The sequence below is a fragment of the Strongylocentrotus purpuratus genome, unplaced genomic scaffold (genome assembly GCF_000002235.5).
Source record: "Strongylocentrotus purpuratus isolate Spur 01 unplaced genomic scaffold, Spur_5.0 spur5_scaffold_6, whole genome shotgun sequence".
In the NCBI taxonomy this organism is placed as follows: domain Eukaryota; kingdom Metazoa; phylum Echinodermata; class Echinoidea; order Camarodonta; family Strongylocentrotidae; genus Strongylocentrotus; species Strongylocentrotus purpuratus.
The window spans coordinates 20,685,241-20,813,735 of record NW_022145612.1 but is presented as its reverse complement, the minus strand read 5'-3'; the positions used below and the strand labels follow the sequence as shown (position 1 = coordinate 20,813,735).

General features: G+C 36.9%; 1 protein-coding gene and 1 long non-coding RNA gene across 10 annotated transcripts; one reads left to right on the top strand and one right to left on the bottom strand.

Moving 5' to 3' along the window:
- The first annotated feature begins 13,155 nt into the window (after nucleotides 1-13,155).
- LOC105436405 (fibrillin-2) lies at nucleotides 13,156-118,127 on the top strand. 9 transcript variants are annotated; one of them, XM_031000202.1, is made up of 43 exons: nucleotides 13,161-13,941; nucleotides 38,768-38,964; nucleotides 53,691-53,783; nucleotides 56,730-56,852; nucleotides 61,183-61,299; nucleotides 64,094-64,228; nucleotides 65,613-65,744; nucleotides 70,948-71,109; nucleotides 72,157-72,285; nucleotides 77,596-77,778; nucleotides 81,086-81,214; nucleotides 81,892-82,071; nucleotides 82,602-82,733; nucleotides 83,396-83,569; nucleotides 84,091-84,219; nucleotides 84,823-84,993; nucleotides 85,118-85,246; nucleotides 85,593-85,763; nucleotides 86,618-86,746; nucleotides 87,356-87,526; nucleotides 87,651-87,779; nucleotides 88,127-88,297; nucleotides 88,741-88,869; nucleotides 89,378-89,557; nucleotides 90,183-90,311; nucleotides 90,652-90,804; nucleotides 91,261-91,530; nucleotides 92,371-92,502; nucleotides 93,164-93,277; nucleotides 93,705-93,752; nucleotides 94,292-94,477; nucleotides 104,432-104,590; nucleotides 105,098-105,226; nucleotides 105,883-106,053; nucleotides 106,211-106,339; nucleotides 106,646-106,816; nucleotides 108,229-108,498; nucleotides 109,390-109,524; nucleotides 110,091-110,204; nucleotides 115,475-115,660; nucleotides 116,023-116,212; nucleotides 116,524-116,777; nucleotides 117,346-118,127. In XM_031000202.1, exons 1-43 carry the CDS (start codon nucleotides 13,880-13,882, stop codon nucleotides 117,522-117,524), a joined length of 6,576 nt encoding a protein of 2,191 aa, XP_030856062.1. In that variant the 5' UTR covers nucleotides 13,161-13,879; the 3' UTR covers nucleotides 117,525-118,127. The 9 variants fall into 9 exon arrangements, with proteins under 9 accessions (XP_030856066.1, XP_030856065.1, XP_030856064.1 ...); XM_031000204.1 differs by lacking the exon at nucleotides 84,823-84,993 and having other exon boundaries at nucleotides 13,159-13,941; XM_031000203.1 differs by lacking the exon at nucleotides 87,356-87,526 and having other exon boundaries at nucleotides 13,159-13,941.
- On the bottom strand, nucleotides 114,284-114,963 carry LOC115929976. The gene is made up of 2 exons (XR_004066777.1): nucleotides 114,930-114,963; nucleotides 114,284-114,410 (listed from the first exon to the last, which is right to left on the bottom strand). It is a non-coding gene; the product is annotated as an uncharacterized LOC115929976 (long non-coding RNA).
- Nucleotides 118,128-128,495: the final 10,368 nt, after the last annotated feature.

Genomic DNA, 128,495 nt, shown 5'->3' with positions numbered 1-128,495 from the left:
ATAGTACATTGAATGCTTACAAAGAGCAAAATGAAACGAGAAGATACATTGACAGGATAACCCATGAAAGCCGGAAAAGGCTTATTTCCAACGGGGTCCTATAAAGTACGTGTACAGTACGGCATGAGAATAAAATATCACAACTAATAACTACTACGAATATTACGAATAAATAATATAACATAAACAACAACAAAAATTTCTAGAAATTATAGCAAACAATGATCTACGATATATTATGCAAGATTAAACTTAAAAACATGCGCTACACATAATGAACTGTGATTTAAGATAACTGATATTACTGTTCTTGAAGGGATTCATGCTTTAGGTATTGTTTTAATACACTTTTAAAGTGTGAAAAATTCTTAACTATTTTGACATGTTTTGGGAGAGAATTCCAAAATTGGATACCATTAAAATAAAAAGAGTTTCCAATTTGTCCTTTTCGCTTGGGTAAAACAAAATTAAAATGACTATTTCTTGTATCGTATCCATGGATATTTGAGACACGAGTAAAATTATTAGTAATATAATGATCTACATCTGAGTAGTATATTTTGTGGACATGGTGATACACGAGTTGTTTAGACCTTTGACCTACATAGACTATACCTGCTTCTTCAAGTTCATTTTTCCCGACGTGTGTTCTTGAGCCTAAGCAATTAATAAATCTTACCATCTTATTCTGAATTATTCTTTAACTTTTTCTTATCCATCTTGCCCAGACTATTGTACCAAGCAGCATTAGCATAATCAAATAAACATTGTATCAAAGCAAAACACAAAATACGTCTCGACTTCATGTTCATACAAGTTTGGTATCTATACAAAAAATTTAAGCGAGAATTAGCCTTTTTGGCAATTGAATCTACCAAACCTGTCCATGACAGATCACTAGTTAATAAGAGATAAAAGTTTGAAATTTATGAAAATATGAACAGAATGAGGATTGAACTTCTGATTTAGTTTGAACACCATATTATGTACGTACAAGACCAGGCGCGGATCCAGGATTTTCCAATAGGGGGGGGGGGGGGCCGGAAATTTGAAAAATGCGCAGACCGTTTTTTCAACTCAACATACCAATACTGACAAGGTCATATTAGAAGCACCGGTACAATTTGGAAAGGGGGTGGGGGCAGGCTCACGTCCCGTCTCTTGTTCGATATCAACATTCCCCGGTTTTAAGCTGTACAATCTTTTGACATTTTCATCAAGTGGGGGGGGGGGGGGGGGAGATTGAAGCCTCTTGTCCGAAAAAGTATTGTTTAGGGTTCACAATTCGGCTAGTGAGCGAAACGAGCGAGAAAAAAATTGAGCATATTATGTATTTTGTGAAAGTGTTATTTATCACCAAGATAAACGAGAAAAGATATCAAAAATTCATATTCGGGCAGCTCGCTGTCCCCCATTACGCGCGTAAGCTTGGAACTTTCATTAATTATTTAAGAAGAAAGACGATTTGTTTTACCCCGACTCTGAATCCTTGTCTGAATTCAGTTTTCCCCCTCTCGCGCGAAGCGCGGAAGCTTTGGCCTTTTTATTAAATTCTTAGAGAAAGAAGACGATTCGATGAACCATTCTCGCCTATTAATCCTTGTCTGAATTCAGTTTCCCCCCCGCCCGCGCAAAGCGCGGAAGCTTTGACCTTTCAATTATTATTAGAGAAAAAAAGACGATTTCAGTTTCCCCCCCCCACCCCCTCCTGCGCAAAGCGCGTAAGCTTTGACCTTTAATAGTTTAATGAAATCATTAGAGAAAGAAGACGATTCGTTGTACCATTCTCGACCCTTTTTCCTTGTCTGAATTTAGTTTTCCCGAAGCCCAATATGAACGTTCTTCTCGCTATATATCTTTCTAGCTATATTTTTAAATTTCTTGGGGACTTTTTTCTTCTCTCTCTCTCTGTTTATTTTCTCTTCTTTCTTTTCTCTTCTCTTTTCTTTTCTCTTCTCCTTTCTTTTCTCTTCTCCTTTCTTTTCTCTTCTCCTTTTTTCTCTCTTCTCCTTTCTTTTTTTCTCTTCTTCTCTTCCTCTTTTTTCCTTCCCCTTTTTTTTCGCCGCCAATAGGGGGGGGGGGGGCGGCGTTTCGGCCCCCTCCCCTGGATCCGCCACTGAAGACCGACCTCATCTCAAGATCCAGCCAGTTTATACCGTAATAGGCCTGTACTATATTACATTATGGGCATGCATTGAACATATTGCTCTATAAGAGTCTTTTTTCCCATTCGTTTATATCAATTTCATTCTTCTTTATCTTGCAACAAATCGGGGTGCCTCTCTCTCTCTCTCTCTCTCTCTCTCTCTCTCTCTCTCTCTCTCTCTCTCTCTCTCTCTCTCTCTCTCTCTCACACACACACACACACACAATCACACACCCACTATGTCTGAACTCTTGTTTCTCTTTCCATAATTCTATATCTTACTCTTTTCCAGGCCCTTCCCCTGTGTTCCCTCTCTTCCGGGCCTCTCCTCTGTCTGTCTGTCTGTATGTCGGTCTCTCTCTCTCTCTCTCTCTCTCTCTCTCTCTCTCTCTTCTCACTAATTTCAACGAGACTTTATCATCGATTTATTACCGAAATCTTTCTATAAGCGATAACATAGGCAGGCATCCTTGGTTGAGTTCAACACCGGATAGTCACGATCAACTCCGTCGATGTCGTCGTTCGCTTTCTCCTAATTAATGTTCACCCGACCCACTTAATGATCCCCCCCCCATCTTTTCGTTCGTTGATCATAGACGATTGTCTCTTTCTCGATTGCATTTCCTCGAAACGCATCCCTTCTAAATCACCATCTCGCCATCTCGTTTGCATTGATTGTTTCTATATACATACAGTGAGGAGGATAAATCATTGCAGACGGGTATTTACACATTCACAGAGCAGACGGGGGTATTTCCAGGATGTCGTTAAAAGGAAATTGTTGTGATTATGGTAAAAGCAATTGTTGATACCATGTCTAGATTTCACTATGGGAGTTACCATGAATCGTACATGACTGTATGCCTATATGAACTGTAATAATTACCGTAAAGTTGGAAACCCTAATTTAAATGCAATTTGTGATGAAAGAATGTCGTTGAAACTGAAATAGGAATAGAAATCAACAACAGTAAATGAGAAATAATAATAATCTTGATAATAATAACGATAATAATAAAACTCTAAGTATCTGTCAGGGATCTGTCATAACAATTGAATACAGTCAAGCAGTTAAAGTCGCCCTTGTATAATAGAACGGTAGTTGTTAACTTGCATTTTTCTATAATCTACTCGTTAACCGAATTTTCAATAAAAGCTCCAATAATAATTATAGTCACCAAACACGTGATAATTGACCATCTCAGACCTGGTAATTTCTGATTGAATACCATAATTATATCCCCTCTCAAGGTGAGCGGAAATATCGAATTAAAATCAGACGGTACTAAAAATCCATCTTTCTATCCATTGTGCAGCATTTCTTTTGTAGCTTCCCTTACTTCCTAACCAATTACGTCCCACTTAACCCTTTCCGTCCATTCCCCTTTTTCATGATCATTTTGTGGCTAATTATTCTATGTTTCATGCACTGACTGGAGGATTCGCCTTTTCGGCCATGACCCACTGCATGAATAGGAACAGCGTGATGCCAAGAGAGGCGTGCTGGTCAGAGAATCATCGTAATTAGGAGTCGTGACCATCCATACTGACTTGATACTGACTCGATACAAGTTCCCTTGGGTTAAGAAAAGGAGATAGAGAGAGAGAGAGAGAGAGAGAGAGAGAGAGAGAGAGAGAGAGAAAGAGAGACAGAGAGAGAGAGACAGAGAGACAGAGAGAGACAGAGACAGAGAGAGAGACAGAGAGAGACAGAGAGAGAGAGACAGAGAGAGAAAGAGAGAGAGAGAGAGGGGGAGGGGGAGGGGGAGGGGGAAAGGGGGGGGGTGTGAAACAAAAGGTTGCAAGGGATAAGGGAAATGTCGTCATAATAGATCTTATGATATTTAATTGCTATATACGGTGATATCGAATTATTGATTGACAAAACTAACAAAAGATATTTGTATTCATTTTTTTGCTACGGATATTTATTTTATATTTTAATTTGTCCCCAAATTTTCGAAGCAACATCTGCATTTCCTACACTTTCAAATAATACCTATGTTCGGGCTTGAATAAAATGAATGAGTAGTGTAAATCTTATTTTCGGAAATCAGAAAGCACAACAAGAAATAAAAAGAAAAGGCGCAAAATGGTAAAATTCTAGTAATTTCCCCATGGACTAATTTTGAGAATGAGAAGAGAAAAGCGTTTAATCATCCCGCATCTCCTTCATTTCGTAGTTGATGTCAAATTTCCAGTATAAAGTAAATTTCAGCTCGTTGTTGACACAGGGACCATTCCAATCAGGGCGTCTCTTGACAATTTTGAATATAGGAGAAGTGTCGGATCGTTTTTGCCGAAAAATTTTCGGAAAAAACCTCAGATTTTTGTAGAAACAAAATGTAATACTTCATGACGGGAACATTATTAAACGTGGCAAAAACGGCTTCGTATTTCTTAATTATCTGAACAGACAAAGCTTTTGTCATTTGCACATAATTTGCATGTCATTATTAACCAATCAGTCATTGACACTCATTTCCAAAGTTCCCCTCTCTCTTTCTCTGCGTCTCTATACAGGTATAGGGGTAAAGATTCTCAGCAATCGGCTTCAAAGAGCCTCCATTGCAAACAGTGAAAGTCAGATACATCAAAAGACTAACCAACTAAATCATGATTGAAAAATCATAGACAATAATAGACAATAATTTGTTATGAGAAAAGGGACATAAATCAAACTCGAAAATAATTATCCACCACTATTATTTGGATTTGGTTAATGTGTTGAACTTGACTGTTTGGTGTTACCCAATTAGGTTCATTCTGTTTGCGTTCTTCAGTAATGACTTCTTAGATAACACCTCTTCTAAAAACACACATGTTGCTATTCATTCCCTTTTTTGCATACAGGGATTAACGTAAGGTAAACATAATAAGGTATAATCTAATCTAATCTAAGACTAATTAATGGAGGTTCTTAGCGATTTATGGAGTAATCCTAAATTAAAATTTGGCCCATACAATTCGTTAGAACAAAATAATCATCGATTAAAGAGTAACGTGGTTCGAAATCACTATTTCAAACAGCGGGGTAAACATCATACAATCAACCAGACTTTATGGTTTTATTATAAGAATCCAATACTCTGGAGGATAAAATCAGACGGCATTAGAAGTAATGTGTCTGCAATCTATTCCATCTGGTAATTTATTACATTTCCATGTGTTTTATGGTTCATATCTAGCACATAACTTGGCCTTGATGTTTTAAAATCGACCATTGTTGTTAAACACCTTTGACCGCAGGTGTGAGGATCATAAAAATAGGTATACGGTTTGATTAGCAAGTGAAAACCTTGATATGATCCCTAAGCCGTTAGTGCAACAGGTGCGACAATGTTCATGTAAACCTCTGTAATTCTTACAAAAGTAAAAAAATTGCTCAAAAGTTTTTTTCCCCCACATAGCCATCGAAAGATCCCAAAGAAGCACCCGTTCTAGTTCTCACGCATGACATTCAAATGTTATGTCGACCTTCACTAATTTTGCGGGCTGAAACATACATTCATGCACAACATGTAAATACATTTCTTGTAGAATACTATCCCCTCAAAAGGTGATTCATTCTCTGAAACCATGTCGCTAAACGAGCATTCATATACCCCCTCTATTATAAACCACATGCTGTTGATTTTCATAACATTCTGCTCAACAGACTAGGAATTAAATAATTATTTTAGGAAAACATACGACCAATCCAGGTCGGACCTGGATTCTCCTTTTCCCGCTTTTGCAAGCTTTATAATTTGTTTTATACCATCAAACATTATCTCATTGTCCAAGAAATTACTTTAGTGTGGCGACAAAATCTCCTATGAACAACAGAACAGTAAGATAATCATTAATACGTCTAAAATTACCTTACATCATGAAGCGTTTTGTCGTTATTTCTTGTCAATGTGTAACTCCTGCATGCCGCTTATTTTGAGAAAAAAAAATCATGAATTTGAACACAAACGGTTAAACTGAAGCTTGTTAATCTTACTTATTATCAAAGAATTAGGAGAAATATTGTTAGAAAACGATCGAATTAAGCCTCTAATTGCTGAACAACAAAATGTCATGTTGGCCTATTCCACATGGCTTAAATTGACTAATTTACTCTCAGTTTTATATCGAGGATTAATGAAGTCTTCCGTTAACCAATGGAGTTCAGTGTCCATTTATTCAATAGAAGAAATAGACCAGCAAATTCAGGACCATACAATCATGAAAGGGGCTGTATAGAGGGGTAAAGCGATGCTGCTCCTAAAATAGATAGTGGTGTCCCTTGTAACCATTTCTTTATGAATAGTAGCAATGGGTAAGCAACCAGAAAAATTCCGTCACGGAAATTATATAACGATTGAGCAGCCCACTCAATGCAAAGACCCGATACACTTCAGTTTGGTGTAATCCACATGGTTTCACTTGACTACTTCTTCAAGTTTTATTTCGAGTATCCTTTTGACCGACATACCATTGTATTGTGCTCATTTACCCGATAACGTAACTGTAATGGATGAGAAGCAGTAAAAGTTGCCCATTTTAGGCCCAAACAATCCCGAAGGGGTAGAGAGGGGTAAAGCGATGGTGCTCAAAGCACTGGTGGTAGAGTCCCATCGAGCTCGGTCTGGATGAATATTACAATAATTTCTTCATGCAGAGAGCTATAAAGAAACAATCAGAAAAGAAAGCTGCCAGTGAAATCATGTAACGATCAAGCAGCCCACTCAAAGCAATAACGATACATTTCAGTTTGGTGCAATCCCTACATGGTTTTAATTGACTAATAATATTTATTTATTTACTGCATGTTTTATTTCGAGGTTAAATTAAGTTCCCTCTAATTCACCATGTTCATTAACCCCAATACCGTAACTGTAAAGGACCAGAAGTATGAAAGGTGCCAATATTTAGGGCCATGTAATCCTGAAGGGGGTAAAGCAATGGTACTCAAAGTACAGGTGGTGGTAACATATTACGTACAGCCTTAATGATGCAAACCCATTTTCAAGAATAAAACTGAAGTGAACTCTAGTTTTGTGAAGAAAGATCGATATAGGACCTATGTAATATAGTCAGTCTCTTTCAAAGTTTATACCTCATATCAAAAGATACTGGGGTTATGTGCCGTTTTTTTTTCTTTCTTGTTAATGACTTGGGGAATCGAATGTTTTGAGTTAGCAAAAGCCATTATTAACTGTAGGTCGCGGATGTATCCTTTCTATCAAAACTTATTCGAACTAAGCTCAAATGAACTTCCCAATTTCCACAAAGTATAAACAGAACAGCATGGCAGTAGTAATCGTTCGTAACACGGGAACAGATGAGAATAATCAAGTCTTTATAACAGTAACCACCTTAACTAGGCATGTCGCCTCCTAATGCGGATCAATACCAGAAACTTCACTTTTCATCAGCATCTTAGCCCCTCAAAGTACGGCCCAGATCTTTGTTTGGTTAGCTTCTTCCGAATTAGTTCTTTAATATCCTTAATCTTTAATCTCTATGGAATGAAATAACACACTATACCAAGTACCCTTTGTTTCGGCCATGCAGCTCAGAGGTATACGACTATGTAACAATGTATATACTGACGGAGCGGCGCCCCGGGCTTATTCATGGCGGGTCCGTCTCGGCGCCAAACTTTCGCAGCTATACAATATTAACTAATCCTTCCCTTTTTAACGTCCCTCTTTTCTGTTCGCGCATTCAATGTTTGGGTTAATCTTTCCCCGAATCATTTCACATCGCTTCCCCTTCTTAGCAGGATAATCCACTTTAATTCCTTTCTATGACTTCATTAAGATGGTCCGCCCCATTGGTTTAGGCTGAGGTAGGTTAGTGAGTCCCTGATGAAGTTGTCCTAAATTTGGTTTCACATCTAAATGACGGAAGTGAAGAGCCATGAAAAGTGAGGAAAATTTAGTTAAGTGCAGAAGTCAATTAGGTACTTCATTAATGAACAATGTTCGAGAAAGAAAAGACTGCACGTGTTTTATCTCACGTAGGTTTTTATAGGGATAACAGTATGAGTTTTAACTGTCATTCACAGTCAAGTTCACTGTCACGTCTTGTACTGGCGTATAATTATATTCTTCCCATGTACCAACTGGGAAAGCTTACATGCACAACTAATATACGTATATAACTTTTCTCCAACTATGGAATCCACTTTTCTCCATGCTGTGACTGTATTTTTTTGGGTCATATTCTTCGATGTCCATCCGTCTCTTTAGACTTAACTTATAGAATTTAGGAGATGTGACGTAACATCAACCTAAATGATTGTCCCAACAAGCAAACATATTATTTGGTACAATACCGAGGGACATAATATTCATCTAAATTATGAATTTAGGAAGCAACCTTGTCTTCCTCTCAATGTTCGTTTGCGGAATGTGCGTTAACGGAATGAAGAAGGGCTGTGACGTAACATCCACCTAGTAAATGTTTGACCCAACAAGAAAACATATAAGTAAAACAACGAGCGACATAATATTCATCTAAATTATGAAATTAGGATGCAACTTTTCCTCCCTCTTAATGTGCGTTTGCAAAGAGGGCCCGTATATCATTTTACGGAATGAAGAAGGGCACATTTTCATCATCGAATCCCAATTATCAATAAATTGTGATGAAGGAATGAAAAATTGAAGTGTCTCAAGTCTTCGATAAAAAAGAAAAAGACAAGAGGAAAAAAAAAAAGGAATTGCCATAAACTATTTATTATTAGTAGTAGTAGTATTATTATCAATGAATAATTATGAAGGCCCCGTCAACACCTTTTGCGCTATTTTCATTTCTTTATTTAAAAAAAAAATATCTTCCCTTTCGTTTGCTCTCTTTGTACTACCCCAAGTCATTATGTGATTGTTTTTATAAACATAATGAGTCATTGCTATTTGTATTTCTAGCCACTCATTCAAGACAGGTAGGAACAAACAAAAACGTTGCCCACTCTATACCGCAGAATTCTATATGGGTTCTATTATGACGTCATCTAAATAAACGAAATACCAGAATGGTGTAATGTAGTATCGTACCTCACAAAGGGAAATGTCCAATGTTTCCGTTCAAATTCAGATCTTATCTGATTTTTCTCTATTCTGTCACCGGGCAACTGGATTGTGTGTATAAGGTAATTCAATTCACCGGTCTGCAAGAATTAAAAAAGAAATGGTACTAAATAAATTCCTACGATTTTTAACAATTCAGTGCTGTAAAGAAAATTAAAACCGAAACCTGTCAGACGTTTGTCTATCCGTTCTTTGTACTATCCCGTCAAGTGCTATTTATAGCTTTTTTTCAGTAAAGGATAGAAGCATGTATACAAAAAAAAATAGGAGAAAGAGCAACTCTGTTTTTGTTACAGGTCTACATAGCTTTATTTGTGTGCACTATCACGACTTTGCATGATATGCCCAGTAGTATTTTAAAATAAATATACGAAATCATAAAACTTGCCAGCATGCTGACGATGGATCTGATAATTAAATATCATATTTTACAAAACCCTGTATACCAGAAATCAAATCTATTCCATTGTTTATAGAGAAAAACATTATAATTTGAAGAGGTTTGTTTCACGTGCACTGATTCTCTATTGAAAATCCCCTACATTATTTTCAACGACCGTGACCTTGGATACCACTCACTTCTTTGTCCCCACGATCTCCATTCGTCATAATTATGATTTTCTGACAAAATTGAAAGAATCTTTCCTAATCAATCATCTGTATAATAAACCACGCATCGTGGGATATCGTTTCATGTCGTCATCGAACTTTCGTTCTTTATCGTTTGTATCTTGCGCACATGCAATATTCATATTGTAAGAAAGATACACCGGTGTTTGGGCACATTTCAATAAAGTAAAATTGGCAATTGGTCATCTGATTTCTGGAATGACCGGCTATGCCTCTAAGCCATGGAACTGTATTGATATTTTTTTCAAATACACAAGACTTGTCGGTCTGTATGTACCTGAGAAACTAAGATAACGTAATTCAGTCTAATTACCAGGGACGCACTAATAAATATAGAGTTCCCTTTCAAAGTAGATTAATTCAATCATTAATCGAACGCTGCTCTGGTTTACATAGAGCTGAACTTTACGTCTCCATTCTGAGTTTCCTTAAGAATATTCTGCCAATAAGCAGAAGAGTGCTAAATCATTGTGTCACAGAGTTATTTTGCTGCAAAATAATGCATAAAGAAACGATGAATGATTACCATCTGTCCCACTTTACAATCGTCATGATTGCTGAACTAAAAACAAAATGCAAGCCCACTCATTTATCAAATTATATAAGCATGATTTTGTCACGTCCTGGTTATGATTATTAATCATAATTATGTGGCTATTATCATTAGCTTTGTCTGTTTTGGGACGTATTATAATGCAATTTGTTTTACTGAAAGAATAAGGAAGAGAGAAAGGGATATTTATAGATATGGGGTAGGGGGTATATTGGAGAGAATACGTGACGATAGAGAGGAATTGCATTAGAGAAACGGTTATTACAAGGGGGAAATAAAGAAAGAGAGGGAAAGGGAGACAAACAGAGGAGAGTAAGAAAGGGAATGAGAAAAAGAGACAGAAGAGATAATAAAGAGAGAAAGAGAGAAAGAAAAAGGAGACAGAGAGAGAGAGAGAGAGCGAAAGAAAGAGAGAGAGAGAAAGAAAGAGAAAGAAAGAGAAGAGAGAGAGAGAGAGAGAGAGAGAGAGAGAGAGAGAGAGAGAGAGAGAGAGAGAGAGAAAAGGGAGACACCGAGAGATAAGAGAGAATAGAAAGGGGGCAAAGATGACAGCTTTACAAAACCATCAAAATCCAGCCATTTTTGGAATAATTATTAACATGTTGGGGCAGACTGCCAGGAAATTGTCACATTAGTGGTGATCATTATTCTCACCGCAGGTATCCCGACATAGTATATTCTCTGTCAGACATAACCATTATTTATAGACAATCACGAGAGAGACGTTATACCACACACCGGGGTGCACGAGGAAGACAGACGGACGGAAGAGGGTATGGTACGGGGGAGAGGGCTGATGAATTAACGCCACTAATCAGTGAATAAATGTTTCAAGCACACAACACTGCTCGGAAAGCAATTAGTGGCATTCTATAATAGGAACAATGTCAGACATGTTGTTTTGTGTGGTTTTTTCCTTGAAAGGAAAACAATAGAAAGGTAATTCATTTACGTCTATGAAGGGGAATTTGGAGAAGCAGGAAAAAATGTCAATGCTAAATGAAAAAAATATGTATAAACACGTACTATGAAGATTGAATGATCAAATGAGAAGTATAATCTTGTTTGCCCGTCTTATTAAATTGTAGATTCTGTAATGACTAATACAAAGGTTGTCAATTTCAAAGGAAAGTTTAAATCAAGTTAAAGTCACAACGAATTCTATCTTTTCCATCCTTATTCAAACGAATGAGTTTGAGCTCCACTGCCCCCCCCCCCATGACAAAACAGCATAACAGACATTTTTAAGTTGATGAAAAATAAGGCACAACGTGTTCTTTTAAAAGCCTTTAGAGACTTTGTGACTGCATAAATTATGGTTCAAGTCGTCTGAACAGACATTTGGCATGTCTTACAAGATTCAATTATTTTTTTGAAAAATCTCGCATTTTTACGCTCATAATGTTTGTTATGCTGTTTAAAAAAAAAAAAAAAAAAAAAAAAATCAAAAAATGGTTTAACATGTATGATGTATTGAGTATACCAAAAGCCCCAAAAAATGCATTTTTAAAAAATTGTTATGTTATGCTGTTTTGTCAGGGGGGGGGGCAGTATACTAATTTCATCACGCACAAATACGAAATCAGTGATTTGTTTATTCCTTTAAAATTGTTTGTAGTGTTAGTTACTCAGCTCGCTATTTTTAATATAAAAATGTACATGTATCCGATATTTATGTGCCTTTTAATTATCCTTCATGTAGTATTTTGTTGTGATTATCAATTCCCCTTTCTTTATCAATTTAATACAACTTTTTTATTCTTATTATAGATAGCGCACTTCTTTTCTTGAAGCATGCATGTCCCTATATTTTCCTCCACCTCGATTCTCTTTCTTCTTTATCATCGCTTTCGAAATGTTATTCACGTATTTTTCTTCCCAGTCTCTGTTTCCGCTCGTTTACCTTTCATTGCTACATAATTTTGCCATTTTCCTGTCCTACTTAATTATGTAGTAATTAGAACATCGTATGAAAACGGTAATCTGCAGATCTTATCAAATTAGGTGATGAAATCTAGCTACATAATTCATTGACAATATTCACTGCAATATGTAAGTTAAATTCATTACAATCAAGGCTGCAATCAAGCCTCTACGTAATTACCATGAGGCAAGTATTTGCGTCAAACGAGTCCAAGGCAAACAGCACATTTCAAACAATTTAAAGTGGGCGGAATGGTTACTTCTATTTCTAAACAAATTACTCACACTTATTGCTTATACATTGTGTTTGAGACCATTCAGGATGATTTACACACATAGTACGTATTGAAATATTTCTTCCCCATGGACAAAAATGGCTCGAAAAGATAGTCAAAGGAGGAAAGGCGTGGGAAAGGGGTGGGGGGGGGGGGGAGGGTGGCTATACAAAACAAAAAGTTGCTCTTTTCTTGGCGACAATGTAAGCGTTTTATGGTTAATATAAGCCTGTTTTGTGCTGGGAGTGTGGTTTGCTCTGATCGGTGATTAAACAAAAGATACCTCACCGGTCAAAAAGTCATGTTTAATGAAGATGGGGATAAGTGGATAGCATTGTAATAAATGTTTAAGCAGGATCTTCCTGGTTTAAGGCAATCGATGTTCCCAATTGTTAGGGCACTACAGCCATGGAAAATGATGGGTCAACCAACGTATTTGTATGATGACGACTTATCGCCTTTGTTGTTTGCCGCTCGCCTTGTGAGGGAGGGCCGCAGGATCACGTGACTCCGTATATTTGGTCTACCGTGAGTAACGTGTGTTGAGAAGCAGACGACACTGTGCACCCGCGAAACGAACGCGTTTTATGAATGAAGCAGAAATCATCACCATTCGCTCACTATCAGTCGATGTGTCAACACGCAGGGATCTCCTGACGATCGCTTATGGGATCATAAAATTCCATACCGGCTTATCATCCACTTGATGTGAAGAACATTTTGCCTACTCATATGAAAGGATTTTCTCCTTTCTGTGGGATGAATTTTTATTCAACATTAAGAACTGTGGATTTTGATTTTTAAGCTTCCAGTGAAACAGACTCCTGTCAAGGTTAGACGGATAAACAGACAGCGAGCGGAATCTCGTAGAAATCATTCATCGCTACGTTAATTGTCATTTCATTGAAGATTTTGTACAATTCAAGAAGTAAAAGAAGATTTCTCTCATGGAGGACACGATGAACGTGTTTTAACGATTGTTCTCTCCAATGCTGCAGTCACTGGAAGTCACACGTTTAAGCGGAGGACTTTGTTCACTTCAGCTCAAGGAGACGCAATAGGGCTGCGTACAATCTCAAGTCAAGGATCATCTCCAATTTACGACTACGATCGATACAGCGAAACTTACCAACGGAGTATTAACGGCTCCCACCTGCCCAGAACCGTCGGGCTCATTTTCAACCAGAAATCTACTGATATAGGAGCAGAAGTTGGCCTCACCAACCTCATGTTTTGAGGTCTGTAAAGAACATTGTTCAATAAATCATACAGTGCCTTCCAAATCATCATGTTGCTCGGGACCATTCTAACCTTAGTCATCGCAGTGTGTGCAGATCTCTGCTATGCAAAGTAAGTCAAGCTTCACGCATTCTGTCATTCATTTCATTTCGTGTTATTTCATTACATAATATTTCATGTCATTCCATTTTATTTTTTCTCGACAGTTCAATCTAGTGACACACTTAGCCTTTTATTAGGGGGCGCTACCGTCCTGCGCCCCCACCTTTGGAACCCCAAATCTGCATACCTAAAAAAATGCCCCTTTAATTGTGAATTGTGTAAGTTAAGCCCTTTGTACACATCCTGTTCCCACCCCTGGTTTAATATTGATGGTATATTCAGTGGATTTTAGTACTGAGCTAAATAACATGAATAAAAAACAAAAAACAAAATGTACACAACAAAAATGATTTTAAAAATGCCTTGAAAGTACATAAAATACGATGTGACATTATACCACTTTACCAGTACTTTTCGATAGCTAGATAAAATACCGAGGCTAGAACAATTGGTATTTCAGGGAAATTGTCCGAAACAGAATTAGCTAATTGCATATTCATACTTTCTCGGTGTAACCAAAAATGGATCTTGACTCCTTGTTTTCTTTCGTTTATGCAGGGACCGGTTTATTGTTTGTTATCAGAAAATATAACTTTGCATTATGTTTAGTATCATTTACACACATTTTTAAGGCAATCTTTCACTCACCCGAGGCTATGTGATTTCATGGTTTTCAACTTGGACCACAAAACAAGTTAACATAAGTTTATGTCTGGGCACGTAAACGAAGTAATTTTATGACCCAATGTTTTCTTGTAGTTCATGCTGGTATTTCACGGTGGAAACAAGCCCAACACGTTGTAACCCCTTTGAAGGGGAGCAGTTGCTATAATGAATGTTTTGTGTTGTGTGGTATTGAGTTACGTTCACCTTCACTTGTCAGCATACCATTAGGGTAGGTAGCTATATCCTAAGCCGAACAGCAGTCAAACAAGTATACCGTGCTGTAAAAATTCTACGTACGTTCCACTGTCTGCCAGGTGCGAAAATGTAAATAACAGATACAAAATGCATTCCTACAGTCCTTAGTCTACATTGTCTGAGTAGGTTTCGTTTATAACTTAATTCGACATTATTTTCTGTATAAAAATAGGGACCTCGAAAAAAAAAGCGATGGAGAGAGGGTCGGATGAGCAAATGGTGTCATGATACACAATGTAACTTAGGTGCATCTTGATATTTTTTGTTAACCACTTTCCTTTATTATAGAAACATTAGTTTACAAGATTTATTTTGCGATGATAATTTGTAAACTTAATCTTGAAAATTTCTTTAAACTACTCTTCATTCAGATTGAAGAAAAAAATTACAAAACAAACCTTACTGTATAAGTGAATCGCATTTTAGAAGAAGAAGTAACAAGACAGGTGGTCAAATAGATATTAAAACAAAGGTATTACAAATTATGCAGTCGTAAAATAATTACGTAACCACTCTCAATCTTTGTTAATATACTAGATTAGTACTTTCAACCCAATAAGATATAATGCTATGTGTCCACCTGTCATAGAAACTAATCATACTAATTAGCAGTAATTAGTCAGATGCATTAGTAGTAATTATTCGGATGCATTAGTAGTAATTAGTCAGATGCATTGATACCTGCAATCATTTCCTGAACGTGACTCAGGACCTGTGGAGCGGTCAACTAGAATCGAAAACGGTGACATCTCGAAATGACGTAACATTGTAATTACATTCTCTGTTTATATTAATGACATTAACGCTGAGTAATTAATTCGTCATTAAGATAGGGATCATAATCATGAAGGAAGGATGGAGAGAGAAACAGAGAGATAGAGGATTGAGCCAGAGATGTGGAGGGTGTGAGGTGGGACGAAAAAAGCTGAGAGGAGTGAAGAGTAGTACACATCTCTCCAAATTCGAAGTAGTCCTATAACATTTTAGTTTGATTTAAAACAAATCATATTCCCTTATCTGAATATCTGTCATAGCAAAGATAACTTTAATTTGGTATCGCTCAAATGAACATGTAGGTCTGTATTTAGGACAGTGTTGATGGTTCGTCTTACCTGACTGCTAAGAAAGCACAATGATGCTTGTAAGACAGTAAGCAATCAGAGGACCGATGACTTTAAGTTCTCTCCGATGGACTTAATATTACGACTTCAGTTCGCGACTCGTCTTCTTAATCATCAGAAGTCATTTCTAGTACATCAACAATAGCACGATGGGTTTGTGTCAGAACCCATGTACTGTGTGTCCCGAAACGCATATAAATACTCATGGTCTAATTTACTACCAGATGCATCCATCAGTACGTTGAGCCCACTTTAATTGAGCTAATTTTACGAATTCACGCACCCTACTCCATCCCGAGTTTGCAACCAATTTCTATCAATTTCCGAAGCAAACGTCCCTACAATATAACCACTAATGTATGATGCATTATACACCTCATCGCAAAGTATATGGTGCAGTTGTCGAGAGAGGCTCTCGCATATTTGGATTTCCGTCTATCCTATAAAATCCCCGAAAATACATGGTATTACGGTTTTGCCAAGTTGAAGGGGATTATTGAGAAGTTCGAGCATCTCATATTCCACTTTGCTAAAGCAGATAACGTCTTTGTCTGTGTTTTACAAGGATACTGTTTGTTCCAATTTCTTTCGGGGTATTCATGAAACATGAAAGATGCAAGAAAGGGTGGTCTATTCTGCCATAATTACACATTGTCTGTTTTATCGAGCCATGTCTGCCACAACAAAAAGTTTAACGATTTAACTTCGAGTAAACTTCTCAGTAATTACTTAAATTTTACGACGAGTCGTGAACTGAAGTCGTAAAATTGTTTTTGTTTCAGTGGTGAGGAAATGAAAATGAAGATGAAACCACGACTGTTACGTAGGACACTGGGCAGAGATGTTCCACCTTCAAAGCAAAGACTGTACGGCCATATCAACGTCCAATGGGTCATTATACTCACAGGACAACTCGGCACCATTCAGTCTATCATATAACACTCTGTCAAAGCTTACAATCGTTAATGAATTAATGACCGAGAAGTCATCGAGAGTTGAGGCATTTAGCATCATGGTATCATCTGTTGTTTTCATTTCGGCGTTGAACTCTCGGTCATGGATTCACCTGCCGTCGTCTCAAGCTGCTGGCCTGTAACACGACAGTGAGATTCGAGCGGTCATTGAAAGACGTGAGGGGGGAAACAAGAATCTTTAAAGGGAAGGGAAGAGAGCAACAGGAGTGAAGTTCGAAAAAATGGTACAATGCGAAATGGCTTTGGTTTATAGGACATTGAAGTGATGATACTGGGTGTAAATTATTGTATTCTTATTTATCTGGTTTGCGCGTGAACGCAAGCCAAAATAATGATTATATACAATTCTAGAAATGAAAAATTAAATTTGCGACATCATCGGTTAACGCATTTAAATAATAAATTGTGTGTCGCATTGAAGATTTCACTGAACACATAAATATGTTTGTTGATTGAATCTTTCCATAGTGGTATTGGTATAAAGTCCTATACTAGGCTTATAATCGATTCACATTTCTTCTCCTTTTAATGTATTACTCAATCTGCCTGTTTCAATTTCTTTTTGTCGTATCCATGAAACAACGAACTATAAACCCATTCGCCTGATTGTTCTTGGTTTTATGAGCACCTCCATTAAACATATCCATCCCAAAATGAAGGCAATAAGCCAACGCAAACCAGAGCTGAGCCGATGCCCTATATTTCCCTAAGGGTTAATACGTCTCCGTCACAGTCCGCCCTCGCTTGCAATTAATCATGCTAATTACAGTTCAAATACATATACAATACTGTGTACTCCATAATCGTCATCATAATAATACAGAGCAACGGCTTCGTGGTCACAAGTCCTTCACTCAATCGGAACTACCTTTTCATAATAAATTCTCCTTCGTCACGTCTTCGTGACGTCTTCTTCCTTCCTCCTGCATGTTCCCTGAACATGAGCAATAAGGGGCCGGTGCTCGTTTGATCCTAATTCCCATCTCGCTATCAGAGACACGCCGAGCAGTAGAGGATGAGATGGAGGAGGACGCACGGCCACGGATTGCTAATGATCATGACCCTTACATCATTCCTCTTATTGACCCATGTAAATAAGAGGCACGTACCAGACGTCGCGGTTTTCACTAACAATGCAATATGTACTAACATCGCGATTTTCACAAATCTTACCATTTTTTATATCAATATCATGACGGTAAGGTTGAAGTTTGAAAGTTAAAGCGATGATTGTACTATCGTGTAAACGGGTCTACACATTATGAGGGTCGTAGCATCAGCATCAGATTGCAATTCACAATCTGCGTAGGTTTATGGTTGGTTTCTACTTCATTATTTTAGATATCATAACGATTGTCACTTTGTCAAGGTTTATATTAAAACTCTTTTTATGGAACGAGTGTAGCAAAAAAATAAAACAAAGATAGAAAGAAATATAAAGGGAGAAAGAAAGAGAAATATGAAACAGACACAAAAACAAAATATTTAGTTATGTTTCCCTTTCACAATACAACAAGTGTCTAATATCATCAACCAAAGAGATTTCACCTATGTCCTGAGGTACACTGTACTATCAAATTGATAATGCGTAAAACCACCGAAAATGTTGCTAACAGTTGAGAATTGCTGTTCAAACTTAGAGGCCTGATGTTGGTCCTTTTCTTTCAATATCGTGAATACTTATTACCCATGTTCCTCTGTTTGCGTGTATGGTTGAAGATGTTTGCTCATCGTGTAGAAGAGTCTTATTCTGGCATGGATTAAATGATGAGCTACTGTCTTCCTGATTAGGAGTCTCTTTGTCAACGTGTGTTTGAACTCTCAAAGTATCATGTCTACGCCATATTGATGGTGTTTGCTCATGGTTGTAGGGTTGGGTTGGCACGAGGTTTTGTGGGTGGGACACGGGCAACGACCCGAGCAACGACCCATTGTTTCATCGCTGCCAATATTGGCGGAAGAATGCAAGTAGGTGGATAGAAAATATGCTAGAGGATTGCGAGCGAGTGCATGTTTGCTGTTTGGTACAACATTGCACGCTTTTGTTTTGATGCACCCACTTAAAGTTCAAATCCGGGGTTCAAATACGTCTTCGCTAAGCTCTAGACTATGATAAACAATGTGCCCTAACTTGAATACATGTTTGTTGTATTGTGAGCCTGGAGCTTACATGCCGATTAATATGTCTTGCAAACTTTGAGACGCCCAGTGTTGGAATAAGAAGAGAGAGAAAAAAAAAACACACAAGACCATCGTGGACGGATTTGTTTGATTGGAACCAGTAAATTTACAGCGCAAATCTTTCATAATCTGATGAGTTACATTTCTATGATCACAAAGATTTTTACCAACCATCAGAAGCATCTATACGTCATAAATTATGCTACACGACTCCTTGATTAAAGATGAACGTTCATCACATGCATAATTAAACGTTACCATGGTGCCGTGCACACGAAGCATGTACATTGTGTAGACGCCTCATCTGCTGCTCTCTTTAAAAAAACGAGAGTGTGGATTTAGTGATGAATCTCTTGGTTTTGTTCGCCATGTTGTCTTTTAAAAGATATGCATACATTTTCGACTTATATGAAGTGTACTATTCTTAAAAGTAAAGTTGTCATTATATATCCTGTGTGGAATGGGGGTGATGTTGGTATGATTGAAAGATGAAGGGTATAATTAGCATTCCGGAAGCCCTTGTGGTATCGTTAACGTTCGCCATGACCAAGAGCTGAGAGGCTCTTTTATGTTGTGGTTTCTTTCAGTCATCTGTAGTATATACTCTTGCATCTCTTTTGTTCCTTCCTTAAACAATTTTTTGTTCGTTTTCTAGTGCATCATCGTGGATTTGCAGCTGTACATTAACAAAACACATTACTAAAGGCAAAGCTGAGAATAGTAGAGAGAGAGAGAGAGAGAGAGAGAGAGAGAGAGGATGGGGTAGAGAAAGGTATTGTCTGATGACGTATTTGACCTGTGGTGTGCCTATTGCTTAAAAGTCAAAAAGTGACCCAGACACACATACCACAATTATGATTGGTTCCTTGATTTATAGGCGCAAATGGCACCGAACGAAAACATCTCAACAACGAAAATACCGAGAAGAAATTATACGATGCATTCTACCTAGCTGTTAAATACCAAAATGAATACTTCTCTCGGAGTGACACCAGACTTTAATCCCCAGTGTAAAATCGTCAAATTTGAAAGGATTTCTTTTAATAGATACTAACGAGTGTCAGTGCTGTTGGTTTATAGGTATCAGAGTCATTCATGCTACCTATGCATGCGGTTCATTTGGCAACAAATGATGTGGAACGCGTTGGTTTTACTAAACACTTTTACCCTTTGTTGGATTCTGAATGAATCCGCCATCTAAAATGGCACCTGTTGTTCGTGGTTATCACTAAATCTTTTAGATAAAAATATCATATTCTATTATTGAGCATTTTGATGACACGCATGTACCATTTTGCTTACCCTCATCTATCTCCATAGCAATTCTAAATAGTCGTAAATATCATGTCCCTGGTAATGTGTAGTTGTAAAATTAGAATACGGACGTAGTCCCTCGTACTCAAGACAGTATCAGCATGATCAACGCTCTCCATGTCTCTATCATGTTGCTGAGATGGCGATGTCATGACGATGCATTAAATTTTGTCAACTTTGGACCAGATATGAGGCTGTCAGGGTATTTTCAGATTCTCTGGTTCTCCATTTCTTAATAGAGATATTGGGTGCACCAACCCGGGTATCATCAGGATGAACAAAATGAGATCGGATGAGTTGCTGGTCAAAGCTGATAGTTTGAATTATTGTTAAATCTTTTATTAATCGAGTGAAAAATAACGCTCACAGAAGACCGTAACAGTACTGTCCATGTAGTCAACAATTAATATTCGATTTAGATGTACATGCATAATCTCCAGTGAGAATATCGAAGATTATAAGAACACTATATATAGCAACAAAAAAAAAGATCTAAAAATAGGTTAAATAAAACCCAAATTGGGTAAAACTTACCGTATATTGGATAATATTTTACCCAACACACATGCATGTTACCTCTTTACCAATCATTCAGTAACATTTTAATCAACTTTTTACAGTACAGTTTCATTGATATATTATAACTAACCAGAGAATCGTTAGAGATAATCAAATCGGCAGTCCCATTAACCTATACGAGTCAGTTCGTTTGTCAAACATGTGTCTAATAATATTCACACAACATTCACGAAAAACCAATATACACGCCCTGCATGATTCTTTTGAAAATATTGCTATAGAATTTGTTAAACGTTTACGCCTGGAGAGCAATGCAGGCCACGGCTATTGAATTGATTCCAAGACTGAACCTGGAATGAGATACACTTGAAAGAAAACGTAGCATCATGGTTAGGAGTCAACTGAAGTTCAAAACACCTCGTCAGCGCCCATCTAACGCCCAGCAGGCTAAAGTGTATTTTCTTTCATCTTTTTTTTTATCAATAGGAATAAATGGCAAGTCAGCCAGAAATGGGTTGTTGGCAGTTGTTATACAATTCAATCGTGACACTATATGGTATGAAAAGGGAGGGGATGTTCTTTGTATGCGTTGCCCCATTTCCCCCTTTTTTATTTTCACTGAATCAAACAAAATTTATGGTTTATTATGCTTCATGCATACCTATACTATACGGTTGGTTAATTTGAGTTTAGGTTTTGAATATCAGAAAGCGCCTAATATTATTTCCATAAGTTATTGATAAACCTTTGACAAATAAATTATATAAACTTTTTTTAAAGTCAAGTAAAATTTTTTGAAAAAAGCTATTGATTGAGAACCATTATTTGGCAGCAAGAAAATATATTTACACTTTGTTTCATATTACATGTATTTGCTAATGTGTTTTTGTAGCAGATTACTAATAGAACAAGTTTATTCACAACTCTCGAACGTGTAAGTGGTATTAGGCCTAGTTAGTGTAATATATAAATATTTTCCCCCTGTAGGTTGGCAAACCTTTGTAATGCCCGAAATCCGGTATAAACATGCAGCCCGGGGTACACAGAATATATTAACATTCTTCTGAGAGGGGATTTAAGTATACAATAAACAATTTACGCGCTGGAAATAATTTTAAGAAAATGTTTCATTTTCAGCTTAGGCTTCTGCAGGCGATTCCTGTCACCTGTCTGGTTTATTCTATATCAAGCCAAAACAAATCTTAACGATCGAATGCAGTCCACAGAGCACCTTGCACCTCCCACTAGTAGTACTTTCATAAATAGCTGCGAGCATGTTTGTAGTTATTTCTAGTATAACCTTGTCTGAGTCAATACAGATATAGCTATTCCGACCTATACCCTAAATTATTTCTAAAATAGAAATCGCTGGGTAGTGCTGAGCTCTCCGAAATATTTAGGCTCTCGTAAAAGTATTCCTGTTCTGGTCATTAGCTGCTCTGTAGATCCCAGGACACACTAGATAAAACTATCTGATTTTAAATATTATGTAGGTGAATTAACAAAGTTGGAATTTCTATTCACTCAATTACTTTTTCGAATATTAGGTACCAGATCGAGTAATTTGTATTACTTGGACAACAACACAGCAATAACAATATTGATATGCTTTAAAAAGGAGTTGATGAACCCTCTACCAGATAAAATGTTGGCAAGGAGTAAATAACAAGAAACTGAGGCCTGTAACTTTTCCATTTTGTGTTTGGCTTGAGAGAGAAAAGTGGAATATTAGTATTTTTAATGTTATCTTAATAATTTGTTAGTAGTATTCTTCTGGCCCGGGAATCAGTCAATTTACCATGTTTATGGCACTACAACCTGCCAATCTGTCAATCAATTATCTCTTATAATTCTTTCCAACCGCTGTAATACGTTACTTAACCTTGGATTAGAGTAGCCCACGTCTCAATACACACCCACCTATTCAGATTTGATAATCCACAATGGAATGGAAACATGTCACAAATGAGGGGAAATCCTCTTATAGTAATTGGCAAATTTGTCTCAATTTTACCGAATAATCCTCTAAAGAAGGTCGTTTGATTGAGTCACCCCCTGTAGTTATGTAAAATCTTCAGATTATACATGTTAATGAGTAATGATCCGATTTAACCCTATATGACAATAGTTATTCTAAAGATTACATGAAAATGCTATTACAATAACACACTGGAGACTTTACTGTCATTTTTGAGCTTTGACGAAATATCCGTACAAACTGTTTGAGACATCAAAAATGATAAAGACAAATCTCTCAGAAAGCAAGAAAACATCAAAGAAGAAAATATTCCCCATTTTTGTGTAAAATCCGCCTGTTTTCTAATCAGTTTTGTTTTAAAACGCATAATCAATCATTTTTATATAAATTATATACAAATAATATTGAACTGTATTTTTATAACAAGCTATGTATAGCTCCACATTGTCATTTTATAACGGACAGGGCAATAACCTATAATCAGAACTAAACCATTTTGATAAAGATGCCCCTACATCAGAGATGGGCCTATATTATATATTCTGCAATTTATCACGTATAATAAACAAGGGAGACAAAAATTATACTCTAAGCTATACATTTTTTAAAATATGTCCTAGTTCTAAAGTCGTCTCATTAATGCATGTAGACTTCTTACTGACGACTAAATCCCTTTCGGGGCTTACATATTATCTACCTTTGCCTATAATTTCAATCACCATATTAATGATCTAGGTAATTTTGAACGAGCGGCAGGTATATTCTTAACCAATTTCAGCCAAAATATCGAGTAAAACCGACTGGGACTTATAAATGCCACTTTTCCAAATTTCAAAAGATTTTAGCAATGTCCAATTCAAATTCAAATCAATGTTCTTGCATGAAAATCGACTTATACAGTATGCATTATTTTTTTTTTTTTTTAATTCATGTACAAAGAGCAATATTTTCGTATAACGTCTGTATTTTGTCCAAATCTCATGTAATCTTGCAAATGTTTGGCCATTAATATTCAAATATAGCTGCACTAACGATGTAGATAAGAAGACTTGGTCCAATTTTTTTGAGTAAGGTGAAAGCTGAATAACAGGATACAATGCCAGCTCTTGAGAATAGAGGGGCGGAAACCTCTTCAGCACTTCGAGAGAAGTCCTTTTGTAGAAGTCATGTCGTCTATGTGAGTGACAAATCCGTCTCAAAAAGACACATCGGGTCTTGCATCATCCTCAAGAGCCTTTTCTTCGTTCACTTTGTGCTGGAGGCAAAAGAACCTCCTCCTGTCCGTCTGTTTTCGACACCGATAAACTCTTTGCATTGGATCGTAATATATACTTCTTAATCAATATTGCTCAATAGATAATAGATTTTCAAAAATCTTGGAATTGTTAAAAAGGGGGAGGGGTAAAGAAACATAGATAATGTGTGTTGAAGAAAAATAAGTGCTATACGGATGAGAGCTGAATAAATGCTTATACTTATCTGGAAAGCTTGTCAGATAAACGGTAACATTAGAGCTGTTCATTCGAGTATAATAGATTTAAATCCGAATAGAATCCGGACTAACGTGCCGAGGGCAAGTAGTTATACGGGATTCCCCAAGGAAAAGAGAACACTTGAAGATTCAAACCTTTCTTCTTGATAAGGATCCTTTCTGGCCTTTGTTCAAAGTGCCACTCTGTCTTACGATCACAAGCATGACGAGGTATGCATCTACATTATTGTCTTTGATTTGGGACACTCTACCTAATCCACAAACTGTCTCATCTCACTGTCTCTAAAATGATAATGGATATACACGTTCCTTTAAAAAAAAAAAATTGCTTTCAAAATGTGTTTATTGAAGATAAGTTCGTGTTACTTGCTGACATGACGAATTGAACGACGTTACTCTGAGGCACTTAATGCTACTCGCGTCTCAGGGCCCTGTTAAGAAAAAAAAAGGCGCCCTTTTTTTCTTGATAAGAATTCTTCCTGGACGTTAGTTCAAAATACCCTCTCTGTTATCACCACAACGTATAGATACATGACACACATTCCATTGGTATAGCTCACGTCAAGATGAAACTTTATTTTTTTACCCATCTCATCTATGGATATACCTGTTCCTTCCAAAAAAGATTGCTAAAATTCTTGTCTGATGTTTCTTCCAGACATGACGAGTATGAATGATGATAGTCTGAGGCACCCAATGGTACCCGAGCCTGAGGGCCATTGTTATCTATGTTAAGAAAAAAACTTTTAAAGAAGAGAGCCTTTGCAAGTTATTGTGTTCGGTGTAGCACTAATTTGTATTTTTGAAGTGAGAAAGAATAACGTGAGAACGACTCTGGATAAGTAAAATATTTAAAGCAATTCTTATCTAGTAGCTTCCTTCAACCTTTCCCGCGCATAACCATGGTAATTTATTAGCAGATAAATCGCCCTAACAACTCTCTAGTACTTTTTTTGTTGACAATGCCCCTGACTCGATGGTATACATATTTCCTCGTACGTAATGACACTGCTTATGAATTTAAGAAGAAAAATGCTAGATTTAATCAGGACTGAAGTATAAAGACGTCGAGTAGATTTATGATTATCCAAATCGCATTTTGTATCCTTCCCCCAGGTACCAGGATGACCTTATATTCCGAGTTTCGGTTCATGGTATTCGTGAAGAGTCGGATTGAATTAGTGAATTCTCAGGCAGAAAAATAAAGATTTACGTTTTGATGTAATTTATGATGTTTTTGAAAGAAAGCCAGTATACGCATCTCATATAGTGTGTTATTATAATTGTTAACCTTGCACGTGTTGCATATAAAACGACAACGCCCACTGTTGGTAGGTGGTATAGGTATGGACTTATAAGCATCTGTTTGAAACTTTGAATAGAATACGATTTTAATGTGCGTTTACATGAATATCAGAACGCAACATACAGGTATCTAAAACCAAGGCATACATTTTGCCCTGTTCCGCAAAAGAGTTAGTAGAAACTGTAAGATACTTTATGAGCAATGCACTTAGTTATAAACCTTTGTAAGGTTTTAAAAGGGGTCTTTATCTATAAACATGAGAAAGGGAATGTCCGAGGCTTGAATTGGCAAATTGATTTCTTTGTCATGATTTCAATGCATGTGATGAGATGGGATTAGTTTTAGTTCGATAAAGAAAAGATTCATGTTCTTTGAAGGGTTGAGTTGTTAACAAGAAAGGGCACCCACCCGTCCCGAGGTCGTGAAGGCGCTAGAGGAGGTCACAAAGTTTTGACTCACAACCACATAACAGACCTGGGGAGTGTGTCACAAAGACTAAGATCGACTGTAAGTTGGACTTAACTATGCCACGCCATTAATGCCACAATTTTCTCTCCCCGCTTACTAGCATTGGTCTTTCAAGGGACGTACAAACCATGGTCACAACTCTACAGAATTTACATTTTTTTTATAATTCATTATTGACGGAAAAATATTATCTAAAGATCACAATAGAGAGACCAATAGTGAGAGCAACCAGTGGCATGATTAGCCTGTCATAGTCAAGTCCAACTTAAAGTCGATCTTTGTTTTTGTGAAACACCCCCATGTTCTATATACCATTGGGGAGGGGGGGGGGCTACTTTCTCCTACATGCACCTGTAGGGCACACCCAACCCACATGTTTGCCAATCGTTTCGATTTCGATGTTCAAGCGGTTGAACAGAACATCATAAAATCGATTTTAAGGTTGTTGCTCAATATTTCATCTGAAGAAGTGGTAACACCTAACCACAATCGAGGGACCTGTTTTTTTTACCCGATACATAATTGGGGATAAACATTTCGATTTGAACTAAAGGGGTTCAGAATGTAGACCTATGTTGTAGCCTATGGTCGAAAGTATACTTTCAGAATGCGTGAAACATCAATGTTTATGCATCTTTTATGAGCATGCACGACCAGTATGAATTAAACAATTACATATCTGTTCCAAAATATTTGTTTGTGTTTCTCCAATGCAAAAACAAAAAACTACGCTTTACATGGACTAGTTGTTGCTGCATCCACAGGCAGGGCAGATATGATATCTAGTAGCTCGATTTAGTCGGGGATTATAAAGGGTGCATTTCGTCAGTAGAAATGCCTTAAATACCGTTTATTATTTAAAAAAATATCAAAGCCTTCGGTATACTAACAGCCTTCGGCCCCTTTACAGTCACTGTTACATTGATTGTTATTCAAACTATTCGCAAGGTTGGCATTAACGTGTAACCCAGGGGTAGTAATTGGAACAACGTTGAATTTATTCCTTTTGGCAAATAACATCCAATTATTTCTTTTGGCCTTAAGGCAAGACATCAAGGCACGAGGTGGTGTAGAATAAGACATACGAAGGACGGGCCACCATTAACCTAATTTATAGCAGATATCAGACATCATTAGTTCCATTATTCAAATGAATAAACTCGGTAAATCGAAATCATGTTTTCAATGGCCAACTCTACGTAAAAGAAGGTAGGGTCGTTCAGAAGAGATTATTGGGATAATTAGCGAACAACGGATTAAAGCATTACGCCATCCAAATATCTGTGTATTTCATTGAAATGAAAGCATCACAAAAAAGTATTCTCCTGAATCATAAAACGAGCCAGTATGGGACGTTAATGATAGGATGATCACATTTTAATCTTAGACGTGCTCTCCACAAACCAACCAAATTGATGTGATTCTTATCAAAAGTAATGCATATTGCCAGTACGTCACTTTGTAAAGAATATGCATCTTTTGTGCGGGTCAAATATTCTCCGATATGAAAACCACAAATGCCTACTCATCCTTTTGTGAAATGACAAAAGCAAGCATTTTGGAGGCCAAAAGACATCATCTGAACTCTTGAATTTCTGTTCGTCACTCCCCATTACTCTGATTGAACATGTCATTGCAATGCTATGCGTTTATCTCTCATGATTCCCATCAAGCATGGTGGTACAGATTGCTGTCGTTGACTCTTGTTCCCTGTTGGTTTGTTAGATTCAAGACTTGATTGAACATTATTGCGACTCAAATTATCGATATCGTTCGTCATTCAATGCAGACAACAGAAAAACATGATGATATACTCGAAATGAAAGAGGAGAAATAGGCAATAAACGAGACAAGATCATATAATTTCATGTTCTTCAACAAGATGTGTTCGAATCAAAATTTTGTTAAACAATTCGTATTTAATTTTTGTTTCTCCCGGTGTCCGATATTTGTACCTATTGGTGTTGTACTCTAGAATTAAACAAATTGACTGATGAAATCTTTGTCGAAATTCAGCGCTAGGTATTTCATTCGATGAGTAGAGTTTGACTTCAATTCGCAATTTCGTACTTCATTTTCAACTGAGTGTAAGATGCCGTCTTTAAGAAGAGGTAGACAACTGCAAGCAAAACATGAAATACTGACACCCATCCGCTTATGTGACTCATGTCAAATCCTTTGAATTCTTTTGTCTGGCAGTACTTAGTGAGCAAGAAAAGAAAATGATCCTGAATTAGTGTTCTTTTTGTAAAGCGATATAATAGGAATGACGAACCTTGAATTTTCAGATTACTTACTACTCGTCTTATTCAAATATATATGTATTGTATTTTATCTTTGTATGAACATTCTTTGGTCATCATCATTACAGAGATGCTATTAAATTCAATAATCTCCCCGCAAATCTAAAACTCCCATGTATTTTCAAACAGGCAATTTGCCTGATCTCATGTAAGCTGTTAATTGGATTTAGGACATATATGTAATTTTTTTAAAGATAACATTTTTTCTTCTTTTTTTGGAGTCATTTGTTCCTCACTACACAATATATATTTAATATTATAACAATCATCTTGGACCCCAATGAAAGAGCAGTCTTGTCTCTATGGCTTGACTGAACTGTGTGTCCTTCCGACTTTTAAATTGTCTTCTTTGTTTCTCGTTTACATTGTATATTATGTTTGTTTTGAATGTCTATTTATATCATGTTGTAAATGTCCTGTATTCTATATCATGTTTTTATTGTGAATTCGGGGAATAAATCAATCAAAAATCAAATTAACCATTACCAATCAAACTTTACGTATTATTAAGAATAAAAATCTTAAATGGTTCTACATCATAATACATGTAACTCGTCAATGTGAGTTTGTTTCATTGTGCATCCTCTCAGTCTCAGTCTCAGTGCCATGCCGACATTGTATACTGTTTAGACACTTGTGTTCTGTTGACGGTTTAAGGGTTCTTGATCAGCGAGACTGTCCATTTTCCAAATATCTGCTGCTGAATGACCTGACTTGACCGCTGTTAGCATAACAACCCTCGAGCTACCGATATTCCCCCATCGGATGTCTCTCATCATTCAGGAACTTGCTACAATCAGATCGAGTGTTTTCGGAAACCGAGTGTCTTTAATATTCACACGGTTGTTTCCGATTCGCGCGCGAAGCTAACCGATGATCATCACCTTGTCGGCTTGTGCTGTCGGACGTCTCTCTAGGAACTTTGCAACAATCGGAAATCCGAGTGCTTTAATTCACACGATTGTTTCCGATTCGCGCGCGAAGCTAACCGATGATCATCACCTTGTCGGCTTGTGCTGTCGGACGTCTCTCTAGGAACTTTGCAACAATCGGAAATCCGAGTGCTTTAATTCACCCGATTATTTCCGATTCGCTATCGAAGCAAACCAAGGAGTATCTCCTGGATGATTTTGACTGTAGGGCGACTCTCATTATCCAGGAACATCGCAAGTCAGATTGAGTGCTTTCGGAAATCCGTATGCCATCGCACGATTGTTTCCGATTCGCGCTCGGAGCTAACCGAGCATCATTCTCCTCGTTGATCTTGATTACAGCTGATCAGTCCCGTCCATGGGGACATAAGTCTGTATAAAATTAAACACACTCTCATCGATATGCTTCCATTTGGGAATGAGTGACCGTTACTTGGCATCATCGAAGTGGTCTCTAAGGACTGATGGCTACCTGATAGTAAGATCAGAATATGTGATAAGTAGAGAATAGTCAATGATCCGAATGCTGCAAAACCAATGGGATGGAACTTGTTGGAATCGAAGTTGATATGGCCTGGTTTAATTACAAGAAGAAAATGAGACAAAAGAGAGAAAATCGGAAGCGGTGAAATTAAAAAAAAAGACATAGGATGCCAAAAGAGGAGTAAAAAATCTAGTGAAATATAGTTGCATTACTTGCATTACAGCTGCATGTCTGTCCAATGGAGTTCTCAAGAAAGAACTAAAATAAGCCTACAAAGTATAATATTTAATGGTTAATTTGGGCCATATTTCTAACCTTAATTGTCCACGTTTCTGATGGTATTGGAACTGGGATTCTACTCCGATTGCTTTTGAATTTCAGGAACATTATTGTCAAAATATTTAGTTTTCCTTGGACACCATATAGTTCATTGTCTATGACGTTGGTCGGTCTAGCTGGATGATGTTTCGGGTAGATTTCTAGATCTGACCGCTAGTACTCCCGGGACCTATCCTGTTCGCCGCCTCGCCGCTCTTACCACGTCTCAAACAATCAGTGACGAGGTTTAAGCTATGAGTCAGGCAAAGATGTAGGTCTGCTTGCTTCTCAAAGCCATCATCTATTTTAAAGTCAAAGTTACACCTTGCAATCATGCAAACATGTATACTTCGTGATGAATACAATAATAACTACAAGCATGTCTTGGCGAGGAGCTCATATACAAATTTTGTATATTATTCAACACAGACTATCGTTGAAATTCCCCGACAAACAATTTTTTTTAAATGCATACATTTTGAGAGGTATGTGGTTTTTTCCCCCTCTGGCAACGCTTTTGTACATATGCCCTGTATGTCAAAAAGCATCCATCACCTGTTCACTCAGCTCTACATTCAAAGAGATGTATTTCTTTATACAACTGTCATGACAGTATTCCACTACGTGAGTAACATTTAATGATGCTAATTTTTCTGTCCCGTTTTTATGGCTCATGTTTCAAAAGGTTTAACGGTAGTGTGGGACATTTTCTGGGTTATTAGATTAGCTATGTAGGAGCACGCGAAGCTTTAAAGCGGGATTTAATACCAGAGGATCTGAGACGAATGAGGGAGTATTATGCTGATGCGTCAACTGGATTACTCCCTTTTGTACGATGATAAAGGTTCAGCAAGCCTGAAACACTCCCGTCTCCCAGACACGATATTTACCTTCTTATGTTCCCGACGAGAAGACATAACGAGCGCAAATAACCCGAGGGCAGAACCCCATGGATATTTTCATTTCAATATTTTGCCGTAAATATCCAAAGGTTGGGCAGGTCAAATCCCCGTATTTCGTACCCAATGCAGTCGCGAATGGATTTTCAAAGCTTAAATCTATCTTTGATCTTGGAGTTGTAGAAACAGAGGGACCTAATAGGTCACAGGTGTCATACATGCCCCCACAGGTAGACCAGGGGTTAGGATACTTTCATAGGACCAGGGTTGGGTAATAATTCGGTTGGAACTTAGCAAAGGATCATGGCCAATTTCACGAGGCTTTAATTTCATCCACCGATGACTGCAATTGATGCGGAAACTAATGATGATTTCCGGACGCGTAGAATTCTTTCATATTTCCTCGGGGGTAAAATGACATTTCTTAGATAGAAATTATATCAAACTTGACAGAGGCACAATTTGGCTATCAGTGAGCTTCTTAACATTTTCACTTAAGGTCAGGTATTCAGTCCGCGTTCTAGCAAGGCATATTTACAAAATACACGTACAGTAGAAACTCAGACCATCTATCGGTTAAAATTTTGAACAAACTCATAATTCAGACAAGAAAATTATTCAACAAAAAATGAAAAAAATCCCCAAATATCTATAAACCTTCAATCAACGAAATGATAGTAGCATTGTATTCAATTATAATTTGCTTTAATGTACTAGACTGAAATTTGAAAATAAACTTCTCAGGAAATATTGATCTTAATTTATGCATTTACCAGCCTGAAGTAGCGTCCCTGCATGAAGTGAAATCTAGCTACTATTGTATTGAGGTGGAATAGAGAGAGAGAGAGAGAGAGATAGAGAAAGAGAGAGAGAGAGAAAGAGGGTGGGGGCACACTCTAATCAGCAGATTCCCATTCGATCTCTTTTGTTTAAACAGACTACCTCTGCTCTGAAATGTCGTTCTTTGTCATGTTGACTGTCCGTCAAGGGTTAACTTCTTAGAAAGAAGAAGACAAGACAAGACAGAATGGATGGCTGACTTTGATGAATAGTTAGAAGTTTTTGTTCACAGTTGCTTGTTTTCTTACCTAAATACGTATCAAAATAAATAACTTTTGTCTTTTTCAGCAAAGAGGGATTATCTTCGACTCGTGTTGTACTTCATGCAATTCTCTTGACGTTCTGTCTTGTCTGTGGAGACAATAAATTGTTAGGATTCTGTCTACCTCTAGAACTGTGCCACCCACTTATCCTCTAGATGGCGACGTCAATACCAAACTAAAAAAAATCATAGGTGTTTGTGTGTATTCTGTGTTATTTTTCCTCTCTTAAGTATACAACAACTGCCTGCAAGGGAGACCTGTAAACAGTCTCAAGTATTTAAGATCGTGAATATTAATAGAAATAGGTGGGTGACGATTTAAGGAGGACGACAAATAAAACCTATTAACAATTCACATTTTTCATAACAACATATTTCAAAAAGTTTTAATATAGGCCTATATTTTCTGCACTGACTTAAATGTATCTTGGAGACATCGTAGATATTATAATTAAAATCGTCATTTCAAAGTTTTTGAGAGTGCATCCATTCAGGTTGGGGAGGGGGAGGGGGCGGTAGACACCCCTGAGACAACCAATCTATCATCCTATGAGTATCTCTTCTTCTTCTTGCCTATAGACTAGCTACCCGAGCAAGTTGCATAATTCATATGCCATTTTGTGTGTTTCAGTTGATGTTTGTCAGTCGGGTTGCTATTGAAAAAGAAGAAGGGGAACATATTCGATATTTTCATGAATAATTAGAATCTGTTACAATTGCTCGTTTTCTCACCCACGTGTTACGAGAATGTTTTTGTTTCTCTTGGCAAAGAGTAATAATCTTGGACCTGTGCTACTTCATGCAACCCTCTTGAAAATAATTGAAATAATGTTTGTCTCTGCCAGGCAAACTATTTATTCAGCAGATCGAACAAACCACTTGTTGTTATATATGGCAACGTCAATACCACAATAATTATTGTGAAACAGTCGGGAAAAAAATCATTATAATCAGGAACATTGATTGAAAAGAAGGGGGTGACGAGAACAAAGAAGAGGAAAAAACCTCTTACAATCCACATTTTAAGTAGCTACTACACATTTTGACAACAACACAGCATCACAACTTGCATTTACCTCACTATGCATCTGAATATGGATTCGCATAACTTGACATGCAGAAGTGCTTTTTTCAAGCCTATCATGATACATGTCTGCAGCTGAATCTTAAGGTTATTCACATGGTTACAAGACCTGGCTGATCTTTCATAATCATACCTAAGGGGCACGTTTGCTGCTAGAAAATTTGCGAAGTATTCGTCGGAAGTAAATGTTCAATCTTTACTCTGTGTTGTCTTTCAATTTCGACAGCGGAGCTCTGGAGGACATGCAGTATTACTTGAAAGAAAACACTCTGAGGATAAGAACAATGTTTTTGAAATACTTGGGAGAATGGGGTAAACCTATAAATGTGATCTATTCAAAGAGGGAGTGTAAGAAGGAAGGGGTAATGGGTGGGGGAGAATGAAATGGAATGAAAGAGGAAGATTTTGGTCATCAGATAGGGATGAGAATAAGAAGATTACCTACCATAGGCAGACCAATGGTGCTCATGATTAAGACAAGAAGTCACAAGAAGTTATTAGTCTTGTTCCGTGAGCTCGGACACATCTATCAATGTTACCCATCCTTATGTCAGAGGCTAATCCATAATTATGAAACATTTGCCTTTGGGACTTCTGTCTCGTTCACGGTGACGATTGATTAAGGCATGATATGACTGGTAAGCAGTACACTACTCCTGGTCGATTTCGTGATCGGACTGACTCGAAATACAGTCATGTTCAGAAGAGAACAGTAGTCGTGCTATGTTGACCGTGAGGGGGGGGGGGGGGGGGGGCGGGGGGGGGGATGAGTGACCTAAGGGGGAGGGTAATTGTCCTCGGGGTGGTTGTCCTTGGGGGAGGGAGAGGGGTTATTTTCTGGGGGGTAATTGTTCTAGAACTAGGCGTGGGCTATTCAAGATGTAATGGCATGTTATTCAACGCAGTGATTTGTATTTCTCTGGTCTATATTTCTATATGCATACTATTATATAGTTTTGGATGTATATTTTATATCACATCATGGCTGCATTGTGTTCGTAGTATTGAGGAGCGAGACCTTTAGCTGCTGTGATTAATTGCACACGGGGTGAAATGGACGTAATCAAAATGTTCCTATAATATGGTTCCTGTTTTCCCGATATGGCCTTGAATGAAATCGACGTTAATTGAACGATGATTATCAAATATCCAAATACCGAATGCCGATGAGTGCGAGGTAAAGAGAGAGAGAGAGAGAGATAGAGAGAGGGGGAGAGGAGATGTATTAATATACATTTATAAAGCGGGAAGGAGAGGGCTAGAGGTCCAGAGAAAGAGAGTGAGAGAGAGAGAGAGAGAGAGAGAGAGAGAGAGAGAGAGAGAGAGAGAGAAGAGATCAACAAGATTGGAATATCCTCTCATCTAAATATCCTGCGTCTCATCAAGATATAATATGATTATGATGTCGAAGCAGAAAGAGAGAGAAAGAGACACGGAGAACCTCAAAGAAAGGAAAGAGAGAGAGAGAGAGAGAGAGAGAGAGAGAGAGAGAGAGAGAGAGAGAGAGAGGGGGGGGGGGGAGAGGGGGGAGAGGGGGGGGGGGGTTAACATGTATTTTTGTGCAAGTGTTACATTTACAAAGATGAATGACAGGAAGGGAGATACGGTGCATGATGCCTGTGGCGACCATGCATTATTCAGGATCATGAGCTGAGATCTTATCAGTACTTGTCCATTTAGAAAATCACATGATTAAGGTGGCGCTAGACATGTTAAAGGGATCTGTTATCCCCATGATGTTTCCATCAACAAATACCTGATTTATAGGCATATTGGCAAATAATTTACTTTCCTTTCTATCATCTACACATTTTTGTTGAATATACAGGACTGAATTCTAACCCTTGAAGTTGCCTTCACACAAGTCATTAAATGACTATTATATATTGAGATGGAACGTGAATGCTATATGGTATTGAGTGTGAGAAAGCGTCCTGACAATGCACATCGTTCAAACCATAGCTTCCCTGCAATCCATCGCTTTATTGAGTACGATCAGCCCCGGATAAGCGCCACAAAGCAAATCCAATGATTTATCATCAATCCCAACCCCGTGCCCTTTTCAATAGATTATTGGGAATAATATTCTCCGTTTGTTTCCCACCCACAGGCCATAACATGCAGTGAATAGAAGACAGCAAGAAAGAAACAAAGAGTGCATGTATCCACATTTTTATTTACCGCTCCAATATTTTCTATTGTCCTGACTAAAAAATTAAGCCTGATGGATTACCTATAAAAACCGCTCTTAATGCAAAAGAATATTTTATTATCTAGCGGTTTCCATTCATACAAAGTGAGAACATTCTATATATTCTTTAGCCAAATCCCACATGGCTTGTTTTCTTAAATATCGAAATCTTGTAACAGACATTCTTTCTATTTTATATTTTCAGATATGTAAACCTTTTGTTTTCCTTGCAGACAATATTTAAAGATGTGATATAAAAGATTAGAGTTGAATATATGTCGCCAATGTTTGACCTGCAGAGGTTGGCAATAAAGAACGCACGGGTGAGGTTTATGTGACCTGATTTTCTCTCTGTGGTGTCTCCTTTGATACATTTTATCCAGCTTTGATACTGTCAAAAATCAGCTGGTTTAACCTCAATAAAAAAATACCACTGACCTTATCTCCGATCATTCACCTTTATGATTCACCCTTAGATTTATAGAATATACTTGGCATCTATCATACAGTTGACAAATGTATCATATATATTGTCAAATTGTGTACGACTACAAAATGTCGGTGAAAAGAAATACTTTGACTTTGTGATTTGTCATCATTATCTTTCGAAATATTTTGTTCTGTTCCTGATCGATAAACCTCGACCTTTCATCCTCTCATTTATTACACGTACAATACACACACGCGAGTGAGTCATTAATCATCTATTCATAAGATAGTGAGACTTTTCCTGTACAAAATAAATATCCTGTCGGTTCTTTACGGATTGATTCTAAATTCTTTACTCACGCGATAGATGATACAGATGATAAAGAGTATAAGTAGGTAAGATTGAAATGGTTACGTTATTAAAAGTGGTTTCTTCGTGATTTAGTATTGAGATCCAACATAACGAAGAATACTAATTTGATATTACCTTTTCCAAAATCCATAATTCCATTACACCCTTAACTTTCAGACATGTCACTTTTCTTTCAATTCGTCCTATTGATTTTTGTTTTGGTTGAGTTGAGTCGTCAGTTTGTGTCAACTAATGAGGCCATATAGGACATTTGACATTTAATTTATCTTTTTTTGCGCACTGTGATAATGAGGCAGAATGTTACGAAGGGCGGAGATATCCCATTTTAGCATTTCTCTTTGTACACGCAACATTCATAAACGGTTTTGTATATAGCTCTCAAGGATGAGTTATCATTAGAAGACGTGGTATGCTAATGATATAATTTCATTTGTTACTGCGATCATTAAAAGAACTATCTGTTCCAATCACATGCATATCGATGGGTAATGTTGCGAAATGATTCAATAAAAGAATCGAGTTTGAAATAGGGCGGGTTTTTCAAGAACCCCAAAGGCATGCTTCCGGGCAATGATCATTTATCACAATATAACATAAAACCATTCATGCTTCAAACATAGATGTCATGTTTAACGATTATAGACAAACACATGTAGACAGTGAATGTCAGGTATTCCGTCATACCAGCATGTTGTCTCTTGTTGTGTTCGTACTGGTGGCGAAGCCCGGTGGTGAGGTTGCTCTTTACCCGGTATGGGGGTGGTTAAATGACCCCATTTTAGCAAAAAATAACGCCCGATCCCGCAGCTTCGATCCCCAGCTAACATGCTGTGTGTTTATGGTAACAATTATTAGGTTGGGTTCAAGACCAGTTTGGTAGTTTGCTGAATCGTATAAAAACATATTTCTGTCACATCAATTGTTCTCATCTATCACTGAGTACCACAGCATGAGGTTTCCCCTCCTAGGAAAAAGAATAACGGGTTTTTATCTTTTAATATGCAACATTCGGTTTGTGCTGAATCGATTAGAAGAAAGTTAACAAGGAAAAGTTTGTAAAAGACAAGACATTTCAACGAATATGCCCATGAACAGTATTCTGTGGAAAATCAAAGGTCCTTTTATATTATTTGAATGGAAGCAGATCGTGTTTGCATTTTATGCATGCATTAAGACTACGCGTGGCGCCTAAGCTATCAGATGAAGATGTAGAAGTAGTGGATGTAAAAATACAATTTGTATGATTAACTTTGTGATGGCATTTAGCATTATAATTGTTTTTCTGATCATTTGAATGTACTCTCTTGTCAGGTGTATAGTACATGCACTAATAATTTATGCATTTTTTTAAAAAATGAAGTCGTATAATAGAATTTCATCACTTTGCATCATCTTTTCTCGAGCTTCACAAAATAAAAATTCTTTACCAAGAGCAATCCTATAATGAAAATGCATAACTCTGATAATCGGGTAAAAACCTATTTAAGACTTGAATATGTTTTACTTTCTTCCCCATACTGGAGAAGAAACAAACATACACGGTGGAAGCAATTGAACTTTCGTTGACCGTACTACTCTTCAATGAAGCTAATCATAGCTTAATACAATTCAATAATATACTAACGAGCTTGACTTGTGACCATGGACTTGATAAGTTAAGCATGGCTTGCAAGGTACTATTAATAACAAAAAAAGTTGGAATGGTTTCATAGCCGAGAGAAACTGAGAGTGACCGAGTAGCTAGCTAGGTCACGTCACACTGCAATAAGCATTATTATCCATTGTGGTGGGCATGGTTCAACTCCTTGCTATGCGTAAATAGATCTGACTCTTTGAGATAAGATTGTTATTTATAAATATTTGTTGAAATATGTTGACAACTTGGGCTATTAAATGCCTTTAAATGGATTGATACAAGTTATGAGAGGCCGGGAAAAACTTGGCATTTCATTTTATCTTGCCTTATTCATTCTAAATTTAGGGTAACTTATGAAAATGGTCTTTTTGTGAAGTTGATAAACTATAAACATTGCTCACTTTTTTGTATTTACTGTTTTGATTCCCTTCTCATATCTTGTTATTCGCTGGTTCTTTATCTGATTTTATAAAAAATAAAAAATGTAAAAAAAATGAAATCGCAATTGAATATAAATATACATATGCAGATAGATCCTATACCACAATCATGCATACATATTCTAGACAAATAATTTTGTTTGTCTTTCAGTGCCCATGATTTGTTATACCTTCATTTATTTTGCTTTAAAAGTTTAAGCTGAATGTTTTAATTTTTGTTGATTGTAGACAGACGTTGATTATATTAACACTTGAATAGTTGGTGGATTTATTGATTGATCAATTTATTGATTGATCAATTTATTGATTGATTTTACTTGATTGACTGATCGACTAATGAATTTATACATTCGTTTTTCTTTCTTTCTAGGGGCGTGTTCAGTGTTCATAACTACCGTCATGTCCCTGTACATCGCAATTCTGCCACTGTTCGAAAGGTCGGCAACGTCTACGTCTTTCCATACTACAGTGCCATGAGGAGAAAGATACACCGCTGCGGATACGGCTCCTACAGACTGGGCTGTTGCGCAGGATGGGTCAGGAACAGTATTGCAGGAACATGCACCCGTAAGTATATACCTTGGTCTTTTTGAGATAGACTATGTTAGTCACGGCGATGAGACCGTCATCAGACCGACAACAGACCGACAACGGACCGAGTAAAACGTTACAGTTCATACTATGGCTTAAACTTGGTCGGATTGGAGTCGGTCTGTATTCGGTTGGACGGTGTGACTGAGGCATTACTGAATATATAGGCTCAGGAATTGAAAGGATTCTTCACTCTCTGACTATGTCATCATGACATACGTTCAAGGTGAAAGTGATTTTATAGCGATATCAAAAGAGGGGCATGGACTTAATGTGTGATGTGATCTTTAGTTCACTAAAAGTGTTTATTCGCGATGCTATATTTATCTGAAAGTCCATTTTGCTATTTATCAGTAGTATACTTGTCAATTCACAATGACAGAGTCTTGGCTTCCTCCACATCCATTGTTTATAGCAAGCCTTTCCTTTTTGAGTTATTACAAAACGTCAAATACGGATATTAAGTACTTTTCAACACAACGGTGACATGTTCTTGGCTTCCTCTGCATCTCTTTTTTAAGATGAACCAGGAACTCCCTGGATAAACCATTTTCTATCGAGTCATTGAGAGTGGACAGAGGCTATTCGGGATAATAACTTTATTGTATACCTACTGTGTCAATAAATTTAGTACTTATCATCGCTGGTGTAATTCATTCCATTTATATATTTAGTCTTCGCGGTCTTTGAGAGTAAAAAAACGTTAAGGTAAATACATTAAACATGCATGCAAGAAAGTTAGGTGAGATTTTTTGTGGCAAGATCTTAGACAAGAAGTTTGCGGGCTGTTTGCAGATGTCGCAAGGATTGAGACAAAGCCATATAGATAGAACCAAGAACCTATGAAACCTCGGAAAATTTGAACAATTAAAGTGCGAATCCCAATTCAACTTTTTGAAAGGATTTTAGACTGCAATGATATTATAACATTTGCTTTTGTCCCGTATTGGATGCATCAGGACAAATTTGCTACTGGGTACAAAGAGACTCTTCATGAATTCTTTGATGCTATCTGCGGCAACAAGGTTCTGAAGAAGATATCATTAAACCGATTACATTTTACCCTTTACCGTGTCTTGAGATGATAATGTAAGGTTACAGAAGGTAAACAATTTGTATTCGAAGCTGCCTGAATCGGGTATACTCTTTATGCCAATCTTATTTAAGTGTAGTGTCATTTCAACGGACCTGATCATGGAGAAAGTGGCCAACCCATTAACCCATAATGAATCTCCGTACTTGCGTCGTGAACGTGTATCTGATATTCATATAGGGAATTACCTTGCAGGCATGAGCTTGATTCTGTACAAATCAAGTCTGACACATTTGTTGATGTACTGCTTACAAGCTTCTATAAACCCACAAACTCCTCCTCGTCGTCGTCTCTACAGCAAAAGGGTAAACTAATCACTGTATCCCTGATGAATTTTGAGTTTCCTCATGCCTTGGTTTATATTCGCGGGCTTCCCTCTCATCGGCAGGTGTATCAAGTAACCTTTGGATCGAATGTTTACGTAGAGTAAGGGATGCACCCATGGTGTATCTGCTATTCATCTACCCTTGCACTTCCGAATAACGGCTGTTTATGTAAGAAGAAGAGTGCAGAGGGGGAGGGGGGATCCGTGAGGATTTTTAGAGACGAGGGCCTCTTTGAACATGTCGAAAATGAAGAAAAAACTGTATTGTCTCATGTCCATTAAAATCAAGAGAGTGTGTTTGGGTTTTGTAGATTTATTTTGTTCGTAAATATGTGTTGGAGGTGGGAGGGGGTCTTCTCACTAAGATTTAGTTATACAATACCAAGCTAGGGATAGATTAATATATGATTATTGAATAAAAAGCGTATTTCGTCTTTAAACATATTCGAAGGATATCACGAATAATTGAGGGGAAGTCTCCTGCCTGAGAGAAATCAGGGTCCCACGGAGTCCGAGACAATTTCTTCTTAGCGGTTTTGCTCGTAATTATATTTTCTTTCTTAGTTCTGGTCTCTAGAGGTTAAGGCTATTATCGGAAATATCCACATACTTCAAACCTGACAGCGCTAAATGACATTTCTCAAGTCATGTCAGATCTTCTTATCTGTATGTACCTTCTCGTGGTGTTACTGAAACTCTGAGGGAATAAAACTTACAATAAATACATAAAGAGCCTCATACTTAAATATAGACTATGGATACGTCATCATGCATGGACTAAGGGGTAGGGGCACAAACAACGTATCCCCCTCTGTAGACCAAAAGGGCACAAATATTTATTTTTTATTTTGTTCCGTTCTTTTTTTTTTAGTTGATTGTCAGAGAAAAGCACCAACTCCCCCCCCTTTCGAATATCTACATACTAACCCCCAATCCTTTGTAGAGAATTCTGGATACCCCCTGAATATGATCACTGTATGAAGTACACAGCGTCTGCAATTACGGGCGGCTAGACACGCCCACCTATAACCCGATAATCTAATCTTCATTAATTAACTCGGTTGTCTTCTAAACACCCACCAACCCCTTCGATGTTATTGTACTTTCAATATGGGTTAACAATGCTAATAGAACGATATGGGTGTGTGTGTGTGTGTGTGTGTGTGGGGGGGGGGGGTCAGATGATTAGGACTGTGTGGTTTAAGAGCACTATACCATCTCTGAATAGTGATATGAAGTCATACCTCTTCATGCCAATCAACTAGGGGAAATACACGCTGAGAACATCCAAGGTGAATGCAATTATCTATCCTTCAATTTCATCAATGAAGACGAATCACCCAACTAAGAAGGAAATTAGTCAAATCCTAGAAAAATGTCAAAAATATACTCGAGACAACCCCTTTCAAATAGACGGAATTCTCCGCTATCATAATTCCTTATATTCCTTGTTTGAGAGTAAGTAGAAACGGAAGCGGATGGTATCGTTAAGAAATCACTGTTGCTATAAACAACCAACAATTTTCATCTTTTGTGATTTTTATTTATAGTCATAATTTACAACAAATCGTATCCAACTGTGACTAAATGGGGTGTCATTATGGAGTGCTCTTAGCTGAAACACAATTATGGGTAGCCTACGTGCTTTTTCCCCACTGGCAGCTCAATTACGTATTGATTTCTGGTCAAGGAAATTCTCCGTCCCTGTATTCGAGTTAGATATAATAGGGGTTGTCTTTAACACATTTTGTCTATACAGGAAGACACTTGTTATCTTTTGCATCTCCGTAATTAATTATAAGAAATAAAAATGAAGTTGTAGACAATTTGAAATTAGAAAATTTCCTACCTGTCCTGTACTTCCAATCCCACCCTAAGCTGTAGACACGCTACTTCCTTGGATGAAGTAAAGATTTTGATTCTGTCAGTTTGATTTTCGTAATGACCTAAATCCCTCTTCCTATCTTGCTCGTTGTCGATTGGGTTTAGTAATTAGGAACTCATCAATTAGATAGAATGTTTAGCAGCTCAGAAAAATATTTGTTAGTTCTTGAAATTATCAATTTAATGGAAAGTCAACATTAATATTGCCTTTATTTTGTGGGAAAACACATGTTATTAACCACGACCTTCAACGACCTAACGTTTTCGCTTCCTTGAAAATTATTTTATTATCTTGCTCGTATGAATATAGAATTGATATGAATTTAAAACCAATTGTAGTTCTCTAATGCCATTTCACTGAGATTATCGAAACGTTTTAATGTATGAATGGTCTCTAATAATAAGGGAGAAATGGTTTATGTGTCAAAACGGAACGAAGTTTTTTTTTAAGAAAATGACAAAGTGCTTAAAAAAAACCACCATATCATATTCTTTATTGAAAAGTTTAGGTTATTTGTCACATTAAAAATTATTGTCGTCATCTGGTCGTGTTCTAAACATTTAATTTCTTACTCCCATCCTATCTATCCCCACATGAACGTATTCGTGTTTGGCGTCATAATTATATTACATATTCAGTAGGTGTGACTTGTCGTGTATAGGTGATTATTACGAAATGAAATCTTCATCTTCTATCCCATCTCTCATCTACTCCTGATATTAACTCACCGCCCTTGGGGAGTGTTGTCCCATTAAATATGTGGTGCCGTCCCCATACGAATCTAAACCCACCGACTGGTTCGCAAGCCATTAGTATGATCACGCCTGTTACGCACGTACAATTTATGAGCTTGTAAATGATTGATGCGGAGGAGAGCCGACCGACCGACCGACCGACCGAGCGGCTAGCTACTCGCTCTGCTCGCTTCGCTAATTATTCACCCATCTCGTATCAAGAAAGGGGGAAATGCTAATGATAGGGGGTATTTAAGGTTTAAAGTGGGTTTTTGTTTAAGGCGGGCGTTGGCTTTTATGGAAGGAAAGCAGAGGCATGGGATTTTAGCGCATTCAAATTTGACGGTGAAATCATATAGGCATTTTATTGCCAATGGTAATGCATCGTATGGCGTTAATAACGTCATTTTATAGTATGACACAAAATCTGTTCATTCAATTCTACATCGATTTTGCATAAATGCCAGCTATGATGTAGTATGAAGATCGATGAACACATAATAATTTAACCAGTTCCATATTTGGGTTACTCTTAATAACATGTTTGCTTGCGAAGATGGAAATTAAAACCTGACCTGAATAGTTACTTCAATAATTTCAAGAGTCCAAATAATTGTTGTGCTATGAGTACCCCCGTCAACAAAAGGAATACTAGTTTCCAACCAACTGTTGTTTACCTACCACTGACTTCGCTCTCCCTTTAATATCCGATTTCGGATGAGGCAAGCCGGAGTGTAATCATAATCGAGTCCTTGCGTTTAGCGAGGGCTGCCTCTTCGCTAGAATCGTGTGGGTGATTTATCTAAATACACGTGAGGAAGTTAATATTGATCCTTTACATCTCTCAAACATGCCTAAATATCTGTCTTCAGTTCATTATCTTTTCCTGGACAAAGTTAAGAGTTAGGACTTTAAAATATATTTCGATATTATTCACTTGTATATACAGAATATACTTTTAATTACATTTTTCTGTCATTTTGTTTTGTATTATTTGTTAGGATTCTGCATCCTTATATTTCGAGTGCCCTTTTCATGATTAACATTTTACATTAGAAATTACTTCCGTCGCAATAAATGGAAAGTTAAAACTACTTCACTCAGTAATTACATTTCATGACAAGCTTCCTCGATGAGGTACTTCAATTACAGTTTGAAGAATTTTGTTATTTAAATCTTCTCCCTAGCAGACGATACCTGTCTCATACCAAGCTTTGTTGTCATGGAAACCGAGGGTCCTTAAAACCTGGCTTATCTTGCAACGAATACATGTTGATCACAAAGTAACCTTTAGTTGTGCAGAATAATTTGAACTGCTCTATATCAGAGGGTCTAATGTAAGGTTTGTTTTTCTCTAGGCAACTAGATGTAGCATCAATGCTTCAGATTTTTTCTTTTGAAAATAAACGTGAGTAGGTATATTGTCTTCAGCGAGATCATGTATAGACACAAGGTGTTATAATTTGTGTACCTTGAACCAATGGTTGGTCAACTTGGGTGTTGAGCATCCCATAACGTGGTTTCTAGACGTATCAATTAAGGAAGACCGTATGGTGAATATTATGAACAGATTGATAGAAAATATTGAACGCATCCCCTTAAAATGATTGGTGGCCTTTTACACCCCCTGTTACAACTTCTTTTACAGACCTCTACCCGTTTAGTTCAATTGAATATGATATAATTATGGACCCCATTGAAGACCAGCTTTTAGCTGAAAAGGGTGATCCTTCCCATATGTGGAAAATAAATAAATAAAAAATAAAATAAAATAGAATAATTGAGAAAAATGACAAATGTCGCCATCAAAAATTCTATACACCGGTTTCCTCATCTATCTGTGTATAAAGTCGAGCAAAGATTTTAGATTGGTTTACTAAAGCAAACTGTACGTGATGATTGAATCCTCGATTCCAGTATATCACCCAACATGCGATTCGATCCTACAATCAGAGGCTACATAATTATATGCCTTGTTTCGCTATTGTGTTCCGATGATGATACTAGGTTTTCCGATGGCTAGACAAGTTAACATAAGGCCACACAGCTAGAGTATGTACCAGAAATACCCTTAACATGAAATGACAGCCCAGAGAACCCACATACATTAGAATGGGAGCATAATGATATCCCTTCCACTCGGGAACACAACTGTTACACTGAATCTTGAAGGCAGTGCTTTGAAATATGGTTATCTTTTTCATTTCTTCATATTAGTGCTTTAGAATGATGTACATAAACTTTTTATTTAATGTGCGCTTGTCAATTTTCTTCATCCATGTTCCCGCGAGCTCTTTATGCCTCCTTTATGATGAGACCATAATGATTATCATCGACTGAGATGATACTTATCTGTTCAATGGTTTTTCGAATGTTTATACTCTTTATTCACACGTACATCTAGTGGTGGGTTTCCCAAAAGGTTCCCTATGATTTTGAAGTACTCTATCCCTCATCTTCTTTTCGGATTTTTTAGAATCGTTAGGTCCATTTTGATTCTTTCGTGATATTACATCACGCTATGTCACAAGCTCTGACGATCTTGTCTATCACCCACGCGATACGTGGGTTATCAAAGTCATGATAGTTATACATCTTGTGTTGTACTAAGTCTGGAGTGGGTTAAGTAATCTTAACAAAGACAGGAATTTACTATAAGGGGAGCAGGAGAGTACAGCTCGCCTAGTTTCTCCTTGGTATAAACACAACGAGAGTAGGACAAAAATCCACTTCGTCTGAGAGAAAGCTAGAGGTTTATAGCTCGCATTTTATCTTGATGAAATATTGCTAAAATGTGCCAGTATAGCAAGTTATAAACTTCACTCCTGTATTTCAAGTTCACTTTATGATACTTTCTCTATGGTTTCTGCAATGTTTTTCAACCCACCAATAACAAATTCAATTTTCAATCTACACTTGAATTCGTCACATAGACGAATTAGGTGATACCGTATCGCTAAATCGTCTAAGTGACGAATTCAAGTGTAGTTTGAAAATTGTAATATATCCTAATGTACATAATGAAGAAATGTATTTTCACGATTTCATCTTATTTTATGCAAGGCTCCTCCAGTCATGTGCAATCTAAACGTCAAGTTTTAGCTTCGGATCACAAATCATTATGGATAATATGGAATACAGATTATGCCAATATGACCTATTTCATCTTTCGGTGAGAAGATGTGGGGTATGTATTCAAGGGGTGCCAATTTGTAACATCTAGAGAGATCATGCCTTTCGCACCAAACCACATCCATGTGTTACAATTCATTCACCTATTGCATTCCTGTTTGCTTTCGACTATGAAGCATTGTTATTGAACATTAACATTTTACCAGTCAGGAAACACCGTGGGTTGAAATAGATAAAGACCACAAAGCCATGTTATGATTTTTCCTGCTGGATTTAACATTATCAAAACCCAATCTTGATACAGACTACCTCAAGATTTTCAGCAGAAGCAAATAATTTTGACACGTACAAACAGAAGCAAAGAATTTTGACACATACGAACAGAAGCAACACATATCTGGCAGATCACGCACACATCTTATCCACGTATACGATGGAGTGCCATTTGAATGTGGTTAATATTTCTGACATTGCCTGTGAAGTTGTGTGGATGGAGTCCAAATATAGCAGGTGCCTTGAATTGGTTAGCTAGAAATGTGGCCGTGATTTGAACGGAGTGGTGAAATATTTCACCGACCTTGAACTGCTCCATGTGTCCGCCTTGAACTTGGTGTGCAATCAGAGATATTCATCATTTCACTGCCATTCATCTAAACATAATTCCAGTGCCACATTTGTTTTTTCACTACTTGCCGTCGGTGCAAACTCAACGACTAGGTTGCGTAAGCTTCGTGTGGGAGTTTTGTGTAAACATGTGCATGTCTATTTACACTTAGGATATCTATAATTAATGGGAACATTTTTGGTTTTATTAAAAATATGATTGAACTATTGTCCCCCCCCCCCCCTTATAACCAATTTCTGTATAGACTAGAACTATATTCCCATATAAATCATACCTGTCTCCGCTTATCTGATCAAAAATGATATCTCCAAACATTCTTTTGATGATAAATGTGGACTCTCTTGTTATGTCAACATGAAGATGAGACTGCACTGTGTGACAGATGGGCAACGACCCAACCAACCATAAATTTGAACATTTGTTACAGTTGTCTTCCTATTGTTTTCAGTATGATTTATTATAGAAACATTGAAGATTAAAAGATGGAACCCGACAAAAGGAAATCACATCTATCATATTCTTTACTAAATTACTACCACAATAAGATTGATTTCAACCTCCATTTCATCCTCGTCTTTTCCACATCCGACTTTTGGCTTGTACTTTCTGTACCACAACAATAGGCAGTTGACAAATTGATAGCCTTGACGGATGATATGGTTGGTAGCTTTGTTATAATGAGTTCTCATTTTCACCATCAAGGTTGTTTAATCATCCTGTTTCCGAACGGACCAAGCCATGATTTGGCCACAGAGGTTAACAATTTTAGAAGTAAACATTCTTTAAATTATGTTTATGTTTTTATTATTAGATTTTGGTAGATTTTTATATTCACGTTGTGACGGCCATTCTACCCATTTATCTTCTGTAATTGAGGAATGTAAACAGATCCTCGTGTACAGTACACGGAGAGGAGTTAATTGCTAAACCTCTAAGACGAAACGTTGTTATCCTAATAAATCAATTATTAACGTGCATCAAATTATTCTCAGTATCTTAATAGCGATGTAAATCATGAAATTATAGCATTCGTTTGATCAGCTTCCGACTTCTTCAAGTCCAACTGGGAGAAAAACGAAGATCGGAAACTAAAATGAGGTCAGCACGACATGGTATTACCGCTTTAATTATGCTTTGCAAATCTTTAAAGTAAAATCAAACCCTTATTCAACCTCATGCAGATTAAATGCCTATATCAGTTCACGATTATACTTTCCACTTCTGGTTTATCAAAATATGGCCCATGATGAAAGACTTGTAAATGTATTGAAATCTTCAGGTGATTATATAATTTTGAAACTGTGTTTATGTGTATAAACGCCGGTCCGAAAAACTGACGCTTGAACATTAATTTTTCTTAATTTCAATTCCATTTTTGTATTTTTGTTGTTGGAGTTTCGCCAATTATATCTGGTATTCTATCTTAATGCATTATCTGTTTAAATTAGTTTATCTGTATAGTTAAGATTAGCTCGGATTGGTTGTTAATGGTTGAATTTAAATCGTATTTCTTTCGAACGATATGAATAAAATGGTATCAATGGGAGTGGAAGTTTCCTGTCCGAAAATAGACGTGTTTACAAACTAGCATGGGACGAAAGAACACATGCACTGTTCTCAAATCAATTTTTAATTCAGCACTGACGTACTGTGTAGACTGCTTCCGCCCACGTAACATACGGTTGGTATTGCACTAAATAAGACGAGAGATTAGACTCTTAATCTAGATTCTAAATTCGGAAACTTCTCTTGATATTTGTCAATAAATCTTCAGACAGCAGGTCTGTGTTGTTCTTGTATTTTTGGACACCAAAGTCCTGTTTTCGGCTTGTTTTGCAAATGACGAAATGCAGTGGCAATTAATAGCACGTTTATTATTAGATACAAAGTGACAATGAATAATAGATGCTGTGTAAGAATACCAATGTGATAATTGAAGTTTTCTTTAAGGGATCCAACATTGAAATTTAAACATTTACTTCAGACTTAACATTATGTCTGGCGTAAGGAGAGTTAGTTAAAAAATGTTTCTAACTATAGGATATCCATCTTCTTGATATATTATTGGTTTGATCACTGTTTTAGTGATTTATGTAATTAGTGATTTAGTGATTTACTTTACTCTTATTTATCAATATACTGTCAATCAGATAAACGTTATATCAGTGGCATACAAATCTTTACGTATACATTCATCAATGAAATCCTATTAACAGTGATATGGCATTACCGTGCAGTCGCTGTCGTATCACCGACGAAATGAACATTATTTGCTGTCAGTCGTCTCAGCTCCAGCGGAAATTTAAAATAGGGATGTTCCGAGAAATCAAGATAGCATTCGTGACGTTAAAGCGGTGATGGTTTCTTCCAATATTGACTCAGTCTGTGACGTCATAAGCTCATCCTCTCACTGTCCTGTCACACGTAAACCATACATGCGTACTGTCTTGGACTCGTGTAACAGTTTGGGTTTCTTTAAAGAAGATTACGATTTGTGTTTTAGAATGTAAAAACCCAATTTTCCTACACATGTATTTGTTTATGACCCTTAATGTGTCTTTCTATATTTCTTTCATCTGGTTTTCTGTGTCTTCATCTCTCTCTCTCTCTCTCTCTCTCTCTCTCTCTCTTTCTCTCTCTCTTTCTATATGAAATGAAATTATAATATAACGTCGCTTCCAGCTATGAAGCCGACATCTTTAAATATTTGAACAAATTTCATTTGACAATTTAATGGATTCATCTCATGTCATTTCGAAACGCAGAAAGAGGACGCATGTCGAACATCTCATTCTTATTTTTCTCAATAAAACAAATAAATCCATGTTTTATTGAATGGCTAAAGCCTATGAATGTTTCATTAAGGTTCGTAGTGCATGGATGTCCATGTACATGTTGTTTCGGTACCACTCTGTGCCGGGAAATATGTCATTTGAAGTAACAGGTGCTGTCTTGTCATCTTATCCCAACCAAATATTAATATCTATTTTTCAAAAGCCGAGACAGAATCTGAATGTAATTGAGTGCAGCCCACACGCATGCATTGTATGACGATTTAGGTTAGATTACAGGTTAAAGATGTGAAAATTATTAGGCTCGTGTGCCGTTCAGCATGTTGAATATTTGCTTCATTTTTTTTATAACTCCCATGGCTATAATATTTACTTTGAGAAAACGAAGTTTTGAGAAAGCAAACTTCTCCGATCATTGGTGGCAATGTTGAAATCCAACAACGACAAACGATATTTATTTTTTCATTCATCTTTGTACATGTACTTGGCAAAGTTTTTACTTATGTTGTGAATAAATCATGGACATTGGACAGTAATGAGTCTTTCTTAATCGGTCACGGATTCTGAAGATTTTAAAATCTCGAAAAAAATCGCCCCCTAATCACACTTCATGCTAATGGAAAGCGTACCGAAGAGGATGTTTGTGAAGCCGCTAAATGACATTACGTGTATAATCATTCCAGGCTGGTAACAAACACTCGAACCAGAGTTAGCTTTGGGTTTCCATCGAGAACCTGGAAATGACTATTTACTTGGTTAAAATGAATGTAAATCATCTTACTGTGTTGAAGTTCTAAACGTTTTATTTGATTATCGCCCATTACAGTCTTTATGTTTTCATTTAAGACGTGTTTACTTCCCTTTTCATATTTAATTATTCACTGTATTTACTCACTGCATATAAACCAAGGACTACACGAACCTCCCCACCCCCATTTGCTATATTAATTTTTGAAAATGTTTTACATGTCGACACGATTCCGAGATTGATGAGGAGGTCTTGTTACCATGGTGACGGGTAGTTTGCAGGCACAAACCTAGTCAGTCGCTGTGCGTAACAGTTTCTGTACTGGGAAACCATAGGCTGGCAGCTTACTACATAGGCTCTGTATTTTGCCTTGACACTGCCAGATAGTGACAGAGCTAGGCTCTGCTCAAGGTTTTAGGAGTTGTGGTAAAGTGTCAAATTAGAGCCTGCGCTTGCAGACTAGGTGGCGGATGGAAGGTAAAGATGATTTCTCCCTGCTTTCTTATGGGCCTTTTAGTCTTCACCCGCCTCCGCAGTTTCACTAAACTCGTCACACCTTCTGAATTCACCCACCTGTTGGTTGGTGTCATCTCTAGTAAGAAAGATACCGGGAGGATTCCCTTGTGAGGGCCTCGGACCCGCAGTGTGTGGAGACTATACTTGAAGATGTCAGCACTACGTGCTATCAATAACATACACAGGCAGTTTCATGAATCTTCATGTTTTTTTCTGCTCTCGATCCCTTGCCTCAAGGGCCCTATAAAGATGCTATCATAATTGTTTCTGACATGTCTGAAGTAATGCACTGCCTACGATTTCCATCACCCATTGTCTTTTCTCTTTCTGAGACATGAGTAGGGTTATAATATCTTTTATATCTATCGCCCAAGGAACTAAAAGAGAACGTCTTGTAACACATTATACTTATTTACACACGGCGATGGGAATGTGAACTGAATTTTCAATACAAATTGTAGAGTTCCAATCGCTAGTTGAGGTTATTAGATGTGAAAGTCGTTCGTGTGTGCTTTTGTTTCAGCGAAACAAGCGTTCCCGTCTCAAGATGCTCAAAGGCACTCCCTTGGCGGCTATACGTGCGCCAAGGTGACGGCTGTCTCTATTGGACTAGACAGCCGAACTCGATAAAAAGCATTTTGAGAGTCGAGAGACCTAAAATATTTCAGATATCGATGTGTGGGTGTGGATGTAAGAATGCGTGTGCTTGTGTGTGTATGTACTATCCAATTATCGCTGTATGATCTCTATACAAGAGAACACTGAATTATGATTTTCATAGACACTGGCTGCCTGTCAGGTTGATTCACGCAATATATACATTCCACTTTAAAAAGGCCCTACGATGATTATTTGCCATTCAGAAAAATAATGAGTTCGCAGAGTTTCAGCTGGGTTCTATCCAGTCCATTGATTCTGAACAGATCACTTCCAATCAGCAACATTTAGAAACGGTATAGATAAAGTAAACAAACAAACTCGTTAACTTATTGGGCTTTTCTGTTGGATTTCATGCACAATCAATGATTTCATTCGTTCATTCGTATAGGTCCGTCCTTGGTTGAAGTAACAGAGAAATCATACAACTTTAAAGACCATAAACGAACCGTAATTATCTTCTTGCAAAGTCGGAAGCCATTTCCCTTTTTTATCAAAAGGACTTATAAAGGCCACTAAATGGTCAACTTTTGGACAACATATCGGTCAGTGTTTAGGACCGAATGGACACAGACTGACCACACGTCGCCAGCCAGGCATCACTGGACAATGGATATTACAGTCCCGTATACTATCTTTTCTTGTCTGACCGTTGCTGCATGAACAGATATGATTGTGAAAGCTACAAAGGTGGCCAAACAATGTAAAGATCCGACTGATAGCAAGATGAATCAACTGTAACCCGCCACTTTGGTGTAAAGACCTGGTTTTCCAGTAAAGTTTACATGCATGGTTGATGGTGGTCTTGCATGACTTTTTGCCTTCTTTTTGTGCCCCTCAGTTTTCTACAATAGTCAGGTCTCAAATATTTCAAATTGTTCATTTTGACTTCTTCAAATGAAGTCGCGGAAAGATTGAATGGAAGAATACTCTTCTTCGTGCAAGATACATAGAGATTGAAGTAAATGGTGAAAAGAAATGAAAAAGCGTCAGTGTTTTTTTTTCTCTCCTTCATTTAGTAAAGCTACGGTCACAAAGGTTCGTACGAACGATTATTTCGTACGAATCTCCCTATTTTTCCATTGTCTTCCCGAATTTCCATTGTCTGAAAATCGTTCGTTACGGCGTTCGTAGCAGTTCGTAATGGCATTTGTGACCGAGGCTTTAACACAAACATAGGGTACATTGTTTGAATGAACTTGGAGTAAAACTGAATTGCTTTGAAAGAAATCTGAATCTAAAGGAACAACATTTCTCGGAATAGGAGAGTTATTGGCACAAAACCTTTAATACAATTTCATTATTCACAAGCCCACTTTTAGAAACTCATACCCAGGGGGAAAATATGAATAAAGTGGTATAAGTGATATAAGCTGGACCGGAAACACATCTCTCATACATCAAATATTAAGTTGTTATTGAGATAAGTGATGGAGTTGTTTGGTAAAATGGATTTATGTCGTGATTGATATTGACACAAAATGCCAATAGGTTTGACCTGAAATATGCATTTCAACTTCTCAACTGATTGGGAACATATGCAAGCGACTTGGGCTCTTAAGGAATCCAGGCGAGGGTGATAGGTGTACGGTAGAGGCGGGATTTTGTAACAATGGCAGAAAAGGGCAGGGAGGTGGTGAACGTGAGAGACAATATTTAGGTCTGTGTACTAATTTGGAGAGTTAAAAATAGTGAAAATACATAAAATATGCTCATAAGTTACCTAATAAGAAGCATATACATATCAAATGATATATTACTATAAAAAATAAACATGGTAATAAAGATATAAGTAAGTAAATGACATTATGTACCATGAATGTTGCCGAGATAAAATCTCGACAAACTAGGTCCCGCTATTTTTTTTTACTCTTTAAGGTAGTTACGAAAAAACTTAATCGGTCATGTCATTAATCAAATTTTTTGGTGGTTGGTATCGTGGAAAATGTTACATTTATTTTTATCTCATGAAACATTTCTAGTTCATGACATTAAAAAGCAACATTTTACCTGGGTGGTCTCATTATTCCTCAACTGTTTTTGCGTTGTCATCAAAACATGTTTTCATGTATTCCATAACGTTGTACTATAGAAGATAACGCATTCCACGTGATTATTGCATTACATTTGATCTATATTTGTTTTTATCTCTATCTCTAATTAGCCTATATCATTTTATTTTCTTCTTTTAACAGCAATCTGTGAATCTGGTTGTGTACATGGAACCTGCGTTGCACCAAACCAGTGCCGTTGCGAGCCGGGATATACAGGTGCAAATTGTAATGCAGGTAAGAAATCAACCAAGAACTATATCACCCATCTCTGGACAAATTGGCTTCCATTGCATTATTTTGTATACAGAATTCGAAACAGTAGCTCAGTTGCAGTTAATCGAAAGTTATATAAACTCCGCTCGTTTCGCTAATTGGAAGACGTCTATAAGATAAATTAGAAAATCGTTTTTGAGGTAGCCATAAATACAAAACGGGCCTCGGTTTTTTTTGGTGTTTTTTTTTGGTGGAAAATGTCAGGGTCTTGTTTTGGGGTCTTTTATACGATATAGCTGGTATCTTAAGCATATTTTGCTACTATAAATACGAAATTGTGGGGGACTTCACCATAATCTCATAACGTCATAACGTATGCATAACGTATACATTACACAACAATAATCATAGCTGTCTTCCATTATGGCTTTTTGCAAAGTAAACAATGAGTAATCCGTATGGCAGATCCAGGTATCATGACAGCGTGGGTAATTATCCTTTACCTAGACCAATTACACTCACACAACACATGATGGAACCGCCGAAGGTACATTGCATCACTGCATTTTAAGTGATGTGGCGCCACTGAATGTGCGCATATTGTGTATACTAGAAATGACAATTTTCAGTGTCGCACTGGACGTTTTGTGCAATATATTAAGTGGGAGTACATCACTCGATATCTATAAGAATAATTCCGCTCCGATCGAGATACATCCAGAGCACCATTAGGGAATTAGGCTCGATTTTGATAGGGTAATTAACGTAATGGCCTGCTTAAAAAACGGGGGTAGCGTACCTGACAGAGAGGCTTTTGTCGCCTTAAAAAAAAAGAGAATGGTCGTGTGTTTTTATGAAAACACTGAAAGCTATGGCCTGTGGTGTTTTTTCTACTATAATTGTACAGATTTTTGTGACTTGTTTTTAATACAGATCACACAATCGATCTTATTTACTGGGTGTAAGCCACAAATATGTTTAAATAATTGAAATTTCTCCCAGGAAGCATTACATTTATAATTTTACAGTTATACATTTTATTCTTGAATAAATTAACTGAATCTTGTCAAATGGAATCAGCAATAATTGACTGATTTTGTTTGCATGTATTATTAAATGAATTTGTTTCTTTCGCTACTTCATAATGTGTCATCATATTTATCCGAACAATTTCCCTGAGTGTGTTCAGTGTTTTAGGCCTACAGCCAAATAGGCGAACAGGAAATCCAACGATGTACTTTGAAATAAATTTTGTTTGATTTATAAATGAAATGTGAGTGGATTCCTACTTTAGGATCGTGGTAAAAATGAATGATATCTGCATATGGAACCAGTATAAGTTCAATCTATTCGGATTCAATTCAGATTAACATAAAATAATGATATCTGTATTAGGGCACTTTTTCAAGTTTTGACATTCTTGACCAGGCAGAATCTCTCCGACAAATATTATAAAGAATAATAGAAGTACTTGTCTTTCTCTCAGCCATTCATAAGAACCAAATAAGGGATAAATAGCTTCTGTCATACTACGCATAACAGAATACTCATTATGCCTTCTCAACCTGAAAGACCCTCCTACTTTATCAATCTTTATGGGAGACGGTGTGGAGACTGCGGGAAGCTAATTGGTCGAAAGAAGCGCACAGTTTGAAAAATCACCTGCACAAATAGAGAGGGAGAGAAGGCTATGGGTTGCTGATAGGGATTAATAAACATCATCCTATAAATATTCCTTTTCGAATCAAGGAGATGATTTTCTTTTAAAAGAACATGTCTATTATTTGCTTATGATTGTCATGGAAGGCGCAGTGTTTGTTTTTCCTACTGTGCGAGTAAATGAGGTATGAGCTTGAGCCGTTTAAAGACGAATAAAAAAATTAGTCAAGCTTGTTTGGCGAGCGTTAATCTCCTCACGATCTTAATGATACCGGCCTCGAACTTTGAAGGAATGTGCCATTTTCATAGTCAGTAGTAACTGACCGTGAACTTAAAAGCAAAATAAGATATCACTTCAAAGAAATAATTAATTTAAGTCACGATTCGGGATTTATTTCATTTACTTCTGCATTCCAGCTTGTTTCTCAGGCATAATCATTAAACAAAAGAAAAAATCAAAACTGTTATTTATCCCATGATATCTGTCTATTCCGTGTAGTTCTCTGTCGAAATGACCCATATTCGGTCAAAAGAATGCATTTGACATAAAGTGTTGCACCCCTCCGAGTAACTTTGATGGCACTTAATCTCATTGATACCTTGGTTTACCCCTAACCATGACCCAACAGTTGTCCTCTCAAACCAACACACAGCATGTTTGTTTAAATAGCATATGCTCAAGTGCAATGAGGGTGGGCTGTTTCGATAGAGAGAGAATCTATGCGGATGTGTGTGTCTTTAAAAATTATTACACCAATTGCTTGTGGAGCGTCTTCTCTTTTTTCTTCAAGTTAGCTGTTGATTGGTTATGAAATTCACAGCTTTAATAATAAGATATCACAAAAGGAATGCTGAAACTGGAGTTATTTCTCCGAACGCTACTGGTGTTCGTACTTGGGAAACATTGACCTTATTTCCTCGTCACCTGTCGGTTGATAGCTGACCATATCATCACCATATACCAATTTGTTCTTCATATCATAAGTATAAGTATAAAAGCCGTTATACGCTCCACACAGTATAAGCATTTCCTATTTCAGGGGAAATCACAATTATAACAAGGCAATGTTTTAAAATGTCAAAGAATATATAAAAATGGGTAGAACAAATTTGGCAAATATCGCTTTCAGTTTGTGTTCCACATTTGAAAACAGATACATACATGTATTTATTCTTTTATTCCCTGTATTGGTTGTCATGGTTTATTGTTAGCCTATGTCGATTGAATCAATAAATTATATGTAGAAAAGATTCATTTATTTACATGTAGATCTGTTAACCTGTAATTTTCTTTTATCCTTACAACAGATCTAAACGAGTGTGGTCTGGAGCCTCGGCCGTGCAATCACAGATGTATTAACACCATGGGTAGTTTTAGATGCCACTGTGAAGAAAGTTATCTTCTAGAAGAAGACGGAAAGACATGTACACGTAAGTACTCCAAACGTTCACCCACGCTTTGTTCTCCCGGGTCTAAACATCCTAAATATAATCACAATCCCGTTCTTCGAGATGTTCAATTCATGTTTTTGACACTTGACGCTAGACCTTCCATAGTAACGATGAATGTGTATACAACATGATTCGCAGGGTGCTTAACATGCCAAAGGCGTGACAAAGAAACGGATAATCAAGTGTTTCGACGAAGGTCTGCATCTAGCTAGCCTAAAACTGACCTAATTTCAGTGACACCTTACTAGTGTAATTTTGTGAACAAAATCCTCCCAGATGTATTATTATTATATACTATTCTCACGCTACGGTGTCAGCCCCTCTTCTACTGAAAATGGTAAATAGACTTCAAGTTTAAAATATTGATAATCAGCCCTCCAACCAAAAAGGACTGTGTATAGTCCTCGGCTCTTAAGATATCTGGCGCCTTAAAGCCAATTTCACACTTAATCTGGATTATGCTTGGATATACGCGTGTGTATAAGAGTGTGGCCCGTGTAGTATGTGCCTTAATGTATCTTTCATCATAAGATGAATGTCTTGGGATCATCTTGGTAGCTCTTCGTACGTGATGGAAGCGTAAACGTTAGATTGATAAATAAGATCTTCCTTGGAATGCCAGTGATTTCCCCTTAAACCAACCGGCGAGACATGGAGATGATCTCAAGATTAACTGTGCTTAAGTAGCTACATACTATGTTCCTCGAATAGGTACCACTGATAGCCTTGGGGTTAACACTTGTAGTGATCCTCAGTGTGAATCCAGCTTGGGGGGGGGGGGGAGAGAGAGAGAGAGAGAGAGAGAGAGAGAGAGAGAGGTGTATTCAAGACGTGCTTGAAAATTGTAGGCTGGCATCCAGGGGCTCACAGAAACATGTAAACAATCTACTATTTATGAATTACGCATCGTTTCACTGCATTTTAAAGACAATTTGGAGGATTAGTGGATGGGTATAGGCGTAATGAAAAGTGTACTTCCTAGAAGAAGTATGTTATATTGGCTTCTTTTTGTCTCTTTGATCTCTTTCATTCAAAGTAGCAAGGGAGGGATTATACCGTCGAAGGCGCTGGGCGTCGATAATGGTGATCCACAGATATTTGTATGACTTCTTAAAAGACTATTCAAAATATGTAAGTCTTATTAGTACCTCTGGCATTCCACTCCCCCTTGGGCAGAAATAAGGATCCGATGCAATCTCTCTCCCTAAACTCTTTTTAAGCCCTTTTCTTCGACTTCATTATCTCCCTTTGTATGTATACACAACTTACTTATACTCTATACTCTGTCACTTGACGCCCACATCCTTCTTCCTTCTTATGCAGCTGTCTGTTTTCTCTGTCTTTTGCTTATTCCGTTGTTCATTCTTCTATTCTTAATGTTATTGTTGTTTTTTGTTTTTGTTTTCAATTTAATGCCATATGATTTGTTTGTGTGTCTTGCTTATGTAAACTGTATATTTTCTTTTCATTGTGAATTCTTTTTCATATGACGGAAATAACGACGAAACTAAACACATTCCTTCCTAATGTCAGATATATACATGGCACATGTAACAGAGCTTGAATGTAACTTTAAAAAAAAAGCAATGTCAATCCTTCCCTCCAATCATCTAAAACATATCCCATCACTCCCCCTTATGATTACGTATTTAAGCATATTCTTCAGTGTTGTGCAGGCATGTCAAAAGAAAAGACGAGACACTTCACTTCAACGACATCAGTCAAACATTTCTTCCCCCTCCGATCATTACATCTTTAAAAAGAATCACAATGATCAATCTTTTCCAAATCATTGGCATACGTGCCAGTAAATGTCACAAAAAAGTTGTGACATGCTTTCAACCAATGGAATTGAAAAAGAAAATTCCAAGCCAAGAAAGAGAGAAGGCGCCTGGGTACTTGTTTAGAATCAAAACAGATTTCGGGCAATTGATGGTGATGCTCCTTTCCGCCTTTGTGTAAACTGTCAATTGTGAATATGCTTCTTGACTTTTGGAGAGAGAGAAAAAAAGATGCTTCAAGAAAGATACCTCATCACCATTTAAGGGTGAAAAGAAATGTAGAATGAATTTTGATTCGTTTCATGGTTTGGTTTCGTGTCACAAAGCAATTTTTTAAGTTCTAACTTAGTTTTATCTTTCAAATGCCGTTGGAATTTCACCTTTTCATTTGTTTGGCCTGCATGTTTGTTTTCTTATAAAAATGAAAATTTTGCACCTGACGATTTAGAGGAAAGAAGAACCTGACAGTGGTGTACATAATACGCATCGAAGACCAACCATGTGTCATATGACAGATGTGCCAAGTATCATTAAACCAAAAGGGAAGGGCATGTGTTTTAGAAAGCATTATCAGGAATATGATCCGAGATCTCTTTCAAGTTAAAACCCTTAACTGTGTGTTCTACCCACTTGTGTGCATCCTCCATCCCTTGATAGGTTCTGAATCACACGGTAGGGGTATTTTCTTAGGGAAGTGATTCAAAATCGGTAGTAGGAAGTGCCTCGTTTGAGTTCATGTGCTACTGTTAAAAAATAGGGCCTGCATTATTTGGGACGTGTTTTAAAAGAGTAGATCATAAAAGTATACAAGGAAAGGTGCAAATGAGGGACGAACCTCCCGGAAGCCCGATGACACTGTCTTTATTCCTCTTTCTTCTCTTCCTCCCTCTCTTCTTTCTCTTCCGTCTTTTCCGTCTTTTCCGTCTCTCCTTCTAATTTGTCTCCTTCCCGTATCCCCTTTTCTTTCTCTTTCTCTTATTGTTTCTCTTTCTCCTATCTCCCTCCCTCCCTCCCCCTCTCTCTCTCTCTCTTTCTCCTTTTCTTTCTCTCCCTCTCTATTTCTCTCTCTCTTTCTCCTTTTCTTTCTCCTTTTCTTTCTCTCCCTCTCTATTTCTCTCTCTTTCTCCCATCTCTCACCCTCTCTCTACTACATAAGCTCCTTTTCTGAAGTCGTAACCGTCTCTCGCTTCATTTCCCCTCTCTTTCTCTCCCTTTCCCTACTGATTAGCTGATTAATTCTTTTCACACAAGTCGCTATTTCTGATCTCTTTTCTATAGAAAGAAGCATACTTGTCTATTATTGGTATCATTAGGGGTCGAAAACACCACACTTATATATAAACATGACAAATTCCATATACGTGATGTCTTTTTGTGTAATGTATGCGCCTACTGCCTGGGTTGGTACTTGAACATAATTACGAGCAAGTCTTGTTTGAGTGTGGCAGCAAATGACTTTATTTCGTTTCAAACCAGAGAGTAAAATGAGTTCTCATAATAAAATGCTCATAATGTTTCCTCAATCTCTCCTCGGAATTTTAATCCTTTAAACTATTTTAATCTTACCTTTATAACCGTAAAAGTCAACAAATACAATATGTTTAAATATATTTGTTCAAGTGTCAGAAGGAATTTTCAGCATCAATTGGTCGTTATATACTCGATTGACCCCCAGGCTATGATATCTTAAAAAGACATCTTTCCAATGGTCGCTGTCCCAATTTCGGTCACAAACGACAGTTCTCTTTTCTTATTATCGAAATATAGTCGTTGAGGCGAAATTACAATCTGTTTTTCGTCTTTTGCGACAAATGAGTGTTTTTCCAATAATTTCCCAGACATTCCAACAAACTTCACTTCACCGAGGTGGCACTAAAACCTATAGTTGTCGACAATTCGCGCTTCTCTATACCCATCAGGCGTTGAGCCGTTGCGGATAGTTGAGGGAATAACTCTTTTGATGAAGAAGGATAATGAAATCAATTAAATGGAAGATTGATCGATTATTGACCTTTTAGAAGCCTATACCCCATACCATGACGAGAACTTTCGGTGATTTTTTGCTACAGACATGTGAACTATAGAATGCTTGGTTAATATTGCATATAAGAACGACAGTGTGTAAACAACTTTATAAGAAAAAGAAATCGTAAACAATTATTATTGTAATCCCGACAAAAATAATTCACCCTTAGATTTGATTTGGGATTTATGAGTGTGGAATAACAATTTACTACTCTCAGCATAAAGATATTTTCCATTTAAAATGAATTAGATAACATGACGCCATTAACATGATTATATTCTTCGTTTGAATATATCTAAGTAAGATGTAAAAAGACCACCTGTATTAGTTAAACCTAAGAATCCTCTGAAGGACCATATTGCATTTCACCTCACCTCCCTAATCCATATTATTCCGTATCAATCTTACAATCTTACATCTTCTTATCTTATCCTGACCACACCCTCGTTATGTTATGATTGCTTACTCTATGTTTAATCCACCCTCTCCTCATTTTCTTTAGGTGATAGCCGATGTTACCCGGGTAGATGTGCGTATGGATGCAGAAAGAACGGATTTCGCCTGGAGTGTATCTGTCCAGCAGGTTTAAGACTCGCCCAAGACAGTTATCACTGTTTAGGTAAGTTCATTTAGCCGCCCTCGTTGGGCGACATGGGGGCATGCCCCCCTCTATCAACTTGCGAAAAAAAGATAAAGAGAGAATGAGAGAGAGAGAGTGAGAGAGAGAGAGAGAGAGAGAGAGAGAGAGAGAGAGAGAGAGAGAGAGAGGGGGGGGGCGAGGTACGGGAGAGTGGAACGCAACCTGAAAGGAAGATGGTACGACCTCCTCCCGCACTTCCCCCTAACACCTTTGCCTTTTCATGCGCTTCGCCCACCTGATAACATCGCCCACCCCCCTCCATGATACCAGAGCCCCCCCCCCCCCTCAGTATCTTGACCAAGTCTTGACGCCCTCCACGCCTCTGTTCATTATATAGTATAGACATCTAGAAGTGGGTAATTGATGTGGCTGGCGACATTCCATTTCTCTTTTTGAACCCGGTAATAGTAACTCCAGGATTATCCATAATGTGTGAGTCGTTCCATGCGTGATATTCTCAGAAGCTAATCCGCTCTACATAGCAGGGAAGTTTGAAATCTTTGATCCCGCATTCCAAGAAGGAATTACGAGCTTTTGCAATTCAATAACAATCTATTCAACTAGTAATTATTCAGAAGATATTTGATATAACGTTTGACACAATAAGAATGGATTAAATGTTATTGAAACAACATGAATACATTAAATCTAAATATGGCCTTACACTCATGTAAATAGTAGTAAGAATGGATAAGGCTCAATGACATATTCTTTAGAATTTGCATGTAAATTGTTTCCAAATGGCAGAGTTATTTGAGTCAGGTCCAAAAATAGTCCAATGTATAGCTAGGTAACCTCGTTAGTTATTAGGAAATGATCAGTTATTTCACAATGAAATGCATCATGCAAGTATTAAGCATTTAAATATAAAATAAATATATTGGAGTTGAAAGGGATAACCATTACCAGTCGCTCATATTTATACTCGATACAAAGCTTTAATTGTGTGACGAACCTTGGGTAGATTTCTGATTATTTAGCAGGTATTAATTCCCACGTTTTATTAATAATAATATTCCATCAAACTAATGATAGTGTCGATCATTATTAAAGCAATATCTTGCTGTAGTAATAAACAATTCCTGTTTTAATTGGGTGTTTAAATCGGGCTTAGATTCAGGGGCCTAAGCGTAAAGGGCGGAAAGAGGAACCAGTTCTCATGTTTAATGCGTGTCACGGTGGAGAAGATGAAAATAGCACAGTCGAACAGTTGTTTAGGGGGCTAAGGCCACATGTGATGCCCGGTATTGTAAACGAGAGACTAATTATAAAGGTTTCAAGGTGCAATTTGCCTTGAGAATCTTCTGTTTTAATTAACAGATTAAAGAGCGGAAGCCAGCTGATATAAGAATTATGTGGAAATGGGAGAAGAAAGATAACAAATCAGACCTGATAATTTATCATCAATTTTGTTTTAGAAACCTGTTGACCAATGGTAGACCTAAAATGATGAACCTAAGTTTAATTTAATGAAACTTTTTAGGTAATGTATTTGAAGCATAGCATTTTGTTCAGGTTCAAAACCCGCTTATCTTTTGTAATATAATGGAGCTTGGAGAAGTACAGATCCAGCCTTGACTCAACCATGTTTTTAACACTTCTTTGAAATATTCATGATTCAATAGAATGGTATAGAAATAAAGCAGAAAGAATGAACAAAAACAAAGGAAGAATGGGAAAGAAAAGTTAAAAAGAGTAAAATGTGAAGTAATAATTTGAAACAGGATAAATTACAAGGCGATTAAGCGATCAAACAATAATATTGATTGCTAAAAGTCGAGACAACTAAGCACAAGGGACCTGGATTATTAATGTCGTCGCGTCTGGTTGAAATGCAATTACATGAGTTATTTTTACTTTCTGTCAAATTGTCTACGCATGGATTAGATAAATAGACTCCAAGAAGTCAGATTGTTCCTCCGTTTCTGACAGTAGTGTTTTTTTTTTTTTCAAAAGAAAGAGAAAATAGTATGTCGTGGTACTTCTTAAATGGTATCATAGACAAAAATGCGTCTCGCTTCGTAAGAACTGAGATACGTGAAGAAAACATTCATTTTGGAGAAAACCTCCGGGAAGATTTGTTACGTCATAATTATGACACAATATACATGGGTCACATCAGCCACATTCAAAAGAAAAGATCTATGTTCACATACATATTATAAATCACAATTATTCAATACTCTATGATGATTACCATTTCCTGTACTTTCACATGTTACGTTGTAGCATTTTGTTCTCATTTTGAAATTTGCCCTTCTGGTCTGTAAACAGTGAGGTCGAGAAGGCTCTACCATTTAAAAATATTCTAAAAACCCCCTTTAAAAAATCCTGGCTACGCCCTTGCCCCAGTGACCTGGTCATACCAACGAGACCAACACCAACCTGACAAAAATTAAGGTACCCCGGCCATGCAGAATGGTCAAGAATTGGTCTGTTAAAATCGGTTAAGCGTGTGTGACCGAGGCATTGCAGGGTGAACGAATTTTCATGAGACTTTTTCTGTTGTTTTATCCCCATTATGATACCCCATTTTAATAGCAAATTTTATGTCTGATTAGTCGATTGTACGAGATTGTGATTTTTAGCTTAGAATATCCCGTTCAGGATCACATCAGAAAAATTAGTATTCTGATGGAATTGTTCGTACAATTAATTTTAAATGTCACTTTTTTATATAGTGAGTAATGTTATCTAGGAATTAAAAAAAAAATCTATTCTTCTTTTATTAATGGTTAATGAATGTTTTATTTTTACTATATAAACTTAACAGATGTTGATGAGTGTGCAGAAGGAACAGTTCAATGCCCCTCGGACCAGAGATGTGTCAACACATATGGAAACTACATGTGCCTCTGTCAAGAGGGATCTCAGTTCAGATACATTGATGGAAAGCTTAGATGTACAGGTAATGTAACATAACGTAATGTACGTAACGTGTTTGTGTGCGTGTGCGTGCGCGCGTGTGTGGGTGTGTGGGTGGGTGGATGGGTGTTTACAGACTTGTATCAATCGTTATGATTATTTACGTCTGGGGACCGACCTTTAACGTCACCATCCGAAAGACATGACTCAGGTTCGAACGGGTTAAGCCTGAGCTAGTTTGTAGGCGAATTAGAGACAGGGGTATGACCAAGTGAACGTACCGCTAGACCAACTCACATCTACCTAAACGTAATGAAAACGGTTGTAAAATGGGCATTAAAGGTGAAAAATGTCGGTCTCTTCTCTTATGGGGATGCAGACAAATAAAAGACAGTGCCCTTTTAATTTCAAGATATTGTCATGATTAACTTTCTGCACAATTTCTCAATACGAAATTGTAATCGATTGAAAAAAAGTCGCGTTTTATTTTTTTCTTGTAAATTTTGTTTCATTGCTATTTTGATGCGAGAAGCCTTGATCTATATTGTTCTCTGGAATTCTTCTGAATGTACTGTGTTTATTGGGGAGAATGTAAGTATCTTACCGGTCAGCAAACCCTCTCATTATTATGGTAATTGGGATTATAATCGATGCATTTGGGGCACTAATAATCTCAAATCATCGTCGATTGACTAAATAATTACAAAGGTTTTTTCCTTGATTTACCAACAATAGCAATTGAATTGCTCTAATTGGGAGACAGGATTGAGATTAAAACTGTGAAGCTCTTATCATGTAGAAGTCTTGCCTTGGCAATTCTATCCAAAGTCTCGCAAATCGGGTTATTTTAGGTCAAAATCGGTCAACGTTCGGCAATAATGGCAAAGATTTGTTTCTTTCGACTGGGTTTCCTTTGTTCGTGTAAACCAATAATCCTAAACAGATTGTGATCCATGAAGAGGTAATTATGCAGTTTTTAGATGAAGAATGTTGTCTGCTTCATAAAACTATGGACACATGGCCTAATGTTTCGATTCTCTTTATTTTTCATTCGAAACATAGGTTTGTACGTGTGACGTAAGCATTGTCACATGCTTTATGTAGTATATTGTTATAGGCTAATATTTGAAGCAGTACAGAGCGTTTACTTATTGCATTCATCAATCTTTATAAAGAGTTGAACAAGTGGATAATAGAGAAAATGTGCAAATGGTGGATGGCCAAAATTGGGGGGGGGGGGGGGGGGGTGGGGGGCATGCGTAATGAGTAAAACATTTATCAAGACTGTTAACTGAAAATGAAATTATGTTTGAAAAAAGAGACTTCGAAATCGGTAGCCTAGTCAGAGTCAGATAAATATAGGAACGTCCGGAGCACCTTGCTTTGTATCTTATATTATTACAAATGTTTTTTTTCTACTGATCCAGAATCGGAAGATAGATGTGCCAATGCAGGATATATCTGTGATACGAATGCGAAGTGTCAAGCTGGTGATGGCGTGGTCAAGTGTGCGTGCAATAGAGGTTACGTAGGCAATGGAGAGGAATGCACCATCGTCGGTAAGTCAATCAAACTCTTTAAAAGTAAATCATTTTCCTTAATTAACCTGAAAATGTACAATGCATTCAACACTTTGCCTTTTATCACATCATTGGTTTTTGTTTGTTAAAGCATCTTGGTCTTTATGCTGCTTTTGTTAAACCTAAGGTGCATTAAGAGGTCAACAGAATGCGTATTCATGATTACACCTTGGAGGTAATGGAGGAAAGAACGTGACTGAGAGAGAGAGAGAGAGAGAGAGAGAGAGAGAGAGAGAGAGAGAGAGATAGCAAGATAGAAAGAGAGAGAGAGAGCAAGAGAGAAAGAGAGAGAGAGAGAGAGAGTAAGAAAGACCTACAGACAGATAAGAAGAGAAGGACGATAGGAGGGGGGGGGGGGGGGGGGGGGTATTACCTCATCATGATGAAGCCATTTTCGGAGCGGGCGTTGACGGTCAGTGTCAGAAATTGCCCCGCCTTTTCTTCTGAGAGAGACTTTGTTCTGAGACACACACTCTTCACCCTTCATGAATCATACACTTGAAACATGTTAAAGGTAGTAGAATATCTCATAACAATAATTATCCACTTACTGTTTGGATTTAAACCTGAGTACAGTTGCGTTACGTGTTTGTTTTATGCCCCATCATGATGTTGTTGTCATGGTAATATAGGCTAGTCAAGATGTTGGATGAGTGTTCACCCCTACTGGTTACATCGTTATCTTTCAATATTCAACGATGTGGATTCTAGTACAGAATACCTTATTCCGTTTTAAGCTTTTCAAGACATTTGTTCATTTTTACATTGATGCTGATGATTATATGCCATTTGAGATAATTATCGGTAGATTTGCAATGGTAAATATTGAAATGAAATGGAATTAACAAAGGACCTTTATATAAAAAATACGTTTGACCATTAATTTCAGGAGTCACGGCTACGTCATGACCTAACTGTTTCATATCTCTTCAAATATTCGTCCACCGATTGTCATTCACCTTTGTCCCCATTGGCATTATTTTTCTACCTGCCCACACACAATTTTCTTTTCTTTGAACCCGTGCCCAAACAATGCCATTCATCTTCTGAGTCAGTATAATTGCTGTTAATAGATAGCTTTGGTCATCACCACCGGGGCACAAATCAAAATGATTATTGGAAACACAATTAGATGAGCTCATTGGTTTGATTGAAACGCTAATTGCGGGATAATGTGTTGGAGGCTAATTATGGGGTGAAAAGTCATTGACAATCAATTGATATCCGATATCCTAATGAAATGATCTGACTGAAATGAAAGAATGATTCAGCATCAGATGATGTTTGCGATATGGGAACTCCTGCTTGCATGAACGGTAAGGAAACTGACTATTTGGAATTTCAGGTAAACATATTAAGACTTGACAGTTAAAAGATATGATGTCACGTTACTACGGAGCCTTGGGTAATGGAGAAAGCATAATAATATAGTCGTGACAATATTATGATACCATGCAAAACGGGATACGTTTCGTGATGTCGATTCCAAGTGCGGTTTGACCATGGACCTACTACGGTTTGACCACCTGATGAGTCAGGGGAAATGGAAGACTATTCATGCCTAGATGATGCAATCTAAAGATTCAACGGTGCACTCTGACATCCATCTATTGGGGAAAATGAGTATGGTAAAACTGGTCACTCAAAGATTGCTAGTTTGTTGAGGCACTTCATGACCATTTTGAAGCGGAATTTTTTAAGGGCTTCAATATTACACCACATCACAGACACTGATAACACGTAGGGCCATGCATCTCAGATTTAACATTGTTAAACAATGTCTTTAAGCGATTCAAATCGTCCTAGTGATGAGAAGAAGGGTGAAGAAAAAAAAGACGAACACGACGACGATGGAGAAAAAATAGAAAAACTTACGAGAGGAAGAGAAGGAGGAGAAGTTGAAAATGATGATGATGATGATAACGAAGATGATGGTTATGCTGATTATGCAGCACCTTTAATAGTGTCCTCGATGGCAGGTGTGTGTTGACTCATCAATCAGTATCTTTATGTACCAGGGTATACCGAGTATGACTACTTCTTTCAGCTCTGTGGGGAGTTGTTTTGTAACTTTCTTCTGATCCCCTTCTTTGAGAAAACATGCATCATCATTAGTATCATCAATAAACAATTATTAGTAGGATTTGTTATTTGTCCCGTACACCAGCATTACGCACCCCAACCCATTCCTTCAAAGAAACTATCAACCAAAGTTTTTTATCAGAATAATCGTTATTAGGAGATATTGTTCTGGTACTTATGATTTTAATTTTACGACAGCAGTTGATAAAATGCGATCAATTTTACATCACATGCTTTCATCGATAAACGATGATGAATAGGTTTTGTTCTTCGCCCAATAAACCGACAACTTACCCCTTCTAAAACCCACCCCGTAATATAAACACTGTCAACCACAGTTTATCAACCCAAGTTTATCAAATCTCTTTTTTCAGGGTGACTTCTTCTGGCACTTCTGTTTTCACTTTTTTCCCCAACATTTGATAATGTGCCCAAATTGTCATCATGTTCATGTTAAGAGATTCCTCATCTGTTTGCCAGTTGCTCTCAGACTGTCACATCCCGCGTCTTTTCTCTCCTCATCCATTGTTTTGATTGAAACTTGGAAACATTCAGCCAATGATTCATCGTCATGTTCCAAGAGCTCCAGCACCAATGGTGTTCCAAAATGAAGGCACTGTCTTCCTGTGTGTCATGATGCGTATGAAACGAGCTTTAGTAGTCTTGTAACCTCGCTTTCCTATGTGGCGATCAAAGCCAAACTCTTGTACGATCCCTCTGCGCTGCCCTGTAAGTTTTGTTTATGTAAGAATGTTGAGAACTTGAGATACAAAGCAGTTACACGGGAAATCAAAATCAGAACAGCAATTAACTGTCAGACAAGAAAATCAATCCTTTAGAGTGTTATTTCTTGGAATGATTTACATCGCTAAGAACTAAGTTGGATTGACATTGCGATGCATTTTCAAAGATGAACAAAATAATGATGCCATGTGATTTACAAGGATTAGTCTTTCGATTCGTGTTCGATACAAATGTAAATTGAGAGCTAGATAACCATGACGATTGAAGGTTTAGCTGTCTTTTAGATTCTTTCAAGGGTAACGCGGGGAAGGTGTTTAGGTAAGCTTTGGATACTGTCGAGTCACGGAAAGTAGTAAGAGAACTCGCAACAGTTGTCCAGAAACTGACTTAACACGTCCTGTCATCTGTACACTAATTTTCAAAGCAATTTACGGGACCGCCTTCTTTCTTGGCTAGTTGGAACTAACAAGTTAGTTCTATTTCTTCCTGATTAAATATCCGGTCTGGCAAGAGAAAAATGACTTCGCTGACGGTCGAAAGGTTGTTAACACGCAAGAAAATAGGGTTTTTTGTCACGAGTTTGGCAGTATACCGCTAAACCCCTTGGTGTGTGAAGATTGACCTTCAGAAACCCAGGGGAGCTTCGATGATAGCAACCTTGATTTAGATGTCTCTTTTCGATGGTTTTGATGAATTTTGAATTTGATTATTTTCTTGATATCAAGAGTGACACACAAGTGAGCATGTGACAACAAGCGAATACTGTTCACTAAACTGTGTTTTCACATATTTTCATTTTTTTTTGAAAAAGAGTGAAAAATAAATGCGTTTTAGATAACGATCAATTACCCCCCCCCCCTCCGATTTTATGGTTAATGTTTACGGTGTTCGAAGGCGAATTAAAAGCAATAAAGATTGAATAAGAAAGAAACAAAATGAAATACGGAAAAAGAGGTAGAAAAATAAATAGAAAGAAAGATATACCCTATTCCTACCGATTTGACTTGTAGTACAGACGGATCGCGAAACGATGACAGAATGTAGACAATCACATTCGTTGAATCAAATGTCAAACAAACATTGTTCAGTTCATGCCCTAACTCGGCCAGACACGTCTTTCCCTTGCTCAAGTGGGTCGGCCAGAATTGCCCCTATGGTCTCCCCTGTGCCCTGCATGTATACGTGTTTCATATTATTCTATACGTATAGTCATGATAGTGGATTTACACAACTAGGGATGACAAAGGAAAGAGCCGAAGAGTACTTTAGGCTGTGCAGGTGTATTCCATAATTGACTAGACAATTGTAGTGCCCAAGGTGATACATGGTTAACCTCATGATGATGATTCTCGGCGAATGTTTCTGAAAATGCTTTATAATGTCATGAATTATGGTGACTGGTAAAACGGTAGGACCAAGACGTGGAACCGAACGATTTCATGATAATTATGATGACTGTAGGGCAGGTGTTTCTGAATGTAATGGTGCGGTGTCTTTTCCAACATATGGCATGGAAATACAATGACATGTAACCACCAAACGAAGTCTTGAGCCAACAACAACTAATAAGAGAAAAAACGTTCGTGTTTTCTAAATTGTTTTAACTTTGTCATTGTGGCGCTCTGATACGGGTCCTAACTGACATAAATGGCCCACAAAAATGAAATGTTTTCCTTCATGTAACATTAATTTTGAATTATTTCAAACGCACTCTCAAATGCAGTAACTCCGATTTTGGAGTATTGCTATCTATAAAATATGTTCACTCTCTTGGAAAAGTGAAACAGAGGTTTGACAGAAACACCTGTTGGATGCGTTTTACTAAGATATATTTATGATTCGTACCATGCTATTTTGACCTTTGGGTTTGTTCTTAAGTTCAACTCTAAACAAACTATGCAAAAAATGAGATTGTGTTTACAGTGAAATATGTGTGCAGTGAAACAGATAACGAAGTATGCATGCGTTATGAGGATACTTGAAATATCTCTATTTAGAGCAAATCGTTAATTTCTGCGGTAAAAAACAATGGGGATAATGGCAAAGTCAAAAATTGTTCTTTAGAACTATCCAAAATCATCACGTTCAATATATTTGAATGTGCTTAAAATATGGAACATTGTCATAATTTCATGACCATTACTCTCGTTCCAAATGGAAATCATGGAGACATTTTATATATATTCCAGAAAGAAATTTGCCGATAGCGGTTAATTCCAGTCATGTGAACGACAACATTGCTAATTAAAAACGACCGAATAAACCCCAATAAGAACGACTTGGTATGTTATCAACAATTTAATAGTTCTTTACATATTTCGGACCATTACAAATGTTTTACTATTTCTGTTTGTAGAGTTGAAGTCGTGTTCACAGCGGCCATGTTTCCCACAAGCTACGTGCACAAACCAAGAGTTGGTATCCACTGATATGCCATACCCAGAGGGTGGTGTGCTCAAGCTGTATGAATGCGGCCCGTGTCCACGAGGATACATAGGCGATGGCGAGACTTGCGAAGGTAAGATTATTTCTAATGGAGATGTATCTTTAAAACGGTACACTACTTACTATTCCATTTTCCTTTTTTTGTTCTTCTCTACACCTGTTCTTAATTCTGCTGCCCTTCTACTACTATTCCTAGTGCTATATTTTTGCTTCTACTTCTAGGCCGAATTAATAATGTCAACATTTTAATTACCCTCTACTGATATTACTTTTATGCATTTTTGTTTAACATAAATTCTGTAATAACCTGTAATTAACCTGCGGGCTTAACACCTCAATGCATCACCATTGACATAAACATGTTTATGAATTTCTTAGCTATTCGACCATTAAGGCAAATCACCCAACCAATCAACCAAACTCTCAAAAATAGTGTCTTTCCGGACGTGCGAAAAATATGGAGACAAAAAACTTTTAATACTCGTTATTGGATCATTGGTGTCCAGTCAAACGAGTCATTAAGCAGTCTAAATAGATAAATTGTTGTCGCTGTGTGGTCTCTGTTACAATACAAATAACGTCAAGATATGATTGCTATCTTCTGTCATGCTTGATCACCAAATGTATCCCAGATATTCAACCAGATTTCTTTAAAGGTACTCTGAATTTGTTTTACATGGCCCTGAATGTGGTTGAATTTGTTCATTAGTTTGGCTTTATAGAATGTAAGAACAAAAAAGAAGAACAATTCCCAAAGTTTGTAGGAAAAAAAATTATTTTAAAATTAAAGTCAACGATAAGAATTTACACCGGGGTAGCTCTATAAGTATAGATAGATAACATCATAGCTGAAAGAACTGTAAAGGAATATAATGCCTTTGTAACCACCTTTGTAATTTTGCTTACAATCGTCTTTGGGTTAAATTTGTACTTCAAAACTAGGTCGATGTTTATAATAACCCTTTTTTGTGTAGACACAGTCACAGGAAGAGCGGAACATTTAAACACAATGTCGTATCAAAGTCTTACGACTTCTCTTCGGCCCTTATCAATAATGGTCAACACAGTATGAATGTGTAACTTCATTTAATTAATTTGATTTGATTTTTTAAAATTACAGATATTGACGAGTGCGCAGAAGGCACAGATTTATGCCATGATGAAGCAGTTTGCACAAACACTCCAGGATTTTACAGATGTGCTTGTAAAGAAGGATTCTCTGGGGATGGATTCTCATGTTCTGCTCTTGGTAAGAATTTGACAAAAGTATTTTGGAACACGATCACAAAGACTTTAAGGAAACCAACTGAAGACAATTTGAAGACCCCGTTGTGTTGCTTTTATAAATTACATTCGGATTAATATGTAATAAGTCTTTGTCATGTTTGCGCATTTCAGAATATGACGCATAAAGCTAATGAAATTGCTTTAGCTTGATTTTTTGAAAGTCTTTGTTATCATGATTTGGTTAAATATATAAAACAAAGCGAACCCGATGTTCACTTTTTGTGCTAATAAATAGAAGCGTGGATTAGTGTCAGAGTTACATTCCTGGCTACCCCGACCTGAATTCATTACAACTTAGGTTTCTAATCGTGACGTCGGTTATATCTGTTGTTTTATCTCACCCCTTTCCTTTCCTCTATTTATACGTTAATTGCTATCACTTACGTCATCCCTTCAACATCTCATTCTCATGTCTGTTGCCATTTCGTGCTGGTTCTCGTTTGAATCCCTTTGATACCTAGACATTAATGATGTTTGCGGCTGTTGGTAGCAGTCCCAGTCCTTCCCCTTTCTTTTATATTCATTGTTTATGCTTACACTGTCTTGATCACGTGGTTCAGCTGTTTCATGATGGTTCTCGTTTGCTTTAATACCTAGACATTGATGAAGTTCACTGCTGTTGGAAGCAGGCGTCCACCTTCCTTTTTCTTCTATGTTCATTGTTGTTATGCTTACCATTGATCACATATTTCAGCTGTCATACAAATTCAAATACCAACTGTTGTGTTGTAAGGCTCATATGCCTCAATCTTGATTGTTTTACCCATTGTTCCCTGTCTTCCCCTTTTCTTATGTTTCCTTTAATTAATGTTACTTCCATGTTTCCATGTATTTGTAGCTAATTCTGCCAAGTGTCTATTCTTGTAGTTGATGTCGTGTGAAGAGCCGAACAGGTTCATAGCATAACTGTTTCAACATTTCGTGGGTATACATTTCTTAAGGGGAGCCTTTTGAAAAAAGGATTTATACTGTTTCACTTGTTTTAGTTTTATTCTTATTTATGAGATAAAAATAATGTGACCTCGGATTGGGGTAGATGGAAAAACATAAATCCAAATATTAGTCTGCCCTTATTTAATTCACAATGCAATTAATATAATCATTTTTTTTTAAATTATGAAACAATATGTCTTTTAAATATAGTTTGTTATCTGTATTATTTCTGCATGTGATATGTAAAATTAATAACTCAAACTCAAACAGTTATCCATTCGAAATTCCTAAAATTTCTCAAATGTTCAACCGCTTGAATGTACTGCAAGAACGAATATGACTTCAAATTGATACTAAGGAACGATAACTTATAATTTGAATTCATGTTTATCAATTTTGATGTAATAATCTTTTAATGACAGGTAGTATCATAGGGGGAGAGGAGTGGAGGGGGAGGGAAGGGGAAATAAAAGCGGGGTTAAAGTTTCTAACCCTGCCTTTGGTAGCCAAGAGTCCATCAACAAATTATCTGCATATTACCACCCTGACTCGAACATCAACAAAGTTTCTATTACTGCATCCCGCATCCCCACCCCGCCACTGTGTACCCACCCATTTCTTGAAATAAAGTAGAGCATTGAAGAAGAGTATGTGATGAGTCAAGGGGATCTCTCTCACCACATTGATCTCGATTGGTTATGCATCATGAATAGATACACATGGATGAAGATGAAGTGACAAGTGACGGTTTTGGATTACCCCTCAAACCACTGTAGACCGGAGATGGAACGGGAGTAGTGGGATGACAGGACACCGGATGCGATCTGAAAAGGGCGAGTGGATGTAAGGGGTTAGGACGAAGAGGAGGAGTTGGGGGGGGGGGGGGGTTCCCCATAGAGCCAGGGGGCAATGCGGTTCAGTTTACTTGAAACAACATCAATCTCAGGTAGAAATGAACTTGTAACTCAGCAGTGATGACACAGTTTCCGCCCACACAAATATCACTCAGATCTATGAATATGGGTTCCTGATGCAAATAAATCATGTTATCGTAGACCTAAGAGAGAGAGAGAGAGAGAGGGGGGGGGGAGGGGGAGGGAGAGAGGGAGGGAGGGAGAGAGGGAGAGAGAGAGAGAGAGAGAGAGAGAGAGAGAGAGAGAGAGAGAGACCATTAAAAGAGGGTGCTAGGAGGAAGGGGGTACCCCATAGACGGAAATGTAGAGCCAGGAGGGGCAATTTTGGTTCAATCCTTGAAACAACATCAATCTTAGGTAGACATGAACATGTAACTCGATAGTGATGACACAGTATCCGCCCACACAATGTCACTCATAATTGTGAATGTGGGTTTCTAAATTCACGTGTGTCTAGGAACGACTCCAAGTAACGGTTTGTCAACAGGTACCAAGTCCGACAGAAAATACAATTCTGACAGCCGTAAACATGAACGAATTGGCAGCAAGAGGAGACGGAAGTAATCTTAAAAATCCGAGTTTCAACAAAAAAATTGTTCCAAACTTTTTTGGGGGGTGATGGAAACCATTGTGCAGTCTTACTTCTACACGTGTCTTTGAATGACAGAAGAAGTTATTTCTGATAAATTTTTTTATTGTTTCATTTCTCATTAAAAGCTCGTTAACTCAATTGCTATGGAAACTGAGAGATTAAGAAACTTGTCGTCTTTGACCCTCTTTAAAAGTTCACCGCAAACTAGGTTGAAAATCAAAGAGAGAGTATCAGCAAACGTAGACATTCAGATGTAATTGAAATCAAATTGTAATGACTACAGTTGTATTTATTCATCATTTAGATTCGACTGGTGGTAGTTTGGTCTTTGACAAATGTTTCCCCAGAGTCTTTTGGCGACATTATAGATGACTTAAAAGCTTGTGCATATCAATAACCCATCAATGTCGAAACACCATCACCATCACCTGTCCCCACTCGCTCATAGTGGCGACACAACTGTTCGTGAAGGCAGTTACACATTGCAGACTTTCTGGAAATACGGCCTACTTCGGAAATGACTTCAAGAACTTTAGAAAGAAGACTTACCGTAACTTTGTTCGTGACCCTGACGAATTTAGATTTACTCCTGTTCCTCGATTAGGCAGGGATAGACACAACATGCAGTTGCTTCAACAACTTTAAAAAAGAAGATCTAACTTTGTTCGTGACCCTGACGAATTTAGATTTACTCCTGTTCCTCGATTAGGCAGGGATAGACACAACATGCAGTTGTTTCGCATTCATGATGTAGACCTATCATATCACCATGCTCAATCAAAATATGATTCCCCAGTTCTAAACGATTACAGTTCAAAGTTCAAACAATTCAAGTAATATAACACTAACTGTGAACCTTACCTAAAACCCAGTTGCAATCCTAAACTTCAATTATCTCATAACTTTGACGGACTAAAACCTCGCGCAAAAGTTGCCTGGTCAGGTCATCACGTAAACCACGTTCTTCCGTTGCCTCTTTTCCATAATAAATAAGGATAAGGAGATATCTCTATTCCCAAATCCATCAGCCAATCTCGGGAAACCGCTGCTTCTATCACTCTGGGACAATCTCACTGTAAGATTCCCCTTTTCTGTAGCTTAGGGAAATCTAGATATTCCGGAACAATTAATCTCCGACTGTTTTTGAGAGGCACAAGGTTTTTGTTGTTTCTTTAGAGTAAAATATGTCACTTTTTGTGGAAACATCAAATGAATGAACGTTTACATCTGTATTAGATAGTATTAATGAATGAATGATAGCAAACTAGACCAGCCATCATTTAATATCAATCTCACTGTCATAGAGTTATTTTGTCGTTCTGCTTCCATGGATGGAGGTGGTCTGTCTGTCTTATTGTGTGTGTGTGTCTGTCTAACTGACTGGCTCTCTGTCTGTCTGTCTTACTGTATGTTCGTTTTTGGTCTGTTTCTCTCAACCCCTGCTCTGCCCCTGTTTGTGCGTATCTCTCAGTGTCACAATATCACCCCCTGTCTCTCTCCTCCTCTCTCTCCTCCTCTCTCTCCTCCTCTCTCTCCTCCTCTCTCTTGCCTATATATCTCTTAATGTCGTTCCTTGAGTACATATCCAACAATAATAGTGTGTTGTGACGGGAGTAAAGTAGGCGTAGACCCAGGGAGTAGTTTGATTACTGCAGGAAACGGCCGCAGGGAACAAGGAGAAGAAGAAGAAGTCCATATTGAAAGGAAATCAGCTGGATATGACATTTAGACTGGCCAGGAATCAATTGATAGATGAATTTGTCTTTATACGGGAAGGAGAGGGGCAGTCTTGAACGGAAAAGGGTACAAGGGCGCATGGAACGTGCTGAGGTGCATGAAGCCGAGATTTCCTATTTAATGCTTAAATGGGGAGACATATTTTATCAGATGTAAACAAAGAAAATACTGATATATTGAGCATATAATATCGCATTGTATTTTGCAATCTCTATAATATGCTCTATTATCGGACTGTGAACTTTAGTGCTTTAAATGATTTGAATTGCTCCCATCGATTATCTGAAGTGAAAATGACATCGTTCCAATACATTTCTTTGTGAAAGAAATTGTTTACAAGTTAATAGTAAATAGAGGTGATGATGATAAAGGAAATATAGCTCCTTCGATCCCCAATGCACTGCTTTATCGTATCAGGTACTTAAGAATCCTATTACTAATTCCCATTTCTCTTTTATCCTTCCCAAAATGTCTACACTTAAGGGTCCAGTTTCTGCAAATGAAAGAATTTGATCAGTTTTGTCACATTCCTTTTCTGGCACTTCCGTCCGTTTAGTTCCACATTCAGAAAATCTTTCAACGAATCAAGACCATGGTTTTGAATATATTCCAATGCATAAGTAACTTGCTGTTTCCTTTCTGAATGTCTCAAGGATGTCCAACGTGACGGGCACAGGATACTAGATCTTGGCCATAGCTCAGATCATGTCGATCTCCCATGGAAACACCTCACAGGACCTTCACAAACAATAATAGTTTATCAAATTTAATCAATTCCTTATTTCCCGCCCTCACTCCTCGTCTGGTCAGCTGAATGTGTATTTGGAAGTTGAACTACGGGTTTTTTTCGTTGTTGTTGTTGTACATCATCCAACCTATTTCATTTCATTTGAATCTTAATTTCATTCATATTCAATTTTTTAAATTCAAATATTATTCATTTGTTATAAATCTCCTATAATCTTAATATGAATGTTTATCCTCGTTTTCATTCAAAATTCTGAGTCTTCCACCTATTCTAAATGCATCTTTGTCCTCCCACATTTTTATTAAACTGATTGCCTTGATGTTCTCGTCCTTTTCCCCTCTATCATAGGATGCCCCTTCCCCGGTATCGTTGGCAATGGTCAGATAACGCCAGACCCAACCGGACCCAGTGGTCAGTATAACGATGGCACCATTATCACCTTTGAGTGTCAGATTGGCTATAACTTACAGGGAGCCGCTCTTAGCACCTGCCTCAAAGGGATGTGGACCGCTGAACTCCCTGTATGCGCCGGTAAGTTGAACTACGACTCCTATACCAGGACATCCATCCCACTATATCATCTTCCTAGTACCATTGCAGGGTTGTATTAAGTGATACTACACCCCATGGCTAACCATACCACACCTTCATGCTCCTACAGTGTACCTTATCATGCTTATCATCTCTCCTCTCGTACTGTCGTACCAACAACCTATTTCCAGTGGCGTAACTAGACGATCTTTAATAACGGGAAGATAATTATGTTGGACTTCATTTACAGACCTAACCCAAGCCGTCTCGTATTAGTTTTATTTAAAGATTTTCAGATAAAAAATAAAAATTGTTTGCACATAAAAGTGAGACAAACCGCCGCCAGAAAGAAGAAAAATTGAACAAGATAATATCAGGGGATAGAAATAAGTCGAACATGATTTGATTAGTTTATCCTGTGATTTGCTACGAGGGTTGTGCTCGACATAAACCCTCCTTTTCAGTGGAAACCATAATAAGTAGGTATAAACGATAAGGTGAGCTGTCGTGCTCTCAATCGGTCCTATACCCTGACGCTAGCAATATATATTTCATTTTATACCAAGCCTTTACTTAAGAAGAAAGCAAATGAAATGGTTTCACTGAGTGATAAATGACATGTCTTCATATATACATCATAAGGTTAATGAGGAGTCAAGGATCAGAAGGGATAAATGATCACTAGTTCACATGCTAACGAGAAGGCCCCTCAAGGCATAGTAAGGTGTGAAGAACTATATTCACTTCACGATGAATCTATAATCCTGTCTTAAATAATATCATATTTATATATACCTTAAAATAAGTTCCAAATAATAGTTTATAATCATGAATAGAACATGTACATTTACGATTAAGCCTTCTTTATGCATGAATAAGTTTAATGATAAGCGATACATTTAGGTATATTGTTCATTAAAAAAAGAGATTGAGAATTACGTTGCCTCTGATAAAGGTAGGAAGTACAATCTTTACGATTTCTTCCCCATTCTGACTACCAGTAATGTTTAAGATAGGGAGAATAAATTTAGACTTTTTTCCGTACTGTGTGACAGTTGTATACTTTTTTGAAATGTAAACATTATGTCAAACTGAGGCAGCTAACACTTCTTTGTATAAACGAATCTGTCATTAATGTACAATCACAGTGTTTTGATGTTTTACCTTAGGGTGATCACTATTAGAGTTTAGTAGCTGTTATATTCAGTGGCGTATCTAGGTTATTTTGCCGTCTGGGGCAAAATTAACGAAAGAATATTGTCTAAAAATTATGCAAGGTAACAGAAAAGTTAAGTTTTATATGAAATGCTGAACATTCCCGTTTGTCACGTACTTTTACACTGCTGTATAGGCGCGATAGCAACGAGAATTACAAATGTTCTAACTCTTTAAAATGCTTTTTAAACGTTACAAATTATATTAGCGCGTACAACGAGATCCTGAAGTAACGCATGCATTACGAAGGAACAAATTAGCGACCAAGCTTTAGAAATTAAAATCTTAAACCCTTCAAAAAGCTGTTTTTTAATACAATTTGCTTTTCGTATTGGGGGTTCATAATCCTTAAGGATGGTGACCTTGCTTCCCTTTTCTCCCCTTTACTTAACTATCTTTTTTTGCGCCCCCGCAAGTGCCGCCCCCTAGATATACGCCAGTGGTTATATTATTGGTTTGGCCGTATGTCTGTCATTAACATATAATATCACTAGGTGGGGTTCTCGTCATGTACAGTGCCTGTCAGTGGTGTTTAGCACTGCAAAGATGTCGTGACATTATACAGAGTGCTTAAAGAAAAACATATTTGAGTACATTTAGTTAAGCATTTACCAACTTGCACCAAGTATCTATGCTCATACGCAGTTTATACTTGTCCGTATTTCGTAATGTCTTTTTTTTTTTACAATACACTCAAAGTCAGGACACGTGAAAATGTTTAAGATAATCCTTTTGTGAATGTTAACTTTATTAAAGTCATTATTTAACTCATATTCTTAGATTATTTTATGATACACCCTATACTCAAACGATCCTCACAGACTGTCGTTTATTACTTCCACACATGATCCTTCTGATATTCATATTGAGTTGAACTATAAGTCATTTCCCTGTTAATGTATACAACGCGTGCCAAGCGACATCAGTTGTTCTAACTAGAGTATCTTTGTCCTTTCTCTCATTCCAATTGTAATAAGAGGTCGTCTGAGCAATATAAAATACAATAATTAGCAGATTTCAGAAATACATTTTCAAGACATGATTAATCATATGATTTCGGCAATTCAGAAAAAATATTTGCCAAGAATGTTTCCAACAATCCTCTTCCGCGGCTTAGCCTTATTAAACCTGCACGCGACCTCGCGTGTCGGGTACAAGAAAAAAGTCTCACTTGATGAAAATTTATAATCATTTGTTACCCACAACCTTTATTTTACTCGGAATAGTAACGAGTATATACGTTTTTTAGGATGATGATGTGAGGGGGAAGAAACCAAGGCAGGAAGTGGCTAGTTTGTTCCTAGGTTTTTGTGTCTTTTGATCGCCCTGTTTCTTTTAAAACATCTGTGTCACTTGCTGTGTTGTGTCTAGATCGTGGCTTGGGACAAATCAATGTCACTCTCAATTAGATTCAATGTCGATGATACACGGATTGACAGGAGTCTACCTTTTCAGTTATTATTTACCGCCCCCTTATTTAATACCCTCCCCCTTATTTAATACCCCCTTCTCCTTATTTAATACTCCCTTCTCATTTCTGCCCCTCTCCCCTTCTCACTCTCTCTCCCCGTCTCTCTCTCCTACTCTCTCATTTTCTTTCATCCTCGATCTTATTGTCTATCAGTCTGTCTTTCTCTCTCTCTCTCTCTGTTTCTCTCTGTCTCGCCATGTCTATGTATCTTTGTCTCCATTTGTCTTTCTGTCAGTCTGTCTGCATCTCCCTCTATCCCTCGTCTACCCCCTTTCCCTCTCAGTTTCTCCCATCTTGTTTTTTTATTTCCTTGCTTTATATCTCTCCTTATCATATCAGCTAATGTATCACATTTCACATGTATAACTTTCAATCTGTTGATATGTTAGAATACAATGATTCAAGAATTAAACTTTTCACCCTGCTCCAAACCTCTGACCTTTATCGAGGCCTATCTTATTGTGGTCATTGTTTAACAAAGCATGAACGTTATGATAAGTTCAAGTATAAAGCCGTCAGTTTAAATTTTGGGTCATGATGTTTGCAGAATGTAATTTCGATGAGTCTTGGCGATATCATGCCTACTAATTTTTCCAAAACTATTCCGTTTTATTGTTGCAGATATCGACGAATGTCAAACAGGAGATGCTGCCTGTCACGAGTTTGCCACCTGTGTGAATACGCCAGGCTCCTATAGATGCACCTGTAACCCCCGATACACCGGCAGCGGTATCATGTGCTTCTCTCTGTGTAAGTGACATTTAATTCTACCTCAGGAGTGACTGGCCTGTTTCCTTCACTGGCTAGGAGCCAAAGATGAAATAATCACTCAACTGTTATGTCACTGATTCATCCTCTAGGTGACCTAAAATAGACAAAAATGTGACAAACCGGTCATGGAATATTGCATGGGGCGACTGTTAGATAAAGATAGGTCTTGAAAGATGAGCCCAAGATCACTATGTTCTTATATGTATGACATTTTAATTGGACACGCCCCCTTTTGCCAAGTCATTGTTAATTTTAGTTCCTTTTTATCTATTATATCATTTGTATAGAAATAGAAGAATAAAAACAGGGTGTGGTCCTTGTTGATTTCGTTTCACATTCTTGATAATTTTATTTTTACATTGAACGGAGTGCCCACCATCCTTAATGTTTTACAGTGAGATTCAGTGCCTAATTTGTAAGAAAGACATACAGGTACATTAGTAGTTTGAGTTTAAAATATCATAGCAGATTCGTTGGTGTTTAAAACTCATGTAAGATCTCTTATATAATATCAGATAGGCGTTCATAACCATTTTTTCCTTCATATTCTTTGTTTGATTAAAAAGATTTTTAATTTATGACAATATCGATGAGCAATATAAGATATGAGGTTCATAACTGATTGTATTCTATATATATGTTGTTTGTCGATACAGATTGCACGGTGGACGCAGGAATGGTGAATGGTCGGATGGTACCAGCGCCCCTTGTAGGGGATGAGTACCGTGATGGTGATCTTGTATCCTTCCATTGTGACGATGGTTTCCTCATGGTTGGCTCACTTAACAGCGTGTGTGAAATGGGATTGTGGTCAGATCCCTTCCCTCAGTGCGTTGGTAAGTTATCAACAACAAAAAATCTTTTTTTTAAATTATTTAAAAAAAATTATTAAAAAAATCAACAACAAAAAAGGAAAAAAAAAAAAAAAAATCGTAATTCTGAGCATTTTGTGTCTACGCATGTACTGCTTAATCCGTTCATACTATTCTAAACTTGTTTCACATCTAATATAAGAAGTTTTCGTCAAGAATAAGCATTACAGTAACTTTTCGAACCAGCAGAAATTCTACGTTTGTATGAGCGCGCAGTGGTAGAATAGACAAACTGCATAAGACCTAGCTAGTATTTTAGTAAACAAATTTGTATATTTAGTTTTCTTCATCTGCTTAAAATTAAAAACTCAAAATTTACAAGATAATAAATTTCAAAGGTATGTTTCTTTTTTATGATCTCTGGGGTCGATGCTGCCAGTGAATCTTATCTTATCTTATTTGATCATGATTACAATATTGACACATCATTTGAATAATTTGTTATCACCATGTTACTTGACGATAAAAAGGAATACTTTATATTTCTATTCCAGATGTTGATGAATGCGCTACTGAATTCACAAATGATTGTGATGCAAATGCAGTCTGTATCAACAGCCCAGGCTCCTACAGGTGCGAGTGCAATCTTGGCTTCTTCGGCAACGGCCAAGTTTGTATTGAAATCGGTAAGAATCGAATGATTATAATTATGGAGTTGTACGGATAGAGATTTCGAAGAGAATTCATGAATTGCTGAAGTTTATAACATCATGAATTTGTTGTTACCGTTGGTTAGGTTTAGACGCACCGAGTATGATTTAAATAAAACACGGATGAGGAGGAGTAAAATGTATATGTAAGTGACACAAAAGTGGCATATATATTGAAAAAGAAACTAATGTCATTAGGTATTTCATAATTTGCTAATAGACGTTCATATTTGTTTACAGCCATGATTTGAAACGTATCACTTGACAAGTTTTATGTGTCATTGTTAAGAAAATAAACGCATTTGCCGTTGTGTCCAAATATATTTCAGAAAAACTGTTTTATAAATGGGAAAAAGATAATTTTAAAAAAAATCGACTAACTGTTGAATCAATTCGTGAAGTAAGATATTTGAATGTTAATCCTCTTACTGTAATAAACAATATTTATTTACTGTACTCTACTAAATGATCAGTGACTGTGACGGGGATATATTTGAAACACTAAACCAAAAGAAAACCAAATGCTTCGGGAAGTGGTTAAACTATTTCGGACGTCATTAATAACCTCATATAAAAATATATCAGTTTAAAAGTACATATTTCCTGAAGATATCTTTTTGTTTATTGATTGTTTGTAGACCCGACATCGTGTGCAGATCGACCATGTTCGGAAGGTGTTGTCTGTACTGACCTCGATCGCGTGGTTGTGCTCGCTACCATTGACCTCAAGAATCCTACCAGTGACGTCATCACATTGTATAAATGTGGTGACTGTCCCGAGGGATACCATGGTGATGGAGAGAATTGCGTCGGTAGGTTAAAAATTATGTCAATCACGTATTCATCGTATTTTGGAAAGTTTGAAACTGAAATGTTGATATGTTAGTCGATGGTGAATGCTTGTTAAAACAATCAAGTAATCATTGATGTTTTTTATTAAAAAGAATACTGATACTATGCGTTCAGGAACCTAAATGGGGTACTGATATCATTTTCCAATCCAGCCGTTACCTTGTATATAATGACACGAATCATAGGAATTATTTTCGGCATCAATAAATAGACTATTCATTTAAGAAAAACAGAATTTGAAAGACCGATTCCATTCCCTTTATTCAATTTCATTTATATAGAATTCACAAATTTGATTACAAGAGACATGTATGTTTTTTTATTTTTTTAAATTTGTTTTATCCCAACGCTCTTACAAATACATTACCCCTCCTTGATTGTTGTTCAGTAATTTGATTTGAATATAAAACTGACAACATCATTGAGGCTATAGAATTATATTGAAATGGCCGTCTTTGTAATTTTTTTACTTTTTATTCAGATATTGATGAATGTGCCGAGAATACGTTTGAATGTGCTACCAACGCTCAGTGCATAAATCTACCCGGAACATATATGTGCACCTGTAACGAGGGATACTATGGGGATGGCAAAGTCTGTATACGCATTGGTAAGTTAATGACAACAACAATGACAATGACATAAACAACAACAAATCAAGCGATCTCAATGAAGGTGATTTTGATATTGATCTTGTGAACCATTTTAACACCAAACTAGTTATGATCCTCTGGATAGGAATAATTGACACCCCTAGAAATTAATATTTTCAAAATATATTTTTGAAAGACGTTTTAGTGAATCTTCACCTTTGATGTTTTTTTTGTAGTCTGTTTGAAATTTTTGAACTTCTGTCAGTAAATTTCGAACTTGGATAATTTGTTTCCGTTATTGTTGAAAATTGAAATTCTGAGTACATTTGAAAAATAGGAAATTGTGCGTGCGTGTGCGTTGGATGCATGTGTGTAAGTGCATGTGTCCTCTGCCAGTTTGCAAGAGAGAGAGAGAGAGAGAGAGAGAGAAAGACAGAGAGAGTGTGTGAGGAATGGGGAAAAGAGAAACAGACCGGCAGAGGTGTAATTTATAACAAATAATTTCTCATATTATTTGTAGCAGTATTCTTCGTTTTTTCGACCCCAATAGACGATTCATATTCACATTTCACTCAGAGTGACTTCTATAAATTAATCATTCCATATTTTCCTTCTTGAAGATCCAACAAGATGTTATGATCTGCCATGCTTCCCTGGTACACAGTGTAATGACTTAGATCGTGGCCTCGTCTTAGATGCCGTCGACATTAAATCTCCTCCCTCAGTCATCAGACTCTACGAATGTGACGAGTGTCCTCAAGGATATGCTGGAAATGGAACGTTTTGCGAAGGTATGAACGTATGAACGTTAGAAACAACATATTTTTACATTTATGATTCGCTATTGATTTTCATGTGTTGTTGCAAGGAATATAGTCTCATAAAATAATTTTGTTCTCTCTTTTCTGTTTTCAGATGTTGATGAGTGTGCACTGGAAATCGACGAATGTCACGATAATGCCACTTGCAACAACTTACCCGGTACTTACGACTGCGTCTGTAACCGAGGTTTCTATGGAAACGGGCGAGTCTGTATTCCTATTGGTAAGTTTGAACAGAAAAGGATAAAGCTATGTTTTAATCCCCATTACCAAGATCTGGCACAAAAATGTTGATATGCCATTTTGAAAACAATGTTGTTTGGTATGGCGTTTATGGATTAAATTAATCAATGTATCGTTTGAAAGCTTAGTACACCCTGTACTTCTACTTTTAATGAAAAGCAAGGAATTATTTTCATACAGCGCATACTTTGTTCACAATAAGCTTTTGAATTGGGGTTTCATTTTTAAGGGATGCAATGTTTATAAGACAGAAACTCAATGCTAAAACTGTCAATGACGTCATTCACACCAGCCGAAAATTTCTCTTATTTCTTATTTATTTTTAGACCCAACAAGGTGCAGTGATAACCCTTGCTTCCCCGGTGTTGAGTGTTCTGATCTAAGCCGTGGAGAAGTCGTGTCAAACACAGATCTGGACAATCCACCTGAAATCATTCTGCAGTATACCTGCGAAAATTGTCCTCCAGGCTACCGCGGTGATGGTGTCGAATGTAATGGTAAGATAAGATTACATCCTCGGATAATTCCTCCATCTTATATCCCACTCCTGCCACCACTTATTTCATTTTATTCTCGAATATTTCGTCTCTTTTATACTAGACGAGGCCAAGGGATCACCAGTACCGCAGTGGTATTTTCATGACTGGGAAGTCGCGGATTCGGAATAAGTGCCATTTGGCATTAATTCACAGTTACCAACTTGCTATGAAAGAACTATAAGCTGCAGTTTTATCATTAACTGATCTCATTAAGACTGCTGTCACTTGAAACCTTTGCTCCTCTTAATACCCCCTTTCTTGTCTTATACTACATTACTGGTAGTTTTTCTCTGGTTAACTTCTCTTGGAGTTGTATTCCTTTCTTTGCTGAATAACCCCTCATTCTATACAAGACATTTTCGATCCAAAGTTCATGTTAATTATCGTTTCTTGTTTGACAGATATTGATGAGAATGCTGATACTATGCTTTCAGGAACCTAAATGGGATACTGATATCAATTTCCAATTCCGCCGTTGCCTTGTATATAATGACACGAATCATAGGAAATATTTTCGGCATCAATAAATAAACTATTTATTTAAGAAAAACAGAATTTGAAAGACCGATTCCATTCCCTTCATTAAATTTCATTTATATAGAATTCACACATTTGATTACAAGAGACACGTATGTTTGTTTTTGTTTTTTATCGCAACGCTTTTTAAAAATACATTACCCCTCCTTGATTGTTGTTGGGTTATTTGATTTGAATAGAAAACTGACAACATCATTGAGGCTATAGGAATTATCTTTCTTTTTATAGAGTTATATTGAAATGGTTGTCTTTTCAATTTTTTACTTTTTATTCAGATATTGATGAATGTGCCGAGAATACGTTTGAATGTGCTACCAACGCTCAGTGCATAAATCTACCCGGAACATATATGTGCACCTGTAACGAGGGATACTATGGGGATGGCAAAGTCTGTATACGCATTGGTAAGTTAATGACAACAACAATGACAATGACATAAACAACAACAAATCAAGCGATCTCAATGAAAGTGATTTTGATATTGATCTTGTGAACCATTTTAACACCAAACTAGTTATGATCCTCTGGATAGGAATAATTGACACCCCTAGAAATTAATATTTTCAAAATATATTTTTGAAAGACGTTTTAGTGAATCTTCACTTTTGATGTTTTTTTTTGTAGTCTGTTTGAAATTTTTGAACTTCTGTCAGTAAATTTCGAAATTGGATAATTTGTTTCCGTTATTGTTGAAAATTAAAATTCTGAGTACATTTGAAAAATAGGAAATTGTGCGTGCGTGTGCGTTGGGTGCATGTGTGTAAGTGCATGTGTCCTCTGCCAGTTTGCAAGAGAGAGAGAGAGAGAGAGAGAGAGAGAGAAAGACAGAGAGAGTGTGTGGAGGAATGGGGAAGAGAGAAACAGACCGGCAGAGGTGTAATTTATAACAAATAATTTCTCATATTATTTGTAGCAGTATTCTTCGTTTTTTCGACCCCAATAGACGATTCATATTCACATTTCACTCAGACTGACTTCTATAAATTAATCATTCCATATTTTCCTTCTTGAAGATCCAACAAGATGTTATGATCTGCCATGCTTCCCTGGTACACAGTGTAATGACTTAGATCGTGGCCTCGTCTTAGATGCCGTCGACATTAAATCTCCTCCCTCTGTCATCAGACTTTACGAATGTGACGAGTGTCCCCAAGGATATGCTGGAAATGGAACGTTTTGCGAAGGTATGAACGTATGAACGTTAGAAACAACATATTTTTACATTTATGATTCGCTATTGATTTTCATGTGTTGTTGCAAGGAATATAGTCTCATAAAATAATTTTGTTCTCTCTTTTCTGTTTTCAGATGTTGATGAATGTGCACTGGAAATTGACGAATGTCACGATAATGCCACTTGCAACAACTTACCCGGTACTTACGACTGCGTCTGTAACCGAGGTTTCTATGGAAACGGGCGAGTCTGTATTCCTATTGGTAAGTTTGAACAGAAAAGGATAAAGCTATGTTTTAATCCCCATTACCAAAATCTGGCACAAAAATGTTGATATGCCATTTTAAAAACAATGTTGTTTGGTATGGCGTTTATGGATTAAATTAATCAATGTATCGTTTGAAAGCTTAGTACACCCTGTACTTCTACTTTTAATGAAAAGCAAGGAATTATTTTCATACAGCGCATACTTTGTTCACAATAAGCTTTTGAATTGGGGTTTCATTTTTTAAGGGATGCAATGTTTATAAGACAGAAACTCAATGCTAAAACTGTCAATGACGTCATTCACACCAGCCAAAAATTTCTCTTATATGTTATTTATTTTTAGACCCAACAAGGTGCAGTGATAACCCTTGCTTCCCCGGTGTTGAGTGTTCTGATCTAAGCCGTGGAGAAGTCGTGTCAAACACAGATCTGGACAATCCACCTGAAATCATTCTGCAGTATACCTGCGGAATTTGTCCTACAGGCTACCGCGGTGATGGTGTCCGATGTAATGGTAAGATAAGATTACACCCTCGGATAATTCCTCCATCTTATATCCCACTCCTGCCACCACTTATTTCATTTTATTCTCGAATATTTCGTCTCTTTTATACTAGACGAGGCCAGGGGATCACCAGTACCGCAGTGGTATTTTCATGACTGTGAAGTCGCGGATTCGGAATAAGTGCCATTTGGCATTAATTCACAGTTACTAACTTGCTATGAAAGAACTATAAGCTGCAGTTTTATCATTAACTGATCTCATTAAGACTGCTGTCACTTGAAACCTTTGCTCCTCTTAATACCCTCTTTCTTGTCTTATACTACATTACCAGTAGTTTTTCTCTGGTTAACTTCTCTTGGAGTTGTATTCCTTTCTTTGCTGAATAACCCCTCATGCTATACAAGACATTTTCGATCCAAAGTTCATGTTAATTATCGTTTCTTGTTTTACAGATATTGATGAGTGCGCTGAAAACTTGTATGAATGCCATCCCTTCGCCATGTGTTTCAACCTTCCTGGAGCTTTCGAATGTGTGTGTATGGACGGTCATCATGGAAACGGCAAGACTTGTATTCCAATGGGTGAGAGCATCAATCATTTACTTTTGTTTTCTAATAAATTAACTTTTCTATCTAATCCAATTCACGCTTTTTTGTCAGACCATCATAGTATCATAGATTTGTCGAATTGTAGTAATTTGGTTATTGTTTAAGTGTTGACGTAGTGCATCTATTGCCATGGTATTTATTTTTTCCCAGTTATTTTGGTTATTATTTGAGTTTGGATGTAGTGCATCTGTTGCTATAGCATTGACTTTGTTCAGTCATTCCGTTGTTTAAGGTTTAAAAATTGTAAAATACTACTATGCCTTCGAACCTAAACAAAATTCTGATTTTGGATGTCAGTGAAAACTTTTAGTAAACATCCATGGTTTTACCAGCTGTAACACCTGACATACTGTTACTACAATCATGATGAGGAAAGGATGATTTGAGACCAATCAATAATCAGTTCTACAACAAGGCTTTGAGTGCAATCGGCAGATTTTCAGTGAGTATTTGTCTTTACTTCAATGATCCTGTTTTCCAGACCAAACATTCTGCACCGCTGATGGCCCATGCTTTGAAGGTGTCGATTGTACCAACTTGAGTCGTTCTGACGTCCTCGATAAGATTGACTTACTAACTGCTACTGCTGAGGACATCATCAAGTTCTATCTCTGCGGAGACTGCCCCGGTGGATACCTAGGTGATGGTGAAGTCTGTCTCGGTAAGTTCCACTCTCTCTCTCTTTCTCTCTCTGTCTCTCTGTCTCTCTCTCTCTCTCTCTCTCTCTATCTCAGGTGTGCAGGTCCACACACCAGAGCCAATCTGGTTAGTTCTTTCTCTATATCCCTCTCCGTCTTGAGCGTTCTTCTTTATTATATCATATGTTCTGTCACTTATCAAGTATGACACCAACCCAATACTCAGTCCAACTCTTTCCTGAGTACCATCCATCTCTCCTTCTACGATGCCTACGTTATTAATCCATGGTTATGCCATGAATTATAAGAAATCTGTTAATGGTTAGATCCCTTTAAGTGTCCTTAAAGAGATTATTCCTTCTAGAAGGTTACACTAAACATGCAGTCTTCATTTTTTTTTTCTTCCTTCTCCTTACTAATATGAAGATGAAGTTGAATTGTGAAATTTGATATCTGCTTGTAATAGAAATAAAAAGTTATATTTTTTTTCCATTAAATGAATAAAAGATAAATTGTATCAAAAAAATATATAACTCACTTTTTCAAACTCTGTATTCAGAAAAAGGGTTTGTCGACTTATTTTTCAGCATGAATTGTTTTGTTAAATCCTCTTTATCCTATAAATTTCTGATTTCTTCATTTTCTTAGATATTGACGAGTGTGATACTGGAGATTTTGATTGCCATAAAAATGCCTCATGTGAAAATGAGATAGGTGGCTACACATGTGTCTGCGTTGAAGGCCATTTCGGAAATGGGACACACTGCGCACAGCTCGGTAAGTTATTATTCCAAACCTCTTGTCTATTGCTATCCTTCATATATACTGTTCTTGAAGATGTAACCTTTAAGTCACTGACTAGTAATATCATAGCACTTGCATCGTATGGTTAATGTGTTATATACTTGAATGTCTGTGATCTTATAAATCACAGCTTGATCTTGACATGCTTTGAATTAATCGGAGCATTGGAGCACATTTCGGCCATGTCCCTCTTCCTCACACACTATTGCACGCCAGACCATACACAATCGTATATGTATCCAATGTCTTGGAAGAAGTATATATGCATGAACTATATATTTGATCTATATATCTCACCGATTTATATATCCAGATGATCGGTCATGTGCAGATGATCCCTGTTTCCCTGGTGTAGAATGCATGGATGTTGATCCTACTATGGTAGACTACACCCAGTCGTTTGTAAGGCTTTTTGAATGTGGAGATTGCCCTGAAGACTACTCTGGTGATGGAATCGACTGTATCGGTAAGTACACCAACCATTTGGATGAACCTAAGGAGACCCAACTCCTGCTCCTGCGACAATTGCTCCAGGATTTATTCGTCAAAGGTATAGGGTTAGGTAGACTCTTGCCATTGAGTTTAAAGCCCCTCTGCACTATTTTGGCATTGAGGGATTAGACCTCCCTGCAAGGTCACTAAATAACAACATATCATTATCATTATAATGTATGCTTCACTATCAATACGATGGTAAGACATTTAGACAATATGGATAAATAGATAAATCTAAGGTATGGTTGAATCTACATTTTTTTGTAAAGTCTCGAAGCCCGTTTTTTAATTTTTTTTTGTTTAACATTACATAGATTTGAGAAAAGATCTAGTAAACTTCATCCATTTAAGCAATGATTAGTGTCATTCTTCATTTCCATGTTTTGATCAATACCCATCCCCGATTCTTATTTCTTTGATGATGCAGAAGACTACGTACCACCGTTGATCAATCTGACAGTCATTGCGCTCGACCATTATGAACCTACTGAAGATGCCGTAGCACCAGATACAGACATCTCTGTATTCGTCGCCGATCCTTTGGCACGATTTGGTACCAGGATGGTAGCTTCGGCCCTCACTGGACCCGATGGAATCGCTGTTTTGTCGGTTCCTCACAACCAGTCCTTGATCATCACAGCAAATTGTGATGGTTACCTTATCAACTCGATCACTGCTAAGGCTAACCTGAAGCAAAGTACGTGGAAATGATGCTTTCATATTGAAATTGAATTTCAAGTACAGGTTTAAGCTAAGATTGAAGGAAGAGGTCACCGTGGCACTTCTAGATATAACGGATTTATAAATTTTTAGGAAGCTTAATTGGACAGTAACTACCTCTATTTAGATCAGATGCATGATCTGTATATACATGAAAACAATAACCAAACAAACAACAAAAATGACAGAAAAATAACGTACACATGTGCATATGAATGAAAAATAGCAGAATTTTACAAATTTATATCAAGCTTTCAATCTGTGACTTATTTCACCCCAAAGCGAGGTGGTCAACTAAATACGTTTCTACTTGTTGTACTCTGTATCAAACAGTTTTTGACATGGTCTATAATTTATTATCTTGTTCAAGGGATATTATCATACATGCACTTGGGAATTATACCTTATGAACCATGTAGTCTATTGTAATGATCGATATGCATATATCACGTGAGCAACGTTCTATATAACTTACCACTGATGGTAACTTTGCCAACAATATTAACTACCATGGCAACATTACTCAACAGCCAATCAAATCAAGGTTTCCATGGAAGCAAATTTTAATGACAAAGTTACCATCAATGCAAAGTTGTATGCAACGGGGCCCAGATAGACATAAATATCCACACCATTGGATATTTTCCTTTTTTTAATTTCATAGACACTTGTCTAGTGATTTAAGCAGTTTACGTATTCAGAAAGTATAACAAAACTTTAAGAAATAATTAATACTATGTGAATATTTCAATATCTATCACGCTAAAAAAGAACACTTTCATATTCCCTTTTTTACCGTTATCATTTGTTTCTACAGAAAATATTGTGACTATACCGATAGCCGTCTATGAGGAACTGAATTTATTCCGTTGGTTGACGGCCAGTTCTAATTCATTTGCATTTGGAGGAACGGAGGACACAGCTCAGTACCAAGTAGCCATTCCTGCTGGTAAATAAATTTGGCATATCATGACTTCCTTTTGATATGAATGCCTTTTAAAGATTTTTTTTTGTAATTCTAGGCTCTCTTGTTTGTATAAATAGATATTTAAAGGACTATAGCAAATAAAGTGATCAAAAATGGATTGGTCTATATGATTTTATTCTCCACTTAATATGTGGCAAAAACGTGTGATTAACAAGACTTGAAACCTGTCATGGGAGAAATTGGTCCTCCGGGGACAGAAGTGTTCCATTCGGTGTATTATCACTACCTCGTTTCAATTTACATATTTCGTCATGTCATTTTTAGTTATGGTACTATATCAGCATCTTCAATATTACCTTGAGATATTTAATGAGGCATTGATTAGCAAAGGGTTACCTAAATAAAAAACTTGCATGATGGTTGCTTCTGTATAAATGTTGTTTATCAATGACTTCTTATTTATCAGTCTTTCCGATCATTCAACATAGTGGCAGCGGTGGGATTTGAACCCCATGCCATCAAAATAGATAGTACACATAAGAAAGTTGACATCTTTTTCTAGGTTTCTAGTCAGGCCTATAATTATCATGTAACTTGTTGAACTCATAGGAAGGTCCCCTTTATTAGAAGGTCTCCTAAATGTGTAACTGAATGTGGAAATTGTATCTGTTATTGTTTTCAGGTGGTCTACGTGTTAGGAACAGACGTCTTGTACAAATCGAGTTCTACGGTGTCAATCTCACCGTCCCAGAGCAGTTCGAACATTCCCCAGAACCAATTGCTGTGCTCAATGCAGGTCAGTAATGTTTAAACTACACGCCATTTTTTCTCGCCAGAGAGAGTTTTTATATGATTTGAATTGTTACTACTTTTTACAATATGAGTGCAAACATCTTTTTCCGAATTTTAAATAGAGAGTGACCTGATGAGGCACATATATTAGGTAATGTTGATCAGAGGTCAATTAGGGATTATTATGAATATTAAGTTATGTACCTTCCGATTTACAATTTCACAGAAAAATTCTGACGTGTGCAAATCAAAGAGTACAAATTAGCGAAGGGAGGTAAATTAAGCGGAATTGAGAGACAGGTCATTAGATGAGAGTTAAAATGACCAGCTAAGTTGATACATTATAGAGTAGCGAATGAGCGAACTAAATATATAGGCAGAGGGATATTGGAGATGTAGTTACATTTATCTTGTTATTCTTAATCATTCAGGTCCTGGTCCACGTGGAGATATTGGAACAACCCTTAATGGAGAACCAGGTAAGATCTGAAGTAGAAAGTGTGGAGAAGAAAATGAAAAGTTAAATTGAACTGAACTGAAGTGTTGATATAACAATTACAATCCACTTTGCAGCGTGAGGGCTGATTAACATGAAATGTAAAATCTAATTGGTATAATAGCATTTTACATTGTTTTAATATATTACCATAATGAATAAGTGAATTATGGAGTTGATCGTAATGCAATTTAAATTATACAGTAATTGAGCAATAGTTTTCATAAGCATGGGTGAAGGGAGGGCGAAAAATGGGTGAGTTAAGAGGCAAGATTCAGAGTGATGGAGCAAGAAAGAGACACGACAAGATTTATGGGTAGGGATACATATTACTATGAGATAAAGACACATGACGATTTATAACAAAGTGAAAACAAAATTCATGTAATCCATAATTTAACACTGTTGTAAATGTGTACTAAATCGGGAGTCATATCGCTTGTAATGTACACATTATTTTAATCTATTCAAGGTGGACTTTGGATATCCTTAACTGTAACTTTTTGTCTTTGATCATTTCAGCAAGAGCAGAATTGGTGGCCCTTGACATAGTTGGCATGATGGAGCTTAATGTATTTGAGACTTCAACATCTTTTAGATCTGCGACGTTAACACAACCAGTTACTATCACCATCCCTATCACCAGTCTTTCTGATGAGTTTAGTGCCGGTGATTTTATGGATGCCTGGTACTTCAATGAAGAGCATGGTAAATATCTCTTTATATTCATACTTCCCAAAAATGTTGTAATTGTTCTTCTTTTGCGAGGAAAAAGTGTTTACATCTGTTTTCTTTGTTTTCTTTGGATGATGTTGGTTTTATATAATTTCTAGGTTGTATTCAGTTCACAGTCTATGTATTATTATTACTTGAATGCGATTATAATATATTGGACCTGCTCTTCTGTAATTGCTAATGAATTGTCTTTCAGAACCTTTGTCTTCTAAATCTTTCTCTACATATTCTGTGCTACTTTTGATTAACTTCACTTGGTTAATTAGCTCCATTCAATTCAAGGAATAATGAGAAGACTCATCACAATTATTCGTATGATACAAAGCAGGGATAGATGAAATATTAAAATTGGTATAGAGTCAAGTTTGGTCACGATATTAATAGCCTTTCATCAACTTTCTTCTTCATTTGTCTATGTCTGCAGGTGTATGGGTTAAAGACGGCACTGGAATTATTGAGCAAGATCGTGATACTGATATGTTGGTGTGGAATTACGAAGCAACGCATTTTACTTGGTGGGCAGCAGCCAAACCGCAGGAACAAACCAGCTGTGTTAAGGTCAAGACTTGTCTGGACGGAGCCTGTAACCTCCCAGTACCTGGCATCAGAGTACAGTGAGTCTTTAATCTTAATTCCCACAAAATCTGTTTAATTTTTCTTTTCTTACGACGAGCCCTTTTGTAGGTTTGTAATTTATAAATCATTTCTCCTTTTACGAGCACATAAGGTATTTACCTCTGTAAAGTTGGCATTAGTTGCGCCACATCCCCTAAGAAGAGTTATAAACTGTTATTGTTACTATTTGAAATCAAAATTTAAGATTGGCCGGTTCTTTAATAATCAAAATTAGGCAAAGTAATATTGAATTCGTGTCGTTTAGGTTAACACTTCAAGAAACAAACTCATGTTTTCTTGCTTTACTTATTACTTATTCCCATTTGCTTTCAGACTTACTGGTCAAGATTATGGTTTCTCGAGTGCAAGAACAACCGACCGATATGCAGAGGCCGTCTTTAACTTCAAACATGGAAGAACTGTTACCCTGGAAGCAGTGTGCGCCATGGAGAGAGTTACGGTGTCCAGTACCCTACTTACGGCTGCATTTGACAATGCCGATGCTGACATACCTTCGGTCATCCCTGATCCCCTCCTCCCACTGGACGTTTGTAGGGAAGTCACCCTCATGCTTCCACCCCTAGCAAGTAGGTGGTCAATTCCTAATCTTTAACATATTATACGCTTATATGTTTGTACACACACAAATGACAATCCTGTGGAAATGCAATACTTGATGGTAAATGTTTAGATGTACGTAAACCAAATCCCCGACTGAAAATAGAGGGCAACAGGTAGCATGAATTCAAACTCACTGTTTTTATATATTTTTGCTTTTTATTGAAGAAAAAAAACATTACAACCAAGATATTTTGTAGGTCTTAGAAATACTTCAATTTAAATTTAAAATGGCCAGTGATGTGAATAAATGATTATTTAGCTGAAATCATGAAGGTATTTTTTTTAAAACTAAGAGTTCTTTTAACTTTCATAGGAATACATGACTTTGACTGGTAATATTCAACTAGTTTTTTTATGATTACATGGTAAATCGTATACTACATAATTATAAGTATCATTATATCTGAAAAATGAACCAATAATGTCTGTACTTCTCATTTATGTTGTGTCTTACCGGTATTTGTTTTTGTTTTTCCTGTAGGTAACATAACATGTCCAGATCCCGGTGAGGTTGAATTCTCTACTCATTCTATCAACGGTAACAAGTACTCTGACGTCGTGCAATACACCTGTGATATGGGTCGATCACAGGACGGAGAAGGATACAGAACATGCCTTGAGTGCGGCTTATGGTCCAATAAACCTGCCACATGCACAAATTCAGCTGGCTCTGCCAAGAAGAGGCGGCGACGTCGTTCATCAAGACAAAAGAAACAACAGGTTGCTGATGTTTAAAACTTGGAGATAAAAGAATTATGGAATCAGAAGTTATAATGAGATCAACATATTTGAAAAACCATTGATGTAAAGTACATTTTGGTGCTAAATTGCTTCTTTGCTGACCCAAGTATTGCTCAAAACTTTTTTTCAAGTAAAAATAAACGATATAGGTTGTGGTTATGTGTATCTATGGGCATAGTCGAATATTATTCCTTCTTTACATTTATAATACATATGATGGTAAATATGGTGTAAAATTGTACACTTGAAAAAAAATGTGATAAATGATTAATTGGTATGGATTTTTAAAACCTTTTCCTTGCACTGGCTCTTCTGTAAACCTAAACAATTTCCCTCATCAAGATATAATATATATAACTAATGTCAGATTCAGTTTGAATGCGGGTTGAATAAAACATTTTTATCTTTATCTTTTGTATCTTAATTTAAATCTTACGTTGGCTCAAGGTATTTAAGGATTTAGTCACAAGTGATGTAATTGCCATTTAGGCAAAATTTCGGAATTCAAGCCCCACAATCTGGAATTATACAGACGATACTGTCACGGATCATACGTGATAGAAATCATGAGCATTGCATCACTGAGGAAAGGCCCGGGAACGGTCGTTCATTTCGGTTATAGTGGCCTTAATATTATATTATTAGTGTAGATATTTCTGTACTACATGGTAAATATCGCACTATTTGTAGGCCGTTCTACTAAAGTGAAGCATATATGTATAGATATGTTATATGATAATGATTTATCAAATACAATGTAAAATATTGGTGCTTGTTAATGTTCTTTCTTCGTTTAACTTTATATTGTATGGCTCTTATATTGATTAACCTATGTTTATGGAACGAAACAAAACATTATCAATACTATTTATCATGCTGCAATGATTCAAACTGCTGTTTCGGTTGAAAAGAAAGAAAGGCTCTTAAAAATGTCTTGGTATAATTTTGCGTAATAATGTATTAAGTTTTAGTGCCTAATCATAAATTCACAAGTTTTTCCGACAACTTAGAGAAAAAAGTCGCAGGGAGAGACAAAAATTGAATTGATATAAATAGTAAGCTTTAAATTCAGTAACCAATGGTTTGAAAGCAAATTGTTTTGTAATTGACTTTCATTTTTTGGGAGGTCCTTTTCGGGCCCGTCTCACTTTTGACTTGAACCCTAGTTGATCTTTCAACTGTCTAAGTTAAGAAATCTGAGGTCATCAACATCATGAAACACAATGAGGAATACACCCTTCCCTTCATTCTTTCTCTACTTCGTCATCTAAAGTGAATCCTCCTAATCCTATGGTACTATGGTACTCCAAAATGCTAGGAGTTACTTTCTGTACCCCTTCCCATCCACAAACAAACCCATTAATATCGTCTGCAAACAAAAATCCAGGAATTAGATCCCTCCCCTCATTCCTCGTGTGAAGTTTATTGGTTGAATCAGCATTATTGCAATGTATATAATAAGTTATAAATATTGTTTTCGTACACGTGCTGTATTTCTACAAAGGGATGTATGTAACTATTTTTGTGTCTATCATAATGAATTTCTTGCAATCTAATGCGTGCTAATGGTAATGAGTTGTTTACACTAATCTATGCATTGAGATGTTATTATCATATTTTAAATATTTTGCTTGGAAATATTTTATTTCTCATCATGTAACTATCTTTTAACCTTACATCAAAGTGTTTTAATACAGTAATTTCATGACATTAATACCCATCGCCTTATCCATACTTCTCCTTATCATAAATGCTATTATTTTTTAATATTATTTCTATTGAACGTGATATTATAGCATTTTATCTCCTGTAAATGTTGATTTTTAGTGATTGTATAATATACGCTTCTTGTGGTTCTATAGGAAGAATGGTTGTTTCGTTTCAAGGATATGAAACATTCACACAAAATCTGTTCCTCTCAAAAGGGCATGTCACAATCAGCATTACGTACATTGCTGGATTATCCTCTATTAAACGTTTACATATGGTATGATATTTTTTCTTTAAAAAAAAGATCACACAGCCGTGTGTAAGGCCATTTGAAGGCGCAGAATGCCCTGAAGGTTACTCGGGTGATGGTGTCACAGTTATATGTAAGTACACACGGTCACGTATGGATTGATAGATCAATGGATCGATTGGAAAATAGATTGATGTATATGAAGAGAAAACAGAATGATGAATAAGAAAAATAAAGGATTAACTAAAAAAATTAATATTATGCAATATAATAAATGAATGCTCTCTATAAACTTCCTAATTAAATATAACCATGGGCGTCAATCTGTACTTCCTTGATATCTAACATATCTTTATAGTAAAAGGATAGAAATCGTGGAAGAGATATATAAGTCTATTTTTAATTTGTAAATTACCATCATTGTGATTGCATTAATAAATTATAAATACCAAAATATATTGTTTGAAATTTTGTGGTTCAGTCTATTTTGGAAGTTGTGTGACAATTAAATGTATTCCCTCTAATCAGTGTTATTAAGAATTGCGATGTATTTGCGGTACAGTATTTTCTTTATGATCTTCAGTGAAGACATTAGGAATTGTACTCGTTGATTCAACCCCACCCTTTCTTTTCACATCCTCTCTCTCTCTCTCTCTCTCTCTCTCTTTCCCAATCTATTCTCTTCTTTGAAATTTCCATTAACTTCTTATGTGCTCAATGCAGGTCAGTAATTTAAAAATACACGACTTTTTTCGCCGGAGAGAGTTTTTATATTGATTTAATTTGATTATACTTAAACAAAAGAATATGATCGCAAACGTTTATTTCGGGAATTTGAATAGAGATTTAAATAGAGAATGTCTTCGTGAGGCACAGATATGGGTCAATTAGGAATTATTATGATTTCTAGTATTCAGATGTGTACCTGCAGATGATAGAATAAAAGAAACTATGTCGTGTGAATATCAACGAATAAGATGAACACAGGGAGGTAAATTAAGCGGAATTGAGAGACAGGGCATAAGATGAGAGTTAACATGAACAGTTAATTAGATAAATATGCAGCAGCGAATGCACGAACTAAATGTAGGCAGAAGGATATTAGAGATGTAGTCGCATTTATCTTGTTATTCATAATCATTCAGGTCCTGGTCCACGTGGAGATATTGGAACAAACATTAATGGAGAACCTCTTAAGATTTGAAGTAGGAATTGTTGAGTAGAAAACTGTAAGTCAAATTGAAGTGAACTAAATTTATGTTATATCTATTACATTCCAATTTGCAGCCTGCAGGAATGTGCCGACTAAATAGGAGAAGAGCATTTTACATCGTATGTAATAATGAATAAGTGAATTATGGTGTTGACCGTAATACAATCTATATTATACAATACTTGATCATATTGCCCTCGTCTTCGACTCAGGGCAATATGACCTTAGCTTGGTCAATATTTCCGATGTACCCCTCAGACCCGGTCAATATAAAATATTATACAGTGATTTAAAAAATAGTTTACTTTTGATTGAACGCCTCTTCTTTCTCTCTCACCCCCCCCCTCTCTCTCTCTCTCTCTCTCTCTCTCATCCCTTCCTACCCCTTCTAGTCTTTCGTCCTTTGTAGTCATGCGTTTAATTTATCTAGCACATTTACGCTCGATTCGGTTTAAAAATAAATAAATCCAATTGTTTTTCGTTATACATGTTTATCTATACAATTATGATTAACATACAGGTATCATTATAGTATATACTTCACTATCAAAACGATAGTAAGAGATTTTTACAATATGGATAAATAGATAAATCTAAGGTAAGGTTGAATCTACATTTTATGTACTAAAAGACCCTATCCGATAAAAATACGTTTTTATATAAATGGAAAACTGAATGAATGGAGAATACAAATATAAAAGAATAAAAGGTATTTAACCTTTCATTCTTGCACAAAAGCAAGTTAATACCTCATTTTGCGCACCCCTCCAAAGTATACGGGTCAACAGGGCAGGGTCAAATTTGCCGAAGTTACAGTGACGACATAACATGTGGACTCGATCGGTTCATCTATTACCCGGCGATGAGCCGTGCTTAATTAATGCAAAGTAATTGGGAATATGCGTACTCCACATGGGATGATGTCATCAAGTCGATAGCAAGTCTTTAGATCGACAACTTCCGATTTTCAAAGCTTTAGATTTTGAGTTTTCAGAGAGCAGCTGATACTCCTCTGATAGACACTAAAATTACATATAATTGATATAATTGTAATTTATGGCTTATAAGCTTTCCGTTGATATATAATTCATCCAATTCATTTTTCAGTTCGGATGTGGTCTTTAACGATTTTAAGAGTAACAGTGATCAGAATTATATAAGTGGTGATCTGTATAGTGTCGTAGCCAGTTTTATTTTGTTGTTGACAATACCTAGATTTTAGACAAAATATAATAAATTTCATCCTATTAAGCGATGATTATTTTCTTTCTTCATTATCCATGTTTTCATCAATACCCTACCCCAATTCTTATTTCCTTGATAAAAGCTGAAGACTACGTACCACCGTTGATCAATCTGACAGTCGTTGCCATCAGCCATGAGGATCCTTCTGTAGATGCCGTAGCACCAGATACAGAAATCTCGGCATTCGTCGCCGATCCTTTGTCACAATTTGGTACAACGAAAATAGCTTCGGCCTTCACTGGACCTGATGGCATCGCCGTTTTGTCGGTTCCTCACAACCAGTCCTTGATAATCACAGCAAATCTTGATGGTGCCCTTGTCAACTCGTTCACTACTAAGGCTAACCTGAAGCAAAGTACGTGGAAATGGTGCTTTCTTTTCTTTTAAAGAAGGGAAGAGGTCACCGAGGCACTTCTAGATATAAATGTTAGGAAGCTTCATTGGACAGATTTCTTAAACATTTTCACTGTAACTTCCTGTTTTTAGATTAGATGCAGGATTTGCAAAGAAATGAAAAAACAAACAAACAAATAAAAAACTTACAGCAAACTAATTTACACATGTGCATAGTTATGAATGAAAAATAGCAGAATTTTGCAAATTTATATCGAAAATCTGTGATTTATTTTACCACAAAGACAACGTGCAGTTATGTATCATACTGTTTGAGGGGTATTATTGCAAATGCAGCATGACAGTGAATTTAATGTACTATTGAACTATACCTTATAAAATGATGTAGTCTGTTGTACACTAATCGATATATAGGCCTATCAGAAAGGCATATACACGCTATTGGATATCTGTCCTTTCTTTAACTTCTTAGACACTCCTCTATATTCCTTCTTTTATTTTATATACAGTCGTATAGTGATTTAAGCAAGAAAGAATAAAAGACTTTCAGCAATAATTGATACTTTGTCAATATTTCAATATATGTCAGAAGACTATCGTGCTAAAAACGAACATTTTTATAATCCCTTCTTCAACTTTATCATTTGTTTCTACAGAAAATATTGTGACTATACCGATAGCCGTCTATGAGGAACTGAATTTATTCCGTTGGTTGACGGCCAGTTCTAATTCCTTTGCATTTGGAAGTAGAGAAGAGGGCACAGCTCAGTACAAAGTATACATTCCTCCTGGTAAATAAACTTGGCATATCATGACTTCATTTCGATATGAATCCTTTTAAAGCTTTTTATAATTCTTGTAAAGAAAGATTAAGTAATGAACTTTTTTGTATTAATAGATAATTAAAGGAATATAGCAAATATAGTGATGAAATATTGATTGGTCTATATCATTTTTGTTTCTCCACTTAATATGTGACAAAAACATGTAATTGATGGGGTTCAAAACCTGTCACGGTAGAAATTGGTCCTTCGGGGACAAAAGTATTCCATTCGGTATATATTACTACCTCGTTTCAATTAACATATTGCATCATGCCTTTTTAAGTTATGGTAGGGCCTACTATATCAGCATCCTCAATATTGCCTCGATATATGAAATGAAGCAGTGATTGGCACAGGGGTACCTGAATGAAGAACTTGCATGATGGTTGCTTCTGTATAAATGTTGTTTATCAATAACTTCTTATTTATCAGTCTATCCGATCATTAAATAGTGTGGCAGCGGTGGGATTTCAACCCATGCCACCAAAATGTCTAGTAGTCAAAAGAAAGTTGATATCTATTTATAGGTTTCTGGTCAGGCCTATATCAATGAAATGTGAATTTTGAACCCATAGGAAGGTCCTGTTTTTTGGAAGGTCACCTAAATATGTCTCTGAATGTAAAAAATGTATCGGTTATTATTTTCAGGTTGTCTACGTATAAGGAACAGACGCCTTGTACTAATCGAGTTCTACGGTGTCAATCTCACCATCCCAGAGCAGTTTGAACATGCACCGGAACCAATTGCTGTGCTCAATGGCGGTCAGTAATCTTTCAAATTAAACGACCATTTTGTCGGAGAGAGTTTTTATGTTGATTTGAAATTGTTACTACTTTTTTAGAATATAAGTGCAAACGTTTATTTCCGAACTTTGAAATAGAGAATGCCTTGATGCGGCGCAGATATTAGCTAATGTTGCTTAACGGTCGCAGAGGTCAATTAAGGATTATTATGGTTATTCAGTTGTGTACCTGCAGATCACAGCAGAATCACAAAAACTTTCTGACGTGTGCAAAGAAACTAGTATGATTAGCACAAGGAGGTAAATTAAGCGGAATTTATGAGAGTTCAAATGAACAGTTAATTGCATAACATGCAGCAGCGAATGCGCGAACTAAATATAGGCAGAAGGATATTAGAGATGTAGTCGCATTTATCTTGTTATTAATAATCATTCAGGTCCTGGTCCACGTGAAGATTTTGGAACAACCATTAATGGAGAACCTGGTAAGTTCTGAAGTAGAAATTGCGGTGTAGAAAAAGAAAAGTTAAATTGAAGTGAACTAAGTTGATATCATATCTATTATAAAATCCACTTGGTAGCCTGAGGGTTGAATAACATGAAATGTACCAACTAAATGGGAGAATAGCATTTATGATCGTATATAATGCCATCAATGAACTATACAGTACTTGAAAATTGTTTTCATAAGAGTGGGTGAAGAGAACGGTAGGAATTGAGTGAGCTAAGACGGAAGATTCAAAGAGAATGGAGCAAGAAAGAGACACGAAGAGATTTAGGGATAGGGATACATATTATTATAAGATGAAGACAGACATGACGATTTATAACAAAGTGAGAACAAAAATATGTAATTTATAAGTAAACACTAACGTAAAAGCATATCAAATCGTGAGTCATATTGATTGCAATGTACAAACTATTTTAATTTAGTCAAAGGAGACTTCGGATATTCCTTTCTAAAACTTGTTGTCTTTGATCAATTCAGCAAGAGCAGAATTGGTGGCCCTTGACATAGTTGGCATGATGAAGCTTCATGTATTTAGGACTACTAATCATTCTAGACATGTGAAGATAACACAACCAGTTACCATCACCATCCCTATCACAAGTCTTTCCGATGAGTTTAGTGCTGGTGATTCTATGGATGCCTGGTACTTCGATGAAGATCATGGTAAATATCTCTTTATTTTCATACTTCAAAAAATGTAGTTGTGCTTTTTTATGGACACGGTGTGTACTTTGTTTTGTTTATCTTTGGATGATGTTGCTTACATGTCATTTCTAGTTTGTATTTAGTTCACAGTCTATGTATTTTATTATATAAATGCGACTGTAACGAACAGAACCTGCTCTTCTGCTACTTCTAGTGATTAGTCTTTCAGAACTTTTGTCGTCTAAATCCTTCTTTTAGATATTTTGTGCTACTTTTGATTAACTTCAATTTAAGGAAATGTAAGCAGATGCATCACTATTATTCGTATAATTAATAGCAGTGATAGTTAAAAATTTTAATTGGTATTTAGATAAGTTTGGTCACGAAGGGCTTAATTATAAATAACCTATCATCAACTTTCTTCTCATTACTTTCGTTTGATTTTACTCATGTAGGTGTGTGGGTTAAAGACGGCACTGGTATTATTGAGCAAGATCAGGATACTGATATGTTGGTATGGCAGTACGAAGCAACACATTTTACTTGGTGGGCAGCAGGAAAGCCGCAGGTCCAAACCAGCTGTGGTAACCTTGGTGATGGAGATAATTGCGTTGGTAGGTTGAAATTATGTCAACCACATATTCATCGTATGTTGGAAAGTTTTAATTTAAATATTGATATGTTAGTCAATGGTTGAATGCTTGTTAAAACAATCGATTAATCATTTTTTGTTTGTTGAAAAGAGTAATGATACTACGCTTTCAAAAACCGAAATGAGGTACAGACATCATTTTCCAATCCAGCTGTTGCCTTGTATGTAATGACATAAAATATTCGAATTATTTTAGGAATCAATCAACATACTATTTTTTCAACAAATACAGAATTCCATTCCCATTTATTCAATTTCATTTATATAGAACTCACAAAATTGATTACAAGAGACATGTATGTTTCTATCGAAACGCTTCTCTATAAGTACATTACCCCCCCTTATTAAAGTTCAGTTTTTTTTATTTGACTATAAAACTGACGACATCATAAAAGCTTTAGTAAATATCTTTCTTTTATAGAATGATATTGAAATTGTCGTCTCTGTAATTGTTTTACTTTTTCTTCAGATATTGATGAATGTACCGAGAATACGTTTGAATGTGCCACCAACGCTCAGTGCATAAATCTACCCGGAACATACATGTGCACCTGTAACGAGGGATACTATGGGGATGGCAAAGTCTGTATACGCATTGGTAAGTTAAAGACAACAACAATGACAGTGACATCAACAACAACAAATCAATCGATCTCAATGAAGGTGATTTTGATATTGATCTTGTGAACCATTTTAAGACCAAACTAGTTATGATCCTCTGGATAGGAATTCTTGACACCCCTAGAAATAGATATTTTCAAAATATATTTTTGAAAGACGTTTTAGTGAATCTTCACCTTTGATGTTTTTCTTTGTAGTCTGTTGGAAATTTTTGAACTTCTGTCAGTAAATTTCGAAATTGGATATTTTGTTTCCGTTATTGATGAAAATTGAAATTCTGAGTACATTTAAAAAATAGGAAATTAAGAGATAACTTGAGTGTGCGCGTTGGGTGCGTGTGTGTAAGTGCATGTGTGCTCTCCAAGTTTGCAGGAAAGAGTGAGAGAGAGAGAGAGAGAGAGAGCGAGAGAGGGAGAGAGGGAGAGGGAGAGGGAGAGAGTGTGTGAGAGAGAGAGTGAGTGAGGAGTGGAGGAAGAGAGAAACAGACAGGCAGAGGTGTAATTTATAAAAAATAATTTCTCACATTATTTGTAGCAGTATTCTTCATTTTATCAACCCCAATTAACGATTCATATTCGCAGTTCACTCAGAGTGATTTCTATTATTAATGATTCCATATTTTCCTTCTTGAAGATCCAACAAGATGTTATGATCTGCCATGCTTTCCCGGTACACAGTGTAATGACTTAGATCGTGGCCTCGTCTTAGATGCCGTCGACATTACATCCCCTCCCTCTGTCATCAGACTCTACGAATGTGACGAGTGTCCCCAAGGATATGCTGGAAATGGAACGTTTTGCGAAGGTATGAACGTTTGATATATTAATATCTCAATTAAATCTTACTGCTTCACCATTAGAAACAACAAATCTTACATTTAAAATCTGCTATTGATTTTCATGCGTTGTTACAAGGAATATAGTTACATAAATTAATTTTGTTCTCTCTTTTCTGTTTTCAGATGTTGATGAATGTTTACTGGAAATCGACGAATGTCATGATAATGCTACTTGCAACAACTTACCCGGTACTTACGACTGCGTCTGTAACCGAGGTTTCTATGGAAACGGGCGAGTCTGTATTCCTATTGGTAAGTTTGAACAGAAAAGGATAAAGCTATGTTTTGATCCCCATTACCAAGATCTGGCACAAAGAATTCTGAAAATAATGTTGTTTGGTATGGCGTTTATCGATTAATGTAATCAATATATGGCTTAAAAGCATAATACTTCTACTTATTTTCAATCAGCTCATACTTTGTTAACAATAAGCGTTTGATTTGGGGTTTCATTTTAAAGGGACGCACTGTATATAAGACAGAAACCCAATGTTAAGACTTGTCAATGATGTCATTCACAACATCCGAAAATTTCTCTTATTTCTGATTAATTTTTAGACCCAGCAAGGTGCAGTGATACCCCTTGCTTCCCCGGTGTTCCGTGTTCTGATCTAAGCCGTGGAGAAGTCGTGTCAAACACAGATCTGGACAATCCACCTGAAACCATTCTGCAGTATACCTGCGGAAATTGTCCACCAGGCTACCGCGGTGATGGTGTCGAATGTAATGGTAAGATAAGATTACACCCTGGCTATTTCCTCCATCTTACATCCCACTCCTGCCACTACTGATTTCATTTTATTATCGAATATTTTTCTCTTTATACTGCACGAGGCCGAGAGATCACGGTGTAATGACTGGGGAGTCGTGTGTTCGGAATTAGTGTCATTATTACGAACTTGCTAGTATAGAACTTTTTTTTTTTTTACATAGTTCCGTTGATTATTGGTGAAAAACTCTAATCACCATGGGTTTGGTGTCACATGATGGATAATTGAAATGCTTCCGGGTTGATATCAATTTCATTGAGTTATGCAGTATGTAAACTATTGTTTTTTAATTGCTGAAAAGGTGCAAACTCGAGCTGATGAGGACAGGCCTGTACTGCATAACTCAATGAAATTAATATCAACCCAAAGCCTTTTAATTATCCATCATGTGGCACTAAACTCATGGTGATTAGAGGTCTACCATGGAGTTACTAGGCTAGTAACTCCATGGGTCTACTTAAAAGTTATCTTTGAAACTCGATTTAAACACGCAAAACATGTCTCCAATACCCTAATACACGTTTAAGCTTACAGTTAACATACATGTGGGCAAAAATCATGTTTTTTATTTAAACTTCCGTTGTTACAGATAAACTTGAGTTCTGGTAAAAAAAAAAAAAGTAAATGAATTCTCACAGAATGTTCAAGATTACAAATAAATGTCATTTGCCAAACAATTTTGGTAGAAAATGTATATTGGCTGAGTAATGAGCATAGGAAGATAAGGAAATAAAAGTAAGTAGGCCCGACACCATTTGTGTAGTCCCATATACATCTTTCTGTGTACAGTGCTTGTTACTCTACCAAGACTGGGCCAAATTTATTATGATTTTGATGACTCCACAACCTTGCAGTACACACCAATCATGCCAATACGTACATGCTACATGATCAACCTTTTCTTTCACAATGCAATCGCATTACCAGAACTCAATTTTATCTTTATTCCAAATTCAGTTGAAATTAGTATCAAAATGTCGATAATTTAGTTCTCTTTCATTTGTTATGCTCCTTATAATACTATTAACAAAATATCGCTTTTCGTTAAAAGGGCCACTTTTTATGACGCCCAATCCGATTCAGGGGTGTTCGCTACCAATTTAAAAAAAAATCCCTCTAAAATATTGTGTATTTTGATAAAATATTTTTAATAAACAAGGCGGACTAACTAACTTTGTGTGGTAGTGGCAACCAACTCAAGAACTATGCATGATATTTGACTTTGGCCCTCCCCTTAGTTGTATGAATGCTAATCTCTATAGTCTTGCAGCGCTTTTTGTTTTGTTTAGATGTTTTGTTTTGTTTTGACCTAGATGTTTAGAAAAATATATAGTAAACTGCAGCCAAATTATTATTTCCTTGATAATGCAGAAGACTACGTCCCACCGTTGATCAATCTGACAGTCATTGCCCTCGACCATTATGTTCCTACTGAAGATGCCGTAGCACCAGATACAGACATCTCTGTATTCGTCGCCGATCCTTTGGCACGATTTGGTACCAGGATGGTAGCTTCGGCCCTCACTGGACCCAATGGAATCGCTGTTTTGTCGGTTCCTCACAACCAGTCCTTGATCATCACAGCAAATTGTGATGGTTACCTTGTCAACTCGATCACTGCTAAGGCTAACCTGAAGCAAAGTACGTGGAAATCGGTAATGCTTTCATATTGAAAGTGAATTTCAAGTTCAGATTCCGTGGCACTTCTAGATATAAGCCTTACATATTTACAAATGTTAGGAAGCTTCATTTGACAAATTTCTTGAACATTTTCGATGTAACTTCTGGTATTTAGCTCAGAAGCAGGATCTGCCAAGAAATGAAGAAAAACAAATACAGAAAAACTGAATGAAAAATAGCTCAATTTTACAAATTGATTTTTAGCTTTCAATCTGTTATTTTTTTTAATTATACAAAGCGAGGTCGTCAACATATACATTTCTACTTATTGTACCGAATATCAGAAAAACTGAATGTTATTGACATTTTCCTATCAAGTATTATATTTCAAGGGATATTATTGCAAATGTACCATGACAGTGATTTTAATGTACTATTGAACTATACCTAATAAACCATGTAGTCTATTGTACTGATCGATATACATGTATTACGTGCGTCATGTTGAATACAACTTACCACTGATGGTAACTGTGTGCCACCAATATTAACTACCATAGCAGCATTACTCAACAGCCAATCAAATCGAGGTTTCCATAGAAGTAACTATTAATGGTAGAGTTACCATCAATGCTAAATGTTTGCAACGGGGCCCAGAAAGGCACTACAGGTACATCCAAACCATTGGATATTTTCCCTTATTTTATTTCATAGACACTCGTCTACGTGCGATCTTTTATTTCATATACAGTCGTCTAGTAATTTAAGCAGTTTACGTAGTTAGAAAGAATAAAAAACTTTCCGCAACAATTGATAATTTGTAAATATTTCAATTTCTTTCAATATATATCACGCTAAAAAAGAACACTTTCATATTCCCTTCTTTCCCTTTATCAATCATTGTTTCTACAGAAAATATTGTGACTATACCGATAGCCGTCTATGAGGAACTGAATTTATTCCGTTGGTTGACGGCCAGTTCTAATTCATTTGCATTTGGAACGATACAGGAGGGCACAGCTCACTACAAAGTATTCATTCCTGCTGGTAAATAGATTTGGCATATCATGACTTCCTTTTGATATGAATGCCGTTTAAAGATTTTTTTGTAATTCTAGGCTCTCTTATGAATAAAGATTAAGTAATTAATTAATGTGTATATATATATATATATATTTAAAGGAATATAGCAAATAAAGTGATCAAATATGGATTGGTCTATATGATTTGTTTTCCTCCACTTAATAAATGGCAAAACATGTAATTAACGAGGCTTATTATCACTACCTCGTTTCAATATTGCGTCAAGTATTTTTTGTTGTGTTAATTTTCAATATTGTCTTGAGATATTTAATGAGACAGTGTTTAGCACAGGATTACCTGAATGAAGAACTTGCATGATGTTTGCTTCTGTTTAAATACTGTTTATCAATGACTTATTTATTAGTTTATCCGATCATTCAATATGGTGGCAGCGGTGGGATTCGAACTCATGCCATCACAATGGATAGTATAACAAAAGAAAGTTGATATCTATTTCTAAACTATATCAGTGACATGTACATTTTTTATGTGTCCCTGAGTGCGAAAACTGTATCTGTTTTTGTTTGCAGGTGGTTTACGTGTTAGGAACAGACGCCTTGTACAAATCGAGTTCTACGGTGTCAATCTCACCGTCCCAGAGCAGTTCGAACATTCCCCAGAACCAATTGCTGTGCTTAATGGTGGTCCGTAATTTTGAAACTACTTGACCAATTTTTCCAGAAAGAGTTTTATACTGAATGATTTGAATTGTTACTGCTTTTTAAAATATGAGTGCAAATGTTTATTTCCGCAAGTTTAAATAGAGAATGTCTTGATAATGCACAGATATTAGGTAATGTTGATCAAATGTTGATTATAATTGCTAGTACTCGCTAAAATGACCGCTTTCGGCGGCATTTCGCTCCGTGTGATACACACACAAATGCACGCAATAAATACGATGTGGCTGATCGGCAAGTTTGATGGTGCAGTAGGCTTACAATTTTCATTTTTTAGTGAGGTGTACAAAATCGTCAATGGAGTAATCACCATTCCAGCTGCGCCGCCTTTCCTGTTCCTGTTCCGACCGAACCAGCTAGAGGACATCACCTACAATTCAAACAGCACTGTAGAATCCTAACAGTACAGCTTCTTCCCCGGCACTATCTGCTTGTGGAATGTCCTGCCCAGGCGTGGATCCAGGGGGGGGGGGCGAGCGGGCCTTGCCCCCCCCCCCCCCGCAAAAAAAAAGGAGAGAGAGAAGAAAAAAAGAAAGAAGGGAAAAAGGAGAGAAAGGAAAAGAAAGAAGAGGAAGAAGAAAAGAAAAGGGGGAAAAGGAGATCGGGGGGCCAAAAGGGCCTTGCCACCCCCATTAAATAAAATAAGAGAGAAGGAAGTAAAGGGAAAGAAAACAGGAAACGAAGAGATAAAGGAAAGGAAAATAAGAGGAAAAAGAAAAGAAAAGAAGGGATATCAGTTGCAATTTTCCCGCAAAAGGCCCTTGCCAACCCCCCCCCCCCCCCCACCCCATCCCCAAAAAGAGAGAAGGAAGGGAAGGGAAAGAGGAGCTAGAGCTAAAAAGAGAACCAAAAAGAAAGGAAGAAGAAAAGATAAGGGTGAAAAGAAGCGGAGATCGGTTGCGACTAATCTCGTCAACAACGTGTAGATCGGGGGGGGGGGGAGGTCCTTGCCTTCTTCCTCCCCCAAGCAAACCTTAAAGAGAGAGAAGGAAGTGAAGGGAAAGGGAAAGAAGAGAGAAAGGGAAAGGAAAAAAGAGAGAAAGTAGAAAGGTAGGGGAGATCAGTTGCGATTTTCCCGAAAACAAGGTGTAAATCGGGATGGGGGGGGGGGGCAGTTGCCCTACCCCCAAATACCGCTAAATACCGACTTTTTCTTCACTTTTTAGTTAATAATACTTTTTTAATGCGTTTGTTCAAATATGACAAAGTCAAGCAAGAAATATGCTTATTTAGAGGCCTACATGTCAGGGCCCGCGGAACGTTGGGGCTCGGGGGCCTCGAGCATCAAAATATGCTTATCCGACCGTTATAATATGCCTAAAACCCCTAAGCTCTTGGGGGCTCCGCCCCCTGGACCTCACGCCAATTAGTGTCCTGTCAGTGTCACAAATAAGGTATCAAAATATGTTCATCTGACCATAATTAAATGCCTAAAACCCCTGAGCTTCCGGGGGCTCCGCCCTCTCGACCCTACCATGGGCCCTAAGGCGGCCCCTCAATGCTTATCCGATCATTATAAAATGCCTAAAACTCATGAGCTTACGCCAATTAGTTTCCTGCCAGTGTCACAAATAAGGTATCAAGATATGTGCATTCTTTCGTAATTAAAATCATGCCTAAATCCCCTGACCTTCCGGGGGCTCCGCCCCCTCGACCCCACCAGGGGTCCTAATGCGGGCCCCTCAATGCTTATCCAACCGTTATAAAATGCCTAAAACCCGTGAGCTTCTAGGGGCTCCGCCCCCTGAACCTCACGCCAGTTAGTGTCCCGCCAGTGTCATAAATAAGGTATCAAAATATGCTCATCTGACAGTAATTAACCGCCTAAAAGTAAAACCCCCGTGCTTCGGGAGCACTGCCCCTGAACCCAACTAATGGCACTGAGACGGGCCCCTGGATGCTCACCTGACCGTTATTTATTGCCTAATTCCCCTGCGCTCATAGGGGTTCCGCTCCTGGAACCCCACGCCAATTAATGTCCTGCCAGTGTCATGAATAAGGTATCAAAATATGCTCATCTGACCGTAAATAAATGCCTTAAACCTCTGAGCTTCCGGGGGCTCTGCCCCCTGGATCCCAGCTAGGGCCCTAAGGCGGGCCCCTAGACGCTCATCTGACAGTAATTTAATGCCTAAAACCCCTGAGCTTCTGGGGGCTCCGCCCCAGAACCCACGCCAATTAATGTCCTGCCAGTGTCATGAACAAGATATCAAAATATGCTCATTTGACCATAAGATGACCATAGGCATACCCCCTGAGCTTTCAGTGGCTCCGCCCCTTGACCCCCGCCGGTTGACCCCACGCCGATTTACGCTACGCTCTACCTGGTCGTAAATACTTTAGCCTCACCCCACCCGCTTTGAAAAACGTTCAGCGGGGTCTGGAAGTAAAAGGGGGAGGGGTGATGCGGATTTTTTTTGGTCTCCACCTCCCCAAAAAACACTTTTCTGCTCATTACGCCAACGCTGGTCACCATTACGTACCAACATTTGGCTCGCATGATTTCAAATTTGGGCCCCCCCCCCCTAAGAAATCCTGGATCCGCGCCTGGTCCTGCCTGCAACAGTGGTTTCGGCTCCGTAGGCCCTACGTCTACTGAGTCTTTCCAGAGCCGTCTTGCACCACTCACCCTCCGTCAGCTTTCCAGTTGAGATGTATCTTTTTACTTGCACTGTAGCTTAGTTCTTTGTTACTGCACTCAATGTCATGTGTTTTTGTGATCGCGGCCCCAGCAATCAAGTACGACTATAGTACAAAGAGGACTGTACTCGATGGAAGAAGGAGAAGAATTAAATAGCACACTGCATTTAAATTTAACACACAGCCAGGATAGTAATGCAGCTATGTGTAGACTAGGCCCTTGCTCCTTCTCGGTCCGATTCCTGAGCTACCACGACACTGTCATAATTATATTGACAATTGAACAATTATATTTGAATAAGGTAGATTTAGATCTACTTACCAAATGAGCGGAGCTTTAATATAGATCTGGTTCTAAATCTATGTGACATCGCTTGTAGTGCATACTACATGCTGTATAGATAGATAGAGGCACCAGCAAACGCAACGGTACGTGTCGCTTAATATTTCAGTTATCCGTGAAAAGTTGCAGAGACGAAATTCCATAGACCAGTACAGAAATTTTCACCCCGCGGAACCATTCCTTTATACATGCTGAAGGTATCGCTAATGTTATTCCCCAATTTAAATTTGAAGAGTGTACATTCGATGTACAGCACAAGTACCGATATCCTCTTTCATGAACTATTTTGAGTTTTTATATTTCATTTTGAGATTTCAAACAATCCCAGCCGTTAGAACAATCTGCAGTCATAACGAATGACACGTGGCATTAAAGTCTTTAGATGGATTTCCTTACTAGATAGATAGATAGATTCAGTTGTGTACCTGAAGATCACAGAATCACAGAAATGTTGTGACTTTGCAAATCAACGAATATGATAAGCACGGGCAGTTAAATTAAGCGGATTTTAGAGATACTGGGCACAATTTTTTGTTTTTAATTGAGGGGGGGGGGGGGAGGTTTCCTCCAAAACGTATACATATACACAAATTGAGGAGGGTTCGGCCCCCATACCCCCCCCCCCCCTGCGTACGCGCCTGATTTGATATATAATAGGCGGTGTCACACAGAAAAATCACTTGAAAATTCCCTTGAAAAATCCTTTCAAGGAAGAATTTTCTTGCTTCGTTAGAGGATTTTTAATGGGATAATAAGGTCACCTTTTTTGGGTCATCCTTTTGCACAATTTTTTTTTTAAATTGAGGGGAGGGGGGGGGGGGTTTCCTCCAAAACACTTACATATACACAAATTGAGGGGGGTTCGACCCCCATACCCCCCCCCCCCTGCGTACGCGCCTGATTTGATGTATAATAGGCGGTCTCACACAGAAAAATCCCTTGAAAAATCCCTTGAAAAATCCTTTCAAGGGAGAATTTTCTTGCTTCGATTTTTTATGGGATAATTGGTGACAGACAGCAATTAAGAGGATAACTAAAATCCGGATTTTTGGCCTCTGTGTGACACCGCCTATAGAGTAGCAAATGCCCGAACTTAACATAGGCAGAGGGATATTGCAGGTGCAGTCACATTTATCTTTATAGTCTGAATCCGAGTGGAGATATTGGAACAACCATTAATAGAGAACCTGGTAAGATCTGAAGTAGGAGTTGTGGAGTAGTATAGGAAAAGTTAAATTGAAGTGAGCTAAGTTGATATTACATTTATCAAAATCCACTTGTGGGCCTAAAGGCGGAATAACATGGAATGTACCAACCAAGTAGGAGAATAGCACTTTACATCGTATAGTGTCATCAATTTATAAGTGAACTATGGAGTTGACCATATTTCTTTCTAAGTTAAATAGAACTTGAAAATAGTTCTCATAACTCATATAAGCATGGGTGAAGAGACGAGTAGAAATTGAGTGAGTTAAGAGGCAAGATTCACAGAGAATGGAGCAAGAAAGAGACACGAAGAGATTTAGGGATAGGGATACATATTACTATGAGATGAAGACACATTACGATTTATAACAAAGTGTGACCGAAATTGATGTAATCCATAAGTAAACACTGTCTTGTTATTCTTAATCATTATCTTGTTATTCTTAATCATTCAGGTCCTGGTCCACGTGGAGATATTGGAACAACCATTAATGGAGAACCTGGTAAGATCTGAAGTAGGAATTGTGGATTAGAAAATGAAAAGTTAAATTGAACTGAACTGAAGTGATGATATAACAGATAAAATCCACTTTGCAGCCTGAGGGCTGATTAACATGGAAATGTTAAATCTAAATGATATAATAGCATTTTACATTGTTTTAATATATTACCATAATGAATAAGTGAATTATGGAGTTGATCGTAATGCAATCTAAATTATACAGTAATAGAGCAATAGTTTTCATAAGCATGGGTGAAGGGAGGGACGGAAAATTGGTGATTTTAGAGTCAAGATTTAGAGAGAATGGAGCAAGAAAGAGACATAAAGAGATTTAGGGTTAGGGATACATATTACTATGAAATGAAGACAAATGACGATTTATAACAAAGTGAGAACAAAATTCATGTAATCCATAAGTAAACACTGTTGTAAATGTGTATCAAATCGTGAGTCATATTGATTGCAACGTACACATTATTTTAATCTATTCAAAGTGGACTTTGGATATCCTTAACTGTAACTTTTCGTCCTTGATCATTTCAGCAAGAGCAGAATTGGTGGCCCTTGACATAGTTGGCATGATGGAGCTCAATGTATTTGAAACTTCAACATCTTTTAGATCTGTGACGATAACACAACCAGTTAATATCACCATCCCTATCACCAGTCTTTCCGATGAGTTTAGTGCTGGTGATTCGATGGATGCCTGGTACTTCGATGAAGATCATGGTAAATATACTTCAAAATGTCATGTGTATTATATAAATGCGAGTTTAAATTAATTGACCTTCTCTTCTGTAACTACTAGTGATTAGTCTTTCAGAAGTTTTGTCTTCTCAATCTTTCTCTTATAATTATATGCTGTGCTACTTTGTATTAACTTCCTTTATTTAATTAACTTCATTCAATTCAATTTAAGGAATTGCAAGCAGATCCATCACTATTATTCGTATAAGTTATAGCAGTGATAGTTAAAAGATTTAAATTGGTATAGAGACAAGTTTGGTCACGAAGGGCTTAATTATAAATAAACTGTCATCAACTTTCTGACTCATTGCTTTTTTTTGGTTTTTTTTGTTAAACTTCTGCAGGTGTATGGGTTAAAGACGGCACAGGTATTATTGAGCAAGATCGTGATTCTGATATGTTGGTATGGCAGTACGAAGCAACACATTTTACTTGGTGGGCAGCAGGAAAGCCGCAGGTCCAAACCAGCTGTGTTAAGGTCAAGACTTGTCTTGACGGAGCCTGTAACCTCCCTGTACCTGGCATCAGAATACAGTGAGTCTTCAACCTATTTGACACAAAATCTGTCTCATTTTTCTTTTTCTATGACGAGCCTTTTTGTAGGTTTGTAATTTATAACTGGAGGAATAAAATGCTGTTTCCCTTCATAAGCTTGGTCTAATTTTCTACACATCTCATAAATAAGAGAGATAAACTATAAAGATGTAAGATAGGTCAGTTCCATAATAATAACAATTGTGTAAAGATATATGACTAGCTTAATAGTGATTACTTGTCGTTTAGGTTAACACTTGCAAATAATGAAACAAGTTCATATCATCTTGCTTATTTTCATTTGCTCTTAGACTTACTGGTGAAGATTATGGTTTCTCGAGCTCAAGAACAACTGACCGATATGCAGAGGCCTTCTTTAACTTCAAACACGGAAGAACTGTTACCCTCGAAGCAGTGTGCGCCAGGGAAAGAGTTACGGTGGCCAGTACTACACTACCGGCTGCATTTGACAATGCCGATACCGACATACCTTCGGTCAGCCCTGATCCCCTCCTCCCCTTGGACGTCTGTAGGGAAGTCACCCTGATGCTTCCACCCCTAGCAAGTAGGTGGTCGAATTTTTTTTTTTTTAAATATTATACGCTTATGTGTGTTCACACACAATGCTGTTGAAATGCTTTACTTGACGGTAAACGTTTATATGTTCTTAGACGTAGCCACCTCCCCGATCTAGCATGAATGCAAACTTGCTGGTCTGATATATTTTTAATGTTTTATTTAAGAAACATCACATCCTCGATACTTTTTAGGTCTTGGAAATACTTTCATGTAATTTCGAAATTGCCAGTGATGTGAAAACATGATTATTTGGCTGAAACTTGGAATACATGATTTTGACCAGTAAAATTTAACTCGTCTTTGTCATGGTAACATTCTAAAATCATCTAGATATCATATGAATTTATTCCTTGAAATGCTAGAGCGCCGTATGCATGGCAGCCGTGCTAAAGCCAGGGTAATAATCGTGAGCGCCAGGAGGGTCAAATCTGACTGACATGAGCGCTATACAAGAACCCACTATTATCATTATTATTTATTATCATATTTGAAAAAAATGGTCCAATAATGTCTGAACTTTTATGTTATGTCTCATTTGTTTGTTTTTCCTGTAGGTAATATGACATGTCCCGGTGAGGTTGAATTTTCTGTTCATTCTCTCAACGGTAGGAAGTACTCTGACGTCGTGCAGTACTCCTGTGATATCGGTCGAACACAAAAAGGAGAGGGGTACAGAACATGCCTTGAGTGCGGCTTATGGTCTGATCGACCTGTAGAATGCATTTTAATTTAAATCCTATCTGGACTCCAGAGAAAGATTTGTTAAAAAGTGATGCAATTGCCAATTAAGCAAAATTCAACATTTAACCTCCACATTTGGAATTATAAAATTAAACTGTCACATATCATGAGTGATAGAAATTATGAGTATTGCATCACTAAGGAAACGCCATTTACTTTGGTTATAGTGGATTTGATATTCTAAGATGGGTGTAGATATTTCTGTACTACATGGTTAAACTGATAGGCAGAAGTTGATCTAATTCTCTATATACTAATATGAAGCATGATATATATTAAGTTGAAATTCATGTATAATGATTTCTCAAATACAATGGTAAATATCGGTGCTTGTTAATGTTATTTCTTCATTTAACTCTTTGAGTAATATTGTATGGCTCTTAAATTGGATTGAACTTTGTTTCAGTGGAACGAAAAAAACATCAATACTATTATTTATCATGCTGCAATGATTCAAAATGCTGCTTCGGCTTAGAAAAATATATTTATGTTGTTCATATCTAAAAACTAATCTAGAAAAGTACATGAAGATATTAAATGTAGACTCTTTAAATATTTCGTGGTATAATTTTGCTTAAACAATCTGGGTTTAGGATTATCCCGATTATCTGTTGAAGCAAATAGTGGTCGTCTGACAGATGTTGTGTACCTTGACCTAAAGAAAGCCTTCGACTCTGTCGATCACGAAATATTGTTAAAGAAACTTCCTTTGTATGGAGTTAAGACAGTGAGCTTATTTGGATTAAATCATATTTTTCCGGAAGAACACAACGTACATCTGTCAAAGGGACCTTGTCTAACATTACTAATGTCAGAACTGGCGTTCCGCAAGGCTCGATGATCGGGCCCCTTCTGTTATCGGTAAAAGTAAATGATTTACCAGGGATCGTTGAAAAGTGCCACATTATGATGTACGCCAAAGATACAATATTTTACTACAGTGGGGAAGATATTAAAAACATTGAATCTGTACTGAATAAGGAGCTTCAGACACAAAATCATCTCAGGTTGAATTTATTAAAAACTCAATATATGGTTTTTGGCTCCCATAGGAAAGTTACAAATTGTGGTGATATAAATCTCACTGTTGACAGTATACATTCACACCGGACACGAAATGCAGTGGTGTTGTGGTGCCACTTGTCCGCACACAGGCTGGTAAAAAAGCCTTTGGAATTGGCTGGATAGTGGGATTCGGGGCGCTGTTTCTAGGCAGTCCTTTGCTACTTCATATTGGAGATCTAGAATCAGTAGACGGTTTGGTATAAAAACAACAACAAACAAACAAACAAAATTAAAAAATCCAATATGGGGTGGCGAGGGAGTGTTTGGAGGTAGTGCCTCGAGCCTTGCTGTCCGGTTGGTTCCAGCAAGCGGAGGCATTGTGGGAGCCTTATAGTTTAAATATTTTTTTTAAAGTTTAATATTTCGTGCAGGTCTGATGTCTTTGTAATATTTTGTTGTTTTGTATTCATTTATATGTTTGTAATTTTTGTTGTGCTATTGCAGTGCCGCCGAGTATAAAAGTGTTTTACTCACTGATGGGGTAACCCTGGGTAAATAAAACAAAATAAATAAATAACAAAATAAATAAACAATGACAAATCAATTTGTAACTGATTAATCATGAATTCAAAGTTTTTCCGACAACTTAGGAGAAAGAAGTAAAAGGAGATACAAAAATAAAATTGTTCAAAAAGTAAGTTTTGTGCTCAGTAACCAATGGTTTGAAAGTAAATTGTTTTTAGAATTGACTTTCTTATTCTTAGGAGGTCCTTTTCAGATCCGTCTCACTTTTGATTTGAAACCTAGTTGACCTGTCACCTGTCTAAGTTGAGAAATCTTTGGTCAACTTTTTATCGTTTTGTTTTATAAAATCATAATTATAGTTATAATGTATGAAAACCTTAAACCATTAACACCGCCAACTTCTCTACCACCACACTGTAAAAAACAGGGTGTAGAAATTCTTACGCCAGTGTGGTGTTGAATTTTGTTGACACCATTGGTGTTATTTTTAACACTGGTCAGATTTAAGCATGCATCAATAATAACTGGGTGTCAAGTAACATGGTGTAGTTTTATGCTCGGTGTTGAAAGTATCATCACGTGATTTCGTTAAAGGCGGTTGATTGGTCGAATAAGTTTTCACAAAGTGTACGCGCGCTTAACGATTACTTTACACGTGTTCACAGAAAAATACATTTATCATGACTTTTTAAGCAAATTGTGACAATGCACATCAATTTTGTGATTTGTATTTTCCTTTGGAAAATATTGACCAATAGATTATTTGTCCGATCTTGTTACAATTACATTAACGTTTTAGCAATAGATATATTGATTATATGATTACTAACCAAGATACAACATGCATGTTTATTATATATTCGTGTACCAGCCTGTATCACTTTAATACTAATCTTAAATTTACTTCAAATGATATGTGTGATGGAGTTAATGCAATGGAGATTAGAATATACCTATTGGTGGACAGTTACCAACATCGATTATGAAATATCAGCTTACCACTGGTTCTTCTACCCTGGTCGATAATGGTCGATAATAGGGGATATGGAATGTTGGACCATTAGAAACACATAAAAAATCTTTAATGGATCAACAAGAAAATAAACACCAAAAGTGGAATTGAATTTGTTTTTTTATTTTTTTATTTTCCTCTTGTCAGAGGTACTTTATTCATTTACAAAAATAACCAACACACAAATCATTACATCATAACAAAATTTTACATTCACTTTAAGTATTTTCTTAAACTATTAAGAGAAAATCTTCAGTGATATAAAATATCCCCGAAGATTTTCCTTAGTTCCCAGATGCTATTTCAAAAGCTCTCAAAAACTCTCCAAAAAAAATACTATGTCCCGAGAGCCCCTGAAACAACATCCGAGATGTTATCCAAGAGTAACTCGTATTTAAAAACATGCCATATGAAAAAGCTGTTGTATGGTTTACCTTGAAAATAATTTAACATATACATCAAATAGATTGCGTATTGAGCATATGCAACGATTGTATTTATATCTGCTCCATTTGCATGTTTGAAATCAAAACCAGCAATTAATAATTCTTCGTTTAATATAATTTTTTCTTTAAAGTTCAATTCAATCAATTCCACAATACGTTTCCAGAAAAGCTTTACGCTCGGGCACTCTAAAAGAACATGAACGAAAGATTCTGCTGTTTTACAAAAAATGCAAAGGTTTTCATTTACAATTTTCCATTTGCACAGATTGTATCTAAAGGGTAAAATCCTATGAAATGTCTTAAAGTTGAGTTGTTTTATTTTATTGTTTTTCAATGTCTTAAACTTAAATTTTAATGTATCTCTCCAATCAAAATCAATGACAAGGTTCAGTTTACCTTCCCAAAATGTTAATACAGCTGGTTCTCTTTTCTTAAAGTCACACAATAGGCTATAGAAATGGCTAGATTTCATTGAAGATAGTCTTATAAAATCAAGTGTTCTTATTTCGTATAAGTCGCCTTCGAATTGTGAATTTGTTTTATCGTCATGTGCGTAATTAACATCTTGAATTCTTTCGATCCACATTTTTGGGATCGCATTTTTAAGCTTCGTATACATAAAATCAACTAGCAAAGAATTTGAGCCAAGCACTCTTGTTATGATTCCAGTTATGATTCCAGATTCCAGATATTGTTGTTAATCTACATCAGTAGGAGTTATCAAATATCAACACCAAGAGTGGAAATTGAATTGTTTAATTCCGAACCCTGGTGTTAAATAACACCAGCTGGTGTTTTCCGATAAACATGTAGATACCGGGAAAGTGTTAAAATTAACACCCATGGTGTTGAATTTAACACCCTTGTTTTTGCAGTGCAGCTTTCCCTTCTTCCTTTCTCTACTTCGTCATATAAAATGAATCCTCCTACCAATATGCTAGGAGTCACTTTCTCCACCTCTCTCCATCCATATTCCAAACCAATAATATCTTCTGCAAACACAATCCTGTCATTTCTTTTGTGAAGTTTATTGGTTGAATCAGCATTATTGCAATGCAATATGTTAAGTTATAAATATTGGTTTTCGTACACGTGCCGCATTTCTACAACGTGGACTATTAGGGGATGTATGTAATCATTTTTGTCTATCATAATCAATTTCTTGCAATCTTATGCGTGCTAATGGTAATGATTTGTTTACATTAATTTTTAGCATTGAGATGTTGTCATTTTTAAATATTGTGCTTGGAAATATTTTATTTCCCATCATGTAACTTACCTTACATCCATGTGCTTCTTTTGGTTTTATTAGAACAATAATTGTACCAATTCAAGGTTATTAAACTCCACAAAATATGTTCATCTTAAAATCGCATGTCACAATCAGCATAAGGTAAATTGCTGGATTATCCTCCATTAAACACTTACATATGGTATGATATCTCTTTCTTTACAATAGAACACACAGTCGTATAAGGCGGAAAATGCCCTGAGAGTGATGGTGGCACGTGTATTAGTAAGTACACACGACCACGTTTGGATTGATAGATCAATGGATCGATTGGAAAATATATTGATTTACATGAAGGGAAAATAGACTGATGAAGAAGAATGAAGGAGAATAAAGGATTAACTAAGAAAATATTAATTAATATAATGCAATATAATAAATGAATGCTCTGTGTAAACTTCCTAATTTAATATAACCATGAGCGTCAATCTGCACTTCCTTGATATCTAACATTTTCTATAAAGTTAAAGGTTAGAAATCGTGGAAGAGATATATAAGTCTATTTTTAATTTGTAAATTACCATGATTGTAATGATATTAAATTGCATGAATAAATTATGAATACCTAAATATATTGTTTGGAAGTTTGTGGCTCAGTTTATTTTGAAAGTTGTGTAACAATTGGATGTATTTCCTCTCTTATCAGTGATATTCAGCATTGCGATGTATTTGCGATACAGTATTTTCTCTATGACCTTCAGTGAAGACATTTGGAATAATTATACTCGTTGATTCAACCCCTCCCTTTCTCTTCCCTCCTCTCTCTCACACTTTCTCTCTCTCTCTCTCTCTTTCCCCATCTCTTCTTTTCTTTGAATTGTCCATTATCTTTCTTATCGAACACTTCTACTCTCTCTCTCTCTCTCTCTCTCTCTATCTTTCCCCCTTCTCTCTTTCTCTCTCGTTTTCTCTCTTTCTCTCTCTCATCCCTTTCTATCCTCTTCTAGTCTTCCGTCCTTTGTAGTCATGCGTTTACATTATCTAGCACATATACACTCAATTCGGTTTAAAATGAATCCACTCTTTTTGGTTGTACAGGTATATCTATACAACTATAAATTCAGTTAGAGGTGTCGTAGTCGAGTGGTTTGAATATTTGCCAGGAGATGAAAGGGTCATGGGTTCGAGCCCCGGCGCGGCCTATAGTGTCCTTCGGAAAAGTGTTTGACACCTTTCATTCAGCTGTTAAGTGGGTACTGGTATGATGGAATTCTGTAAATGCTGTGATCACCGAAATCGGTAGCCTAGCTACACCTTGGGTGGTGGATACGAGCGCTATAATAATATATCCATTATTGTTTTCAATCATTATCATTATCATTATTTCTCAACCGTCAACCAATTCAAATACATTATCTGCTTATGATATTATTTAAATATATGTTTTATCTTTAAGTTGAAGGCCATACATGTCGTTAACCATTTTGTCCCATTTGACTGTCTATTTGTTACTTATATGATGGAAAACGGTCATGCTCTGATTACATTGTACTGTAATCTGATTGAATCTTATTGTCAATGATTTATGGAAATAAAGATTACAATAACAGTAATTATTTGCTATAGTATAACTTGCATTGGTGCACGCTTATATTTTTACTTTTACGGTACTATGTGCAAACCTGCCGTAAACCCACATACTTTAAGCTTCATGGAACTGGTAACAGTCATTGATGTTCTGCATGTTCAAATTTATAAATTGCTATACTTTTCTTTGAAGTAAAGAAATGATTACAATCATAAAAACAAATACTGATAAGCCCATGTGCCCTATCATGCTTTATTAGAAAGAAAAATCACTACCTGTATCAATTGAGGTAAGACAGGTTTGAAAAAACAGTGGCGGTAATCGTAGTAATGACAACATGAAAATTGTATAATAAATAATGATAGTAATCATGAAAATGTACAATGATTATAATAATAATATTTGTTATTAATAGAGATAACAATTATCATTACCACAATCATTAAATGATACATATAATAATAGCAATAATGATTACATTAATAACTACAACAGAAATAATAATAATGATAAGAATAATAAAAATGATATCAATAATAATGATAAGAAGAAGAAGGAGGAGGAGAAGAAGAAGGGGAAGAGGAAAAAGAAGATAATAGTGCTTAAAACAATAATAACAATTATCTTAATCAACATCACCACCGCCACCAATTCCACCACCACTCTTATCATCATTATATATATTATTTACCGTTTAATAGAAAAGTCACCAGAAGAGTTTCTCGTATATTAGGACACACAAAAGAACGGGGGATTCTATGCCCTTCCAAATAATTTCCCAAGTAAATCTTATACTATGTAGAAATAGCGTCCTCTTCGAAGAGCAAACAATTCAATGTGGAATAATATATATCTAACATGAGGCTAAAATGTACAAATTTCACCAAGAAGAAAGAACTAAACAGGCCTAGTCTACTACATGGAAGACATTATGGGTCCAGTACCATGTGATGTGCATACATTAATTAGGCGCCCATCCCACCAAGCAGAATGTAGGCTTCCAAAGGTAGGAATGAGGATCTTGGTAAAGGATTGGAGGGCTGACAGAGTTGTTTCAGCGTCCTTTCCGTTTTCCTTTTTTTTCTTCCAAGCTCAAGCTTTCTCTTTCGTTCGATCTCTCCTTCACATTTCCAGTTCCTATTTCATCATTTTATTTTCAATCACCAGTGGATATATTTCGTGGAAGGAACGGTCGTTGCATCTCGTACACAATCAGAATATAGAAAGAGCCCATAATTCAGCCATTTTGTGCAAAAACAGGCATGAACCTTCCAATAATTGGGAGGTTATTTCCGTATAATTACTGTACTATAAGACAGAATCTATGTAATACACTTTTAAAATAAATGTAATTGTATAACTGGTATAATCTACGATAACGCGTATAGGGGGGGGGGCAAATATTTAATAATAATAATATAATAATAATAATATCCTAATAGTCCACTCCAAATTTTATTAAACCGAAACGGAAATTCTTTTTGCCCAATTGATCGTGAGCCCGGCAGCCACTGAGCAGCGCCAGATCGACGTTGCTCTATCCCTTATTGTTGAACGCCAAACAAGGTAGCAACAACTCCCATCTTTTAACGTCTTTTGGTATGACGCGGCCGGGGTTCGAACCCACGACCTCCCGGTTGTGAGGCGGACGCTCTACTGACTGAGCCAACACTCCAGATAGCTTTTTGTTTTGTTTAAACAGTTTTCATTCATATTGAGACATACAGTGGGAAATGTGATCCCATAATCCCGTCCCACATGTGCCCCCCTTCCGGCCTCCCCCACCCAAATGTGGTGAAGTGCACTGGCTTTGTCATGAGATGCTTAAACTGAATATTGGCAATGCAAAGATGGAAGACTATATACAGCTAATTAACAACATTTATATACAACAATAAATATAAGCAATCATGTGAAACGAAAGGTTTATCTACTCACCAAATCCGGTGATAATGAAGTATTTACCAAATAGACACACATACACGCCAGCACACACACACATAACAACACAACAAAAAACGACGGAAAAAACAAATGTAGGCAGCTCTCTATTTAGAGAACAATGATTATCAAAATTGAAAGCAAGAGCGACATTTGGCAGAATTCTAGTCGATGTCCATTTCCTGTGCCTACTACCCGTTTAGGGGTTATCCTTGTCCCTTCCTTGGTTGTCGTTGTCGACACCACATCGACGACTTCAACACTGGTGTCAACGGAGCACTTCCTCGACTTCATCCTGTAACCCATGTGAGACCCGGACGTCATAGCCTCCGAGAACTCAGCTAGGATGGATGTCGTGGCATTAACGACCGCCGGCTGGGCGTTGATCTCCTGTGGTCGCATGTCACCTCCACTCCATTCTCCGATCACCCAGAGAATATACTCCCGGTAGTCTGCGATGTCGACCTGCGAAGTAGGGCACTGCACCATACGGGGATTGAACCCGACGACGTTCACGACACCGTTGTTATCGACGATACCTCTTGCGATGACGCTTGCGTCTGTGCGGACGCCAAACACACATGATACGTCCACCTCGGCTCTGTAGAATAGAGGAGACGCGTTGTCCTGAAACATGGGGTAGTAGCCGATTACCGTTCCTATGATGACGACGTCTGCTCGCTGGGTTCTTCGAGTGATGTTCCAAGGCTCCCAGTCGGACGTCAGCGAGCACGCCTCCGTACATCCAACGATGTAGAAAAGGACCACGAGTACTGTGAACAGTGGCACTGTCATCCTGATACCCTTCTGCTCTGCCAGGCAACCCAATCGGAACTGTTGATGGTAAGTAGAAGAATAAAAGTCACTTCAAGAGCATGTTATTTAAACCAGAACCACGATTTCAGCATAGCAGCACCTCAGTTGCAACATTTCAGGCTAAGCATAATTCTTTCTCATGTGGAAAATAAGCAGACGATTCTGCTAAGTTTTCAATGATTTAGTATTTGGTTTTCGACCTCGTCATGCTCACTTTCTTTAACTCATATCACTAGAACTAAATCAATGATTACGTGACATGATTATGCTATTAGCTGATTAACGCTAATTAATAATGATCGTTAATAAACAAATCCAACTTCCAGAAACGATAACGTTATGCCTTTTTGAATTATCTTCTTTTCCTATGTGACATTTAAGTGCACCCATGGGCATTTTTATGGGACACTGAGTGGAAGGTGACAGGTAGGAAGGGAAATCATTTATAAATTGTCATTGAATGACATTGTGACCCGAGTAACAATTTTTTTTTAAATTGCCAGACATCGAGACTTTATCGAGACCTTGACAAATCAATTTGCCATTGAATCTACTGCCGTGGGTTGTTTATTGTAAGCTACTATGACTTTTATTGCAGAGTCGACATCACTATTTTATGTCGTATGATATGAATAAGTAGAGTTAATATTTTTGTCGATTTGACCTCATTTCCCCAAAGGTACGTCCTTGATATGCTTCAAAATTAATCAATCTTCTAAAAATTGCCCTGTATTTTCGCGACTATAATTTAGTTTTTATTCATTCATCTTTCGCCGCTTTGATTTTTGTTGTTGCCACATATATACACGTTCAATCATCGTAAAATTCGTCCTTCAGTTTTCAAAGACGGTTATTTTATATAAATACATGACTTTTTGTATATGAATCCTATCGGTTTACGATCTTAAAAGAAGAAGTATACCAACTACACACCGCAAAGAATAGAGAGCAATTAATCTTTTTGTAATGTATACGATTTATTTTCTATTTTCACAGGAGTCCTATATTAACAATGATGATTATTTTGTTGTTATCATAATGATCGTTATAGCTCGTCGTATTATTCTTGATGAACTATTTAGTGTCTTGTTTTTTTTCTTTAATAAAATCCATTATTGTCATGATTATTAATTTCTTTATCATTGCGAGTCTCATTTTGTTTCTATGCCAACAGCCTTTTTAAAGATTTATAATCATGTCTTATTTAAAGGTACTATGTCCCATTTGCAGGTCAAAATATGAAAAGGTTAAATTCCAACGGCATTTAAAACACGTTACTTATTCAGAACTTCCCTCAAAAAGAAAGTGTTTGAAAATGGCTTTTTGTGAGAAAATAACAACCGTTAGTTGTCGAATCGGCATAAGTTAGTGATTGCAATCTTCCAAGTAATAGTCTAGATTTTCAAACCCTTGTACCGAATGGTCGTACGTTTTGTGCTGCAAAAAGATTCAATCAGTTTAATTTTGGCCATTACAAATATTCTAGTGGGTTATTGGTGCAGACAAATGCTCGTGTACTTGTTACAGCTCATTTTAGGTATGTTATTACCAACAATAAAAGATGTCAGTCAGTCGCTCAATAGTGTCTGACTGTGAAGTCTGGCAAGTAAACGGGTTTCCTTGCATAATTTGAATACTAGGACACAGCTAACGTTTAAATTTCACAGATAGGCAGGGGCGAATTGAGCTTTTTGCCAAGGGGGGGGGGGGGAGGGGGGGGGGAGGGGGGGGGGGTTAAACCGCCGAAATACCCCCTAGATCCGCCCCTGATAGGACATACATGACATATTCATAATTCCTACAAATTTCTACAGAATTTGATGTTGGCTGCAAAAGGGACATAGTATCCTTTTTACTTCTTTTCCATGCATATTCAGATATGAATTAACAAATATTGTCAAGAAAGAAACATCCACCCCCGTATCCTCACTTCTCAACACAATTTAGAATGGTATAGCAATAGTAAGAGCAATTTTACATATTTTTCATATAAATGTCTTGCACTGCTTTGACAGTTGTCAGTGGTGTTAATTAGATATAGCGTGATAACTGTATTCGTTTACTATATTCATATTGTTATCTAGGAAATGTAGTTATTAAGTTATTCCAGTACCGTAGGCAGATAGACCATATTCCCTACATCATAAGGCAAAACAAGAGTTGTTGCAATTCACAAATAGTTTATGGTTAGTGAATATAGATATTAAATGATTTCGGTTTTATCAAGAGTTAAAAGACCCACTATTAATAATTTACAAAACTGTGCGCACAAAGCGGTTCGTACACAAAATCTAATGTAAATTTTTCTCACGGCGTACACAGATTAATTTCATGAAAATAATATGACAGTACACTTCATGACGGAAGAAAAACATTTAGCGGAATACTTACAAATCTGC

Excerpts from the sequence above, each read along its gene's own strand:
- LOC105436405 (XM_031000202.1), top strand. The coding sequence starts at position 13,880 with ATGTTGCTCGGGACCATTCTAACCTTAGTCATCGCAGTGTGTGCAGAT. Across the intron at positions 106,054-106,210 it reads AAATGGAACGTTTTGCGAAG|ATGTTGATGAATGTTTACTG; the intron begins GTATGAACGTTT and ends TTCTGTTTTCAG. Across the intron at positions 109,525-110,090 it reads CAAAGTATTCATTCCTGCTG|GTGGTTTACGTGTTAGGAAC; the intron begins GTAAATAGATTT and ends TTTTGTTTGCAG.